Source organism: Sardina pilchardus, chromosome 4, assembly GCF_963854185.1.
Source record: "Sardina pilchardus chromosome 4, fSarPil1.1, whole genome shotgun sequence".
Classification (NCBI taxonomy): domain Eukaryota; kingdom Metazoa; phylum Chordata; class Actinopteri; order Clupeiformes; family Clupeidae; genus Sardina; species Sardina pilchardus.
In genome coordinates this window covers 1633738-1777916 of record NC_084997.1, presented here as the reverse complement: position 1 = coordinate 1777916, position 144179 = coordinate 1633738, and the positions used below count along the sequence as shown (strand labels likewise).

At 38.9% G+C, this 144179-nt stretch overlaps 2 protein-coding genes and 1 long non-coding RNA gene across 3 annotated transcripts; 2 read left to right on the top strand and 1 right to left on the bottom strand.

Annotated features, from left to right (window-relative positions):
* Positions 1-42756: 42756 nt before the first annotated feature.
* Positions 42757-116248, bottom strand: plekhm3 (pleckstrin homology domain containing, family M, member 3). Its single transcript, XM_062533717.1, has 8 exons — positions 116130-116248; positions 94715-95156; positions 84032-84967; positions 76510-76655; positions 67794-67987; positions 66069-66132; positions 44064-44221; positions 42757-43298 (listed from the first exon to the last, which is right to left on the bottom strand). Exons 1-8 carry the CDS (start codon positions 116229-116231, stop codon positions 43127-43129), a joined length of 2214 nt encoding a protein of 737 aa, XP_062389701.1. The 5' UTR covers positions 116232-116248; the 3' UTR covers positions 42757-43126.
* LOC134078071 (uncharacterized) lies at positions 67787-113589 on the top strand. Its single transcript, XR_009938818.1, has 3 exons — positions 67787-67837; positions 113116-113191; positions 113329-113589. It is a non-coding gene; the product is annotated as an uncharacterized LOC134078071 (long non-coding RNA).
* A 2873-nt stretch (positions 116249-119121) lies between the features above and the next one.
* Positions 119122-139822, top strand: idh1 (isocitrate dehydrogenase (NADP(+)) 1). The gene is made up of 9 exons (XM_062533716.1): positions 119122-119278; positions 119772-119902; positions 122322-122613; positions 124895-124997; positions 133916-134093; positions 137504-137655; positions 137753-137893; positions 138927-139089; positions 139183-139822. Exons 2-9 carry the CDS (start codon positions 119781-119783, stop codon positions 139274-139276), a joined length of 1245 nt encoding a protein of 414 aa, XP_062389700.1. The 5' UTR covers positions 119122-119278; positions 119772-119780; the 3' UTR covers positions 139277-139822.
* The last annotated feature ends 4357 nt before the right edge of the window (positions 139823-144179 follow it).

Here is a 144179-nt window from a genome sequence, read left to right as displayed (position 1 = left end):
TTTATGACCGTTTCCATAGCAACCAACATGATTATACTACAGTAAATTCTTGTTTCCTGATAGTGGCCACCATGGATACCCTAGCAACAAATGTTTCCTTGGAATTGCATTTCTAGTTATTCCACTTCTTCTTCTAACGCTCGCAATTCAGCTTGAACCGTTTAACGTAGAAACGTGATTCAAACTTTGCTACGTAGGTCTTACTAAGGAGACCTGTGCAATGTATTTTTCAACTTTGTAACTTTTATACTTTTTAAACTATAAATTAAAAACTATTAAACATTTCCCCATAGACTTAACATTGCTCATTATGACATCACGGCAGCAATTAGAATGTTACGCCAGGTGGCCAGTCCAGGTGCAGCAGCTCTCTCTCTCTCTCTCAGGCTTTAAACACACTGGCTCTCTGTTCCCCTGTATCAACTGTATCAACATAAGTCTTCCTAATTCCATCCAACTTTCTATCCATTCATCTTCTTCAAACCATTCACTCATCCACCCATTCTAAACAGTCTGCCTATCAACATCAATTAGACGATCTACATTCAACTTTTAAACAATCTACTCTGTCTCAGGCTTTAAACACACTCTGGCTCTGTTAAGACTAGCCAGTTAAATTGATTACACCTGTATCTGTATCCACTACTCTCAGTAGAGAGCTGTGTCTCTCCATTCTACAAGAATATAAGGCACATTCCATCCAACTTTCTATCCATTCATCTTCTTCAGACCATTCACTCATCCACCCATTAAACTGTCTATCAACATCCATTAAACTCTCTGTCTATCAACATTAATTAGACTATCTACATTCAACTTTTAAATTATTTACTCTGTCTCAGGCTTTAAGGATACACTCTGGCTGTCTTAAGACTAGCCAGTTAAATTGATTACACCTGTATCAACTGTCAGTTTCTCTGGCTTTAAGCATACAATCTCTCTGAAGACTACATATCCTGTTAACTGTTTCCTCTGTCCACAACTGTTTCAAAATAAAAGTCCTCACTGCAATTATACACTATTAAATCATTTAACCATTGAAACTACTCAACTATTTAACTGTTCAACCATTCCAACTGTCAGTTATCATCAACTATGCCTCCAGTCAACTACATGAAACCACCATGTACCTAGCAACCAACACAGCAACCATTAAAATTAAGCGTTTATGACCGTTTCCATAGCAACCAACATGATTATACTGCAGTAACTTCTTGTTTCCTGATAGTGCCCACCATGGATACCCTAGCAACACATGTTTCAAAATAAAAGTCCTCACTAGCAAGTTATCTAGTTAGCATGGTTAGCATTGTTAGCATAGCTAGCATTTTTAGCAAAACTGCAAAAAATCATCAACTAAGTTAGCTAATCAACCTGGTTAGCATTGTTAGCAAATCTAGCATTGTTAGCATTTTTAGCATTACTGCTAGAAATCATCGGTTAAGTTAGCTAATCAACCTGGTTAGCATTGTTAGTAAGTTAGCATTGCTAGCATAATTAGCATTTTTAGCACAACTGCTAGAAATCATTAGCTTAGTTAGCTAATCAACATTTTAACATGAATAGAAATCATTAGTTATGTTAGAACTGGAATGTTTCAGCTTTAAACTGTCTACCTTCACACTATCAACTCTCTGTAAACTACGCAACCACCATGTTTACCCTAGCTACATCTTAGTAACCATATCTACATTTTCTATCTTTTTTTGCATTTTCATGCACTGGTAATTCCTTGGAATTGCATTTCTAGTTATTATTATAGTGCATGAAAATGCACTATACTGTTATTCCAAGTCTTCTTATTACAGTGCATGAAAATGCACTGTACTGTTCTTCCTAGGCTTCTTATTACAGTGCATGAAAATGCACTGTACTGTTCTTCCTAGGCTTCTTCAACTTCAACTTTTTATTATTCTTCTTCTAACGCACGCAATTCAGCTTCAACCGTTTAACGTAGAAACTTCATTCAAACTTTGTTGCGTAGGTCTTGCTTATGCCATGTGTGCTTTGTATTTTTCAACTTTGTAACTTTTATACTTTTTAAACTATTAGTTAAAAACTATTACCATTTCCCCCATAGACTTAACATTGCTCATTATGACATCACGGCAGCAATTAGAATGTTACCCCAGCTGGTCAGCCACCTGGGCACCAACTGTCAGTTTCTCTCAGGCTCCTCTCTGAAGACTACATATTCTGTCCCCCTGTATTCTCTGCGCACAACAGTATCAAAATAAGTCCTCCTAATTCCATCCAACTTTATATCCATTCATCTTCTTCAAACCATTCACTCATCCACCCATTCTAAACAGTCTGCCTATCAACAACATCAATTAGACGCTCTACATTGAACTTTTAAACAATCTACTCTGTCTCAGGCTGGCTCTCTTAAGACTAGCCAGTTAAATTGATTACACCTGTATCTGTATCCACTACTCTCAGTAGAGAGCTGTGTCTCTCCATTCTACAAGAATATAAGGCACATTCCATCCAACATTCTATCCATTCATCTTCTTCAGACCATTCACTCATCCACCCATTAAACTGTCTATCAACATCTATTAAACAATCTGTCTATCAACATCCATTAAACTCTCTGTCTATCAACATTAATTAGACTATCTACATTCAACTTTTAAATTATTTACTCTGTCTCTCAGGCTTTAAGAGTACTCTGGCTCTCTTAAGACTAGCCAGTTAAATTGATTACACCTGTGTCAACTACTCTCAGAGAGCTGTATCAGTGTCTCTCTTAACAAGAATATAAGGCACATTCCATCCAACCTTCTATCCATTCATCTTCTTCAGACCATTCACTCATCCACCCATTAAACTGTCAATCAATATCTATTAAACAATCTGCCTATCAACATCCATTAAACATTCTATCTATCAACATTAATTAGACTATCTACATACAACTTTTAAAGTATTTACTGTGGGTCCCTCTCAAGCAGCGTTTATATGTCCTCCCTCGCTCCTCGATCCTCAATGATCTACATAAAGAAAGATAGAAGAAGGGCTAGACTATCCCATTGTTGCCGCTCCATCATTCTTTATGTAGATCAGTGAGGAGCGAGAGAGGACGCGTAAACGCTATGAGAGGCACCTTCTGTCTCAGGCTTTAAGCATACAATCTCATTAAGACTACAGATCCTGTTTCACTACTTCCTCTGTCCACAACTGTTTCAAAATAAAGGTCCTCACTGCAATAATACACTATTAAATAATTTAACCATTGAAACTACTCAATTATTGAACTGTTCAACCATTCCAACTGTCAGTTATCATCCACTATGCCTCCAGTCAACTACATGAAACCTCCATGTACCTAGCAACCAACATAGCAACCATTTATTTTAAGTGTTTATGACCGTTTCCATAGCAATCAACATGATTATAGCCTACTACAGTAACTTCTTGTTTCCTGATAGTGGCCACCATGGATACCCTAGCAACAAATGTTTCAAAATAAAAGTCCTCACTAGCAAGTTAGCTAGTTAGCATGGTTAGCATAGTTAGCATTGTTAGCATAGTTAACATTTTTAGCATAACTGCAAAAAATCATCAACCAAGTTAGCTAATCAACCTGGTTAGCATTGTTAGCAAATTTAGCATAGTTAGCATTTTTAGCATTACTGCTAGAAATCATCGGTTAAGTTAGCTAATCAACCTGGTTAGCATTGTTAGTAAAGTTAGCATTGCTAGCATAATAAGCATTTTTAGCGTAACTGCTAGAAATCATTAGCTAAGTTAGCTAATCAACATTTTAACATGAATAGAAATCATTAGTTAAGTTAGAACTGGAACGTTTCATCTTTAAACTGTCTACCTTCACACTATCAACTCTCTGTAAACTATGCAACCACCATGTTTACCCTAGCTACACCTTAGTAACCATATCTACATTATCTATCTATTTTTGCATTTTCATGCACTGGTAATTCCTTGGAATTGCTTTTCTAGTTATTAAACTTCTTCTTCTAACGCTCGCAATTCAGCTTCAACCGTTTAACGTAGAAACTTCATTCAAACTTTGTTGCGTAGGTCTTGCTTATGCCATATGTGCTTTGTATTTTTCAACTTTGTAACTTTTATACTTTTTAAACTATTAGTTAAAAACTATCACCATTTCCCCCATAGACTTAACATTGCTCATTATGACATCACGGCAGCAATTAGAATGTTACCCCAGCTGGTCAGCCACCTGGGCACCAACTGTCAGTTTCTCTCAGGCTCCTCTCTGAAGACTACATATTCTGTTCCCCTGTATCCTCTGTGCACAACAGTATCAAAATAAGTCCTCCTAATTCCATCCAACTTTATATCCATTCATCTTCTTCAAACCATTCACTCATCCACCCATTCTAAACAGTCTGCCTATCAACAACATCAATTAGACGCTCTACATTGAACTTTTAAACAATCTACTCTGTCTCAGGCTGGCTCTCTTAAGACTAGCCAGTTAAATTGATTACACCTGTATCTGTATCCACTACTCTCAGTAGAGAGCTGTGTCTCTTCATTCTACAAGAATATAAGGCACATTCCATCCAACATTCTATCCATTCATCTTCTTCAGACCATTCACTCATCCACCCATTAAACTGTCTATCAACATCTATTAAACAATCTGTCTATCAACATCCATTAAACTCTCTGTCTATCAACATTAATTAGACTATCTACATTCAACTTTTCAATTATTTACTCTGTCTCAGACTAGCCAGTTAAATTGATTACACCTGTATCAACTACTCTCAGAGAGCTGTATCAGTGTCTCTCTTAACAAGAATATAAGGCACATTCCATCCAACCTTCTATCCATTCATCTTCTTCAGACCATTCACTCCTCCACCCATTAAACTGTCAATCAATATCTATTAAACAATCTGCCTATCAACATCCATTAAACATTCTGTCTATCAACATTAATTAGACTATCTACATACAACTTTTTAAGTATTTACTGTGGGTCCCTCTCAAGCAGCGTTTATATGTCCTCCCTCGCTCCTCGATCCTCAATGATCTACATCAGCGGTGGCCAACCCGCGGCTCGCGAGCCACATGCGGCTCTTTGCCTCCTCTTGTGCGGCTCACGGCTGCTCAACTGATGTTCTCACTTCTCCTCGGACCTAAACGTTTTCCTTTTGAAATAGACTTTATTTCCGGTAAATAAAAAATAATTTCAGAATTTTATAGTAGCCTATTGCCAAAAGTAATTATTAATAGTTAACAATGATTATACCGTCATGATAATTGGCCAAAACGAAGCAGACGTGTTTATTCTTCAGCCAGGTTTAATGCTACTGTTGCAATCAGGAATACCCTGAAGCTAATCGTAAGTAGAAGGAACACGTGCCATTGAAAAGGACCATTTATCGTTTTGTAGCATAACCCCTCTGGTTAATATGTCAAAGTAATCAAAACAAAAGCACAATGAGATCGCAAAACTCCGCCTCGCGCATCCTGCTTAACATCTCGCGCATCCTGCTTAACATCTCGCGCCTCCGCTTAACATCTTGCTTAACAAACAGACGAACCCCGATGAAAACATAACCTCATTTGTGGAGGTGATATGTTTCTAGCCTACACATTCGTTTGGTTCTTGGTATGCCACTGATTCATAAAGCTTCAAACCTGAACATTTCCTACATACTTTTGCAAGTAGGCTGGTAATGGCTATAGACGTCAGTCTTTTTGTTTATTTTCTTTTTAAAAGTTAACTGAACACTTGACATTGCATTATCAGGTGTTGGAGCATTGCTCATGCCTATAAGTCATTCAGTGAGGGGGGATTTGATGTGTGTCTGATCTTTTTTCATTTTCCAATGATCATTTATCAATGATCATTGAGCATCTGCCAAGTGTCTTACTTTAAATGAAAAACAAAGGAGCTATAACTGTAGGCCTAATGTTGTGCTGTTGTAGTATGGACGCCTTTTTTGTTGTGCGGCTCTTTTGACTTTTGTGGATTTTTTTTTGGCTCTTCATGCTAGACTGGTTGGCCACCCCTGATCTACATAAAGAAAGATAGAAGAAGGGCTAGACTATCCCATTGTTGCCGCTCCATCATTCTTTATGTAGATCAGTGAGGAGCGAGAGAGGACGCGTAAACGCTATATGAGAGGCACCTTCTGTCTCAGGCTTTAAGCATACAATCTCATTAAGACTACAGATCCTGTTTCACTACTTCCTCTGTCCACAACTGTTTCAAAATAAAGGTCCTCACTGCAATAATACATTATTAAATCATTTAACCACTGAAACTACTCAACTATTGAACTGTTCAACCATTCCAACTGTCAGTTATCATCCACTATGCCTCCAGTCAACTACATGAAACCTCCATGTACCTAGCAACCAACATAGCAACCATTAAAATTAAGTGTTTATGACCGTTTCCATAGCAACCAACATGATTATACTGCAGTAACTTCTTGTTTCCTGATAGTGGCCACCATGGATACCCTAGCAACAAATGTTTCAAAATAAAAGTCCTCACTAGCAAGTTAGCTAGTTAGCATTGTTAGCATAGTTAGCATTTTTAGTATAACTGCAAAAAATCATCAACTAAGTTAGCTAATCAACCTGGTTAGCATTGTTAGCAAATTTAGCATTGTTAGCATAGTTAGCATTTTTAACATTACTGCTAGAAATCATCGGTTAAGTTAGCTAATCAACCTGGTTAGCATTGTTAGTAAAGTTAGCATTGCTAGCATAATAAGCATTTTTAGCGTAACTGCTAGAAATCATTAGCTAAGTTAGCTAATCAACATTTTAACATGAATAGAAATCATTAGTTAAGTTAGAACTGGAACGTTTTATCTTTAAAACGTCTACCTTCACACTATCAACTCTCTGTAAACTATGCAACCACCATGTTTACCCTAGCTACACCTTAGTAACCATATCTACATTATCTATCTATTTTTGCATTTTCATGCACTGGTAATTCCTTGGAATTGCATTTCTAGTTATTAAACTTCTTCTTCTAACGCAGCCAATTCAGCTTCAACCGTTTAACGTAGAAACTTCATTCAAACGTTGTTGCGTAGGTCTTGCTTATGCCATGCCTGCTTTGTATTTTTCAACTTTGTAACTTTTATACTTTTTAAACTATTAGTTAAAAACTATTACAATTTCCCCCATAGACTTAACATTGCTCATTATGACATCACGGCAGCAATTAGAATCTTAGGCCAGGTGGCCGGCCACCTGGGCACCAACTGTCAGTTTCTCTGGCTTTAAGCATACAGTCTCATAGAAGACTACATATCCTGTTAACTGTTTCCTCTGTCCACAACTGTTTCAAAATAAAAGTCCTCACTGCAATAATACACTATTAAATCATTTAACCATTGAAACTACTCAACTATTGAACTGTTCAACCATTCCAACTGTCAGTTATCATCCACTATGCCTCCAGTCAACTACATGAAACCTCCATGTACCTAGCAACCAACATAGCAACCATTAAAATTAAGCGTTTATGACCGTTTCCATAGCAACCAACATGATTATACTGCAGTAACTTCTTGTTTCCTGATAGTGGCCACCATGGATACCCTAGCAACAAATGTTTCAAAATAAAAGTCCTCACTAGCAAGTTAGCTAGCTAGCATGGTTAACATAGCTAGCATTGTTAGCATAGTTAGCATTTTTAACATTTTAACATTTTAACACTGCAAAAAATCATCAACTAAGTTAGCTAATCAACCTGGTTAGCATTGTTAGTAAATTTAGCATTGTTAGCATAGTTAGCATTTTTAGCATTGCTGCTAGAAATCATTGGTTAAGTTAGCTAATCAACCTGGTTAGCATTGTTAGTAAAGTTAGCATTGCTAACATAATTAGCATTTTTAGCGTAACTGCTAGAAATCATTAGCTAAGTTAGCTAATCAACATTTTAACATGAATAGAAATCATTACTTAAGTTAGAACTGGAATGTTTCATCTTTAAACAGTCTACCTTCACACTATCAACTCTCTGTAAACTATGCAACCACCATGTTTACCCTAGCTACACCTTAGTAACCATATCTACATTATCTATCTATTTCTGCATTTTCATGAACTGGTAATTCCTTGGAATTGCATTTCTAGTTCTTCTTCTAACGCACGCAATTCAGCTTGAACCGTTTAACGTAGAAACTTCATTCAAACTGTGTTACGTAGATCTTACTTACGCGATGTGGGCAATGTATATATCAACTTTGTAACTTTTATACTTTTTAAACTATTAGTTAAAAACTATTACAATTTCCCCCATAGACTTAACATTGCTCTTTATGACATCACGGCAGCAATTAGAATCTTACGCCAGGTGGCCGGCCACCCGGGCACCAACTGTCATTTTCTCAGGCTTTAAGCATACAATCTCTCTGAAGACTACATATCCTGTAAACTGTTTCCTCTGTCCACAACTGTTTCAAAATAAAAGTCCTCACTGTAATAATACACTATTAAATCATTTAACCATTGAAACTACTCAACTATTTAACTGTTCAACCATTCCAACTGTCAGTTATCATCAACTATGCCTCCAGTCAACTACATGAAACCTCCATGTACCTAGCAACCAACATAGCAACCATTAAAATTAAGTGTTTATGACTGTTTCCATAGCAACCAACAAGATTATACTGCAGTAACTTCTTCATTCCTGATAGTGGCCACCATGGATACCCTATCAACAAATGTTTAAAAATAAAAGTCCTCACTAGCAAGTTAGCTAGTTAGCATTTTTAGCTTTACTGCTAGAAATCATCAACTAAGTTAGCTTATCAACCTGGTTAGCATTGTTAACATAGTTAGCATTTTTACAATAAATGTTAGAAATCATTAGCTAAGTAAACCAATCAACCTGGTTATCATTGTTAACATAGTTAACATTTTAACATACCTGTTAGAAATCATTAGTTAAGTTAGAACTGGAATGTTTAAGCTTTAAACTGTCTACCTTCACACTATCAACTCTCAATCAACTATCAACTGTGCAACCACCATGCTTACCCTAGCTACACCTTAGCAACCATATCTACATAATCTATCTATACATTTTTGCATTTTCATGCACTGGTAATTCCTTGGAATTGCATTTCTAGTTCTTCTTCTAACGCACGCAATTCAGCTTCAACCGCTTCACGTAGAAACTCCATTCAAACTATGTCGCGTACAGTGTTGGTCAAGTTACTTGGAAAAAGTAATTAGTTACTGATTACTGATTACTTGTCCAAGAAAGTAATCCCGTTACTTTACTGATTACTTTTTCCCAAAAGTAATTAGTTACTTTACAATTACTTTACTTAGTTACTTTTCAAAAACACACTAAGGCTACACAACCTGAATATGCTATAAAGCAATACACCTTTCAGCCTAATTTTATTCTTTTTGCATATTCCATCATATAAAATAGAATCAAATGCAGTGTTGTGCATAAACGAGTTCTGTGAACTATGAACTGCATGCAACACATTTGTAAATAAAGAACGTGAATTCCTTCAGATTATGGGAGAGCGTCACTGCTGAGTTTCAATTAAACGTTGCGCAGTTAACCTGCATGTCACGCTCCAATCTTTCATCGATGCTGCGGATGTAACAGAATACATGCTGCATTGTTGCAACAATATTCGGAACGGGTGCGCTGTCGTTGGTAAAATAAAAACAGTAGCCTAAGTCCTGTGACAGCGGCCGCATTCTGCGCCACCCCTCACTCAAACATACATAGATTCTGTAGCCTATAATTAACCGAAGAGTCGGACCTCCGTCTGGCAAACCTCATAGGCTACCGCAGGGGTTATGTCTGAAAGCGACTACAGAGAACGCAGATGATACAGGCTCTACTATTTACGGATATTTTGCTCACTGTCTCGCAAAGACTCCGACGGTACAAACTTAATTATGTCCACCGAAAACAAGTTCGAACATCAACGACCCCAATTTCGATTTTTGAAAAGACATTTGAGTTGAAGCATCAGTCCAGAGTGAAAGCATAAGTCATCGAATGAAATGAAAGTAGAAAGAACAATAAAAGTGAAGTAAAGATAACCAAAAGAAGTCCAAGTCCCGAACTATGGGAAAAGTTTAGGAAAACCCCAACTCACGTAGGCTATTAAATGCAGCATGGTCATGCTCTCTCCCGCACTCTGTTGTCTCGTCTGTTGTTTACATCTCTCGCAATGCGTTGGACATTATACTGATTGTCACCAGACAGTCTCACAAAGCAATTAAAATCGCAGTTTAGTAACGCAGTAACGCAGCCTAAAGTAATGGTAATCTAATTACTGATTTTGCCATTGTAATCCCTTACTTTACTCGTTACATGAAAAAAGTAATTGGATTACAGTAACGCGTTACTTCTAACGCGTTACTGCCCATCACTGGTCGCGTAGGTCTTACTTACGCGATGTGGGCAATGTATTTTTCAACTTTGTAACTTTTATACTTTTTAAACTATTAGTGAAAAACTATTACAATTTCCCCCATAGACTTAACATTGCTCATTATGACATCACGGCAGCAATTAGAATCTTACGCCAGGTGGCCGGCCACCTGGGCACCAACTGTCAGTTTCTCTGGCTTTAAGCATACAGTCTCTCAGAAGACTACATATCCTGTTAACTGTTTCCTCGGTCCACAACTGTTTCAAAATAAAAGTCCTCACTGCAGTAATACACTATTAAATAATTTAACCATTGAAACTACTCAACTATTGAACTGTTCAACCATTCCAACTGTCAGTTATCATCCACTATGCCTCCAGTCAACAACATGAAACCTCCATGTACCTAGCAACCAACATAGCAACCATTAAAATTAAGTGTTTATGACCGTTTCCATAGCAACCAACATGGTTATACTGCAGTAACTTCTTGTTTCTTGATAGTGGCCACCATGGATACCCTAGCAACAAATGTTTCATTTGTGCTTCCTCACTAGCAAGTTAGCTAGTTAGCATGGTTAGCATAGTTAGCATTTTTAGCATAACTGCAAAAAATCATCAACTAAGTTAGCTTATCAACCTGGTTAGCATTATTAGCAAATTTAACATTGTTAGCATAGTTAGCATTTTTAGCATTACTGCTAGAAATCATCGGTTAAGTTAGCTAATCAACCTGGTTAGCATTGTTAGTAAAGTTATCATTGCTAGCATAATTAGCATTTTTAACGTAACTGCTAGAAATCATTACCTAAGTTAGCTAATCAACATTTTAACATGAATAGAAATCATTAGTTAAGTTAGAGCTGGAATGTTTCATCTTTAAACTGTCTACCTTCACACTATCAACTCTCTGTAAACTATGCAACCACCATGTTTACCCTAGCTACACCTTAGCAACCATATCTACATTATCTATCTATTTTTGCATTTTCATGCACTGGTAATTCCTTGGAATTGCATTTCTAGTTCCACTACTTCTTCTAACGCTCGCAATTCAGCTTGAACCGTTTAACGTAGAAACTTGATTCAAACTTTGCTACGTAGGTCTTACTAAGGAGACCTGTGCAATGTATTTTTCAACTTTGTAACTTTTATACTTTTTAAACTATAAATTAAAAACTATTAAAAATTTCCCCATAGACTTAACATGGGCCTCTATGACATCACAATCGGGTCGTTAAGCAATTAGAATCTTATGCCAGGTGGCCAGCCCCACCTGCAGCAGCTCTCTCTCTCCCTCAGGCTTTAAGCATACAATCTCTCTGAAGACTACATTATCCTGTTTAACTGTTTCCTCTGTCCACAACTGTTTCAAAATAAAAGTCCTCACTGCAATAATACACTATTAAATCATTTAACCATTGAAACTACTCAACTATTTAACTGTTCAACCATTCCAACTGTCAGTTATCATCAACTATGCCTCCAGTGAACTACATGAAACCTCCATGTACCTAGCAACCAACATAGCAACCATTAAAATTAAGCGTTTATGACCGTTTCCATAGCAACCAACATGATTATACTGCAGTAACTTCTTGTTTCCTGATAGTGGCCACAATGGATACCCTTGCAACAAATGTTTAAAAATAAAAGTCCTCACTAGCTAGTTAGCTAGGTTAGCATTGTTAGCATAGCTAGCATTTTTAGCATAACTGCTAGAAATGATTGGCTAAGTTAGCTAATCAACCTGGTTAGCATTTTTAGCATAGTTAACATTGTTAGCATTTTTAACATAACTGCAAAAAATCATCAACTAAGTTAGCTAATCAACCTGGTTAGCATTGTTAACAATTTTAGCATTTTTAACATTACTGCTAGAAATCATCAGCTAAGTTAACTTATCAACCTGGTTAGCATTGTTAGCATAGTTAACATTTTAGAATACCTGTGAGAAATCATTAGTTAAGTTAGAACAGCAATGTTTAAGCTTTAAAATGTCTACTTAACACTATCAACTCTCTTTAAACTATGGAACCACCATGTTTACCCTAGCTACACCTTAGTAACCATATCTACATTTTTTGGCATTTTCATGCACTGGTAATTCCTTGGAATTGCATTTCTAGTTATTCCACTTCTTCTAACGCACGCAATTGAGCTTGAACCATTTAACGTAGAAACTTCATTCAAACTTTGTTACGTAGGTCTTACTTAGGACAGGTGTGCTATGACTTTAACTTTGTCACTTTTATACTTTTTAAACTATAAATTAAAAACTATTAAAATGTCCCCATAGACTTAACATTGCTCATTATGACATCACGGCAGCAATTAGAATGTTACGCCAGGTGGCCAGTCCAGGTGCAGCAGCTCTCTCTCTCTCTCTCTCAGGCTTTAAAAAATACACTGGCTCTCTTGAGACTACATTTTCTGTTCCCCTGTATCAACAGTATCAACATAAGTCTTCCTAATTCCATCCAACTTTCTATCCATTCATCTTCTTCAAACCATTCACTCATCCACCCATTCTAAACAGTCTGCCTATCAACATCAATTAGACGATCTACATTCAACTTTTAAACAATCTACTCAGGCTCAGGCTCAGGTATCTCTACACTCTGGCTCTCTTGAGACTAGCCAGTTAAATTGATTACACCTGTATCTGTATCCACTACTCTCAGTAGAGAGCTGTGTCTCTCCATTCTACAAGAATATAAGCCACATTCCATCCAACTTTCTATCCATTCATCTTCTTCAGACCATTCACTCATCCACCCATTAAACTGTCTATCAACATCCATTAAACTCTCTGTCTATCAACATTAATTAGACTATCTACATTCAACTTTTAAATTATTTACTCTGTCTCAGGCTTTAAGGATACACTCTGGCTGTCTTAAGACTAGCCAGTTAAATTGATTACACCTGTATCAACTGTCAGTTTCTCTGGCTTTAAGCATACAATCTCTCTGAAGACTACATATCCTGTTAACTGTTTCCTCTGTCCACAACTGTTTTAAAATAAAAGTCCTCACTGCAATGATACACTGATAAATCATTTAACCATTGAAACTACTCAACTATTTAACTGTTCAACCATTCCAACTGTCAGTTATCATCAACTATGCCTCCAGTCAACTACATGAAACCTCCATGTACCTAGCAACCAACATAGCAACCATTAAAATTAAGCGTTTATGACCGTTTCCATAGCAACCAACATGATTATACTGCAGTAACTTCTTGTTTCCTGATAGTGCCCACCATGGATACCCTAGCAACAAATGTTTCAAAATAAAAGTCTTCACTAGCAAGTTATCTAGTTAGCATGGTTAGCATTGTTAGCATAGCTAGCATTTTTAGCATAACTGCAAAAAATCATCAACTAAGTCAGCTAATCAACCTGGTTAGCATTGTTAGCAAATCTAGCATTGTTAGCATAGTTAGCATTTTTAGCATTACTGCTAGAAATCATCGGTTAAGTTAGCTAATCAACCTGGTTAGCATTGTTAGTAAAGTTAGCATTGCTAGCATAATTAGCATTTTTAGCACAACTGCTAGAAATCATTAGCTAAGTTAGCTAATCAACATTTTAACATGAATAGAAATCATTAGTTAAGTTAGAACTGGAATGTTTCAGCTTTAAACTGTCTACCTTCACACTATCAACTCTCTGTAAACTACGCAACCACCATGTTTACCCTAGCTACACCTTAGTAACCATATCTACATTATCTATCTTTTTTTGCATTTTCATGCACTGGTAATTCCTTGGAATTGCATTTCTAGTTATTCTTTTTCTTCTAACGCTCGCAATTCAGCTTTAACCGTTTAACGTAGAAACTTGATTCAAACTTTGCTACGTAGGTCTTACTAAGGAGACCTGTGCAATATATTTTTCAACTTTGTAACTTTTTAAACTGTAAATTAAAAACTATTGAACATGTCCCCATAGACTTAACATTGCTCATTATGACATCACGGCAGCTATTAGAATGTTAGGCCAGGTGGCCAGTCCAGGTGCAGCAGCTCTCTCTCTCTCTCTCTCTCTCTCAGGCACACTGGCTCTCTTGAGACTACATTTTCTGTTCCCCTGTATCAACGGTATCAACATAAGTCTTCCTAATTCCATCCAACTTTCTATCCATTCATCTTCTTCAAACCATTCACTCATCCAACCATTTTAAACAGTCTGCCTATCAACATCAATTAGACGATCTACATTCAACTTTTAAACAATCTACTCAGGCTCAGCTCAGGTATCTCTACACTCTGGCTCTCTTAAGACTAGCCAGTTAAATTGATTACACCTGTATCTGTATCCACTACTCTCAGTAGAGAGCTGTGTCTCTCCATTCTACAAGAATATAAGGCACATTCTATCCAACTTTCTATCCATTCATCTTCTTCAGACCATTCACTCATCCACCCATTAAACTGTCTATCAACATCCATTAAACTCTCTGTCTATCAACATTAATTAGACTATCTACATTCAACTTTTAAATTATTTACTCTGTCTCAGGCTTTAAGGATACACTCTGGCTGTCTTAAGACTAGCCAGTTAAATTGATTACACCTGTATCAACTGTCAGTTTCTCTGGCTTTAAGCATACAATCTCTCTGAAGACTACATATCCTGTTAACTGTTTCCTCTGTCCACAACTGTTTCAAAATAAAAGTCCTCACTGCAGTTATACACTATTAAATCATTTAACCATTGAAACTACTCAACTATTTAACTGTTCAACCATTCCAACTGTCAGTTATCATCAACTATGCCTCCAGTCAACTACATGAAACCACCATGTACCTAGCAACCAACATAGCAACCATTAAAATTAAGCGTTTATGACCGTTTCCATAGCAACCAACATGATTATACTGCAGTAACTTCTTGTTTCCTGATAGTGCCCACCATGGATACCCTAGCAACAAATGTTTCAAAATAAAAGTCCTCACTAGCAAGTTATCTAGTTAGCATGGTTAGCATTGTTAGCATAGCTAGCATTTTTAGCAAAACTGCAAAAAATCATCAACTAAGTTAGCTAATCAACCTGGTTAGCATTGTTAGCAAATCTAGCATTGTTAGCATTTTTAGCATTACTGCTAGAAATCATCGGTTAAGTTAGCTAATCAACCTGGTTAGCATTGTTAGTAAAGTTAGCATTGCTAGCATAATTAGCATTTTTAGCACAACTGCTAGAAATCATTAGCTAAGTTAGCTAATCAACATTTTAACATGAATAGAAATTATTAGTTACGTTAGAACTGGAATGTTTCAGCTTTAAACTGTCTACCTGCACACTATCAACTCTCTGTAAACTACACAACCACCATGTTTACCCTAGCTACACCTTAGTAACCATATCTACATTATCTATCTTTTTTTGCATTTTCATGCACTGGTAATTCCTTGGAATTGCATTTCTAGTTACAGTGCATGAAAATGCACTGTACTGTTATCCCTAGGCTTCTTCTTCTACTACTTCTTATTATTCTTCTTCTAACGCACGCAATTCAATTTGAACCGTTTAACGTAGAAACTTCATTCAAACTGTGTTACGAAGGTCTTGCTTAGGACATCAGCGCAATGTATTTTTTAACTTTGTAACTTTTATACTTTTTAAACTATAAATTAAAAACTATTAACAATTTCCCCATAGACTTAACATTGCTCATTATGACATCACGGCAGCAATTAGAATGTTACCCCAGCTGGTCAGCCACCTGGGCACCAACTGTCAGTTTCTCTCAGGCTCCTCTCTGAAGACTACATATTCTGTTCCCCTGTATCCTCTGCGCACAACAGTATCAAAATAAGTCCTCCTAATTCCATCCAACTTTATATCCATTCATCTTCTTCAAACCATTCACTCATCCACCCATTCTAAACAGTCTGCCTATCAACAACATCAATTAGACGCTCTACATTGAACTTTTAAACAATCTACTCTGTCTCAGGCTGGCTCTCTTAAGACTAGCCAGTTAAATTGATTACACCTGTATCTGTATCCACTACTCTCAGTAGAGAGCTGTGTCTCTCCATTCTACAAGAATATAAGGCACATTCCATCCAACATTCTATCCATTCATCTTCTTCAGACCATTCACTCATCCACCCATTAAACTGTCTATCAACATCTAATCTGTCTATCAACATCCATTAAACTCTCTGTCTATCAACATTAATTAGACTATCTACATTCAACTTTTAAATTATTTACTCTGTCTCAGGCTTTAAGAGTACTCTGGCTCTCTTAAGACTAGCCAGTTAAATTGATTACACCTGTGTCAACTACTCTCAGAGAGCTGTATCAGTGTCTCTCTTAACAAGAATATAAGGCACATTCCATCCAACCTTCTATCCATTCATCTTCTTCAGACCATTCACTCATCCACCCATTAAACTGTCAATCAATATCTATTAAACAATCTGCCTATCAACATCCATTAAACATTCTGTCTATCAACATTAATTAGACTATCTACATACAACTTTTAAAGTATTTACTGTGGGTCCCTCTCAAGCAGCGTTTATATGTCCTCCCTCGCTCCTCGATCCTCAATGATCTACATAAAGAAAGATAGAAGAAGGGCTAGACTATCCCATTGTTGCCGCTCCATCATTCTTCATGTAGATCAGTGAGGAGCGAGAGAGGACGCGTAAACGCTATGAGAGGCACCTTCTGTCTCAGGCTTTAAGCATACAATCTCATTAAGACTACAGATCCTGTTTCACTACTTCCTCTGTCCACAACTGTTTCAAAATAAAGGTCCTCACTGCAATAATACACTATTAAATCATTTAACCATTGAAACTACTCAACTATTGAACTGTTCAACCATTCCAACTGTCAGTTATCATCCACTATGCCTCCAGTCAACTACATGAAACCTACATGTACCTAGCAACCAACATAGCAACCATTAAAATTAAGTGTTTCTGACTGTTTCCATAGCAACCAACATGATTATACTGCAGTAACTTCTTGTTTCCTGATAGTGGCCACCATGGATACCCTAGCAACAAATGTTTCAAAATAAAAGTCCTCACTAGCGTTAGCTTGTTAGCATGGTTAGCATAGTTAGCATTGTTAGCATTTTTAACATAACTGCAAAAAATCATCAACTAAGTTAGCTAATCAACCTGGTTAGCATTGTAAGCAAATTTAGCATTGTTAGCATAGTTAGCATTTTTAGCATTACTGCTAGAAATCATCGGTTAAGTTAGCTAATCAACCTGATTAGCATTGTTAGTAAAGTTAGCATTGCTAGCATAATTAGCATTTTTAACGTTACTGCTAGAAATCATTAGCTAAGTTAGCTAATCAACATTTTAACATGAATAGAAATCATTAGTTAAGTTAGAACTGGAATGTTTCATGTTTAAACTGTCTACCTTCACACTATCAACTCTCTGTAAACTATGCAACCACCATGTTTACCCTAGCTACACCTTAGTAACCATATCTACATTATCTATCTATTTTTGCATTTTCATGCACTGGTAATTCCTTGGAATTGCATTTCTAGTTACAGTGCATGAAAATGCACTGTACTGTTCTTCCTAGACTTCTTATTATTATTCTGCTTACCACTTTTTCTGCCCGCAATTCCTCTTCAACCGTTTAACTTAGAAACTTCATTCAAACTCTGTAACGTAGGTCTTCTAATGGATCGGGTTGCTATAATTTTTCAACTTTGTAACTTTTATACTTTTTAAACTATAAATTAAAAACTATTAAAAATTACCCCATAGACTTAACATTGGCCTCTATGACATCACAATCGGGTCGTTGAGCAATTAGAATCTTATGCCAGGTGGCCAGCCCCACCTGCAGCAGCCCTCTCTCTCTCAGGCTATTAAGCAGACAATCTCTCTGTGAAGACTACATATCCTGTTAACTGTTTCCTCTGTCCACAACTGTTTCAAAATAAAAGTCCTCGCTGCAATAATACACTATTAAATCATTTAACCATTGAAACTACTCATCTATTGAACTGTTCAACGATTCCAACTGTCAGTTATCATCAACTATGCTTCCATTCAACTACATGAAACCTCCATGTACCTAGCAACCAACATAGCAACCATTAAAATTAAGCGTTTTTGACAGTTTCCATAGCAACCAACATGATTATACTTTCGTAACTTCTTTATTCCTGATAGTGGGCACCATGGATACCCTAACAACTACTGTTTCAAAAAAAAAGTCCTCACTAGCAAGTTAGCATTGTTAGCATGGTTAGCATTGTTAGCATAGTTAGCATTTTTAGCATAACTGCTAAAAATGATTAGCTAAGTTAGCTAATCAACCTGGTTAGCATTGTTAGCATAGTTAACATTGTTAGCATAGTTAGCATGTTTAGCACAACTGCTAAAATGATTAGCTAAGTTAGCTAATCAACCTGGTTAGCATTGTTAACATAGTTAGCAATGTTAGCATAGTTAGCATTTTTAGCATTACTGCTAGAAATTATCAGCTAAGTTAACTTATCAACCTGGTTAGCATTGTTAGCATAGTTAACATTTTAGAATACCTGTTAGAAATTATTAGTTAAGTTAGAACAGGAATGTTTAAGCTTTAAAATGTCTACCTTAACACTATCAACTCTCTTTAAACTATGCAACCACCATGTTTACCCTAGCTACACCTTAGTAGCCATATCTACATTTTTTTGCATTTTCATGCACTGGTAATTCCTTGGAATTGCATTTCTAGTTATTTTTATTTTTCCTTTAACGTTTTTGTGTGTTCAATTCAGCTTCAACCGTTTAACGTAGAAACTTCATTCAAACTGTGCTGTGTAGGTCTTACTTAGGTGACTTCAGCTTTGTATTTTTCAACTTTGAAAACTTTATCATTGAATTTATATTAATTTTTTAAAACATTTTTTCTCCCATAGACTTAACATTGGATTATGACATCATAATAGGGCAATTAGAATCTTATGCCAGGTGGCCAGCCCCACCTGCAGCAGCGCTCTCTCTCTCAGGCTTTAAGCATACAATCTCTCTGAAGACTACACATATCCTGTTAAACTGTTTCCTCTGTCCACAACTGTTTCAAAATAAAAGTCCTCACTGCAATAATACACTATTAAATCATTTAACCATTGAAACTACTCAACTATTTAACTGTTCAACCATTCCAACTGTCAGTTATCATCAACTATGCCTCCAGTCAACTACATGAAACCTCCATGTACCTAGCAACCAACATAGCAACCATTAAAATTAAGCGTTTATGACCGTTTCCATAGCAACCAACATGATTATACTGCAGTAACTTCTTGTTTCCTGATAGTGCCCACCATGGATACCCTAGCAACAAATGTTTCAAAATAAAAGTCCTCACTAGCAAGTTATCTAGTTAGCATGGTTAGCATTGTTAGCATAGCTAGCATTTTTAGCAAAACTGCAAAAAATCATCAACTAAGTTAGCTAATCAACCTGGTTAGCATTGTTAGCAAATCTAGCATTGTTAGCATTTTTAGCATTACTGCTAGAAATCATCGGTTAAGTTAGCTAATCAACCTGGTTAGCATTGTTAGTAAAGTTAGCATTGCTAGCATAATTAGCATTTTTAGCACAACTGCTAGAAATCATTAGCTAAGTTAGCTAATCAACATTTTAACATGAATAGAAATTATTAGTTACGTTAGAACTGGAATGTTTCAGCTTTAAACTGTCTACCTGCACACTATCAACTCTCTGTAAACTACACAACCACCATGTTTACCCTAGCTACACCTTAGTAACCATATCTACATTATCTATCTTTTTTTGCATTTTCATGCACTGGTAATTCCTTGGAATTGCATTTCTAGTTACAGTGCATGAAAATGCACTGTACTGTTATCCCTAGGCTTCTTCTTCTACTACTTCTTATTATTCTTCTTCTAACGCACGCAATTCAATTTGAACCGTTTAACGTAGAAACTTCATTCAAACTGTGTTACGAAGGTCTTGCTTAGGACATCAGCGCAATGTATTTTTTAACTTTGTAACTTTTATACTTTTTAAACTATAAATTAAAAACTATTAACAATTTCCCCATAGACTTAACATTGCTCATTATGACATCACGGCAGCAATTAGAATGTTACCCCAGCTGGTCAGCCACCTGGGCACCAACTGTCAGTTTCTCTCAGGCTCCTCTCTGAAGACTACATATTCTGTTCCCCTGTATCCTCTGCGCACAACAGTATCAAAATAAGTCCTCCTAATTCCATCCAACTTTATATCCATTCATCTTCTTCAAACCATTCACTCATCCACCCATTCTAAACAGTCTGCCTATCAACAACATCAATTAGACGCTCTTCATTGAACTTTTAAACAATCTACTCTGTCTCAGGCTGGCTCTCTTAAGACTAGCCAGTTAAATTGATTACACCTGTATCTGTATCCACTACTCTCAGTAGAGAGCTGTGTCTCTCCATTCTACAAGAATATAAGGCACATTCCATCCAACATTCTATCCATTCATCTTCTTCAGACCATTCACTCATCCACCCATTAAACTGTCTATCAACATCTAATCTGTCTATCAACATCCATTAAACTCTCTGTCTATCAACATTAATTAGACTATCTACATTCAACTTTTAAATTATTTACTCTGTCTCAGGCTTTAAGAGTACTCTGGCTCTCTTAAGACTAGCCAGTTAAATTGATTACACCTGTGTCAACTACTCTCAGAGAGCTGTATCAGTGTCTCTCTTAACAAGAATATAAGGCACATTCCATCCAACCTTCTATCCATTCATCTTCTTCAGACCATTCACTCATCCACCCATTAAACTGTCAATCAATATCTATTAAACAATCTGCCTATCAACATCCATTAAACATTCTGTCTATCAACATTAATTAGACTATCTACATACAACTTTTAAAGTATTTACTGTGGGTCCCTCTCAAGCAGCGTTTATATGTCCTCCCTCGCTCCTCGATCCTCAATGATCTACATAAAGAAAGATAGAAGAAGGGCTAGACTATCCCATTGTTGCCGCTCCATCATTCTTCATGTAGATCAGTGAGGAGCGAGAGAGGACGCGTAAACGCTATGAGAGGCACCTTCTGTCTCAGGCTTTAAGCATAAATCTCATTAAGACTACAGATCCTGTTTCACTACTTCCTCTGTCCACAACTGTTTCAAAATAAAGGTCCTCACTGCAATAATACACTATTAAATCATTTAACCATTGAAACTACTCAACTATTGAACTGTTCAACCATTCCAACTGTCAGTTATCATCCACTATGCCTCCAGTCAACTACATGAAACCTACATGTACCTAGCAACCAACATAGCAACCATTAAAATTAAGTGTTTCTGACTGTTTCCATAGCAACCAACATGATTATACTGCAGTAACTTCTTGTTTCCTGATAGTGGCCACCATGAATACCCTAGCAACAAATGTTTCAAAATAAAAGTCCTCACTAGCGTTAGCTTGTTAGCATGGTTAGCATAGTTAGCATTGTTAGCATAACTGCAAAAAATCATCAACTAAGTTAGCTAATCAACCTGGTTAGCATTGTAAGCAAATTTAGCATTGTTAGCATAGTTAGCATTTTTAGCATTACTGCTAGAAATCATCGGTTAAGTTAGCTAATCAACCTGATTAGCATTGTTAGTAAAGTTAGCATTGCTAGCATAATTAGCATTTTTAACGTTACTGCTAGAAATCATTAGCTAAGTTAGCTAATCAACATTTTAACATGAATAGAAATCATTAGTTAAGTTAGAACTGGAATGTTTCATGTTTAAACTGTCTACCTTCACACTATCAACTCTCTGTAAACTATGCAACCACCATGTTTACCCTAGCTACACCTTAGTAACCATATCTACATTATCTATCTATTTTTGCATTTTCATGCACTGGTAATTCCTTGGAATTGCATTTCTAGTTACAGTGCATGAAAATGCACTGTACTGTTCTTCCTAGACTTCTTATTATTATTCTGCTTACCACTTTTTCTGCCCGCAATTCCTCTTCAACCGTTTAACTTAGAAACTTCATTCAAACTCTGTAACGTAGGTCTTCTAATGGATCGGGTTGCTATAATTTTTCAACTTTGTAACTTTTATACTTTTTAAACTATAAATTAAAAACTATTAAAAATTACCCCATAGACTTAACATTGGCCTCTATGACATCACAATCGGGTCGTTGAGCAATTAGAATCTTATGCCAGGTGGCCAGCCCCACCTGCAGCAGCCCTCTCTCTCTCAGGCTATTAAGCAGACAATCTCTCTGTGAAGACTACATATCCTGTTAACTGTTTCCTCTGTCCACAACTGTTTCAAAATAAAAGTCCTCGCTGCAATAATACACTATTAAATCATTTAACCATTGAAACTACTCATCTATTGAACTGTTCAACGATTCCAACTGTCAGTTATCATCAACTATGCTTCCATTCAACTACATGAAACCTCCATGTACCTAGCAACCAACATAGCAACCATTAAAATTAAGCGTTTTTGGCAGTTTCCATAGCAACCAACATGATTATACTTTCGTAACTTCTTTATTCCTGATAGTGGGCACCATGGATACCCTAGCAACTACTGTTTCAAAATAAAAGTCCTCACTAGCAAGTTAGCATTGTTAGCATGGTTAGCATTGTTAGCATAGTTAGCATTTTTAGCATAGTTAGCATGTTTAGCACAACTGCTAAAACGATTAGCTAAGTTAGCTAATCAACCTGGTTAGCATTGTTAACATAGTTAGCAATGTTAGCATAGTTAGCATTTTTAGCATTACTGCTAGAAATTATCAGCTAAGTTAACTTATCAACCTGGTTAGCATTGTTAGCATAGTTAACATTTTAGAATACCTGTTAGAAATTATTAGTTAAGTTAGAACAGGAATGTTTAAGCTTTAAAATGTCTACCTTAACACTATCAACTCTCTTTAAACTATGCAACCACCATGTTTACCCTAGCTACACCTTAGTAGCCATATCTACATTTTTTTGCATTTTCATGCACTGGTAATTCCTTGGAATTGCATTTCTAGTTATTTTTATTTTTCCTTTAACGTTTTTGTGTGTTCAATTCAGCTTCAACCGTTTAACGTAGAAACTTCATTCAAACTGTGCTGCGTAGGTCTTACTTAGGTGACTTCAGCTTTGTATTTTTCAACTTTGAAAACTTTATCATTGAATTTATATTAATTTTTTAAAACATTTTTTCTCCCATAGACTTAACATTGGATTATGACATCATAATAGGGCAATTAGAATCTTATGCCAGGTGGCCAGCCCCACCTGCAGCAGCTCTCTCTCTCTCAGGCTTTAAGCATACAATCTCTCTGAAGACTACACATATCCTGTTAAACTGTTTCCTCTGTCCACAACTGTTTCAAAATAAAAGTCCTCACTGCAATAATACACTATTAAATCATTTAACCATTGAAACTACTCAACTATTTAACTGTTCAACCATTCCAACTGTCAGTTATCATCAACTATGCCTCCAGTCAACTACATGAAACCTCCATGTACCTAGCAACCAACATAGCAACCATTAAAATTAAGCGTTTATGACCGTTTCCATAGCAACCAACATGATTTTACTACAGTAACTTCTTTATTCCTGATAGTGGCCACCATAGATACCCTATCAACAAAAGTTTCAAAATAAAAGTCCTCACTAGCAAGTTAGCTAGTTAGCATTGTTAGCATAGTTAGCATTTTTAGCATAACTGCTAGAAATGGTTAGCTAAATTAGCTAATCAACCTGGTTAGCATTGTTAGCATAGTTAGCATTGTTAGCATTTTTAGCATAACTGCTAGAAATCATTAGTTCAGTTAGAACTGTAATGTTTAAGCTTTAAACTGTCTACCTTCACACTATCAGCTTGCTTTAAACTATGCAACCACCATGTTTACCCTAGCTACACCTCAGTAACTATATCTACATTATCTACTGTATCTATACATTTTTGCATTTTCATGCACTCGTAATTTCCCTGGAATTACATTCTCTAGTTGCATTGCATGTAAATGCAATGTACTGTTATCCCTGTTCTTTTTATTATTATCGGGATAATTATTCTTCCTCCGACCAAAATCAACGATTTATAACGCTAAAACCACTTAACCGTTTGACGTCATTCAAGCACTCCTACAAAGATCTTGTAACGGAGATTTGACGATTGTATTTTTGACATTTGTGAACTTCATACTTTTTGAGATATTTACGATAAAAGAGTTTAAAATTCCCATAGAGTTTACATTGAGATCCTTTGGCGGCAAAGACTAATTGTTACGTCAGTGCTCAGCTGTCAGTAATCAAGGATCTTTGATCCAAACTAAAGCCATGCCACCGCTGCAACCTGAATGTTTTGTCTACTCATTAAACTGTAGCTGCGTGCTGAGTAGGCTACTAACAGCTATGAAAACATTCTACCATGCCATAGCTGCTAGCTGCTGTAAACCAGGACGTTATCGTCTTGTCTCCTGTTAGGCTACTCCTAACTTGATTTGTTTATATCGTTACAGTAACCGGTTTGGTCTCGGTAACGTTATCAACAGCTAAAGACAATCTAACCTAACGTCAACGTAAATCTAACACTGTATTTAGCTAACGACAACAAAACTTGCTCCAGGCTAGGTTTAACGTCGGGTAGGCTGCAAGGACTTTTAGCCATCTCGACAGAGCTACACGACACCGATCTTCACCCAGCGTTTTAAGTTAACCTGATAGACATTCTCACAGTCGTTTCAAGCACAAACTAATCATTTTCACGTTTGTTTGTTAGCAAGCTAGCTGCTAGTCGTTTCAGCTATAGGGACTTGTCAGCCAGGCAATCATTTAAAGCTTTCGGTATCATTCACAAATTAAAAACCTTTGTTAACAGTTTGTAAATTCCTATTAGGACAATCACACACCTGGAGACACTTCGAAGAACATACTAGCTCATCCTGTACAAATATCCTACTGTAAGCTAACGTTAGGCTACATTTGCTAGATATCCTACCTGTTACTGCATCATAGTTGATTGGCGTTGTTTGAAATTGTATTCCGTATTCCAATGGTGTCTATGGCCTACTTTTAACCTTAGTGTAGATAAGGCTATATAAGCTATCCTACCAGTCGTTTCACTGTAGGCTACTAAAGTGTCAGCTCTTGCAACTCGTTTGAAGTTGCCAACTTCATTTCAGTCTTAAATTCTAATAAATGAAGAGTTATTTTCCATAATAGCCTATATCTAGCCTGGCTAACGCCTACCACTTCTCAAATGAGACGTGGTCTGGCAACCAGACGTTCATTTTCTCGTATTTGAAAAAATGCCCAGATCCGTTCATTGGGCGCCACAGATGTCTATCAAATGCGCATAGCTCACCCAACTCGTTCGTATGCAACGCTAAGGGCTGCCGTAAATCCTTTGGCGTCGAATGTAGACGCAAGAAGGCAACGGAAACTTCTCGGATGTTCTGTGATTGGTTCGCCAACATCAGGCTAACATTTGGGCGTTAGTTTCCAGACTGCCTTAGCAGCGGGATTGAAATCAACGCGCAAGGCAGTATGGGAAAACCCAGGCTAGCCTATATCCACAATTTTGATGCATTTTCATAAATCACTTTTTAAATGTGACTTTCCAAGTAATTTCAGTGGAAATGTAGGCCTAATTGGGTTATTGTTATTTATCTATTCTTCTGTGTAGCCTAATTGTCTTTTTAACTATAGACCTAATAGGAATGTTTTTGTTTTACACAGTCAGCAACCTTTTTGCATTTACATGCAATGGTAATTCCTTCCATGGAATTACATGTTCTAGTTACAGTGCATGAAAATGCACTGTACTGTTCTTTCTAGGCATTTTATTATTACAGTGCATGAAAATGCACTGTACTGTTATCCCTAGGCTTCTTCTTCTTCTTCTTCTACTACTTCTTATTATTCTTCTTCTAACGCACGCAATTCAGCTTGAACCGTTTAACTTAGAAACTTCATTCAAACTGTGTTACGAAGGTCTTGCTTAGGACATCAGCGCAATGTATTTTTTAACTTTGTAACTTTTATACTTTTTAAACTATAAATTAAAAACTATTAACAATTTCCCCATAGACTTAACATTGCTCATTATGACATCACGGCAGCAATTAGAATGTTACCCCAGCTGGTCAGCCACCTGGGCACCAACTGTCAGTTTCTCTCAGGCTCCTCTCTGAAGACTACATATTCTGTTCCCCTGTATCCTCTGCGCACAACAATATCAAAATAAGTCCTCCTAATTCCATCCAACTTTATATCCATTCATCTTCTTCAAACCATTCACTCATCCACCCATTCTAAACAGTCTGCCTATCAACAACATCAATTAGACGCTCTACATTTAACTTTTAAACAATCTACTCTGTCTCAGGCTGGCTCTCTTAAGACTAGCCAGTTAAATTGATTACACCTGTATCTGTATCCACTACTCTCAGTAGAGAGCTGTGTCTCTCCATTCTACAAGAATATAAGGCACATTCCATCTAACATTCTATCCATTCATCTTCTTCAGACCATTCACTCATCCACCCATTAAACTGTCTATCAACATCTATTAAACAATCTGTCTATCAACATCCATTAAACTCTCTGTCTATCAACATTAATTAGACTATCTACATTCAACTTTTAAATTATTTACTCTGTCTCAGGCTTTAAGAGTAGCCTACTCTGGCTCTCTTAAGACTAGCCAGTTAAATTGATTACACCTGTGTAAATTACTCTCAGAGAGCTGTATCAGTGTCTCTCTTAACAAGAATATAAGGCACATTCCATCCAACCTTCTATCCATTCATCTTCTTCAGACCATTCACTCATCCACCCATTAAACTGTCAATCAATATCTATTAAACAATCTGCCTATCAACATCCATTAAACATTCTGTCTATCAACATTAATTAGACTATCTACATACAACTTTTAAAGTATTTACTGTGGGTCCCTCTCAAGCAGCGTTTATATGTCCTCCCTCGCTCCTCGATCCTCAATGATCTACATAAAGAAAGATAGAAGAAGGGCTAGACTATCCCATTGTTGCCGCTCCATCATTCTTTATGTAGATCAGTGAGGAGCGAGAGAGGACGCGTAAACGCTATGAGAGGCACCTTCTGTCTCAGGCTTTAAGCATACAATCTCATTAAGACTACAGATCCTGTTTCACTACTTCCTCTGTCCACAACTGTTTCAAAATAAAGGTCCTCACTGCAATAATACACTATTAAATCATTTAACCATTGAAACTACTCAACTATTGAACTGTTCAACCATTCCAACTGTCAGTTATCATCCACTATGCCTCCAGTCAACTACATGAAACCTCCATGTACCTAGCAACCAACATAGCAACCATTAAAATGAAGTGTTTATGACTGTTTCCATAGCAACCAACATAATTTTACTGCAGTAACTTCTTGTTTCCTGATAGTGGCCACCATGGATACCCTAGCAACAAATGTTTCAAAATAAAAGTCCTCACTAGCAAGTTAGCTAGTTAGCATGGTTAGCATAGTTAGCATTTTTAGCATAACTGCAAAAAATCATCAACTAAGTTAGCTAATCAACCTGGTTAGCATTGTTAGCAAATTTAGCATTGTTAGCATAGTTAGCATTTTTAGCATTACTGCTAGAAATCATCGGTTAAGTTAGCTAATCAACCTGGTTAGCATTGTAAGTAAAGTTAGCATTACTAACATAATTAGCATTTTTAGCGTAACTGCTAGAAATCATTAGCTAAGTTAGCTAATCAACATTTTAACATGAATAGAAATCATTAGTTAAGTTAGAACTGGAATGTTTAATCTTTAAACTGTCTACCTTCACACTATCAACTCTCTGTAAACTATGCAACCACCATGTTTACCCTAGCTACACCTTAGTAACCATATCTACATGATCTATCTATTTTTGCATTTTCATGCACTGGTAATTCCTTGGAATTGCATTTCTAGTTCTTCTTCTAACGCACTTAATGCAGCTTGAACCGTTTAACGTAGAAACTTCATTCAAACTTTGTTGCGTAGGTCTTACTTACGCGATGTGGGCTTTGTATTTTTCAACTTTGTAACTTTTATACTTTTTAAACTATAAATTAAAAACTATTACAATTTCCCCCATAGACTTAACATTGCTCATTATGACATCACGGCAGCAATTAGAATCTTACGCCAGCTGGTCAGCCACCTGCAGCCAACTGTCAGTTTCTCTGGCTTTAAGCATACAGTCTCTCAGAAGACTACATATCCTGTTAACTGTTTCCTCTGTCCACAACTGTTTCAAAATAAAAGTCCTCACTGCAATAATACACTATTAAATCATTTAACCATTGAAACTACTCATCTATTTAACTGTTCAACCATTCCCACTGTCAGTTATCATCAACTATGCCTCCAGTCAACTACATGAGACCTCCATGTACCTAGCAACCAACATAGCAACCATTAAAATTAAGCGTTTATGACCGTTTCCATAGCAACCAACATGATTTTACTACAGTAACTTCTTTATTCCTGATAGTGGCAGCCATGGATACCCTATTGACAAATGTTTCAAAATAAAAGTCCTCAGTAGCAAGTTAGCTAGTTAGCATGGTTCGCATAGTTAGCATTGTTAGCATAGTTAGCATTTTTAACATAACTGCTAAAAATTATTAGCTAAGTTAGCTAATCAACCTGGTTAGCATTGTTAGCATAGTTAGCATTTTAAACATTTCTGTTAGAAATCATTAGTTAAGTTAGCTTATCAACCTGGTTAGCATTGTTAACATAGTTAGCATTGTTAGCATTTTTACCATAATGGTTAGAAATCATTAGCTAAGTAAACCAATCAACCTGGTTATCATTGTTAACATAGTTAACATTTTAACATACCTTTTAGAAATCATTAGTTAAGTTACAACTGGAATGTTTAAGCTTTAAACTGTCTACCTTCACACATCAACTCTCTTTAAACTATGCAATCACCATCTTTACCCTAGCTACACCTTAGTAGCCATATCTACATCATCTATCTATACATTTTTTTCATTTTCATGCACTGGTAATTCCTTGGAATTGCATTTCTAGTTATAGGTGATATTATTCTTCTAACGCTTTTTGTGTGTTTAATGCGGCTTCAACCGTTTATCGTAGAAACTTCGTTCAAACTGCGCTGCGTAGGTGTTACTTAGGTGACTTCAGCTTTGTATTTTTCAACTTTGAAAACTTTATCGTTGAATTTATATTAATTTTTTAAAACATTTTTTCTCCCATAGACTTAACATTGGACTATGACATCATAATAGGGCAATTAGAATCTTATGCCAGGTGGCCAGCCCCACCTGCAGCAGCTCTCTCTCTCTCAGGCTTTAAGCATACAATCTCATTAAGACTACAGATCCTGTTTCATACTTCCTCTGTCCACAACTGTTTCAAAATAAAAGTCCTCACTGCAATAATACACTACTAAATCATTTAACCATTGAAACTACTCAACTATTTAACTGTTCAACCATTCCAACTGTCAGTTATCATCAACTATGCCTCCAGTCAACTACATGAAACCTCCATATACCTAGCAACCAATATAGCAACCATTAAAATTAAGCGTTTATGACCATTTCCATAGCAACCAACATGATTTTACTACAGTAACTTCTTTATTCCTGATAGTGGCCACCATAGATACCCTATCAACAAATGTTTCAAAATAAAAGTCCTCACTAGCAAGTTAGCTAGTTAGCATGGTTAGCATTGTTAGCATAGTTAGCATTTTTAGCATAACTGCTAGAAATGGTTAGCTAAGTTAGCTAATCAACCTGGTTAGCATTGTTAGCATAGTTAGCATAACTGTTAGAAATGATTAGCTAAGTTAGTTAATCAGCCTGGTTAGCATTGTTAGCATAGTTAGCATTGTTAGCATAACTGCTAGAAATCATTAGTTCAGTTAGAACTGTAATGTTTAAGCTTTAAACTGTCTACCTTCACACTATCAGCTTTCTTTAAACTATGCAACCACCATGTTTACCCTAGCTACACCTTAGTAACTATATCTACATTATCTACTGTATCTATACATTTTTGCATTTTCATGCACTCGTAATTTCCCTGGAATTACATTCTCTAGTTATAGGTGATATTATTCTTCTAACGCTTTTTGTGTGTTTAATGCGGCTTCAACCGTTTAACGTAGAAACTTCATTCAAACTGCGCTGCGTAGGTCTCACTTAGGTGACTTCAGCTTTGTATTTTTCAACTTTGTAACTTTTATACTTTTTGAACTATTAAATAAAAACTATTAAAAATTCCCCATAGACTTAACATTGCGATTATGACATCATAATAGGGCAATTAGAATCTTATGCCAGGTGGCCAGTCCAGGTGCAGCAGCTCTCTCTCTCTCAGGCTTTAAGCATACAATCTCATTAAGACTACAGATCCTGTTTCCTACTTCCTCTGTCCACAACTGTTTCAAAATAAAAGTCCTCACTGCAATAATACACTATTAAATCATTTAACCATTGAAAATACTCAACTATTTAACTGTTCAACCATTCCAACTGTCAGTTATCATCAACTATGCCTCCAGTCGACATGAAACCTCCACCTACCTAGCAACCAACATAGCAACCATTAAATTAAGCTTTTATGACAGTTTCCATAGCAACCAACCTGATTATGCAACAAATGTTTCAAAATAAAAGTCCTCATTAGCAAGTTAGCATGGTTAGCATAGTTAGCATTGTTAGCATTTTCAGCAGAACTGCTAGAAATCATTAGCTAAGTTAGCTAATCAACCTGGTTAGCATTGTTAGCATAGTTAGCATTTTTAACATAACTGCTAGAAATCATCAAGTAAATTAGCTAATCAACCTCTTTAGCATAGTTAGCATGGTTAGCATTGTTAGCATTTTTGCATAACTGCTTAAAATCATTAGCCAGGTTAGCTAATCTGGTAATCAGGTTAGCTAATTAAATGTTAAACTGTCTATCTTCGCACCATCAACTTTCAAAAACTATGAAACCACCATGTCTACCCTAGCAACACCTTAGTAACCATATCTACATGATTTATCTGTAAATTTTTGCATTTTCATGCACTCGTAATTTCCTTGGAATTACATTCTCTAGTTTTTATTTAATAGTTCAAAAAGTATAAAAGTTACAAAGTTGAAAATTACATAGCTGAAGTCACCTAAGGAAGACCTACGCAGTGCAGTTTGAATGAAGTTTCTACGTCGAACGGTTGAAGCTGAATTGAACGCACAAAAAGCGTTAGAAGAAGAATAATAATATCGATAATAATAAGATGTCGGATAACAGTAGAGTGCATTTGCATGCACTCTAATTAACTCCCCTCCTTGATCATGTAAACCTTTATTACAGTGCATGCAAATGCACTGTTCTGTTCTTCCTAGGCATCTTCTTCTTCTTCTTCTTCTTCTTATTCTCCTAACCAGGTCCTATTCAGCTACAACCGTTTAACGTAGAAACTTGGTTCAAACTTTGTTACGTAGGTCTTGAAAATAAGACTAAGTCTATGTATATTTCAGTTCTGTAAACTTGACACTTTTTGAAATATTAGCAAAATATTTTTCCCCATTGACTTTTCATAGACCTCTGAAGCTGCCCTGTTGGCCATATGAGGAGATCCGGGAGTTAATTGAAGCCAACTGCCCATATATGGCAAGCTTTTTTGTAGGCGAACTTCAGAGGTCTATCGCACTGCACTGCTGATTAAGCTGATTTGCACCTGTGTCAAGAGCCAGCTGCTATCAAGTTTAATTGACAGCCAGTTAAATTGAACCTGCATTATCAGCTCTCTCTGTCTACCCATTCACTCATACACACACACACACACACACACACACACACACACCTGACTGCAGCACTTCATATATACCACACTTCTCCATGCACTCCACAACATTGTCACCTTAACCTAACTCTCCCATTTCACTGCATCATAGAAAGCCATGCTCCTTACATCCACTTACATCCACTCACACACACACACACGCACGCACACTCACACGCACTCACACTCAGAGGTGGAAAAGTCAAGCTTCAGAGAGTAAAAGTCCAATCACGTATTGGTTCTATCTGTGCACTTAAACACAGGTGATCTCACCAATTAGCTGCTCTGCCTGGCTGAAGAGTTACTACTGAGAATCAGCTGGTTGGTTGGACTTTTCCACCTCTGCCCCTAAGCCACATACATACAACACACTGCCCCCCCCCCCCCTTCCCTCACCTTCCTCTGTCCACAACTGTTTGTAAATTTAAATTTGTTTCACATTTTATCTTATGTCTTGCTTTTGCATGCACTGGTAATTTCCTCGAAATTACGTTTTCTAGTTCCAATTAAAAGTTTATTCCGTTTGTTTGGCGCATGCTCGTACAAGGAGGAAGAAGAAGCGCATGCTCGTTTCATTGCTCCGTCTTCTTCCCCCCTTCTCCGACAGTCTTCTGCTCCTCAGCTAGCAAACGTGAAGCTTGACAATATTCTCGAGCTGCTGGTTAAATAGTAGGCCTATTATCAGAATTACTGTGAACCCCGTTTTCATTATGTTATTGTCCATGCTGTTACGTTAACCCGAGATGACAAAAAAGTTGCTAGCCAGCTAAAGTTTGTTTTCTTCTGGTAGACATTATTAGGCTACATTCATGCGCCGCCTGTCCAATCGGAACCCTTCGACCCCAGACGTTCAGCAGAATACAATAAAGCGTAATTAACGTATGTTCCAGGTAAACGTCAATTCGGAATTATTATTTCCATGTAAACTCGAAGGAGAATATTTTAATTCCGATCTATTTAATTCTGAATAAACTAATTTGGAATTAAAAACATCATGTAAACGTGGCCATTGTCAGCTTTTAGGCCATGCACGGTTAGCTTTAGGCTATCATTTCCCAACAACAGCAAAAACGCACGGGTAGGCCTATATGTCTACTATTGCCATTAGCTGCAACTCAAACGCCTTTCCCCTTCACTTTTTTTACTTTGCAAAGACAGTAAAAAGCTCTACTAACTGCACGGCCTTGATTCTACATCATCACAATCTAACATGATCTACCTGCATCAACATCATTTGGCAACAAGTTTCTTGGAAAACATTGTTTGTACGGGCACTGCACTAGTTTAAATTAGATTTAAACATTCCACCTCCCAACTCTGGAGACACTGGAGCACATATCTGTATCTGTTTGAATTATTGTGCTATTCTAGGCTAGCTATACGTGTTTTTATGTTCCCTTTATGGTGGTACAGTAGTCTGTATGTCTGTGTGTGTGTGTTTATGTTTGTTTGTATGCACCCCTTTTGTAACATGTTAAGTGTACTTTTTATCTGGACCATAAACCGCTCACAAAAAGTAAGGAAACTTGACTTTGGCCCATTATATCTCCACTTTAATAATCCCAATCTCTAAAGTCTTTTATGTCATTTTCATCGTTTATTAGTCACCTTTACAATGAGGTACAGCTTGTAAGCATTGGGCTCCCATGGAATGAGCAACACAAGCAAACGTGTAAGTAGCGCCAACGAAAAATATGCCAAAATGGCCTGTTATGCTGTTGGAATTCACCTTTGTTACTTCAAGCATTGACGATTGCACTCTCCCACAGAAATGAGGGAAACAAAACATGTTAGGCATACATTCGTTCATTTTATACTCAGTGTCAGGGTCCTCAGTAGCGTGTAGAGCAGGGCTATTCAACTTCAGTACCAAGAGGGCCGGATGGAAAAATCACTGGGTTTTCAGGGGCCGCATAAAATAAGACGCCGCAAAATAATTGTATCCAACAATATTTGATAAAATCAGAGTAAAATTCAGTTCAATTCATTTGAATTTTATACACTGGCATAGAAACTAAGAACATAGCCTATTATCCATATCCATAAATAAATCTTTCACAGACAGGTGATAGGCTGCCTGCCACACAAACTATACAAGTATTTGAAAACACCCAGGCTAACCATAGTATTTCATACCAGGGGCCCGTTGCACAAAAGCAGAATTAAGACATCCGGGATAAGTTACTGAGCCGCGATCACTGAATCCTAAACAAGAGCATACCGGCTGAATTGGTTGCACAAAGACCAATCCAGGATGAGCAGACACGGATTCATCAAGCCAGGTGTAAGTTATCAGGTGTATGTGCGCGTTCTCGTTTCTCCCCCAATAACTCGCGGTTGGAATAAAAAAGACGCGAAAAATAGCGTCTTGCACACAAAGTAAACAACCGCTTTCGATAAAGACTAACAACGAGGTAAAGTTTTACTTTTTTGGATGGGGGATCATGATTATTTCTGTTACATAGCGGGAGTAGGTGTGGCAGATCAGTTGAATGCAAATTTACGTATGCACCCACGTGTGTGAGAGCTTCCTTGTCTCGGCACGCAACGTCATTAGGAAGCGCTTTGCCACCGCAAAGATGCACAAAGTAATTTGTCTTAAAAGCCGAATTAGTTCAAAACACCTTCGAATAATGTCCCCTCCACTTCCAATCAACTACTACAGCAGCCTATTCATCAAACATCTGTCAAAAAAGAAGCAAACAACGAGTAGGCTATGTTATTAATTATAAGGCCACCATAATTTAAATGACATCCATATGGTATTAGGCAGACATTCTGCTGTGTTTTGCGAGTAAATGCATGTTGCAAATAATATATAGGCCTAAATGGAATCTACAGCTCTTTAAAAAAAAATCACGTGGAGGTCTCATTTGAATGACAGCTAGCTGAACCAATCAGATAATGTAATTACCATTAGAATCAACTTATCTTGGCTGTGAGCCTGGTCAGGAGCAGGCTAGCTCCACAGAATAAATCGCCATGGTAACTTAAACCATAACATATCCTGCTGCCCCCTATCCCGCTTTTGTGCAACTGGACCACGGATAAATTGAGCCAGGATAACCAAGATATCCCGGGTTAATCCCTTATCCTAGTTTTGTGCAATAGGCCCCTGGTGTCTGATAGCTGCCATATCATGCATCAGTGGGAAAAATTGCAGTGTTTCAAACACACACAGTAGCCTACAGCGCCAATCTCTCAAATATACTTAGCATTGAATTTAAAGAAAAAGTAATGCCAGCTCTGCCTCTGTTTATCTATTTCACGATTTCTTACCGCCAAAGATTCTAAACTTCGAGCCTGCTCAAATCACAAACAATAACATTCCCACGAGTGGAGTGAAGATGGCTCTGTCTAAAGAAACGTCTAATTGACAACGAGAATCGTTCATTTTACCCTCTGCAACAAGTACGAGACTTTCATGTTTATTGTGCAACGAATCCATCGCTGTAAAGAAGGAATATAAAGTCAAGAGGCAATTCTCTACAAACCACAGCTCCTTCACTAACTTTCCCGAGGGCTCGGAGGAACGGAGACCGGGTATGATTGTAACATTTTTGATTTGCGCACGCTCGAGGTTTAGAATCTTTGGCGGTAAGAAATCGTAATTTAATCAACATTTAATGATAACATTTAAAACTAGTTACACATTTGGAAATGTCAGTTTGTGTAGTGATGTGCTGTGTTCTCTGAGTGAAGATAACTGGAAGAATTAGTCTGGCTACTCGCCAATCATATGAAGATCTATGCACACCCGTCAAAGCGAGTTCATTCTCATGACGAGACACGCGGGCCACAGGAAATTTGAAGCGGGCCACTAGTTAAATAGGCCTGGGGCCTCATTTATAAAAGTATCGCGTAGAAACCATCGTTCATTTGATCTTAGATCATTTCTGATATGATCGTACGTGTGATTCAGAGAAACGAACGTACGCACAAAAAAACGTGCGTACGCCACTCTTGCAAATGTGGCCATTATAAATCGCAAATGAACGTGAATTTGTGCGCAGCCAGGTGATTTTAGGTCTCCGCCTTGTACACGCCCCCTCATCAATATCATTAGCATAGGCTTTAATGCAATCAATGGCTAAGTTGTACCTAAAATACATATATTGAAAACTGTAAAGGCCTAGCCTATGCCATCTGATGTTAACCTATGTTTATGCGCTGTTAGTTCGAATAATTAATTATAATTTTCCAAGCAGCGCTTTCTGGAAAGAAATATGCATCCATGTCCATTGTCCTCTGCTTGCTTTTATTCCTTCTGCTTGCAGTAATGTAGTAGGCAATGTGTGGCAAATGTAGTAGGTTTACTTTGGTAATAGAACATAGTAGGCTACCTTATGACGGAAATACCTACAGTACATCATACTAATTTAGGCCTATACGTTATGGTACAGTATGGCGTTTCCAATATGACCCAGGGTCAGATACTGCCCATGTAGCCTACGGCGGACTACATTATAAGCGAGATACTGTATGTCATGTAGACCGAACGTTTATGGATAGGCTATGTTTTTACAGTATAGCGAATAGTATAAGTAGTTCACCGGTCATTCTTCATTCATTCTGCGCGTCGGGATTCAAGCAATATCGATGTCAGCGACTGTTTACTTTCAAGAATGTCCAGTGACCTTTAGGCCTACCTTTATATATTTTTATATTTTAGCCTGCATTATCCTAATTGTTATTATCCACGTATTGCCATCTGGTCTTGGGCACTGCCATCAGACACAGGCTATGCAATCAGACGCGTGCTATAACTCATTGCAACTCGGCCGCAATTATGAAGATGCAAAACTCTGCTTTTCAGAGGATAGATTATGTCTATTTACCTTTATATATTTTTATATAAAGTGGGTAACCCATGAATTCTGTGATCACGGTAATGCGCCTGTGAGTGCGTTTGATAAAGGCAACAATGCAATTACCGTGAGAATGGAATGTTAACACCAAATTCTTGAATTTCCCCTTGGGGATCAATCAAATATCTATCTATCTATCTATCTATAGATTATGTCTATTTGCGATGTAAAGATGCTGAAAAATACCTGTCCATATATAGCCTACATTATAATATTATCTTTCTGTTGTGGAGCTTGGAATATCATGAACGCAAGTCATATTTCCCTCTTCTAAACAAGCGTAAATGGACACTTTATGGTCAATATCGATGGGAACATTAAATATATAGATGACTCTATGGCCTGCCTGCTTTTTTGAATGCTATGAAATAGATAAGATATAGCCTAGGCATGGCACGGGTGTAGTAGTAAAATAAGAAGTGGGTAACCCATGAATTCTGTGATCACGGTAATGCGCCGTTTCATAACGCATTCAGAATATGTTTGATTATGGTAGAGGATATTATCAAGTGTTTATAAAATAGATAGATAGATAGATAGGCTAGATAGGTAGATAGATAGATAGATAGATAGATAGATAGATAGATAGATAGATAGATAGATAGATAGATAGATAGATAGATAGATAGATACTTTATTGATCCCCAAGGGGAAATTCAAGATTGGTGGATTAAATGGTTCGTGTTGATGAGTGTTCATATTGTGAATGCAGATAATACAGTGTGCTTTTTCAATGTTAAAAGTTGAAATAGGTGAATACGTCTTTGGAGAGGTTGATAAACTCTATTTTTGAAATGCCTGGGGTGAATAAACTGCGTTTACTTACTTTTAGCCTCCACGTTTAGCCTCCATTACAATATTATAGGATTTTTTCACTTTCCTTTTCCAACCTTTAAGAATTAGTTAAAACTTTAACTTCTATACTTACTACTTACAACTTCTGCTGATATTGATCATGCATATGGTAGAGATCTACATGAGATCGTTGGTCTTCTTGGAATTTTGAGAATTCATCGCATTTGGACCTCAGATTACTTGCAGTACCCTGGCACTACCACAAGGAAATGGTCGTACGTCAGGTTGGAACCTGACGTGGAGATAAGCACTTTTCCACGTCAAAGACGGTCTTTATAAATCTGAGCGTTGGCATGGATTTGAGCGTACGCACGGTCTTAGATCAAATCTGTGCGTAAGAAAGTTTTATAAATGAGGCCCCTGGTGTAGAGGATCCATATGCAGCCACAACAGCTTGGCACCTTCTTCTCATGCTGGTCACCAACCTGGCTACATTCTTGGCTGTATTGCTCATTCCATGATTGCCCTATGCTTACAAGCTATACCTCATTGTAAAGGTGACAAATCAACGATAAACATGATATGAAACACTTTATTGGTTGGTATTACTAAAGGGGAGATATAATGGGCCAAAGTCAAGTTTCCTTACTTTTTGTGAGCGGTTTACACAAGCTTGATTGGAGTGACTGACTGACCACTGTGACTGGCTGATGATTATAACGTGGGAATGCCAAAAACCTCCCCTACAATGATGAATGAGGTTTTTGCTGTTGAGAATACGCTACACAGGTAGGTTACTACGAAGGACTAGAGATGGATGAATAAAGAGTAAGATAAAGCAAATAGCTTAGAAATGGAACACAACGGATTGATGCAGTATCTGTGCAACATGTTTTAAATTAATCTGTACGATAACACATTTGCAATGTGGAGGAGCAATTTAATTTGATTAATTTGATGAATGATTTTAGTTATTATATCCCTCACAATGCACAATAATTTCCTCGCGATTGAGAACTCCTGTAAGTGATTCTGCATGTGGATTTCAAAACAATGTGACCTAAAATGGGAGTTCTCAACTACAGTGCCTATAGAAAGTTGCATCCTTTGAATAGTTTGTCTTACAGGCTAAAATCAAAACTATCAAAATAATTGTACTGTGTTTGGTTTTCACCACACAACAGAGGAAGGAAACAACGCACAACAAAAACTAAAGAGGGAGAAATCCTCTGTGATAAGGGAGGGAGGGCTCTGATCACAGTCATTCCTTTCGTGTATCTCTCTTTCTCTCCTCTTTCTTTCTCTCAATTCTCCCTCTCTCCTCTACTATCTTTCTCTTTTTCACTCTCTCTTGTAGGGATGCAACGGTACAGTTTTGCCACGGTTCGGTTTGTATCACGGTTTTTGGGCCACGGTAACGGTTCGGTTTCAATATATCAATATTATCTTGGCTCTAGCATACAGGAGGCTATATTTGCCTTTTCTATTTCAAATCAACAATGTGCTTCTACTTACACTTGCAGAGAAAATATTAAATGCATAGCCTGACACAGATGAAGCAGAATCACAAAAATGTATTAAAAGAAAAGAACACCATCATTGCCTTCTGTCATAAACAGGCAATGTTATCCATAGTGCAGTGCAGCATAAAGTAATGTGTAGTTATTTATTTAATAAACTCACTGTTCTTCACACATTTAAAGAAAATACTTAACTGTTATACACCCTCAAAAAAGTAGTGAACAATTCTGAAAATCTTCTCAAAATAATTGGTGAGGTAGTATTATGTGTAGTTTCAAATGGATATTTGATTTGGGAGTGCCTGCCCTGTCCTCTTTTATGAACGTAAAAAATGTAAACATAGACAAAAGTGCAGTGCAGCATTAAAAATATTAGAACAATGAAATGAACATTATTGCAACCTGTTGTCGGGGGCAATATTCCGAGAAGAAAGTGGCAAATTTGCCACTTCACAAAGTGTCTGTTTCCCCTGTGTCTCCTGTCGTGTGTGTGTGTGTGTGTGTGTGCGTGTGTGTGCGAGAGAGTTTGTGTGATTGACGAGTGGACGAGCGATTGGCTGATTTAGCAGTGAGTTTATTGTTTTTCGAGTGGACACCTCCCGCTGCCCGTAGCCTAGCATGTACAACGTCAGGAAAATAAATGACCCGAGTTTGGAATGACATGTCAGCCTCCCCATCTCCTATAACCTCCCATCCCTACAATATTTTCCAGTAAACTATCAAAAAGAGAATACACTCAGCTGTGTCGGCGTCACGCTTTCTTAGGCTACTCTAGCGAGCAATCAACGCAGGGCAGAAACCACCGGTTACACTGTTACACACAGACTTTATAATGTGGCAAATTTTCGACCTTCTAAAGTGGCAAATTTGCGTCTTTACAAAGTATATATACGTGGCCCTAATACGCCGTCGTATTCGTTATGTCTTTGGGAATTATAGGAATATTGTTGTCGAAAGGCTGCAGCAATGGATGGTTGGGTTTTCGGTGGCAAACTAACTCTCCGTGCTGCTCCACTTAAGGTTACAGCCGGGTGATGAAGGCGCAAGTGGGCCGACATGTTGGATGTGTTACCTTTATTAGGTGATCGTTGTGAAGCAGTGCTTGCAATGCACACTGTGCTTTGTTTACTGACGGTCTTTTTGCCTTGTTCGTGGGCTACTTCAAATGTCGCCATGATCAGCCGCCGGTAAAGTTTGTTTCTTGGTTTCTTCTCACATGACTCCTTCTTTTGCATTTCAACGCGCTTATTGGCTCTTGGGAAATTCAGTAAAATTCTGATTGGTTGTTGCAAGGTTGACGAGAGGCAAGCTGAACAGTCAGAGAAAACGCATCCCCCGGGTCCTAAGCACTCCTCCTATCGCTCCCAGGCTACGCGTGCGCAATAACCTTGTATTAAATAAAAAGTTTAATGTCGCGTATACCGAAATATTGCGGTTTAGGTGAGTCTATTGAACCGAACAGGCCAAACCGAACGGTTCAATAAATTATTGAAAACCGTTGCATCCCTACTCTCTTGTCTTGTTCTTCTCTCTCCTCTTCTCTCTCTCCTCTCCTTTCCTATCTCTCTCTTCTAAAGACTCACAGACTTAATTCATCTCAGGTGCTAAGTGAGTGAGTGTGTGAGGCCACATGGGCTCAGATAGGTATTTGGGATTGGGACAGCACTTCATAAGATCACATGTACCTTGGCAATATTTAATAACAAAGACGTTGCTAACATTTGCACCATGCACGTGTGTCGTGCTGTTATTTACCTTTGTAATTTCCGGATTTTCCTATGATCTCACTCTGCGGTAAAGATCACAACACTTTGAACTGTGGGTAATTCCTTTAGGTGAAGTCTGCACCGATGCAGACTCATGGAAAGGGCACGATAAGTGTGTACTCAAACCCTTACGCCCTAAGCCCTTACGGATTTTGCGAGAACACGCACCAAAGTCTGTGAGTCCGCGAGTCCGGACATTGGGATTGGGCTTGTGGCACTAGAGATCTTGAGCAGACATGTCCCCAGACAGTGTGCCAAATTTCACAATTTTTCCCCATAGGATTATATGGGCTGCCATACATTCCATTATGGAAGAAATGTAATTTAAATGAAATGTAATTTAATTTGTATTGTTATTTATTTGTATGTCGCTTTGGACAAAGGTGTCTGCTAAATAACCATAACCATAACCAAGAAAGAAGCTACATTGCTAGGCCCCCAATAAAGAAATACAGAAACACTCTTTGAATATTCCATCATGCTTCATTCACAGAAAATCTGCTTCATTCAAATCAAACAAAAGCATACAAAAAAGTGAATGCATTCACTTTTTACTTCTTGGATACTTGAATCTATTGCTATTGAATATGACGACATCGACTGAACTTCTCTGAGGCATGTCAACAATGATTTCTTAGGTTTCTTGGGTTTGAAATCACAGATTCCTTTCTTCTCCTATAAACTCAACTCTGCAGATTATGTTTTTTCTAGGAGTTGAGCTTTAGGGAGTGTATTTGCAGTTTTTTGCACTTCCACTGGAAGACCAGGATGTCTGACATTGCATGGTAAGTATCAACATCTTTTCTTTATCTTGAGCAGCTTTTAAGGTTCTTAGAAAAAGTTCGTAATGAAAAGCTGAATTGTATGTTGAAATAGTTTAGTTTTTTTTTTTTTTTTTTTTTTTTAAACATATACAAACACAAATCTTGTGACACCATAATGCATTGTGGGCTAAATGTTGGAATTTATGACATTTTAATTTCCTCCTGAGGGTAAGGCTTGAAGGATGACATTAAAAAATTAAATTAAATTAAAAAAATCCATAGACTACAGGAAGTATTACAATTGAGTCTTAAAGGGAGAGCTTGTAGGTTCATCATTTTTTAAAAGGTTTCCAACTGACAATGGGCAATCTGAAGTATGGTAAATCATGCCAAAGTCTTGTCTGACCCTGGGAGCTTACATTTTGGGCTGAGCTTTTTTGATGACTTATAGAGAGACCTTCACCTAACATTACTGGAATTACATAAGAAACAGAGCATGATTGGTGTAAGATTATAACATTTGCTGTGTTGCCATTTTTTCCCCCTCCTAGCTTTTCTGGGACAACTGCCCTGTTTCAAAAATTAAACTTTAAATCTCAATGAGCCAGTACCTCTTTTGATTTCACAAATGACCATCATGGCATCAAGAAAATAAATCAGCTTAGTTAATTGCTGATAGATGTTTGAGATGAATCATCTTGGCAGTTCCAGCAGAATTACACTCCAAGTTAGTCTTTTGTTGTCTTGTTGATTTGCTTGGCATTACTGTGTTAACCCATACAAACATCACACATAGCTGTGTTCATTGTTGTGGAGGTGTGATTAAGGTTTAATTTAAACGTCAGTGGGTTATGAAACCCCATCTGTGCAGTCTGCCATAATGATAAGTCCAAACATAATATTAATAATTGTTTTGTATAGGTTTTTCCCTTTAATTAAGTGTAGGAATGAGTCCATAATGATATGTATTGCAACTTTGTGAGAATAAGTATAAGAATCAGTTGTTTATTGTATAGCATAGCCATATGCTACTCCCTTGCTTTAGAGATTGCTGTGGTTGTCGACCACTGTCAACCACTCTTAATCAAAAACAAATTTCTCTGTTATTTGCTTCCTCAGTGGCTCTGATTTTAGTGAGTCCTGCTTCTTGGCGTCTGATGACTTTTGGACCTCAGCTGCCCGACTCAAAGTAGCCAAGGACACTGTTGTTAGGACTGTCATCAGTATCCAGTCGCCTCCAGAAAGACGCTGGCTTCTTATGTAGTTCCCGTTTCACACAGCGTGGACATGACTGCCCTCGTAGACAGCACTCAGCATGGAAGACAGCACCACAGCCCTCACATCTACAAACACACAGAATCATACCGTACAGGTACCAAAGTCAGAACAACTGTCAGGAAGGCTCTATACTTACATATGCAAGCACAAAGGATGGGAATGGATTTCATCAATACTGATGTCATTATTGATTCTGCTAATATAATGTATGATCAAATTTCTCTGAGGGGAAAAAAGTAGGCCTAGTCTGAACAGTCTGCCTGATAACATCGGAGCTATTTTATTGTTCATAAAACGGATCATCAAATACTTGAGCACGGATCATCAAATATACTTGAGCTGTACAGTCTATAGCTGTTTTCAGACAGACATGTATATCCGCAATATTCACAGACTTTTTACTGTAGTTTTTTTTTTGCTGTGCTGTCTGAATTAATATGTCCGTATATCTACTACAGGAACTTTTCCTGCTGCTGACTTAGACATTTTGCCGTAATGTTGCCGCGTTTTGCATCTCTCTAACACGCTGCTGGTAATGGGTAATTGGCTATAGCCTCCACCATACTCCCGGTGTACAAAACTACACTCTTCCGCTGTCATGCACAGCTGACAGCGCGGCCGCATTTATTAGGTGTCATTATCTGCCCAGTGAAACATTGCCCAATTGACGGAAATTCTAAATGAGATGTGAATAACAGGTGGCCATATAAATTCTGCATATATGCTTCATGTTTGAATGTCCGTTACCGTCAGAAATGCGGCAAGCAATTATTGCAAAATGTGTGGAAAAGCTGTCGGAACACGACTTTATGTGTGGGCTGATGACTCACCTCTTGGAGGCACTTTCTTGGAAGGGGTAGATGACCTGGCTATTTTGGCAAAGCTCACAGATGAAGCCCTTTTCACTGCATAGACTGCAGCTGTAGACATGAGAAGATGCAAACTTGATAACTTTTGACAGGAATGGGGCTAGCTTTCCATCAATTACCTGAGTAAAATAATAGAAACAGAAGGAATAGATGGACAAAGATTAAAGAACAAACATACACATAGCATAAATCAAAGACAAAATTAATTATTTTTCATTGGTAATGCTTTACCGGAGATCTCACAAGATCTGAGATGTCATGTGCATTCAATTTCCTTGAACAGAGGTGAATGTTTGCGACAAACATGTCTAAACATGGCCCGTATTCACAAAGAAGCCTGAAGGCTAAAAGTAGCTCCTAACTGGCAAATTTAAGTCACTAGTAACTTTAGGAGCATTTTAACCCTAAAAATAGCGGCCAAGTTTGGGACAGCTTAAAAGAAGTCGAGAGGACTCCTAACTCACTAAGACCTTTTCACAAACAATCCTAAGCCATGTTATAATCACCAGCCAATCAAGGTGGTAACTTCAGTCAAGCGCGTGCATGAGTAATAATGTCAACCATAGCAATGGAGCTCTTATGTTAGGAGTTGTCATTTTTCCTTTCTAAGGATAGGTCTTTATAAATTACTTTTAAGAGAAAACTCCTAGCTAAAATCTTTTAGTGTGACTTAGGAGTGGTAAGATAAAACACTTTGTGAATACGGCCCAGATGAATTTGAACGATTTTGTGTAAACATTCCATCTCAATGGTAACTTCATCCAACTCCCAGAGATGAATGAGAAATACCTCTTCAAACTGATTGCAAGTATTCAAAAACATGGCACACAGAAAATTGTTTGCAAAAAAAAACGTTCACCTGTGTTTGCAAATTTGAACACACCTGTGTTAACCCTCTGGGGACACTAATGGTTTAGGCATAATGGGGGGAATTCTCCCATTCATGCGTAAATCGTGCATAAATCGCGCGTAAGCTTTTTTTACGCGGTTCTGTTGCGCGCCTCTCTGTTAAGCGGATTCTCTCATCTCTGCTCCCGTCACACCCACACCGCGCAAATTCGGAATCAAGGCGGGCTTATGAAAGAGGCGTGATTTATTTTTAAAAAGAACCAGACTAATCTACCACCTCCTTAATTTAGGTTGATATGAAAACGTGGAACATGGACTTTCTCATTGACCTTCTGAATGCCATTTAAATCCAGAAAGAACACCAACCAGTCTTTGATTTTGAAAATGTATGCAAGGTGAACTGAATAAAGAACTGCCTACAGTAAAATGGTGTCATCACATAGCTTAACAAAAAAATTACTTCACGAAATTTCACTTTTGCTTTGACGTTTGTTTACAAAGAGTCCAGGCGTGCTTGAGGTGTGTAGATTTATCATTCAAAAACTCACAGTTGTCAAGAAGGTTTCGCTGGCAGCTGCCTCGCATAATATCAATTTATCTATGCTAAGACATATGTAGACTGACATCTGCAGCTTCGAACACAGTAGAGAGACTGACATAAAGAGTTCAATCTTCATTACAAACGAATTTAAAGACGAGAGAATAAACTATGCTGCTCCACTATAGTGCAGACGTTTTTTTTTTATTATTATTTTCAGTTGACAGACATTCACATCACAAGGACATGTACACACAAAAAGAACACACATTGTGCCATACTAAATGGTCAGGGAAATAGTAAATCAATAGTGTAATAAATAATAAATGGAAAGATGATGGGAATGCACATTTCTGTAGCAGGCTTTTTATTGTAAATATAATGAATCCCTATTCATCCAGGTGACACTTCTTGTAGTGTTTCACGGTACTTCTCAATGCAAGGCATAACATAAAATCCCACCCCACACTGCCCACCTGTTGCCTATTGTGTCTGACGACAGCCTGTAAGTAAGGTCTGCCACGCGCGCCTCCCGAGTGGAGAAAATCAGCATGGCTGTTCTTTCTCATTCTCCTTGCGACTGCCTACACTGCTGATACGTTTCCCCAAGCTATCCTATGAACACTTCGACCTCGTCTAACACATCTATTGATATTAGACAAAGGCTCCACTACATTACCGTCCTCCTCCGATTATGGAGAGGCACACGGTCACTGTCGAGAGAGCATGGCTAGCGCGATATAAAAACAAAAAAAAAACACACATTGACCCGGCCATAAGCTTTCGTTCTCCACACAACTAACACGTAATGAGGGTCTGCTAACTGTTTCACGATATGCCTACTTCTCATTGCAAGGCATAACATAAAAAAAATCAACCCACACTGCCTACCTGTTGCCTATTTTGTCTGACGGCACCCTGGATCTGCCACGCGCACCTCCCGAGTGGAGTGGCTTTCGTTCTCATTACAGTGCATGCAAATGCACTGTACTGTTCTTCCTAGGCTTCTTATAGTTACAGTGCATGCAAATGCACTGTACTGTTCTTCCTAGGCTTCTTATAGTTACAGTGCATGAAAATGCACTGTACTGTTCTTCCTAGACTTCTTATTATTATTCTGCTTACCACTTTTTCTGACCGCAATTTCTCTTCAACCGTTTAACTTAGAAACTTCATTCAAACTTTGTAACGTAGGTATTCTAATGGATCGGGTTGCTATGACTTTTCAACTTTGTAACTTTTATACTTTTTGAACTATAAATTAAAAACTATTAAAAATGTCCCCATAGACTTAACATTGGCCTCTATGACATCACAATCGGGTCGTTGAGCAATTAGAATCTTATGCCAGGTGGCCAGCCCCACCTGCAGCAGCCCTCTCTCTCTCAGGCTTTAAGCATACAATCTCTCTGTGAAGACTACATATCCTGTTAACTGTTTCCTCTGTCCACAACTGTTTCAAAATAAAAGTCCTCACTGCAATAATACACTATTAAATCATTTAACCACTGAAACTACTCAACTATTTAACTGTTCAACCATTCCAACTGTCAGTTATCATCAACTATGCCTCCAGTCAACTAAATGAAACCTCCATGTACCTAGCAACCAACATAGCAACCATTAAAATTAAGCGTTTTTGACAGTTTCCATAGCAACCAACATGATTATACTACAGTAACTTCTTTATTCCTGATAGTGGGCACCATGGATACCCTAGCAACTACTGTTTCAAAATAAAAGTCCTCACTAGCAAGTTAACATTGTTAGCATAGTTAGCATTGTTAGCATAGTTAGCATTTTTAACATAACTGCTAAAAATGATTAGCAAAGTTAGCTAATCAACCTGGTTAGCATTGTTAGCATAGTTAGCATTGTTAGCATAGTTAGCATTTTTAGCACAACTGCTAAAATGATTAGCTAAGTTAGCTAATCAACGTGGTTAGCATTGTTAACATAGTTAGCAATGTTAGCATAGTTAGCATTACTGCTAGAAATCATCAGCTAAGTTAACTTATCAACCTGGTTAGCATTTTTAGCATAGTTAACATTTTAGAATACCTGTTAGAAATTATTAGTTAAGTTAGAACAGGAATGTTTAAGCTTTAAAATGTCTACCTTAACACTATCAACTCTCTTTAAACTATGCAACCACCATGTTTACCCTAGCTACACCTTAGTAGCCATATCTAAATTTTTTTGCATTTTCATGCACTGGTAATTCCTTGGAATTGCATTTCTAGTTACAGTGCATGAAAATGCACTGTACTGTTCTTCCTAGTCTTCTTATTACAGTGCATGAAAATGCACTGTACTGTTCTTCCTAGTCTTCTTATTATTATCTTTATTATTATTCCGCTGACAGCTTTTTCTAACCGCAATTTCTCTTCAACCGTTTAACTTAGAAACTTCATTCAAACTTTGTAACGTAGGTATTCTAATGGATCGGGTTGCTATGATTTTTCAACTTTGTAACTTTTATACTTTTTGAACTATAAATTAAAAACTATTAAAAATTTCCCCATAGACTTAACATTGGCCTCTATGACATCACAATCAGGTCGTTGAGCAATTAGAATCTTATGCCAGGTGGCCAGCCCCACCTGCAGCAGCCCTCTCTCTCTCAGGCTTTAAGCATACAATCTCTCTGTGAAGACTACATATCCTGTTAACTGTTTCCTCTGTCCACAACTGTTTCAAAATAAAAGTCCTCACTGCAATAATACACTATTAAATCATTAAACCACTGAAACTACTCAACTATTTAACTGTTCAACCATTCCAACTGTCAGTTATCATCAACTATGCCTCCAGTCAACTAAATGAAACCTCCATGTACCTAGCAACCAACATAGCAACCATTTAAATTAAGCGTTTTTGACAGTTTCCATAGCAACCAACATGATAATACTACAGTAACTTCTTTATTCCTGATAGTGGGCACCATGGATACCCTAGCAACTACTGTTTCAAAATAAAAGTCCTCACTAGCAAGTTAGCATTGTTAGCATGGTTAGCATAGTTAGCATTGTTAACATAGTTAGCATTTTTAGCATAACTGCTAAAAATGATTAGCTAAGTTAGCTAATCAACCTGGTTAGCATTGTTAGCATTGTTAGCATTTTTAGCACAACTGCTAAAATGATTAGCTAAGTTAGCTAATCAACGTGGTTAGCATTGTTAACATAGTTAGCAATGTTAGCATAGTTAGCTGATGATTTCTAGCAGTAATGTTAAAAATGCTAAGTTAACTTATCAACCTGGTTAGCATTGTTAACATAGTTAACATTTTAGAATACCTGTTAGAAATTATTAGTTAAGTTAGAACAGGAATGTTTAAGCTTTAAAATGTCTACCTTAACACTATCAACTCTCTTTAAACTATGTAACCACCATGTTTACCCTAGCTACACCTTAGTAGCCATATCTAAATTTTTTTGCATTTTCATGCACTGGTAATTCCTTGGAATTGCATTTCTAGTTATTTTCTTTATTATTATTCCGCTGACAGCTTTTTCTAACCGCAATTTCTCTTCAACCGTTTAACTTAGAAACTTCATTCAAACTTTGTAACGTAGGTATTCTAATGGATCGGGTTGCTATGACTTTTCAACTTTGTAACTTTTATACTTTTTGAACTATAAATTAAAAACTATTAAAAATTTCCCCATAGACTTAACATTGGCCTCTATGACATCACAATCGGGTCGTTGAGCAATTAGAATCTTATGCCAGGTGGCCAGCCCCACCTGCAGCAGCCCTCTCTCTCTCAGGCTTTAAGCATACAATCTCTCTGTGAAGACTACATATCCTGTTAACTGTTTCCTCTGTCCACAACTGTTTCAAAATAAAAGTCCTCACTGCAATAATACACTATTAAATCATTTAACCACTGAAACTACTCAACTATTTAACTGTTCAACCATTCCAACTGTCATTTATCATCAACTATGCCTCCAGTCAACTAAATGAATCCTCCATGTACCTAGCAACCAACATAGCAACCATTAAAATTAAGCGTTTTTGACAGTTTCCATAGCAACCAACATGATTATACTACAGTAACTTCTTTATTCTTGATAGTGGGCACCATGGATACCCTAGCAACTACTGTTTCAAAATAAAAGTCCTCACTAGCAAGTTAGCATTGTTAGCATGGTTAACACAGTTAGCATTGTTAACATAGTTAGCATTTTTAGCATAACTGCTAAAAATGATTAGCTAAGTTAGCTCATCAACCTGGTTAGCATTGTTAGCATAGTTAGCATTATTAACATAGTTAGTATTTTTAGCACAACTGCTAAAATGATTAGCTAAGTTAGCTAATCAACGTGGTTAGCATAGTTAACATAGTTAGCAATGTTAGCATAGTTAGCATTTTTTAGCATTACTGCTAGAAATCATCAGCTAAGTTAACTTATCAACCTGGTTAGCATTGTTAGCATAGTTAACATTTTAGAATACCTGTTAGAAATTATTAGTTAAGTTAGAACAGGAATGTTTAAGCTTTAAAATGTCTACCTTAACACTATCAACTCTCTTTAAACTATGCAACCACCATGTTTACCCTAGCTACACCTTAGTAGCCATATCTACATTTTTTTGCATTTTCATGCACTGGTAATTCCTTGGAATTGCATTTCTAGTTTTCTTTATTATTATTCCGCTGACAGCTTTTTCTAACCGCAATTTCTCTTCAACCGTTTAACTTAGAAACTTCATTCAAACTTTGTAACGTAGGTATTCTAATGGATCGGGTTGCTATGATTTTTCAACTTTGTAACTTTTATACTTTTTGAACTAAAAATTAAAAACTATTAAAAATTTCCCCATAGACTTAACATTGGCCTCTATGACATCACAATCAGGTCGTTGAGCAATTAGAATCTTATGCCAGGTGGCCAGCCCCACCTGCAGCAGCCCTCTCTCTCTCAGGCTTTAAGCATACAATCTCTCTGTGAAGACTACATATCCTGTTAACTGTTTCCTCTGTCCACAACTGTTTCAAAATAAAAGTCCTCACTGCAATAATACACTATTAAATCATTTAACCACTGAAACTACTCAACTATTTAACTGTTCAACCATTCCAACTGTCAGTTATCATCAACTATGCCTCCAGTCAACTAAATGAAACCTCCATGTACCTAGCAATCAACATAGCAACCATCTAAATTAAGTGTTTTTGACAGTTTCCATAGCAACCAACATGATAATACTACAGTAACTTCTTTATTCCTGATAGTGGGCACCATGGATACCCTAGCAACTACTGTTTCAAAATAAAAGTCCTCACTAGCAAGTTAGCATTGTTAGCATGGTTAGCATTGTTAACATAGTTAGCATTTTTAGCATAACTGCTAAAAATGATTAGCTAAGTTAGCTAATCAACCTGGTTAGCATAGTTAGCATTGTTAGCATTTTTAGCACAACTGCTAAAATGATTAGCTAAGTTAGCTAATCAACGTGGTTAGCATTGTTAACATAGTTAGCAATGTTAGCATAGTTAGCTGATGATTTCTAGCAGTAATGCTAAAAATGCTAAGTTAACTTATCAACCTGGTTAGCATTGTTAACATAGTTAACATTTTAGAATACCTGTTAGAAATTATTAGTTAAGTTAGAACAGGAATGTTTAAGCTTTAAAATGTCTACCTTAACACTATCAACTCTCTTTAAACTATGCAACCACCATGTTTACCCTAGCTACACCTTAGTAGCCATATCTAAATTTTTTTGCATTTTCATGCACTGGTAATTCCTTGGAATTGCATTTCTAGTTATTATCTTTATTATTATTCCGCTGACAGCTTTTTCTAACCGCAATTTCTCTTCAACCGTTTAACTTAGAAACTTCATTCAAACTTTGTAACGTAGGTATTCTAATGGATCGGGTTGCTATGACTTTTCAACTTTGTAACTTTTATACTTTTTGAACTAAAAATTAAAAACTATTAAAAATTTCCCCATAGACTTAACATTGGCCTCTATGACATCACAATCGGGTCGTTGAGCAATTAGAATCTTATGCCAGGTGGCCAGCCCCACCTGCAGCAGCCCTCTCTCTCTCAGGCTTTAAGCATACAATCTCTCTGTGAAGACTACATATCCTGTTAACTGTTTCCTCTGTCCACAACTGTTTCAAAATAAAAGTCCTCACTGCAATAATACACTATTAAATCATTTAACCATTGAAACTACTCAACTATTTAACTGTTCAACCATTCCAACTGTCAGTTATCATCAACTATGCCTCCAGTCAACTACATGAGACCTTCATGTACCTAGCAACCAACATAGCAACCATTAAAATTCAGCGTTGATGACCGTTTCCATAGCAACCAACATGATTTTGCTTAAGTAACTTCTTTATTCCTGATAATGGGCACCATGGACACCCTAGCCACTACTGTTTCAAAATAAAAGTCCTCACTAGCAAGTTAGCATTGTTAGCATGGTTAGCATTGTTAGCATAGTTAGCATTTTTAGCATAACTGCTAAAAATGATTAGCTAAGTTAGCCAATCAACCTGGTTAGCATTGTTAGCATTTTTAGCACAACTGCTAAAATGATTAGCTAAGTTAGCTAATCAACATGGTTAGCATTGATAACATAGTTAGCAATGTTAGCATAGTTAGCATTTTTAGCATTACTGCTAGAAATCATCAGCTAAGTTAACTTATCAACCTGGTTAACATTGTTAGCATAGTTAACATTTTAGAACACCTTTTAGAAATCATTAGTGAAGTTAGAACAGGAATGTTTAAGCTTTAAAATGTCTACCTTAACACTATCAACTCTCTTTAAACTATGCAACCACCATGTTTACCCTAGCTACACCGTAGTAACCATATCTACATTGTTTTGCATTTTCATGCACTGGTAATTCCTTGGAATTGCATTTCTAGTTATTTTCTTTATTATTATTCCGCTGACAGCTTTTTCTAACCGCAATTTCTCTTCAACCGTTTAACTTAGAAACTTCATTCAAACTTTGTAACGTAGGTATTCTAATGGATCGGGTTGCTATGATTTTTCAACTTTGTAACTTTTATACTTTTTGAACTAAAAATTAAAAACTATTAAAAATTTCCCCATAGACTTAACATTGGCCTCTATGACATCACAATCGGGTCGTTGAGCAATTAGAATCTTATGCCAGGTGGCCAGCCCCACCTGCAGCAGCCCTCTCTCTCTCAGGCTTTAAGCATACAATCTCTCTGTGAAGACTACATATCCTGTTAACTGTTTCCTCTGTCCACAACTGTTTCAAAATAAAAGTCCTCACTGCAATAATACACTATTAAATCATTTAACCATTGAAACTACTCAACTATTTAACTGTTCAACCATTCCAACTGTCAGTTATCATCAACTATGCCTCCAGTCAACTACATGAGACCTTCATGTACCTAGCAACCAACATAGCAACCATTAAAATTCAGCGTTGATGACCGTTTCCATAGCAACCAACATGATTTTGCTTAAGTAACTTCTTTATTCCTGATAATGGGCACCATGGACACCCTAGCCACTACTGTTTCAAAATAAAAGTCCTCACTAGCAAGTTAGCATTGTTAGCATGGTTAGCATTGTTAACATAGTTAGCATTTTTAGCATAACTGCTAAAAATGATTAGCTAAGTTAGCTAATCAACCTGGTTAGCATTGTTAGCATAGTTAGCATTGTTAGCATTTTTAGCACAACTGCTAAAATGATTAGCTAAGTTAGCTAATCAACGTGGTTAGCATTGTTAACATAGTTAGCAATGTTAGCATAGTTAGCTGATGATTTCTAGCAGTAATGCTAAAAATGCTAAGTTAACTTATCAACCTGGTTAGCATTGTTAACATAGTTAACATTTTAGAATACCTGTTAGAAATTATTAGTTAAGTTAGAACAGGAATGTTTAAGCTTTAAAATGTCTACCTTAACACTATCAACTCTCTTTAAACTATGCAACCACCATGTTTACCCTAGCTACACCTTAGTAGCCATATCTAAATTTTTTTGCATTTTCATGCACTGGTAATTCCTTGGAATTGCATTTCTAGTTATTATCTTTATTATTATTCCGCTGACAGCTTTTTCTAACCGCAATTTCTCTTCAACCGTTTAACTTAGAAACTTCATTCAAACTTTGTAACGTAGGTATTCTAATGGATCGGGTTGCTATGACTTTTCAACTTTGTAACTTTTATACTTTTTGAACTAAAAATTAAAAACTATTAAAAATTTCCCCATAGACTTAACATTGGCCTCTATGACATCACAATCGGGTCGTTGAGCAATTAGAATCTTATGCCAGGTGGCCAGCCCCACCTGCAGCAGCCCTCTCTCTCTCAGGCTTTAAGCATACAATCTCTCTGTGAAGACTACATATCCTGTTAACTGTTTCCTCTGTCCACAACTGTTTCAAAATAAAAGTCCTCACTGCAATAATACACTATTAAATCATTTAACCATTGAAACTACTCAACTATTTAACTGTTCAACCATTCCAACTGTCAGTTATCATCAACTATGCCTCCAGTCAACTACATGAGACCTTCATGTACCTAGCAACCAACATAGCAACCATTAAAATTCAGCGTTGATGACCGTTTCCATAGCAACCAACATGATTTTGCTTAAGTAACTTCTTTATTCCTGATAATGGGCACCATGGACACCCTAGCCACTACTGTTTCAAAATAAAAGTCCTCACTAGCAAGTTAGCATTGTTAGCATTACTGCTAAAATGATTAGCTAAGTTAGCTAATCAACATGGTTAGCATTGTTAACATAGTTAACAATGTTAGCATAGTTAACATTTTTAGCATTACTGCTAGAAATCATCAGCTAAGTTAACTTATCAACCTGGTTAGCATTGTTAGCATAGTCAACATTTTAGAATACCTGTTAGAAATCATTAGTTAAGTTAGAACAGGAATGTTTAAGCTTTAAAATGTCTACCTTAACACTATCAACTCTCTTTAAACTATGCAACCACCATGTTTACCCTAGCTACACCTTAGTAGCTATATCTAATTTTTTTGCATTTTCATGCACTGGTAATTCCTTGGAATTGCATTTCTAGTTTTCATTGCAACTATACTGCTGCTACGATGCCCCACAGTTCTCCTATGGACACTTCGACCTCCATACCGACATACCCAATAGTATTAGACAAATTCTCCATCACGTTACCTGTCCTCGCAATTATGGAGAGGCACAATGAAAACGAAAGGGCGAAATGGCTGCCGCGATAAAATGACAGTGCCCCGACCAATACGGTCGTTCTCTACACAAATAACACGTCTGATGAGGGTCTTCTAACTTCCCCATGAACACCTAGACCCGTGAAATAATGTTCCTAACACTGACATTGGGCAAAGGATCCACGTGTGTGCTTGGTGTAGGACTTATCTCTCACATTGCAGCTTCAGCATTGCTAGGCGGAGACGCGTGTGAATAAACAAATCCTCGTCATCTTCTGAAGGCAGATATTTCCCTTCAGAATAACTGTCAGTGAACAGAAGACCCAACACTTCATTCCTGGTAAACTTTTTCCATGTGTCAAGACGATTATCTAATGCTAATACTCGTTTACGTTCACAATACCGCTCTGATACAATGGCTCACAAGCAAGCTAGCTCAGCTGATATTTCGCAGGGGTTTAAAGTGCCCTTGCTCGAATATTTTGTATAGAAGCATGACGTAATTCTGAGTCGGGGACGCAGTATGACATGTCTGCCAACTAGTGGCAGGGAGTTTGAATGAAATTTGACACCCTGATTGACAAAATCGTCCGTCTTAAAGGGATAGTTCGGGTTTTAAGACACAAAGTTATATGGGTTCCCCGTCAGCAACGTTGTACATCAGCACTGACTTACCCCGCAACAGCGTCCTGTGAGCCGAGATCCAGCCGGTTTTTGATGCTGAAGAAAGTAGTCCGGCAAGTTTCTGGGGTCACGAAAGTAAAGTGTTTTTCTTCTCAAAACCATATGCATTCAAAAGAGTGATATATTTGCACCACAAAAACGTTGTCCAGGAAAAATTCAAACCTCGTTATCACTTACTTATTTTTCGCGATTCCTATCACTGCGCGCTACTGACAGCTGGACAACGTTTTTGTATTTACCATATAACTTCGTGTCTTAAAATCCGAACTATCCCTTTAAACAGTACGCATCTTGTCGACCGTGGCGGTTAAAGGGTTAACACTTGGAGGTCCGGGGCCTTTTTAGGCACTTTGAGGCAGTCAGCTATACCTTGAGATTTTTAAGTTTTTCATCTAACTAAAAACATCTATGCAAAAGTGGCACATATGGTTGTATTCTAGAACTACTCAATAATTATATGAGAGTCAAGTGGATGTAATGAAATTACTTTTTTATTATAATTCAGTGTAAACACAACTATTTAAAAAAATATTTTCAAATGTCAGAGGTCAAAGGTAAAAAACACACTATAAATATATTGAGCTAAGACTTTTGAAGTTTGAACCTTGAAAACAATGGTGTTGGCTCCATATCAGTAAAAAGAACATTCAAAAATGTTATGTAGTTTTACTACAAATTGGAAAATAGTCAGACTAAATGAGTCACTTAGTGAGTGTCTCTTTATGCAAATTAAGGTGAATGGGCTATTTGAATGGGCCTGCAGCAGGTGAGAGGACTGAAATCCTAGGATTTTCTTTTATTGTTTTTACAAAGTGCCATTGATACATTCCCTTTTAAAACATACATATTTGGGTCATTCCACCTCAATTCAACAAATGCCCTCTGCTTTACCATCTCAGATTTCCTTCAAACCACCTAACCACCTAAAGAGTAACCATTTAACACTAGAAGCGCCAAGCGCCGGTCATTTGACCGCTGACGCGTATTACTAGAAGCGCCGGGTAGGTTTGACCTAGATATACCTAGAACGGCCGGGCTGCGGCCATTTGACCATCTTTTCACTCGATTCAATTCCAGGAACCTACGTTCACGACTTTTCCTAAATACGCGTGATTTGTCACCCAGAGTTTTTACATGATCAAAAGCACACCGGTACAAGCTAGTTTAGAGCTATTTTGCGCTCACTTATGTGACAACACTATGTTGTCTCGCGTTCGGCCATGTTTGTCCAGGCTGCTATTCTCTTTTCTCACAGCAGATGTCGCAAGGGTTTCCGGTCAGTCGGGCATGAGAATAATATTTTACCATAAAACATATAGTTTATATATGTGCAATATGTATTATGTGATTTATTTTAAAAACTAGTTTTCATTTACATGGCATAGTCTACCTCAAACAACACAAATCAACACAAATAAATGAACAGATAACTCGAACGTGCTGTATGTCATAATGAAACAACCACAGACTATCAACAACAAGGTCTGACACGAATGATACATGGCTTAGTGCAAACTGAATTTATGACCAAACGATTTGATTTGTGCACGAAGCGCCATCTAGTGATCATTTTGTGTAAGTAACAGCCTCCCAGTCTAAGGACTCAGCGGTCTTTTGACCGCCTCGCCGCGCTTTAAGTAGTTCACACCAGCACGGCGCTTCTAGTAGGTCGTCAAAGCGGTCAAATGACCGGGGCGCGGCGCTTCTAGGTATAAGTGGGTCAGAACGGCGCGGCGCTTCTAGTGTTAAACTAACTTAGCCAAAATGTTAGATTGGTATACCTAATACATCCAGAGAAAAACGTTTTTGAACATGGTACCCCCCTTCTGATTTTTGGCACATTGGCGCCCTCATCTAAATCTGCAGCAAAGTTCAGATGTCATTATCTCAAAAAGTGTTCAAGCTAAAGACTTCAAATGTTCTGTGAATAATGATTGCTACCTATAGATTCCACATATTAATTCGTAGGCCGTATGTGTTGATACTGACTGTGTTTCAATCTTGTGAAATCAGAAGAAAAATTGCAGATTTTTAACCCCCACATTGGGTGCCCCGTTACACAATTTGTAAACAAAATGTTTGACAAATGGTTATGTCTCTCTACAGAAGTGTTTAAGCTGTCTTTGAAAAAGTAATTAAGAGGTGTCTATATTGCTTTTTTGTTGGAAGTATTGTAACACAAAACTGAAAAATAATCAATTTGGATGATATTGTATCTCCCCATTACAGAGGTATGACAAGCTATACCAATGAATTGAACACATCTCCAGAAAGAGTATGGAATGGGCTTTCAGACTGTGAAATTTCAAGATGGTATTATGGCTATGGTTATTGAAATGTTATTTTTGAAATATTGGTCTACTATAACAACACATTGCTAGTTCGTGAGGGGGCTAGTTCGTGAAAGCGTTGCTTGAATCGAAACACTTGATGTCTAGCAGGCGGAGTCTAGGCTACAAATGAGATTTGTCACCGTACCTCCCGTCTGTTTTAACCCATGTCGTTTATCGCATAAAAAATACCCTCAAGGGGCGACTTAGGCTACATTATTATTTTGACAGAAAGTTGCGGGCTGGAACATGTTGCAAGTAAACAATTGCTAATTCGTGTTGTTGTCACGAGTCTGAGCTATGGTAGCGCAGCCATAGAGCCCAGCCCACGATTGTTACAAAATATAAAATGCCCAGATGCATCTGTGCGGGCCGCATTAACATTAAGCTTCGACTATAGGCCGGGGGCCGCAAAATATCGTCTCGCCGCGAGTTTGAGACCCCTGATCTAGCCGTTCGGATCGCTAGTACAGTCTGTTTATACAAGCCTGAAACTTTGCCAGATCGTTCCCAAGCCCACCCATGAGCCCTCCCCATTGAAAAATAGACACAACGTATGTGTCTAAATTGACGTTTAAAGACGTCAATGGCAGTGAATGAGTTAATATATAGCAGCAACTTCAGCTAGCTTCAAGTTGGTTTGATAGTGGATATTCGACAGACTGCCTCACTGCCTTCACTGCCTAGCGAGTGAGTTGCCGTAGAAGGCAACAAGGTAGCAGCTAAAAACTCTGCTTCGGACAGCCTAGCAAGATATCAACATAGAATGCCGTTGCTATGTTACCGTCAATATATATATGTGTTACCGACTGCTGTGCTTTAGGTGCGTTAGCGTAAATCGCTATTAGCATGCTAGTCATTGCAAATTAATTGCCACTGATGTGTAATGACCGGGCAATTTCTGGAAATGCTTTAAAACCCTGACCAGCCAACGTGGTTCACTTGTTAAGACCCCGGGGATGGTGTTGTGGAGGAGAGGAGTCGAAATTTGAAGTATAAACATGCTTTAGACGTGTAAACAGACCTATCGTGATTTTTGCAAGCTAAATACAAAGAGGTGAATGGAAGCATTTTACCGTTCACTGACATCATACAGTGGGTACGGGTTGAGAATGCACCTTCTCCCGCGGGACTCCCGAAGAGATCCCGCAGTGCGTCAAGCCGATTTTTTTCGAGGCTAAGGCAATGTACCCAAACAACCACCAGGTGGCAGAAAGTTTCAACTGCATTTAATGATGAAGACCGCATATCCGTCAATAGTCGACTCCTTAATCTCATTGAATCATTAAAATGAAGGTGATGACTGGCGAAATTATTCAAACGACACTTCAATGAACCATTGTTGAAATGAATGAAAATGGTTATAGCGATTATAACGATGGCTACAGCCAGCGTTATAAGAAATATATAAGTAATAGTTAAAGTCTTCTTCCGTATTAAACAGATAGCCTACGGGACGCTCTTTGTTCCGTAGGCTATTTTAAGGAACTACTCAATGCACACACACTGGGTAATCTGGCGCGCTACAAACATTAAAATGTCAAATCATATTTATTTCTCTTTGTCGCCATGATATTGGGGGAAACGCGGAGAGGCGAGATGGTCAGTCCTCGTATTTGTTCTTCGCGTTTCGTTATAAGAAATATATAAGTAGCCTAATAGTTAAAGTCTTCTTCTGTATTAAACAGATAGCCTACAGGGCGCTCTTGTTCCGTATTTTAAGGAACTACTCAATGCACACACACTGGGTAAACTGGCGCGCTAAACATTAAAATGTCAAATCATATTTATTTCTCTTTGTCGCCATGATATTGGGGGAAACGCGGAGAGGCGAGATGGTCAGTCCTCGTATTTTTTCTTCGCGTTTCGTTATAAGAAATATATAAGTAGGCTAATAGTTAAAGTCTTCTTCTGTATTAAACAGATAGCCTACGGGACGCTCTTTGTTCCGTATTTTAAGGAACTACTCAATGCACACACACTGGGTAAACTGGCGCGCTACAAACATTAAAATGTCAAATCATATTTATTTCTCTTTGTCGCCATGATATTGGGGGAAACGCGGAGAGGCGAGATGGTCAGTCCTCGTATTTGTTCTTCGCGTTTCGTTATAAGAAATATATAAGTAATAGTTAAAGTCTTCTTCTGTATTGAACAGATAGCCTACGGGACGCTCTTTGTTCCGTATTTTAAGGAACTACTCAATGCACACACACTGGGTAAACTGGCGCGCTACAAACATTAAAATGTCAAATCATATTTATTTCTCTTTGTCGCCATGGTATTGGGGGAAACGCGGAGAGAAGAGATGGTCAGTCCTCGTATTTTTTCTTCGCGTTTCGTTATAAGAAATATATAAGTAGCCTAATAGTTAAAGTCTTCTTCTGTATTCTCTGCCACATTCGACAACAGCATTCAAGTTCCTTCTCAGCACGAAGACGTGACTTTGCTTGCTGTTGGCCCAGAACAACATGCTCGAATTCACCAACAGAGTCGCGGCAACGTTGGTAGATACGGATGCCTGCTCTTCAGAGCCATCACCACAAAGGAGCACTACAGAGCCTGGTGCAAAACCACCAACTGGGATGGATCGAAGGGCAAGCAAGCACTGCCACACAACGTCAAGACCTTTGTGTTGTCAACACTAAGCAGAAAGTTTCCTACGATGGGGAGAAGTGGCCGCAAGGACTGCATCGATAAGATCAACGAATGCCTTCGCAAGCCCCGAAACCCTGGCGATACATTTTCTTTCCTTTGATTCAATAAAACATTGTTTATCTGAAGAACTTTTCCGAGGTTGTCTTGTCTACCAAATCCTAAACTTAAATAGAGTAAACATTTTATCTTATGAAAAAACTTAGGGGGAACAGTTAGGCAGCCCTTCCTCCATTATCGTAGTAGGACTATAGGCAATTTATTAGAGGGGTCAAAAAAAACTCATAAAGTAGGCTAGACTAAATGTGTCACTTTAGTGATTGGCTCTTTCAAATGCAAATTAGGTGGATGGGCTTTTGAATGGGCCTGCTGCAGGTGAGAGGACAAATCCTAAGAATTTATTGTTTTTAGAAAGTGCCATTATCATTGCCATATTCTCTTAAAACATAGGCTATATATTTGAAAACGAGTTGATTAAAGGCTTCTAATGGTGTTACTATAATATGATAAAAGCAGAGATTGAGATGTGTGTTTGGAACAGTTTTTCAAATCCCCCGGGGGTATTTAGACTCCAGGGTGTTAAGCACTCATTCACAACTGTCCCATCGCTAAATGCTCTCTTGTGTTGCGTGATCACACAAGTATACCTGTCGTAGTGTGCTTTTAATTTGATAGGCCTAATTATTATCTCCGCCAAGGATATAACAAAGTCTATGGATTTGCTATCCAGTAGCCTAATAATTAGGCTATGTGCCACGTCCGATTTCGCAAGTGGTGTAGTAGGCTACATTTAAAAATCGACAGCCGCCTGTGAGATTCATTTCATGAAGAGCAATTGTCTTGTGCGATCATTCCCCCTCCCCCACACTCGTCTAACCAGTTCACTACATTATAGCCTAGGCTACCTATACACAGATTTCCTGTTTACTAACAAAACTAGATGCGCGCGCACCCACGGGGCAGAAGACGCCGAATGGCCGGTCTTAACGTTATAAACTTAACCTAATAACCAGCTGCTGTACGCTATAATCGGCATTTTTTGTATGCCACTGTTGTCTAAATGATGATAACATCTCATTTATGAACTTATTTCAGAGTTTGTCGTTCGTTTTCATTATTTATAAAACATCGTCTTTTTGGCGGTTTTGGTGGTTTCTGGCAAATATATGCATTACTTTACATTCCTGAACATTCTCTAAACATCGTCATTTCGAATAGTGCTGTTTTCGGCACTAAAATTCATTTTAATCTTTTCACTGAGAGCAGCTGCTTAATGCTGTTCATGGTGCTTTCTGCCCCTTGCGTGCGCGCGCATGTTTTCGAGAAATCTATGTATATGCGGCACTGAGGACGACACTTGAGCCCGACACTATGTCAATGTAAAAATGTGTGTGAGTGCGCGCTGAACCACGAATTAACATATTAACTTTTCTTTTCAGCAGACATCGCAAACATAAAAAGAATCTCAAAACAGAAAGTCTTTCATTTTTTTTAATAAATCGATGCATTTTGTTTTGATGGTTTCCGGAGAGGTTCCTCGACTGGGTTTCGAACGCCGGTCGCTGGCGCACGACACCTATGCTTCAACCACTTGCGCCACAGCTGGATGTGAACTACGACAGGCTTTATTCGGCAGCCTACTTGAAACGCCGATCAAAGGTTCTGACATGTTAAACTGACGTTAGTTATTAATTCACCACATGATAAAATGCTGTCATATAGCTTGACGCCCAGCAGCCTATGGTAGTCTATGCCTATCTCTGAATCAACATGAACATCCATACGATACATACGTTGCTAGAAACTTATTTTGCGGAGCTAGGCCTGCTAGTCGATGGTTACAATGAATTACCCTCACTGCCCTATCGCATATCTGACCATGACAATGTTACAAAATGCGCGATCTTCTCCATGCATGTAGCCTACGGTTATAAGTAAAGTGACAAGCATAGGCATGTATTAAAGAGATTTCTGTTAAATACATTTTATTTTCAGTCGTCAAAAGTGGTGGGGACAAAATCTGTGACAAGTGCTGGGTACATAGGCTACCCAGCGTCGCCGGTTAAAATGAACATGCCTCCGTTTTAAAATAGCCTACACATTTCTAAGTATTCCTAACATGTTAATGTTGCCAAAATGTCCATCTTGTCCATCTCTTTCGTCTTCGCCTTGACGTTGACAATAATAGCCTATCACGGAAATGCGGTCTTGTAACCGTAATGAATTCATGAATTAATCTAAGGTTGCCTTTCGAGTATTTCAGGTTGAATTGAAGGCTATTTCCTTCTGATAGGCCTACATGTTTCTAAAACCATTTTCATTCATTTCAACAATGGTTTATTGAAACGTCGTTTGATTAATTTCGCCAGTCATCACTTTCATTTTAATAATTAAATGAGACGGATAGGTATGCGGAGCATTTCTCTCCCTCTCCATTGACCAAAACGTTGCTCTGGCATCTCTGCTGGACTGACTGAGTTATAGGCTACGTCGAGTGAGAGAGCTGTGAGGTAGGCTGTAAACATTCGAAAACTCTGCAACTGCAATCTAACATGCCGAGCGTCATGTCTCTTTTCTCCGCTTGTCACCAGCGCGGTGTCCTCGGGTTTTTCCATGAGCCGAACCTTCATATTATTAGGGCGGTCTATGTTGCCCCCTTGCGGTTGCAGTTTTCCCGATGCTTCGGGAGTCCCGATGTGCGGGAAAGAAAGGAGCATTCTCAACCCGTACCATCTGTAGTTAAATAGAACTTTTGGGCGTTGAAGGCAGCATGAAGGATACATCTATGCTGCCTTCAAAACTGGGCAAAACGAAGTTATCTTAGAAGGCAGCGTTTTTGTTTCGGACGTGACACGATGCCTCGAAGTGAGAAATTCAGCGGTTACAGCTGTCATGCGAGGGAATAATTGCATTGCAACTAAGGGATACAATAAATGTCTCATTGTAGGCCTAAATTAAATTAAATTCTTTCTGCTCTTTGCGAATGTAGGCTACGTGCTTTCATACAGATTCATTCAAAGCATCTGGCATGCACGGTTAGACGCGCTCATGCTAGGTGTAGTAGAAAGAGAAACGAATTGTCATTTGTCATCATCAAACATGGAGAGAAAACGCCAATGAGGAATACTAAAGCCAATTTATGTAGCCAATTTGTCTAATTCTCTGCACAGCACTGTCTAAGCATTCAGCATTCACTGTTCTGGGCTGCGTTTCTAGAAAGCCTCGTATGCTTGCATCGCAACCTTGAAAGTTCCCTGGATTTGGTGTTTCTAGAAAAGATAATACAAACTCTCAAACTCTCAATTGCAAACAAGGACTGGGCAGTCACACCTGTCGTCAGTGTGCGCCTAACCAAAAATCACAAGCGCCCAACCAAAATTCACTAAGTTGATGTTTTTCTCGTGACTCAGTGATTGCGCTTTACTGCAGGCTAATATAAATTAGACCGACTCCCCTGTTGGGCTCATTCTTGCTACTTGTGTTACCTTACGTTAATTTGCGTTTTGGTGAGCTTCTATTATGGAATGTACAAACCCACAATTCATGCATTCCAGTCTTTAGTGCAGTGGCTAAAGCGGGAGACTCGATATCGGTTCATTGCAGGTTCTAACCCCATATGAAATCAACATGCTTTTGTTTCTGACTACAGTGAAACGTGGAAATAACCTTGTAATGCCGTGGAGCTATTATTTAAACTGATGTCGATGGCCACTCGATGTAAAGTAGGCTAATTAAATGTATTTAGGGTCTAATCCATTGTTATGTGTGGTATGCCTCCTTTTACTCAAAAGTGACATGGAAGGGTCAGATGCGAACCTTGGCCGCGCACGCTATGTACTGACGCGAAACAGCTGAACCACTGTGCTTTCGTTTCCTTGGTCTACCGAAGGGAGCCATCTTTCCCCAAATCAGTAAGAGCTGCAGGCTGCACTCTCCCAAATCAACACGAACTTAGGGCTGTGGAGCAATAAATGGTCTTCAACTGATCGCAGAAATAAGGTTCTTTCTTGTAAATTGTATTATGGACACGTCAATACCATATAATATTATGTTCGTGCAGACTTCTGTATCGCGCAGAAGTAGGCTTGTGGTTTTATGATTGACTATTTGTTGAATCAGAGTCACATCTGCTGTAAATTAGATAAAACTGCCTGCTTGTGATGACGTGCTATTTGTTTATCTATGGTTTATCCTTGAATTTTCAATAAAGTATCTATCTATCTATCTATCTATCTATCTATCCTGTTAACATGATCTCATCGAGATCCGTAATACCGACATTCCTAACCCTGCTCACAAGTGCCACCTGGTGGTTGTTTGGGTCATTGCAGCTTCACTAGGGAAAAATCAATAAAATAAGCGTGAATCACACGTGAGGTCTCGTGAGGATCTCACGTGAAGCCGGCCAATTGAATCCAACACCTACTGTATCTATGTTCCTGCTTCCACCTTTACTATATTGGATAAATGGCTGTCTAAGTTTATTTGGCAAAGTAAGCGACCCAGACTTAAATTTAAAAGACTACTTTGTCCAAAAGAGAATGGAGGCCTGGACTTGACTAACCTGAAGAAATATTACTGGGCAGCCCAACTCAGATCAATGGTGGCTTGGATATCCCAAGACACTTACACTATTTGGGTTGGAATGGAACAGAATGAATGCCCAAATCTGTCATTAAGTTCAATTCCATTCTTAAACCAAGATATATGGGGGGAAAATAAGATTGTTAATGTATGGAGTAAGAATACCTTAAAAATATGGTCAATTGTGAGGAAAAAACTACAACTTCCCATGACCACTTTCAGAGCTATCATGATAGCAAACAACTGTGAGTTCTCCCCAGCTAGACTGGACAAGGGATTTCTGAAATGGAAGGAGAGGGGTTTGGTGGTTTTGGATCAGTTGTTTGACGGTCCAGTCCTAAAATCATTTGAACAGCTTAAAGAGAAATATGATTTACCAAATCAGGACTTTTTCAGGTATTTACCAATTAGGCACTATTTGCAAAAGCATCAAGAAGGGGATAAGCTCTGCTCCTTGCCAACAAAAATAGAATACTTCTTTATATCAATAACTAAAGGAACAGTGAAGACAAAGTTTATATCACATATTTACAAGATACTGCAAGAAGAACTTAAAGAGACCAGTTTTACTTAAATATGCAATAATTTGCATATATTTTTAGAAAGCTAAATCTGAACAATAGGTACAGTCAGCTTCAAAATAATTGCTGCATTTTGCTTATATATTAAACTATAATAAATAAGTAATAAGTAAAACTGGTCTCATTTGCATATCTAAACATCACATTTCAGAAAACTTGCAATACAAACATTCTTTGCCTTAATGTGAGTAAACAACTGTGAAAGTTTCAAGTTGATATCTATAGCTTAAAATTTTACCCATTTCACCTGTAGTAAATCCCAATGGCAAAATGCATTGGAAATTGCTGCCTTTGACCTTGAAAAAAACTATGTTCCACTAAACATAAATCGGTAGATTTTTAATATGTTAATTAGATATACCTAGGGATCACAAAAAATGTGTAATGATTACTATTGCAATTAGTTATGGGTCAAACGCTAGATTGACTGGCCTATAATTGCAAACAGCAGTTTGAGTTAAGAACCCTGAAATGTCCTAGACAGAGAAAAATCATGGTTAAGAAGCAAGTACATTTTCAATTGACAACATTTAAGTGAGGCTTACCTGCTGGAGGTCTGCCACTGAGTACAAGTGGATGTGCTGAAGGAGGTACTCCCTTGGGAAGATTCTAAAGACATATGTATATTCACAGTTATGATTACTTAGGGAATGCTCTGAGTAGGCTAAAAACTCAGAAGAAAAGAAAACAAAAAGTGGTGATGAAGCAGTATAGCTTTGTTTCTAGATGGTATAGATAGCAGAATAACATAAAATATATATGATATATCTACAGTGGGTATAGTAAGTATTCACACCCATGCTAAAGTTGACTAAAAAGAGGAATATAAAATCATCTTTTGAGAATTGATTGTAATGCCTTGATTAAAAAAATGAGTAAAAACCAAACCGCTAAGGACACTAATTTTCTTTGTGATTGAAGAATGTATCGTAAATAGATAAATGTTCTTCCTTAAATACAGGTTGCATAAGTATTTGACCCCTATGTTAAATTCCCATAGGAGCAGGAGGATTTTTTATATGTTTTTATTTTCATGGATCCAGGATATTATGCATCCTGATAAAGTTCCCTTGGCCTTTGAAATTAAAATAGCCCCACATCATCACATACCCTTCACCATAGCTAGAGATTGGCATGGTGCTTTTTCCAGTTAGCCTATTAGCCTGTTTGATGCTCATTGAGCTCAATGCAAATCAAACGAAATAGAATGCGAAATATTAAAATAATCGCATCGGACTCGGTGTGTACACTTTGAGTGCGAAAATTTCGCGCATTTTCACACCGCAAATTCGTGTCGTATCTGGTCTGTACGGGCCTTAAGAGTCACATTATAGCTGGTCAACCTGAAAGTAACCCTAAAACTGTTGTGGATTTTTCCAGGAGTTGATTGGGGAAATGAATGAACTTACTTTCGGAAACTAAGCCCTCTCGGAAGAGGGTATGACTGTTGAGCTCTATGCACCAAGAACTTGATTTCAGCCCTAATCTTAGTAACACGATCAAACAATCGTTGTTTTTTTTTTTTTTATTACATATTTCGTGCAGAAAACAGTGGATTGAGAAATAGCGGTCAGGCAATTAATCATTTATTTTTTATAAATGATTACTTAAATCACCTAAATGGTCCTACAGAACACAATAATGTAATAATTTCCTGATAATGTAACCACTAATGTAATGAAAACAAGAACTGATGTGAAGAATTATACACTCTTCTTCCCTTTGAGATACAAATTAATCCAAAGTATTGAAGATATTGAGAGGAGAGAAAGTGACTGAAACAATTCAATCAGAGGTTTACTATGTTTTAACATGGTTTTATGTAACCTCTAATATTAGTCACATAAAAAGCACTGAAGCTTATTTTATGTAATTAAGAAAAACACTTAAGTTAGGGAAGTTATTCTTTAATGCTTGCTTTATGCCAAGTTTGCACATGGAAGCACCTGGAGTTTACCTAACTAAGTCTACCTCACACCTGCAAGATATTGTGGCCTGGACAGAGGACCAGTTTGACCCCATTATTTATTATTTATACTGAAATTGGTGTTAACGGTCAAAAATAATTAGAGGAATTTACGGTTTGAATTAGTCTTGAATCAGTCTTTCTCCATTTCCAAAATGGGAAATAACGAGAAAAGTTTAAGTAGCACTGCTTTAAGCTATTTACTGTATGCCTACTGAATGCAAAGTATTTCATAACAAAAAATCTAATTGAGAAATAGGCCAGTAATAATATTGTAATTGTCTTCCCTCTCTTCAGCGCTTACCTGCGGCGGAGGTCCTCAGCAATGGCGGCACGGCAACTGAATAGGTAAGCACGCAGTGACTGCAATCTTTGCCGGAGTGTCAGCACAGTGGCCAATAGCTCACAGTGCTGGTAGAGACAGGGGTTCAGTTGCTGAATATCTAGTAGGGGCTCCTCATATACAAATTCCAGAAACTCCTTAGCCTGCTTGGACACCTGAGTATCACCAAAGAACAGGAACAGAGTCATACATAAGGAGCAACAAAAGACTTTGGTATCAATATGGCCCAATCCCAATGTCAGCCCTAAAGACTAGGACTAAGGACTCACAGACTTAATTGATTTCAGGTGCTAAGTGAGTGAGTGTGTGAGGCCACATGGGCTCAGATAGGTATTTTGGGATTGGGACAGCACTTTACGAGATCACATGTACCTTGGCGATGTTTACTAACAAAGACGTTGCTAACATTTGCACCATGCACGTGTGGGTCGTGCGTGCTGTTGTTTACCTTCATTTCCGGATTTTTCTATGATCTCCGCGGTAAACGTCACAACACTTTGAACTGTGGGTAATTTCCCTTAGGTTAAGTCTGCACCGATGCAGACTCACGGAAAGGGCACGGTAAGTGTGTACTCAAACCCTCACGCCCGTTGTAATTCGACATTGGGACAGCCCTAACAAATTTCGCGAGAACGCGCACCAAAGTCCGTGAGTCCGGACATTGGGATTGGGCCAATATCATAATGTGGGCAGTTCCACAATCAGGGTAAGCAGTCTGCTTCAGGATCAGATTTAATAAGCTTCTTATTTTCCACCTTCATCTGGTAATGGCTCGATGTGACGCCCCGGCTTTGCCGTGCCGTAAGGTGTTACGCCTCTCCCTCCCTCTGCCTGTAGGGTGCTCTTGAGCACTAGCTAGATGGTTAATGTATGTATTGTGCTGTGACCTGTAGGAGGAGCTGCAGTTCTGATCTGTCCCTAATGAGGGGCGTGGCTCTGGGTAGATGGGCTCCAGAATATAGCCCGTGTCCGGAGGCCTCATTCTCCCTCTCTGTCTTGGTCTGGCTTGTCGTTGCTGACGTTGCTGGGAGCTGGCGGCTATGCCCATTGCCTTTTCTTTATGCATTACACATACACTTACTGACGTGCATGACACTTTACTTTATCTTTACTTGCTCTTCATTTACTGACTTCTGTGGAAGATCTCTTTTTCAAAACTTTATTTAATTGTGTATTTCAGGTAATATCAATAAAAATGCAGTTGTTTTGTTTTTATTGAGTAAAGATAAATCTACTAAACATAACCCAATACAGTTTCACTGAGATTACTTGAAAAACAAAATTTAAAAAAAATATTTATGAAAATTGATTAAAATGGTGGATATAGCGTTTTGGAAAAGAACTCTAAATAAATTAACAGTTATTGTTTAATCGTTGCCGACAGTGTCAGACTCAAGGTGTCTGTGCAATCATCCATTCCTGGAATTCCCAAAAAGATCTCTCATTATCTCTAACGAAGTGATGAGTAGTAATTAATAAACAACTTTCAAACATGTTCTGCGTTACAGTCACAGTCACTCATAGTTTCTTAAAGGAATAGTTCGGAATTTTGGACATAGGACCTCATTTCCAACTTTACCAAGGTCGGTGGAGACCGTTTTTATCGCGTTTAACCCCTTCCTTCAGTTGCCGCGTTCCCCTTTGCTAACGCTGGTTCTGAGCTAACGCATTTCAACGGTAACATCCAAAACTTACCAAAACTGTCTTACTCACTCCACAGCACACCCGAGACGAGTCAATTAAAACGTCAGACTATTGATATACATGTCCATGTTGATAGAATAATTTTAGAAATAAAACTAACCTTACAACTCAATGATTTATTACATTTTGAGGGACTAGTTTCTCAATATCAATCCGCCACTGCCATACAGGGAACAAAGTAGGCTATTGCAATGCGATGCAAGGTTAGTTTTATTTCTAACATTGTTCTATCAACACAGGCATGTGTATCGATAGTCTGACGTTATCATTTATTTGTTTCGGGTGTTCTGTGGAGTGTATTCAGTGGCAGGCTGGATGTTACCGTTGACTTGCGTTATCTCGGCACCTGGTTAGCACGAGATGAACGCTGCAACTCAAGGAAGGAAAGAAATTCACTGAAAATGGTCTTCACCGACCTATATCACCCCGACTAAGTTGGAAATGAGGTTCTATGTCCAAAATGTGCATGATGCAAAAAATAATGAACCAATCAGGATCGCCGGGTGGGATTTCATAGCCGAAGCGACTGTTTGATTCAAACAACAATGGTGGCACGCAGCGAGGAGTCGTGTGCTGACATTGATTCTGCTATTTCAACTGTTTTGGCGAATCTAACGAATATTCATTCTATAAAAGATGAACAGAGAACGGTTTTGAAGGCATTTATTGGTGGCAAGGATGTTTTTGCTGTTCTTCCGACCGGGTTTGGCAAGAGCTTGAAGTAGCACGTCATTCAAGATAACGGACAAGTGGTTTATCCAATCACATACAAGGGTTTTTTTACAAGGCCCCACCTTCTGAAATAGTCCCAGATCCTTGTGTGGAGCTAAGCGAACTACAAGGATCTGGAGAGAGTCAGGTTAGTGCATGATGGGAAACACTATCAAATATATTATCTAAAACACTATGAACATTTTCCAACCTGTATTTAAACTAGATGTGCGTTTGTTTCTGTACATATGTGTGCTTCTCTGTGTGTGTTTGTGAGTGTGTGTGTGTGTGTGGGGGGGGGGGGTGGTGTGTGTGTTTACATGTGTCTTTATATGTGTGTGTTTATGTGTGTTTGTGTGTGTGTGCATGCGTGTGTATCTGTGTTTATGTGTGTGTGTGTGTGTGTGTATGCGTGTGTGCGCGTGCCTGTGTGTGTATGTGTGTAGCTTATACTTAACTAAACTTGGCATGCATTCAGATGGTGTCATAATGATCCTACACTTCAAATCGTATGGAGTTTTGATCTATATGCAGTTTTGAGTTTTGATTCATCCCTCATCCATCCATGATTACGCTGCTCCGTTCTGGCATCTTTGGTCTTGTGTTTCATTTGTTATTTTTGTAAATGTGTTTGTTATGTGTTGGTGTCACAGGTACGCTGACGATTATGCTGCTCCATCCGACACCTTCTGTCTTTTGTTACTGTCTTCTGTGTGGAGCGCTTTGGGTTGCACTCTGTGCATGTTAAATGTGCCATATAAATAAAAACGACTTGACTTGACGAAATGAGAGCAACAAGTACAAAGATGGGCGTCGAATTGAACACAGATTACAACTATTTAAATTTTATGTAAATTCTGAATTATCTTTCTCGTCAACATGACATCACACAGACAAGCAGCTACCATCCTTGGAGAGATCAGACAGTGTGATAAAATAAATTTAAATACATTGATGAATAGATATGGAGATAGATAAGTAGACAGATACATACAGTAGGCCTTACTTGAGAATGGCCATTTCCCTCACGCGTTGCCTGATTCACGCTCTGCGTGAAATGTATTACAGCTGTATTACAACTTACCACCAGGAGGTGGCAGTACAGTCCGCTGTAGCATTGCTGCGGTGTGATTGATACTGTAGCCCAGTTCTACTCATTCAATAGGCGGCCAGGAAGCAACCTCTAAAGGCGTTTTTTCACCAAAAACGAACCTGGTGTTGAACTGGTGCCGTTCAGAATTCTTTGAACCGTGGTGCTATCTAGTGAACCAGCCCACATTTACACCAGTTCTGAACAGAACCAAGGATGTGTCATCAACAATGGGTGGTGCATGCAAAATCAAAAGTTAATGAGATGCATAAACGGGAGAATGATATGACCAGTTGTCCCATAAAAACGGCAGAAAGTAGCTGTTTAAAATGCTAGTCAAGGTCTGCAGTGTAATGCTAGTTGAATCGTTTTGTTTACTCATGGCAACTGTTGATATGGACGGAAAACTCATGCTTTTAGCCTTCTTCCCTCTGAAAGACGCAATGACACGCCCACTCCGGTTCGCAGGAAAAACCAACTCTTTTTTGGTTCAACTTCCGAACCAAGGTGCCACGTTCCGAACCGGCTTTTGTTTGGTGAAAACGCGACGAACGGTTCAAATGTTGGTTCGCGAACGGGAACGGAGCCGGTTCTCTGTCGGTGAAAAAAGGCCTTAAGTGGCCCAGCCCATATGGTATATTTCGGAAATGCCAACAGAAATCCCTAGTAGCCTAGTCACCTACAGACTGCAATACTATAACTCTTTTACTGTTTTGTTTTTTCGGGTGTTTGTAAATTCAGTCTGGCACTCTGAAAATGTTCGCAAGGCTCTGCACTTCGAAAAAGACGAGCATGAACTAACAAACTATTTGTCATAGTTCAAAATGGCCATTAACACAAGCAGCAGATTGAAATAACACTTTATGTTTCATACGAGAGTTTGACAACAGTGAGGATGATCATGATTAGCACTATGCAAACAAGTTTTATTGAGTTAGACTGCGTCTCTATAATAGTTCCGTAATCTGACGTATTTCCTCATGAATGTACTAATTCTGTAATTTCTCTTTGGATAGCTATCTATCTATCCAAGGGCGTCAGTTTAGTTTTCAGGGGACAAAAACCCTATTTTACAGCTTGGTTTGATAAGTGCTGGGGACATACATTTTATATGATCTTAACGATGTTGAGGACTTGTTGCGTTTCTGACTCTGCTGCGCCGTTGCCGCCAGAACCAGTTTTAAACGCACGCCTAGGCTATATTTAGGTTACTTTATTAGCTTCGTACTTAAATGGCTCATTCCGAGGAGAATGAATTCTAGTTCGCTGGCTTCTATCATGTCCTCAGGACTCGGCTCGCGCAAAAAAATCGAAACCTGTCCAGGACCTTTTGTTCTGTTAGTTTGGCCATTTTTGGTTGAGCTATGTTCATTTAATTTCAAGTGGCTATATGATTGGGCTTCTTGTGCGTGCCTGTGTTGGCGCTTGTTGCCCCGTGTGAGCTTCGGCGCTCACCTTTTGACATTTCTATTCAATTCAATTCAATTCAATTCAATTTTATTTATAGAGCGCCAAAACATTACACATGTCTCATGGTGCTTTACAGAGTTTTAAACCTTCAAAGAGAGCCCATGAGCAACAGGGGCAAGGAAAAACTCCCTAGAATTGGAGATACATATAGGAAGAAACCTCAGACAGATCCACGACTCAAGGGCCCAACCCATCTGCCTAGGGTCAGTTAAGTGGAGTAAAGTCATTTGTAGTATCAGAAGGTTCAAGCAGTCCAGTATAGGGAATAAATAGTCCATCAGTAATTTCTGAATGCATTCCTAGAGTTGCTTAATTAAATCAGGCTTTCCACACAAACAAACGTATTGTCATTGCCTAAGTATGAGAAACCATCATGAGAATGACATTTTAACTGTATTGGGCTCGGACAGAAAAATCCGCACACACAGATCCGAATCCGACCCTCTGACTGATCGCATATGGCTGATTTTAAAAATCGCTCATCCACTCGTCATCGCTCATGCATCCAAGATATCTTGTTGTACACGGCATCTCACCAGAATTCTTGAAATTGTCCATTACAAACATTTATTTAGTAGCCTATTCACGAACTCTCTGTGTTTATTTTCAATTTCTCGTTTCTCTGCGTTTCTCTTAATACTAGGGCGACAAAGGGAAGGAAATATGATTTGACATTTAAGCTGACAGTTGCCGAACAAAATATAGGAGAAGACAAAACACTGTCAAAATTCAATAGGCCTACACTGCAATGCAGTGATAGGCTATATGTGACGTTCCACGGCAAAACCAGTCGCTTGTCGCAACAGGCGTTTCTGAGAAAAATGGCCATTTATGTCACTTGTGCTAAAATCGTGGATTTTTTTTTGTAAGTGTTTTGAAACAGTGGGAGGTCTACACTGTACGGCCGTGAATACATTTCGCCGAAAAACTGACCTTTTGTAGTCTAAAAACGTGAGTTTGTTGAGGTGAGAAAGTTAGAGGAAGCAGGAAGTTAGAGGCGTCTCGTTTTTTTGCCCCTCTATTCCAATATTTACGGTAAACGCACTCATTGACAACCACCAAGCCATCCGCGTGCTATGTCGTTGATACAAGTACCGTAAAACGTGTAATAGCGGCGACCTTACAAAGCGTTCGTGAGTGTTGAGCCGACGGTTAACTTCAGAGGCAGATTTCTCCGTTTTTCTATTGGCATGACAGGATGAACTCAACTCCTTTGAATGTTTATATTTCAGTAATATGACGTTCAATTCATTAGATATAGGTATCGTTTTGAAGGTTGATTATGCCCCTTCCTGAAAACGTAATAACTTTGATTTTGAAAATTTGGACATTGTGACTGATTTCGCCGTGGAAGGTCACATATGAGATGCATCCCCTATAATCATTACAGGTCAAAAAAGACAAGTAGAACGGCAAACAACCGGATTCATGAGGTCATATCCTTTTGAAATAAATTAAGCCACTGTTAATGCCACGGGGAAAACGTGTTTCTTAGCGTCTCAAACTTCATTCAAAGGCAGTCCATAATTCAAATGAAATTGTTTTCTAACGAAAAAGTCCCAACTTTTATAATAGGCCCAAATAATAGAATGTTTAAATAGGCAAGATGTTTGTAGTGCTTCGGAAAATGGGACATTTTATATTTAATTGTTTCCCGCCTGATCAAAACCGTTCAGTTTGTAATTCATTCTCCCTCCTTCGCTTTCGGGTTGGAATGAAACAGCATAAGAGAGCATAAACTATAGTTTCTCCTGTAGGCCTATCTTATTTTACAAATTTGACAACAGCCAGCTTAGATTTCAAATAAACATAGCCTAGGCCATGGGTCTTCAACCGGGGGTTGGTACTGCAGGGGGTCCGCGAAAATATTTCGTCTGAAGCATTTTTTTCTCTTCCAAAAAATAACATTTCAAAGTTAACATAATGTTCAATGAAAATCGCTTCATATTCGTTTTTAAATAACACATTGTAGGCTACCCATGAATCATGCTTGTGATAATGTGATCCCTGTAACATTGTGTTACCCAATGGAACACTTTCCCCCCGTGCGTTTTAGTTAAATAGCTTCGTTTTCAGCGGCATCTGACCATTCGACTGTTTGATTCGTTTGCTTAATGTCGGGACTGATGGACCCTGAACTTTGCGAGGTAGCCTATTTGTTCTGTGTGATGTTTTGCTTTGTTTTGGTTTTTTTTTTAAATGAGAGTCTGCGGTCTTTGCACGTCAAGGCGTTCTGCGTGAATTCATTAATCCAACGTTCTCCGCGTCATACCATCAAAATGAAACGATAACGATAATCTTGTGTGTTTGTGTTTCCTTGTGTAAGACAAGTTATATTTACACAAGATGAAGAGGCTCTCTGTCTGTATCAGGTTGAGCAAATGAAGCTTTGCCTGAATTTAGCTGAATTTATACCACCAGAGAGGGTTAAAGCGGAGCTTCTGACACTTGAATATTAATTCGCCAATGTGAATGTAACGGTAAACACAGCAACGTTGTATCTAAGACAGCGGCAATATAAACAAAAATGATAGTAGCAGTGGTATAAACAGGATAATCAACTCCGCGCCGTGCGTTTATAAGAAAATAATGCACTGCAATAATGCCTGCGGCGTCGGGAGCTTATTAACACTTCGAACGTACATTGCGCGTCATTGATTATCCCTTACATATCCACCTTAGTTGACCCTTGTGACATTCATTCTATTATAGGGCGAGTTTATGCAACACTATGTAAAGAATTATCAGAAACGAGTTGTATAAAGCAGTTACCCCCCTGTTACAGTAATAATAACTTATGTTTAGAATGTGTGCGTTCGTGTGTGTGCGTGCGCGTACGTGCATGCATGTAGGCACTAATGACTGACGGTTCAAATGATAGGCATGATTTGAGGTGTGCCAGGTGTGGGGGTCCGTGCTCAGTCTCTCTCACAGCCAAGGGGTCCTTGGGCTGAAAAAGGTTGAAGACCCCTGGCCTAGGCTATAGGCAAGAGGTTTGTTGTGAGTCGGAAAATGGGACATTTTATTTTTTAATTGTTTCCCGCATTTAGAATCAAGAATAACATTCGTGAACCATTTTGTTTTGTTGCCAGCATAATAACAAGCGTACCATCGGCCTATCCACACATTTTAAATAAAATGTATGAATTGACTCAAAAACGAGAACACAGTTGCGCTTAGGACATAGGCTTATGCTTTTAGTGGTTACCTCATGAAACCATTAGTGACAGCAAAACAAACCTAAACGAAACAGCCAGATGCCTCTTCATAAAATAGGCTAACAGAAGACACCTTCATAAACAATAACAAGTTTTGTGTTGAGACTAGGCTATTAAAAGCAGAAAAGATGTTCAGCTTGCTTCGGGATTTAATTCAATTTGGGATTGTTTGGCTAGTGATAAATGCCGACATTCCTAACCCTGCTCACAAGTGCCACCTGGTGGTTGTTTGGGTCATTGCAGCTTCACTTGGGAAAAATAAATAAAATACACGTGATTCACGCGTGAGGTCTCATGAGAATCTCACGTGAAAGCGGGCAATGTCAACCAACGCCCACTGTACATACATACAGTACATACAATGGAGTATTTAGAAACTATAAATGTTATTAATACCTTGTATCTGTTGGTGTCCCAGTTGTTAAGCATACATACATACAGTACATACAATGGAGTATTTATAAACTATAAATGTTATTAATACCTTGTATCTGTTGGTGTCCCAGTTGTGAAGCAATCGTGCCGGTATAATGAACAAGTTGTCCTGATGACAGTTTTGGCAGTAATACCTTCCACTATAGTAGCAAACCTTTGCTTTGTCTTGTGATAACCCCACTGGTCTTTGGCAACCTACAGGAAATACAAAAACATCAAAGATCACTCTGTGAAGTATAAATCAGTTTGTTAAAGTAGCTTTAGTAAAAAAATAACTTGTTCTAAATTTCAATCATACAGCTGTACATTCAGACAATTTAATTTGCGTGGAATATTGGGCTGGCAGCTCACTGCTCTGGGTTAGTGTGTACTTCACCTCACTGTGGCTGTGTCCGAAACGGGCTAAAATGCTGCCTTCTAAGATATCTTACAGGGGAGCAGGGCCGGTTCTCCCTATACGCACACTACGCAAGTTGCGTAGGGCCCCGCGAGTTAACGAAGGCCCCGTCTCCCCTTGAGTCAAGCGACAGGTAGCCTACTGTACAGTTATTATAGCGACAATCATCATGAAACCGAATTACCCTTCAGAGCATGACAAACAGAAGAAGAAACGTCACGAGAATGAACAGCGGGAACAGCAGTCGGGTAAACTTGTGTTCGTTCCTCGGTTTTAATGTCAACAAATAATCTGGGTAGCCTAGCCTATAAACTGATCCATTTGTTTGCATCTCTCATGTCTGTTGCTGGCCTAACAGGGCAGTAAATCCCCTGATCTGTCTGTGGCTTGCTTGCCAGCCTTTTCCAGTAGAATACTGGGTAGAGTAGGATACTTTTCAAAAGTTGTGAAATATAACCACAAATATAACCAAAAAATGCTGGCGACTGGCTACATTTTAAAATAATTAAAAAATAGATAAGCACTCCGAGAGCGCAGACCTCCGCCCAAGTGCGCATCACTCCCAACATGTAATCCTTCCTTCCTTGAGTCATTTCAGACCTTTCCTGAATTCGAAATCCTTCCATAACTTTTGGAGTTATCTTGCTAACACACAAACAAACACCGATGAAGGCGGAGGTAGCCTATAATAGCCTAATACTAACCGTATCTTTAAATACGTTCATAATAGCCCTAACGTGTGTGCTCGAGATGAAAGTACAGTAGGCTACCCTAATCGGTGATTTCACTCTTCCCATACATTTTTAAAACAAGTAAATGGTTTTACAATATCAGTCAAGCTTTCTTTGGTTTAGATACTTAGGCCTACTTAACATGGAATGGAAAGTATAGCCTAATGGATTAACTTTGATTTTGCATACTGGACAATAGATGCACATCGTGAATTAGGCCTATATGAAGTATTAACATGATTGTTTAAATAGTCTACGTTTGAAAAAAAATATTGAAGGGAAGCCAGTCCAGTAGCCTATGTCTTTGACAGACACAGGTCAGCCTCAGTGAGTAGGCTACTAGCACAATCAAGCAGCCCAGACCCTAAAACTGCTTTTATAGCTGTTAAGGTGATTCAATCACATACAATTATTTTTCTTTCAATTATTTTTACAATTATTTTTTTCTCCTAGTCCTTTATGGGGAAAACACTATATTTGGTAACTTTTGTAGACAAAATGGGGTGGGATGATTTGAATTGGGAACACTGAGGTATCAGGTGCGACTTAAAAAAATGGTTACAATTTGGCCCATTGAGTACAGGAGGGCCCCTTAGCAGGATTTTGCTTAGGGCCCCATGGAGGGCTGAACCGGTACTGCAGGGGAGCGAGGCATCGTGTCACGTCCGAAACAAAAACGCTGCCTTCTAAGATACCTTCGTTATGCCCAGTTTTGAAGGCAGCATAGATGTATCCTTCATGCTGCCTTCAACGTCCAAAAGTTCTATTTAACTATGATGTCAGTGAAAGGTAAAATGCTTCCATTCACCTCTTTGTATGTAGCTTGCAAAAATCACGATAAGTCTGTTTACACGTCTAAAGCATGTTATACTTCAAATTTCGACTCCTCTTCTACACTAATAGCGATTTACGCTAACGCACTTAAAGCACAGCTGTCGGTAACATAGCAACGGCGTTCTATGTTGTTGATATCTTGCTAGACTGTCCGAAACAGAGTTTTTAGCTGCTACCTTGTTGCCTTCCACGGTAACTCACTCGCAAGGCATTGAAGGCAGCGTGGCAGTAGGCAGCTGCATTCCGTTTCGGACATAGCCTGTGTGTTCACTGTGTTCTGAGTGTGTGTGTTCACTAATTCACAAATTGGGATAAATGCAGAGACCGAATTTCCCTCACGGGATCAAAGAAGTATACACTGCCCACCTCGAACACACACACATTTGCTCATTTAGCAGATGCTTTCATCAGAGGCGATTGCTCATTGAGTGTAGGGGAGGCTCAGCCTCCTCTAAAATATCACAGAAAATTGCATCAAATAATGCCTTTTATGGGCTACATTAGCAAGCCTAATATTCCAACTAGAACATGCTAAAAACGTGTTCAACTTCATGGCTATATCGTTATATAGCTATAGTTTTGTTTCGCAATAAGGTTTTGCCGGTCATCTATCGTGATTTTGCACGCCTAATACATTGCTGTGACGAACCGATCCATTAAAAGCCCCATAGAGGCTCGGCTTCACTGGACTTCAATGGCACTACGGAGTGGGCTGGTCTCAGTGCAGAAAAAGCTGGATGTTTATTGGATAAAAGCCACAAAATCGTCATTTCCAGGGAAGCCCGGCCTCTCTGGGGGTGAATGGGACAGTGGGATGTCTGGGATGCCGAGCTTCTGGGTCATTCCACCTCAATTCAACAAATGCCTTCTGCTTGACCATCTCAGATTTCCTTCAAAATTTTACCACCTAAAGAGTAACCATTTAAACGAACTTAGCCAAAATATTAGATTGGTATACCTAATACATCCAGAGAAAAACATTTTTGAACATGGTACCCCCCTTATGATTTTTGGCACATTGGCGCCCTCATCTAAATCTGCAGCAAAGTTCAGATGTCATTATCTCAAAAAGTTTTCAAGCTAAAGACTTCAAATTTTCTGTGAATAATGATTGCTACGTATAGGTTCCACATATTAATTCGTAGGCCGTATGTGTTGATACTGACTGTGTTTCAATCTTGTGAAATCAGAAGAAAAATTGCAGATTTTTTTCAAACCCCCACATTGGGTGCACCATTACACAATTTATAAACAAAATGTTTGGCAAATGGTTATGTCTCTCTACAGAAGTGTTTAAGCTGTCTTTGAAAAAGTAATTAAGAGGTGTCTATATTGCTTTTTTGTTGGAAGTATTGTAACACAAAACTGAAAAATAATCAATTTGGATGATATTGTATCTCCCCATTACAGAGGTATGACAAGCTATACCAATGAATTGAACACATCTCCAGAAAGAGTATGAAATGGGCTTTCAGACTGTGAAATTTCAAGATGGTATTATGGCTGCAGTTATTTAAATTTAATTTTTTAAAATGTTGGTCTATTACAACAATTAGTGTTGTTTTTGTACTATTATTTCATGATTTCATAATCCTTGTCTTATTCCTAAGTATCAGATGTTTATGTCTTATTCTGTTAAACATTTATTTTTTCATTTACTTGCTGGGTGATGAACTAATAAAATATTTCCTGTATTTCCTAAATAAATTGCTGCTGCCACTATTTAATGCCACTAGATGTCACTATTTAGTGATATCAGCAATGTGCTGTTATAGTAGACCAATATTTAAAAAAATAACATTTCAATAACCATAGCCATAATACCATCTTGAAATTTCGCAGTCTGAAAGCCCATTCCATACTCTTTCTGGAGATGTGCTCAATTCATTGGTATAGCTTGTCATACCTCTGTAATGGGGAGATACAAAATCATCCAAATTGATTATTTTTCAGTTTTGTGTTACAATACTTCCAACAAAAAAGCAATATAGACACCTCTTAATTACTTTTTCAAAAACAGCTTAAACATTTCTGTAGAGAGACATAACCATGTGCCAAACATTTTGTTTGTAAATTGTGTAATGGGGCACCCAATGTGGGGATGTGAAAAAAATCTGCAATTTTTCTTCTGATTTCACAAGATTGAAACACAGTCAGTGTCAACACATACGGCTTACCAATGAATATGTGGAATCTATATGTAGAAATCATTATTCACAGAAAATTTGAAGTCTTTAGCTTGAAAAATTTTTGAGATAATGACATCTGAACTTTGCTGCAGATTTAGATGAGGGCGCCAATGTGCCAAAAATCATAAGGGGGGTACCATGTTCAAAAATGTTTTTCTCTGGATGTATTAGGTATACCAATCTAATATTTTGGCTAAGTTAGTTTAAATGGTTACTCTTTAGATGGTAAAAGTTTGAAGCAAATCTGAGATGGTCAAGCAGAAATTTTCTCTAAAATCCGTTGAATTGAGGTGGAATGACCCTTCTGTATGATGATTGGAGGAACCGTCATAGTGGCTGGAATTGATTGACAGCATATTTCGCGATTGCACAGGAAGTTTCAACAGAGACGGGCTCTGGTTTCAAGTTCAGGAATGCGTGAAAGTTATGGAACCTTACAGGGTTGGCAGGTGAAGTTGAGAGGCAAGGCTCAATTTTTTAGTTATATTGCAGATGTTGTACATAGCCTATCCTATCAATAAAACCGTAATGTGGAGTTACATAGTTCGTGATTTGCTTTTGTTTCAGTTGTGTATTTAGGCTAAGACTCAGTTGTAGGTTAGCCACATAGCTCACTAAATTATGCTAATGTTTACTTGAATTTTATAAGCTATTTGATAGCCTTCCCCACCATGGGACATTCAAAATAAAACAGCAAGGCAGATGAACGTAGAATAGTCACATACTATAACTGTAATAACTCTAGTAGGCTACCAAATAGCATATTTAACCCCCCAAAGTGAACTGGTAAAATGTAAGCTTAGTTCTCTGCCATGTCTCAGAACCCTAACGTAGCTATACTGTTTGGTCCATTCTGTTTTAGGATATATTTCCCCCTCAAATAACAATATAGCAGCAATTATATTCATTTAATAGTTGACCATTTTTATCAGAGCTTCCCCTATTCCAATGAGCAGCAACCGCCACTGGCTTTCATCCAAAGCAATTTATAAAATGAGGATTAACATTCAAGCTAGCTTGTCACCTTAGGTAGCGATACATACTAGTGCCAGTGGATGAGGGTGCAGAAGTTGAACTACTAAAGTCAAAGTGTAGTCCAAGAAGATAGTAATATAAGGAGAAGGAGGTAGACAGAAATAGAAGGGAAGAATACAAACACATGCATATTACACCTACACACAGGTACACACACACACACACGCATCCTTGAACCGCTTAGTTCAAGAGCTCAGATCCAAGATGGCGCCAGTATGTCTGTCAGTGTGTTGTTGGTTTCTACCTGTCCTACCATTACCAGTCCTCTGTGTACCAAATCCTATGTCTTTATTTTCAGCCCTTGAAAAAGGCATTTCGAATAAAGTGCAAACAGTCCCATTAAGGTTAGTATAAACTTGTTTTTGTATGCATTTGGTGTCAATCAATATTTTGTCTTTAATATTTTAAGGTTATGTATTAAACAAGGGAAGGCTGTGTTTTTTCCAGTATTGTGATTAAAATGGCATGTGGTGTAGCTAGTAGACACATTATTTTTTACTTTCTCACAACGTATTTCGGATTCATAATGAGGTCTTTTGGGTAATGTAAGACATTTATTATCCGACACGTTTGTATCTGCAGCTTTGGAAACTAGAGCAGGGCTGGCAACCCGGATGCCGAAACACTTCTGACTTTGTGATTAGTAGGTAGAGGGTGGCGCATCAGGCCAAAACACAACATGTCAACATCAACATCAATTGAGGGCTGCAACTTCACTTTTTAAAATGACATCCTAGCCGGACTACTGTCAGTGATATAAGTATTTGAAACTAGCATGATTTATCAACGTCTAGTGACTTATCAGGGCCATTTTATGATTGAAATACATTTTTTTACATATGGTTATTTTAAATATTGGCACAAGTCGTCACACATCATTAATAAAGTATGCAGACAAAATACTAACACCATGTGGGTGAGAAGATGGATACAAGACTCTCAATATCACCAGTTTCGCACTTTCTCCAAATCTAGGGCCTTATGTACAACTGATGGGCATGCAGTGCAAACTTCTAGTGGTTCAGTCATACTTTGTCTTTAAACCTGGGCAAGTCAGGAATAATTATTTTTAAGATATTGATGCTCAAACGTGGACTCCAAGATTAGGCCTTTTGGAGAGTGTAAAAACAATTAAAAAAGTGTGAAAAAAAAGTGTGAAGACAATGAAATGGTGCAGCAACCATTTCCTGGATTGTGCCTGATTTGACATGGCATGACCCAATTACTATTACAGTAACCAGTGTTGGGCAAGTTACTTCAAAAACGTAATACATTATGTATTACTTGTTACTGTCATTTCAAAGTAATGTGTTACACTACAATATTACTGTCTCTGAATTGTAAAGCATTACACTACTATTGCATTACTTTTGAATTACTTTCATATAAACTTTAATATACATATATATTTATTATTTTTTTATGTAGCTTGTTATGCTTGATCCAGCTCAATGATGGGTAGAATTTTTTGAAACCCACAAAGGTCTGATACATTGCACTAGAGATCATTAAAATCAGTGCCCACTATATTATAACCTAAAGCCAAAGACCTGACAAGATACACTTTTTTTGCATTTCTATTCCACTTGAACCTCAGGAAGTAAGGAGACTTGTGGCAGCTACTATTTATTGCTAATGTTTGCTGTGTTTAACAGACGTTTTTGTCTGGATTACAGATTGACATGATGTTGTTATTTACAGCAGTGACAACATTGCTAGTCTGGACGGGGGTCTTGCTAAAAGCTGGAGACTCCACTGCTGACAGCGGATGCATATCTTCAACCATAGGCTACTCTTCCAAGTCTCTTTACTTCTTGAGGTTCAAGTGGCATCGCGGAACGAGATAATGTAGCTGCTTTAAGTCTCCACTCGTCCTCAGTTTGCTTTCTTGTTACTCGCGTAATGTTAGCGTGGTATCGCTCTAAACGTTTCGTGAAATTACTTGTGCTATTGCGTGAGGTAGATCTTCTGGTTTCGCACATAAAGTGCACTTACTATGTCCCATCCTCATATCTTTGTCTCTAACAAACTTGAACATGTCCTGTCCGACGTCGAGCCTGCTTCAGCTTCAGCCATATTTTACAAATAAGAAAAAAACAGGCCTATATTTGCGCGGATTGTTTCTCCTCTACTGATCTCGTCTGGCGATTGTATAAAAACAAAACACCACTTAATTGCAATGTAACTTGCGTTACTGACCTTTGTACCGAGTAAAATATTACCCATTTCGTTTTTGGAATGCCTTACATTACCGCGTTACAGCAAAAAGCAATACATTACAGTAATTACATTACTTTTGTAACTCGTTACTCCCAACACTGACAGTAACAAATACAAATAGGAAGACATTTTCCCAGACAAATAGAATTGGAACAGACTGGATACCTGCACACCTGAAGTTCTGGGCAGTCAGTCCCTTCTCCACAGCTAAGCATGTAAGGATGCTGAGGAAGCTGGTGGTGACTGAACGGTGATGGTCTTTCTGAACATGTCCACGGAGCCGCTCTTGAGTCTTTGTCAGAGTTGAAAGTCCAGGCTTGCTATCCTCTCCCAAAGAGCCCCGTCCTCTCTGTGCAGCTACTGCAGAACGCAAGGCCTCCACCCAGCTCTGTGCCTTAGGTTCATTCGCTGCCTGCAGACAGAGTACCTCATTTGCAAAGACTGCTTGGAAACGTAAACAGCCACTTTCCTCAGATGCATCATGCTGCACAGCAAGGCAGGACGCAAGGTGATATTGGAGCAGTGGTTCAGACAGACAACTGTTATCCTCGGTTGGGAAGGCTTGCAGATGGGTATGTGTGAGCACAAAGTTAAAGGCCCTCCAGTTGTTGAGGTCACTGAGTTGTTTTAACTGGCCCACCTTGAGGACACTGATGCACTGTTCTGTGAATAGAGGTAAGGTGGTGGGTCGCTTGGTTGGAGGAAGTTGTGCCTGCAATGTGGTTGAAGCAGATGCTTCAAAGGCAGTTCTACTGGAATATGCTGGGTCTTTATGTGGTCGGGTGGCAATTACACAAGCCCATAACAACCTGCTCCACTCTTGTGCCTCCCACTGACATGAGGCTCGAAGTTGCAGGTGGGTACTGTTAAAAAAGAGCGCCTCCAGCACATGTCCATCTTGGCCTTGCAACGGACCAACTGCCTGGCAGTGAGAGAGTGATAGTGCAGTACAGAGCTGCCTGTTACCACTACTGTCCAGGCTGTACAAGCGAAGTTCACAGTTGGTAAGTTCCACATGACATGAAGTCCAGCGGCCCCTAGAGCCCTCTCTCTGTTCCAGCGCTCCCTGTTTAACCAAACTGGAATCCCGTTCTGGCTTTGCTGTGACACAAAAAACAAAACAAAAAATAATGGAAAAGAGAGGCACTTAACTAGGAAACAAAGCGTAATCTCAAAATGTATGTAAACTTTAAGAATTATGCCACTTTAGCATAAACACATTTTTAGCAGATAGTTTTATTATTCATCACACTTTTTGAAGAGCTAAGTCTGATGTCATAAAAACATCTCAGAATGTCTAAGCAGGGAGAAGCAATGACCGTGTTGTATGTGTTGGGGAAAAAAGGAGATGATTTGAACATAAAATTGCAGCTGGCAACATGATTTGCCAGCCAATTTGGTGCCCAGACACAGTGTGATTGGTAAATTGATGGAAAGACACTATTAGTGTGTTGTGCGTTTTATTCGGTTGTTAAGTGATGATGTAATAATGGGATAATAAATAGTTTTCCGGGTCCAACGGCTTTCAAACTCACATGTTGTTCTCCATAAGCCCTATTCGCACGGGATTAGTATTACCTGTGGACCTCTGGTCATTTTCAAATTATCGCCCCAACTCTGTGTTACTTACAGCGCATTCGCACGGGATAAGCAAAGTCTGTAAATTACTCTATTTTCTCTGACATTACACCCGGATATGTCGCATCCTAACGTCCGAAAACAACGCAGAAAGTAGAAAAGATATGCAATTGCAATAGCAATCACTGAGATGCAGATTCGCACGGGATTAGTATTATCACCGGACGTCTGTGTTTGGCGAAATACAGTAGGTAATTTGCGGCGGAATTTTTACTTTACAAATTACAGACATGGCACATTCGCACGGGACTAAAGGCCTATTCGGACGGGATTAGTTTTATGGGGTGACATCAGGTAAAGTAATAATTACCAGGTAATGTAGTCCCGTCCGGACGCGCCATGTCAGTAAACATAACGGAGTATGTCGGTGACATTTACAGACACTTTTACCTTCCGTAAAACGGTCCGGAGAAATTACCTTAGGTAATATTAATCCCGTGCGAACGCGACCCTCTGTAAAGATGTCTGTAATATTTCGTCACATCCTGAGTGGAAAACAATTCCACCATAGTCTGAATGAAAACATGACATGCTGTGTAGCTCCTAATAGGACGTTAGCTAGTTTGCCTATTAGCTTGATATTGTTAGCCATTTCAAACTACTTATGGCATAACATAAAGCTAACGTTTGCTAGTTTAACCAACTTGTAGTCTTTCAAATCTGAAAATGCCGCACGTACCTGACGCAAAGTATCACGTGCACAGCGACGAAGATGTGACGGCAGAACGTAAACATTTACTCCTCCCATGTCAAGTAAAATGACAGAGATGTCTAGTCCCGTCCGAATTGGACATTTATATTACAGAGGTCATATGATAAACCTGCATTACTGTACGTCCCCCCATAAAACTAATCCCGTCCGAATAGGCCTTTAGATCTCAGGCATCCTCCGCAATTATCACAAATCACCAAAGGTCCACAGGTAATACTAATCCCGTGCGAATAGGGCTATAGACAGTAAAAAAACTTATTTTCCGCTATTCTGACTAGCCTTTAAGAAAATTGTCATCTTATACGGACTTGTTGCCTCAACCTAATCAAATCTATATTTTTCGCGGAAGCCTGGACGTTACCCATTCATCATCTGGCTCTGCATATAGCTACAGAGATTACTTTGTTAAAGTTTAGCGATTTTGTTTTAAAACCGCTAAAACGAAGGTGGTGATGACAAAGCAAAGCTGGCTGGGCTACTTCTCAAAGATTAACCCAGAGAAGACTGGAGCACTCAGATTAAATAAACATTTTTATTGTAGCGCACAAATGACTAACATTTCGACGCTCTGCGTCTTCTTCAGAGTCAAACGATACTGGTGTCATTACACAGTTAATAAAGACCTCTCTTCCAAGACTTTGGTTAGTAGTGAGGGGTGGGTATAACCAGCAATTAACCAGTGGGAGCACTCATTGAAAACAAGATGGGCATCAAGTACAACTTTAGTCAGTGTGCAATTAAAAAAATATATATAAAGTGAAAATAAATTCATTCAAGATGACAACACCAGAGAAAACAGGACAGACATAATTCTTCGTTCAGACCATGGGGCTCAACTGTGTTGAGTGTGTGGATCCAGAAGGCTTCTCTTTGGAGTAGTTTTTTTAAGGAGTCATAGAACGCATTTTTTGACCATTACAAATTGATCTTTGAGCCTAAATAATGTCATATGTAAATTTGTGGGGCTGAAAACGCCCCAGGAGCACTGCTAGATCGCCTAATACAAGGTCATAAATAAGCCTTGCAATGAAACAGTTTGTTTTTCCCGCCCACTCAGCAAGTTAATGAATATTCAAATGAGATGCGCGCTGATTGGTCTATTGGCCGATATGTCCTGAAAGTTGATTGGCTCAATCCACCGGTCTGAAGCTAGAGCAAAGTGAAACTACGTTTACTGCTGGTAAATAAAGCCAAAGTCTTTGATAAAGCTATCAACAATGGATTTAAATAAGGAATACAGCCGTACATGTATAAACCGAGTCAGAAGAAGGTTCTGACGAAGATGAAGTGCAGCAGATTCCCCAACAGAATGAATGTGTTAGATTGGTAAGTTTTATCAGTACATTTCTTAGTATAGTAACTCTCCAAAGTTAGCTGTAATAACGCTAGCATTACAACGTCTCTGCCATAGACCACATATCTAGATACTAGCATCGTAAGAGCAGTTTAACAAGAATTATTAATCGAAGGTATGCAAATGAGAGGGGCCGAGGGGTGTATCTAAAGGGGGATGGGCGCCTATTAGGTGTTATCTGAGCTCTGTTCAGATTGGAGCATTTCAACACGGCTGTTTCTATTTCCCAATTTGCATACGAAAGCAGGCGGGGGACGCGGTAAAGTCTTTGGTGTTGTCCTTTGGACACTGCTCGCAGCCTAAATTCAACAGTAACAAGGTGAATGTGGTTTTGAATTCTATGACTCCTGGGTCATTCCGTGTCAAATCACCCAGTGCCGGAAAGTGACCCTCTCCGAAAAAATCTGAAATAAATCACAGGTGTTTGTAGACTAGACCTATGCACAAATCTGAAATAGTATACCTGGATCACTAATGGTTTAAAAATCTACAGCCCTTTGAAGCTTCAAGTCATTTTAAGCATTGTGGTGAACAGTCCTTTTTGGTCAACTTGCAACGTTATTGGTTCTTTTGGTATTTCACACACATCAGTGAAACTATGTGAATGGAAGCACATTTTCCTGTTGAATTAAGAAATCTAATCAGATGAGACGTGTCTTGTGTAATTTCCCCTCTGCAAAGCTCTGAAAATGGCTATAAATTCATTATGTGAAAAGACATCATCACTTTTGAAGGCTTCTCATTCGAAAGGTATGTGCCACAAATTTCATCAGGTTTTTTTCCCACTCATATATGGACTACAAGGTCATGTCCATGCATCAACTTTGGTTGTAATCGTTGTCATATTGTCAGAGCATTTTGTTTTAATTGGGCTTGATTTTCAAAAAGCCCATTTTCGTCCTATCATTTCACCATGTGGACAGTTAACAGGATTTTTTTTAATTTTACCATATCACATTCTGTATGTGAGGATCATCTGTCCAAAATTTGGGCTTGTTGCTGAGTTTCTTTATTGGAGATATGATTTTTGGAAAATATTCTCTATAAATCCACTGAACTTGCATTGGATCTGCAGTACTACTTTGCACCACATGGGATGCTCTTTTAATACAATGGAAGTCAATGGAAGAGTAAGAGATTCACTTGTTTGCTGCACATATCCAATCTAAACACACATTTTATGGTTCATAGTTGAATTGCTCCAAGTAATGATTGCAAAATGAACAACATACTACTCATAAATAAATCTTATTTAGCTAAATAAACTGATCAAGCGAAATATACACACATAAGACTGACTGATCATACATGCAGCAAGAAGATTTAGCTTGCCATCTTTGTAACAGTTTTCTACACCACCATAGAAGTTGGAAAATGAAAGTCATGAACATATTCAAGAAAAAAGGGGTTTCAAGAATTCAGTGCATTATCAGATGCAGAAAAAGCGTCAGATGCAGTTTAGAGCAGATATTTCACTTGATGAAGATGACCATGCATGTTTCCATCACATAAAAGTTTTAATCAAAAGGTATGAGGGCTCAAAACGCTATTGCCTGGATCCAAGACGCATTCATGAAAAGGAGATAACTCATCAAGTATCTTGTATGTATGATGACCAGTCAGTCTTATGTGTGTATAATTTGCTTGATCCGCTTATTTTCTCTAAATAAGATTTATTTATGAGTAGTATGTTGTTCATGTTGCAATAATTACTTGGAGAAATTCAACTATGAACCATAAAATGTGTGTTTAGATTGGATATGTGCAGCAAACAAGTGAATCTCTTACTCTTCCATTGACTTCCATTGTATTAAAAGAGCACCCCATGTGGTGCAAAGTGGTACTGCAGATCCAATGCAAGTTCAGTGGATTTATAGAGAATATTTTCCAAAAATCATATCTCCAATAAAGAAACTCAACAAGCCCACATTTTGGACAGATGATCCTCACATACAGAATGTGATATGGTAAAATTAAAAAAAATCCTGTTAACTGTCCACATGGTGAAATGATAGGACGAAAATGGGCTTTTTGAAAATCAAGCCCAATTAAAACAAAATGCTCTGACAATATGACAACGATTACAACCAAAGTTGATGCATGGACATGACCTTATAGTCCATATATGAGTGGGAAAAAAACCTGATGAAATTTGTGGCACATACCTTTCGAATGAGAAGCCTTCAAAAGTGATGATGTCTTTTCACATAATGAATTTATAGCCATTTTCAGAGCTTTGCAGAGGGGAAATTACACAAGACACGTCTCATCTGATTAGATTTCTTAATTCAACAGGAAAATGTGCTTCCATTCACATAGTTTCACTGATGTGTGTGAAATACCAAAAGAACCAATAACGTTGCAAGTTGACCAAAAAGGATTGTTCACCACAATGCTTAAAATGACTTGAAGCTTCAAAGGGCTGCAGTTTTTAAACCATTAGTGATCCAGACATACTATTTAAGATTTGTGCATAGGTCTAGGCTACAAACACCTGTGATTTATTTCAGAATTTTTTGGAGAGGGTCACTTTCCAAATTGGCTGAAATTGGGTGATTTGACACGGAATGACCCTCCTTTAATAATGTCTCCCCCTCGTTGGTGAGGCATTATTTTGTCGATCCCCCAGAATTTTAATGTAGCGCAAGAGCTGTGGCTAGCTTGGACATAGTGGCGCGCTATTGCATAATCCATATTTTGTTTCCGTATCGCGGCCTTATGCTCCGCAATCCGCTGTTTGAGTGGACGTTTGGTTTGTCCCACATAAATCAATCCACAAGGACATTTCAGGATGTACACAACATGAGTAGAATTACAGTTAATAAAAGTATTTATGTTGTTTCGTTTGCCAGTATGTGGATGCGAAAAATACTTAGTGTCATTCGAGTTCGAACAGTGGGTGCAACGACCGCACCGGTAGAAACCCTTAGGTGGCGCTGACAACCAAGATTGTGGTTTAGGAGGGCTCGTATAAGTGTGGAGCAATCTGTCTCTTAGTGAACGGGATCGCTTACGAAATCAAGGGGGGTTCTGCACAAATGTCTTTTAGAGATGGGTCTTTTTGTAAGACATGCCAGTGTTTTTTGATTATGTGTTTAATTTCGCCACCACATTCTGAGAATTCAGTGGAGAAACAGAGACGAGGAGCAGAAGTTCGCTTAGATTTCTCCAAGAGGTGTGTCCTGTGGGTGGATTTGGCTCGCTGATAGGCTGCGGAGATGTCGACTTCGGCATAGCCGCGCTCTTTGAATCTATCTGCCATTTCCACGGCCTTGATTTCAAAATCGTCTTCGGTGCTGCAATTTCTTTTTAGACGTAAGAATTGGCCAATAGGAATGTTTTTAATCAATCTCTTAGGGTGGTAACTGTCTGCTCTGAGGAGCGTATTCCTACTTAGAGGTTTGCGGTAGATGGTTGTCTCCAGGTTTCCTGTATTATTTTTACGTATAGTTAAGTCAAGGAAATCTACCTTTTCCATTGAATGCTCACTCGTGAATTTCAGGAAAGGGGTGGTGTAATTAATATAGTCCATAAAGAGGTTCAACTCTGTTTGATTCCCAGTCCAAATAAAAAACACATCGTCTATGTATCTCTTCCACAAGGGGATTTTACGTAGAAAATTGTTGTTGAGGGGATTGTATATAAACTTTTCTTCCCATAATCCCATCACCAGACACGCATAGGAGGGCGCAAAACAGCTTCCCATACTGACACCTTGTTTCAGGAGATAAAACGCGTCAGCGTATTGGAAATAGTTTCTAGTTAGAATCAGTTCTGCCAGCAACAACAGAAAATCATTGGGTGGTACCACTTCAGCTGGGCGGGTGGCAAAGAAATGGGACAAAGCTTCCATCCCCGCCGTGTGTGGGATGCAAGTGTATAGGCTTTGTACATCACAGGTCACCAACATGAACTCCGCCTCACAGGTGAAAGAATTAAGAATTCTGAGGATGTCTGTCGTATCCCCCAGATACGAGGGGAGCCCAGTTACATACTTCTTCAGAAAAAAAGTCAAGGTATTGGGACAGTGGTTCAGTTAAACAGCCAATACTAGAAACAATGGGTCTGAGGGGTGGATTATCGAGGGATTTGTGAATTTTCGGTAACCCATAGAAGACTGGACATATAGGATGTTTCACGATTAAGAAATCTCTCTCTTTTTCTGTAATCCAACCACTAGAGTGTGCTGTTACCACTATTTGATCAATTTCCTCTTTGATGAATGATGATTTAAGGGATCTTTAGGGAGCAGTGCATAATGTATGGTTTCATTTAACTGTGAAAAGATAACCTTATCATATTGGTCTTTGCTCATTGCCACTACGGAACCACCTTTATCAGCTGGGCGAATGATGATATCCTCTCTTTTTTTCTAATTGATTCAGACATTTAGTTTCAGTAAGGGATAGGTTGCCTCGCTTCTGATGTGACTTCTTAAACATTTCTGAAAAATCATTCTCAATCAAGTTTCTGTAAGTGATCATAGAGGGGTTCTGATTGGAGTAAGGAATGAAAGTGGATTTCTTTCTAAAAGGTGTAACTTCTCTAGTGGTAGGTACAGTCATAATCTGGGAGTTGCGCAAAACTGCATTGGCATTTATTAGTGCATTTGGTTTGAGTGAGAAGAAGTGCTTAAGGTGGAGTGAGCGCATAAACTTAAAAGTGTCTACTCTCAGTTTGAAAGGGTTGATGGTGTTAGAAGGACAAAAAGACAGACCCTTACTCATCACTTCAGTCTCTATTTCACTGATGGGTAATCCAGAGATGTTGATTACTGTCTGTGTGGTGGGGGATCGAGGTTGCGTGGAGAGCGTCGAGTTGGCTCTGTAGGAGACCTTCTTGCGCCCCCGCGAGCCACCCAATGATTTTCTGTTGTTGCTGGCAGAACTGATTCTAACTAGAAACTATTTCCAATACGCTAACGCGTTTTATCTCCAGAAACAAGGTGTCAGTATGGGAAGCTGTTTTGCGCCCTCCTATGCGTGTCTGGTGATGGGATTATGGGAAGAAAAGTTTATATACAATCCCCTCAACAACAATTTTCTACGTAAAATCCCCTTGTGGAAGAGATACATAGACGATGTGTTTTTTATTTGGACTGGGAATCAAACAGAGTTGAACCTCTTTATGGACTATATTAATTACACCACCCCTTTCCTGAAATTCACGAGTGAGCATTCAATGGAAAAGGTAGATTTCCTTGACTTAACTATACGTAAAAATAATACAGGAAACCTGGAGACAACCATCTACCGCAAACCTCTAAGTAGGAATACGCTCCTCAGAGCAGACAGTCACCACCCTAAGAGATTGATTAAAAACATTCCTATTGGCCAATTCTTACGTCTAAAAAGAAATTGCAGCACCGAAGACGATTTTGAAATCAAGGCCGTGGAAATGGCAGATAGATTCAAAGAGCGCGGCTATGCCGAAGTCGACATCTCCGCAGCCTATCAGCGAGCCAAATCCACCCACAGGACACACCTCTTGGAGAAATCTAAGCGAACTTCTGCTCCTCGTCTCTGTTTCTCCACTGAATTCTCAGAATGTGGTGGCGAAATTAAACACATAATCAAAAAACACTGGCATGTCTTACAAAAAGACCCATCTCTAAAAGACATTTGTGCAGAACCCCCCTTGATTTCGTTTAAGCGATCCCGTTCACTAAGAGACAGATTGCTCCACACTTATACGAGCCCTCCTAAACCACAATCTTGGTTGTCAGCGCCACCTAAGGGTTTCTACCGGTGCGGTCGTTGCACCCACTGTTCGAACTCGAATGACACTAAGTATTTTTCGCATCCACATACTGGCAAACGAAACAACATAAATACTTTTATTAACTGTAATTCTACTCATGTTGTGTACATCCTGAAATGTCCTTGTGGATTGATTTATGTGGGACAAACCAAACGTCCACTCAAACAGCGGATTGCGGAGCATAAGGCCGCGATACGGAAACAAAATATGGATTATGCAATAGCGCGCCACTATGTCCAAGCTAGCCACGGCTCTTGCGCTACATTAAAATTCTGGGGGATCGACAAAATAATGCCTCACCAACGAGGGGGAGACATTATTAAAAAACTACTCCAAAGAGAAGCCTTCTGGATCCACACACTCAACACAGTTGAGCCCCATGGTCTGAACGAAGAATTATGTCTGTCCTGTTTTCTCTGATGTTGTCATCTTGAATGAATTTATTTTCACTTTATATATATTTTTTAATTGCACACTGACTAAAGTTGTACTTGATGCCCATCTTGTTTTCAATGAGTGCTCCCACTGGTTAATTGCTGGTTATACCCACCCCTCACTACTAACCAATGTCTTGGAAGAGGAGGGGAGAGAGGTCTTTATTAACTGTGTAATGACACCAGTATCGTTTGACTCTGAAGAAGACGCAGAGCGTTGAAATGTTAGTCATTTTTGCACCACAATAAAAACGTTTATTTAATCTGAGTGCTCCAGTCTTCTCTGGGTTAGTCTTTGAGAAGTAGCCCAGCCAGCTTTGCTTATCCTGTGGTCCTGGACTGTGAGCACCGACGGGGCTAGAGCGCAAGTGACAACCCTTCTACAAGTGGTGATGACAAAGTTTACAAGTAGCAAAACCCGTCTGGCTGCGCTAATAAACGTCTTTTCACAAAATACCTGCTGGGTCCGTGACGTCGGACTTAACAACCGAATAAGAGAGGGTGGGGAGGCAGCCCATTCCCACAAAGTCAATGAAGTGAGCCACATGGGAGTTTTATTCCATTCAGGCCATAGCAGGCGTCATTCAGCAACATGGAAACACAGAATTGTTTGAGTGAGAAGCTCTCAAAGGGGGTATTGTTTCATCACATTTCTTAATTCTCAGCCATTTTTAGAGCCTTGTAAGAGAGAAAGTAAGGTATACCTGATTTAGATTTCGATTACTAAATACATTTTGGAATTCAATGGAAAATATTAGGCCCTCATCATAAAATTTCAAAGCTGTTTATGCCCTGAATATCAGAGGCTAAAAAGGCACATTCAGCAAAAAGCTCCAAATAGATTTAATGATAGGGTGATATAGAACCTGGCACATTTGATATGGAATCAACAATCTTGTGTGACACTGGTTCCATATGGGGGTATAAAGACAATAAAAAGGTAGACATACCTTCTCCTCTGGTCCTGAAGGCTATGTTTTTCAACATATTTCTGTCTACTTGCAAGCCATTATCTGTGCAGGTGCTGTAGTTCATGTCTGAGTGTGATCGGTTGTGGCCACGCTTAAAACTGCCATTATTGCGTGTACTGGTATGGACAGCAAGGTCATTGGTCGAGTGGGCCCGATACCTCTTTCCATGCCTATAGCCCAAGATACTGTGGGTGGTTGTCTGCTCAGTCCAGGCCCAACTTTTTGAGTCTTCTTGATGCTGTCCAGCCAGAAGGTTCCACATCCCACTTAGTTTGCACAGTACGGACACATCCTCTAATCTATGTGGCTGTAGTGGGACATCACCCTGGTTACATTCCAGAAAGTCCTCTGTGGCCTCCAAGGCAGGGCTGACATCCTCAACTTCCACACCTTCCATCACTGCCAGACTGTCATGACAAAACTAATCATAACAAATAAGAGAACACATTGTAAATTTTCACGAAGCCAAGAAAAATGAGCCAAGAACTTCAACACATGTGCTTTATTCATCTATGAAATACCTCATGAGCACCTGCAGAAATTCTTCTTGAATTTCCCCTTGGGGATCATCAGTAAAGTATCTATCTACCTAGAATGTTAAAAATCAGTACTACACTACAAAAACATTAATCTAATCAAGTGTTATTAACCTTAATATTGAGATTAATAACCAATAATAATATCACACTGTCAATTACCATTTACCTTGTGGTTTCACATGTATTGTACGTTAATAAAAAGTCAGCCATTGGTTATTATCGAGTTGGTTGGTAGCTATGATCATTGTTAGTGGTGGAAGAGCCATGTTTAGATCTACTCTTTAATGAAAGGCATGTCCACTATTGATAAAGGGTCATGCATATTTAGTAGCTTGTTCAGTGACAGTACAGGCCATATCAGTGGGCTATATCTGATGCAAGTCAGCCTTCAGCCTAATTCTGTAGCCTTTATACATAATTAAAACCGCTTCATGTACATGTAGGCTAGCCTATTATAGGCTAGTTCATGGATATCAAATCAACTGTGTGTTAGACAAATTAAATATTAAATGACAAACTGAAAGCCAATATTGCATTTCAGATAATTATATTTCACAAACACTTTGCAGAATATGCTTATGGGAGACACTAGGCTATATTCGGTTGTTAAGTTTGACGTCACGGACCCAGCAGCTATTTTGTGAAAAGACATTTATCAGCGCAGCCAGACGGTTTTAGCGACTTGTAAACGTTGTCATCACCACCTTCGTTTTAGCAGTTTTGAAACAAAATCACTAAAATTTAACAAAGTAATCACTGTAGCTATGCAGCCAGATGATATATTAATGGGTAAATATAGATTTGATTAGGTTGAGGCAACAAGTCCGTATAAGATGACTATTTTCTTAAAGGCTAGTCAGAATAGCGGAAAATAATAGTTTATTTTACTGTCTATGGAGAATAACATGTGAGTTTGAAAGCCGTTGGACCCGGAAAGATATTTATTATCCCATTATTACCTCATCACTTAATAACCGAATTCTTTGGTTTCAATCACGTGATTATTATGACGCGCCACGGCGGGACGATTTGAGATGGAGGGCAGGAAGTAAACAATGGACCACCGTCTACCGTTGCAGACAGTATGTATATTGTACTGATATAGACCAAATAAAAGAAGGCAATGAAGCCAAATTGGCCAGAAGACGAAAAAATAATCCTGCTAGAGGAATACAACAAACGAAAAACTGTATTGAAAAGCAAATTCGGCTCACATATAACGGTAAAACAAAGAAATTGGGAGGAAATCGCCGCAAAAGTGCAAGTAGCCTACGGTGGTGAGGTGAAGAGGAGCGTAGCCTAGCTACACGAAGTAAGCTACAACAAAGTTAGAAAATCTAACTGTTATGGCCAAGAAGGAGATGTCCTGCTTTGGGAGTGAATCAAATGGAACAGGTAAGTTTAAAAAAAAAAAAATTACGATTACATTTTTCTCTAACAAACTTTTGATATTGCTTATATTTTCTGATATTGCTTTCATTCTTTATGCCAGAGGTCTTCAACCTTTTTCAGCCCAAGGACCCCTTGGCTGTGAGAGAGACTGAGCACGGACCCCCACACCTGGCACACCTCAAATCATGCCTATCATTTGAACCGTCAGTCATTAGTGCCTACATGCATGCACGTACGCGCACGCACACACACGAACGCACACATTCTAAACGTTATTATTAACAGGGGGGTAACTGCTTTATACAACTCGTTTCTGATAATTCTTTACATAGTGTTGCATAAACTCGCCCTATAATAGAATGAATGTCACAAGGGTCAACTAAGGTAGATATGTAAGGGATAATCAACGACGCGCCGTGCGTTTCTAGGAAAATAATGCACGTTCGAAGTGTGAATAAGCTCCTGACGGCGCAGGCATTATTGCAGTGCATTATTTTCCTATAAACGCACGGCGCGGAGTTGATTATCCCATTTATACCACTGCTACTATCATTTTCGTTTATATTGCCGCTGTCTTAGATACAACGTTGCTCTGTTTACCGTTACATTCACATTGGCGAATTAATATTCAAGTGTGAGAAGCTCCGCTTTAACCCTCTCTGGTGGTATAAATTCAGCTAAATTCAGGCATAGCTTCATTTGCTCAACCTGATACAGACATAGAGCCTCTTCATCTTGTGTAGGCCTAAATATAACTTGTCTTACACAAGGAAACACAAACACACAAGATTATCGTTATCGTTTCATTTTGATGGTATGACATCGCGGAGAACGTTGGATTAATGAATTCACGCAGAACGCCTTGATGTGCAAAGACCGCAGACTCTCATTTAAAAAAAAAAAACAAAGCAAAACATCACACAGAACAAATAGGCTACCCCGCAAAGTTCAGGGTCCATCAGTCCCGATATTAAGCAAACGAATCAAACAGTCGAAACGTAATTTATCTCCCAGAATGAAAAGAACGAGTTTGTTAATGGTCAGATGCCGCTGAAAACGAAGCTATTTAACTAAAACGCACTGGGGGGGGGGGGGGGAAGTGTTCCATTGGGTAACACAATGTTACAGGGATCACATTATCACAAGCATGATTCATGGGTAGCCTACAATGTGTTATTTAAAAAACGAATATGAAGCGATGTTCATGGAACATTATGTTAACTTTGACAAATTTTATTTTTTGGAAGAGAAAAAAATGCTTCAGACGAAATATTTTCGCGGACCCCCTGCAGTACCTCCGCGGACCCCCTAGGGGTCGCCGACCCCCGGTTGAAGACCCATGCTTTATGCTATGAATATGAACTATAATAGTAGCCTAATATATCATCAGCCGTTAGCGTTAACGTTAGCTAGTCAACGTTAACTAACTGACGTCCATTTAAAACTTGCTGGCTTATAACCCGATTCTGGTTACCTAATGTTGGGCCTACTAACAACGTTTATTCCATAATTATGAATATATTTTATTCAGGGGGTGTCCTAGATCCAGCTGCAATGGTCGCTGACATATGCATTGGACGCACCCAGTGTAGCCTAATGGGGAGGGCTGGTGGACAGGATCTGCGCGTACTATCAGAAAGTGAGTCAGACCTTCGGCAGTGAGCCAGTCAAAGAAATGAGGAGTGAAGTGATAGTGCCCGTCATCCTGTCTATCCTCCGCCAGCCCAGCGTAAAAGAGACGGAGAGCGGAAAAGAACAACGACGAATCATCAGAGGACGTGTAGGCTCTCCAATAAGAAGTTTAGCTGTTTCAGAGATGTAGAAATAGATAAATTGCTTCAGAAAATTAGAAATAGATAAATTCGAAATAGAAGTTACATTGACATTGAATGAAGATGTCCTTCCATTTAATAAATACAACGTTGATTATCTTGCTTTCAATTAACTGTATTGATGTATTTATTATTTACAACTTAATGATCGTATTGTAGGCCTACAGGCGTTTGAGACGGTGCATTTTAGAAGCAATGAATTTGTACGCTGCAGACTGTATGGAAGACGTCTGACACCATAGACTGAACCTGTTGCATTAAAAACAGATATTGCTGTAGCCTACGGCTGGTAGCGCACAGTTGCGGAAAGTACGGTGGTCCAACTTGAGACGGTAAGATAACTCACAAATTGACTGCCGGTGAAATCAGTAGCCTAATGCAGCAATAACTGACCGCGCATCAATGTATCAGCGGGGGAATATACGCGGGTCAGTGTATCGGCTGAACAGGCTGTATACGTTCGTTATGATGAATTGGACTCGGTCATATTTTGATTACACCCTAACTGATAGCCCCAAACTGTTTGTGCAAATGATTTAATGGTCCTTAAATCAGATTTTAAGGGAACATGGTGCTTTGTGCAACCGGCTCCTGATCCAGCTATTTCAGTTCCTGCCCTCCATCTGAATTTCGAACGCTATTTTCGAATTTTGAAGTAGCATTGTGACATCAAGTAAAACCAAGCTATTAGTTCATACTAATTTCTTTTATGACCACCGGAAAAATATTTTAGAGTGAACCCAGCAAGCAAATAACGTTCTGCTAACTTTAAGTAACGTTAGCTTTTGGTTCCCCTGTGGTTAGTTTTTCAGTAACCTACTAACAACTTTTAGAGAACGTTATATCCAGGGGCCCGTTGCACAAAAGCAGAATTAAGATATCCTGGATAAGTTACTGAGCTGCGATCACTGAATCCAAAACAAGAGCATACCGGCTTAATTGGTTGCACAAAGACCAATCCAGGATAAGCAGACACGGATTCATCAAGCCAGGTGTAAGTTATCCGGTATGTGTGCGCGTTCTCGTTTCTCCCCAAATAACTCACGGTTGGAATAAAAAAGACGCGAAAAATAGCGTCTTGCACACAAAGTGAATAACCGCTTTTGATATAGACTAACAACGAGGTAAAGTTTTACTTTTTTGGATGGTGGATCATGATTATTTCTGTTACATTGCGGGAGTAGGTGTGGCAGATCAACTGAATGCAAATGTACGTATGCACCCACGTGTGTGAGAGCTTCCTTGTCTCGGCACGCACCGTCATTAGGAAGCGCTTTGCCACCGCAAAGATGCACAAAGTATCTTAATTTGTCTTAAAAGCCGAATTAGTTCAAAACACCTTCGAAAAATGTCCCCTCCACTTCCAATCAACTACTACAGCAGCCTCATCAAACGTCTGTCAAAAAGTAAGGAAACAACGAGTAGGCTATGTTATTAATTATAAGGCCACCATAATTTAAATGACATCCATATGGTATTAGGCAGACATTCTGCTGTGTTTTGCGAGTAAATGAATGTTGCAAATAATATATAAATGGAATCTACAGCTCTTTAAAAAAAATCACGTGGAGGTCTCATTTGAATGACAGCTAGCTGAACCAATCAGATTATGTAATTACCATTAGAATCAACTTATCTTGGCTGTGAGCCTGGTCAGGAGCAGGCTAGCTCCACAGAATAAATCGCCATGGTAACTTATACCATAACATATCCTGCTGCCCCCTATCCCGCTTTTGTGCAACTGGATCACGGATAAATTGAGCCAGGATAACCAAGATATCCCGGGTTAATCCCTTATCCTAGTTTTGTGCAATAGGCCCCAGGTTGTCAAAACAATTAACGTTCCCCTAATGTTTTTACAACTAAAAAAAGAAACGTTATATTATGGTTGAATCCCAGCAAGCAAATAACGTTAGCCGTTGGTTCTCCTGTGGTTAGTTTTTCAGTAACCTTCTAATACCCTGGAGAGAACGTTAGCTCCAGGTTATCAAAGTTCCCTGAACGTTTTTACAACTAAAAAAAGAAACGTTATATTCGGGTTGCATTTCTCTTTTCACACAACGTTGCTACTTAGTTGTTTTTTGGTATCTTATTTGTATAACCATATAGAACGCTATTTTCTGGTCCTGTGCTTGGGTTATTGTTGATGAAAATCGCCCCAGAGTTTCTATCGAGTTTCCAATTGAACACGGCCAGCAGCCAGCCACACTGCAACTTAGTCGGAATAATTTGTTGCAAATTCGACATCAGTATAAGCCTATTCTATTCTACCCTCCTCTGTTAGATTGATATGCCTACCAGAGCCTATAGCCCGTCTAACTAGCAAGAGGCAGCTAGCGCGAGAGGTTGAGAGCTACTTCCATCATCTCAGGTCCGTGAAAAAAACAGCCAGCTCTGGTGTGTTGGTGTGTTAGCAGACTCCATGCACTTTGTTCCATTAACCCTTTGTGGACGGCCCATTGAAATATGGTTCGATTTCGAACCATGACGTGTTCGCCGTGTTTGAATCACGCATTTAACCTCACCGATGAAAAAAACTATGTAGATACGTTGTCAACAGCTAGCCAATCACTGTCAAGTAGTTTAGTTCGTTTTGATAGCCTATTGGCTTAGTTTTATGTCATTTTACATCTTGTGATTGCCCCGCCTCCGATACTTCCGCGTTCCGCTCATTCGCGGCTGTTCAATGAATAAACATGTCGGACAATACATATCGACAAGTCCGTTTTTCAGCTGCTGAGGTGGCAGAAATGTGTTGTCAACACATAAATGATGACAATAGCAGTGAAGACAGTGAAATAAGTGGCTTATCTAGTGGAAAAGAGGACAAGTTGGACCGTGAACTGGATGAAGACTTTCGTGACTCTGACTCCGACGACGACTAGCTGCTACGGCGACGACAACAACGTGAGTAAACAATAAAGTTATTGAAACTCAATATTGTATTTTACTACTACTTACACTACTTACAGCTTCATAAAACATTATATTTTCGTGTGATAACACTCTGAGTAGACTGTGCCTTTTGTATGGTGTGTTTTTTGTCTGTCACAACAGAAATAAATCGCGCCTCGTGTTTGTTTATTTTTGATCGCGCTTTATCTCTCGCGGGTAAATTATTCGCTCTTTGCCAACATTGTAGTGTTGCTAGCATATTCTATGGGCATGTCTGGATGAAGAGCTGAATATAGGATGGAAGGAATAAATAAATATCAGTGTTACTCGTTCTGTTTAGTTCCAGAAATGTCTATTTGTGCTCCCTATAAGAAAGTAATTGCATATAAGAAAGACATGCCTAGTAGGCCTAAGTAGCAACCTTCTCTGACTGAAAGTAGCCTCGACCTAGGTGTTGAACATTGAACTTGTTTTTTTTTTTTCCTCAACTTCTAGACAGAAAGCCTAATGACATTTAGTAAGTAAGCAACCTTTCTGCTACAACCTTTTCTGACTGAATCTAGCTTTGACCTAGGTTGTAAACAACTTACTTTTTTTTTTCATCGCAACTTTTCTGCTACAATCTTTTCTGACTGAAATTAGCCTTGACCTAGGTTGTGAACAACTTGTCTTGTTTTTTAATTTTATCTCAACTTTTAGAACTCAACATTCTCCTGGTTCTGCCACGACTCAGAGGAGGATGACCCTGACCCTTGAACCTGAAAGGACCAGAAGGAATGCCAGAGCGACCGTGCCCAGGGAGAGCTGCACATCCAGTGAATCAACCTGTTGTCCAGACATATAGCTATGATGATCCAGACATGCTCAACCAGTTGCCATCTGTCCGTCCTGTACGCCAGCCTGGCGTTCACCTAGATGTACAAGTAACACGAGGTACCATGACCAAAGCCATAGATTTTTAAAAACTTTTTTCTACAGATGCCCTCCTGCTACAAATGCACCTACACAAATGCTTATGCCTGGGAGGAAATCCTCAGAAAGCCCTATTATGGTGGCACAGATGGTACAAGGAAAGAAACCAGTCCAGATGAATTGGCACGACTGATGGCCCTTGTAATGTTTTGTGGCCTTGTCCCAGTCAGTTCTTTTTACAGATACTGGAGCCCCAAAACCATGTACCATGGCCTGTGGGCACGCAGCATAATGTCAAGAGACCGGTTCAAAGCAGTGATGCCAATGCTCCATGTTGTAGATACTGGTGCTGAAGATGAGGGTGATAAACTGTGCAAAATCACTGGCCTGTTAGAGACTTTCAAGGTGACGTGTAGTAAAGCACTTTACCAACCATTCCAGCATGTTGCTGTGGAATGGTGAAATCAAAACATAGTTTATGCTTCTATACAAAACCCTGGGGAATTTGTCACTGATCATATTCCTTGGGTACTGTTTATAGTGATTGACAAGAGATTATTGTTTATTGCACATGAAAGCAGGAGGCACTTTCCATTACCATTGATCTGACATTGAGTGTTCATTCACTATTGATTGTTTATTGGAAATGCACTTACCAATGAATTTACATTTATTGTTGACCATAAATAAGACATTTTTTTAGATTTTATTGATTGACTGTTCATAACATGCTTTTTCATCCTAAATAAGAAGCACTTTTTTAGTTGATGGTTGACTTTTTGTCCATTGCTGCTTATGTTTATTGATTGTTATTTTTCGTGATTTGATAAGTGCACTTCTTTATTGAGTTACCACATCTAAAAAAAAAATTACTGAAGCAATATGATTTGTAATAATTTATGTTTGCAAATAAATCAACTAAATACAATCAAAATAGATGTTGGGTGTTGTGGTGGTTTCCAAAAAAAAAGTTAAAATGTACATATTTGGGTTATTTAGGTGCAACTTTTCGTGGGTCACTAAAAGGTTAACACTTTCTTTTCCATAAGGATTTGTATTACCTGTCCTAAAGTATAGTGAAACATACCATATATAGCTCTGTCTCATGGATATATGGCCAAAATAACTTATTTTGACCATTCTGTCTGGATTTTGAGGTCAAATGTCAAATCGGGCAGTGAAGACATTCTACTCTGTAAAGATTCTAAAATTTTCTGCAAACGTACAGGACATAATGAATTGACCATAACTTTTGAGCAGAAAGTGATAAATTGATTCTGTTTTTTTCCTTGAGTAGGGGACAACATTGCTAGTCTGTCATATACTCTAAGTTTTTGTCTATCTACAACAGAAATTAGAGAAAAATAAGATTTATGTTGAAAAACTGTAATTTTCTCTTTTTTTCGGATTAATTTTGAGCATATTTATACAAATTATTATGCTACCCTCACACATAATTACTTATGTTTTATACCATTTTAAAGTGCTCTTTCTTCTGATTACAATGGTGTGTATATTTTATCTCTGCCATGTAGTATGGCCACACTGTAAGCTTTTTTGTGCCCCGAGGTCATCATTCTACTATTTTCTGCAAACGTACAGGACATAATGAATTGACCATAACTTTTGAGCAGAAAGTGATAAATTGATTCTGTTTTTTTCCTTGAGTAGGGGACAACATTGCTAGTCTGTCATATACTCTAAGTTTTTCTCTATCTACAACAGAAATTAGAGAAAAATAAGATTTATGTTGAAAAACTGTATTTTTTTTCATTTTTTCGGATTAATTATGAGCATATTTTTAGACATAATTATGTTACCCTCACACATAGTTATTTATGTTTTATACCATTTTGAAGTGATCTTTCTTCTGATTACAATGGTGTGTATATTTTATCTCTGCCATGTAGTATGGCCACACAGCAAGCTTTTTTGTGCCACGAGGTCATCAAGTGTGGAAAAAATGGAATGTTCGGGCAGTCAACAAAGGGTTAAACCCAATACAGTAAAAAAAAAAAAAAAAACACTAGCTAGCCATAGTCCCTAGGCAAACAAATTCTGCCCTGCAGTCAACTCTCGACTCGCACTGGTTTCATTTGTGAAATACAGTCTTTCAGACATGTACAGAATGTCAACAGTTGGGCTGAGCAATCAACCCAAGTTATAATCTTGGTTAATCTCCACTAGGGATGGCGAAAACTACAAATTTTCTTGACCGACCACCGAGGCTCATTAGCCGGTTGAAACCGGTTAACCGATTCGTTTAAAATAAATTACGCTATTTGAAATAACAGCCACGCAATTTCCCAACTCTCATCTCTCTGTCCCACGCTCATACACACAGCCCCGGCGCCGCCCTTTCACTCACGTCACTTTTTTAAATCCTATAGCGCCAAACATGAGTCCTGCAAACCAAGGAGCTTGTAAGTGGAGGACAAATGGTTCCTTTGCTCCGAAAATGGTTTGGGTACAAGGTGATCGCGTTGCAAATAAAGGCGTTAGTCTAGTGTTAGAAGCTCATTTGAAGCTGAAATGGCCGCGGCTCACTTATGAAAATGACAGCTCCGAAGAGACGCAGCTTAGTTTGAGGAAGTGCTAACAATAATAACGAAAAATGATCATTACCTTATCTGTTACCATTGATGACCCTTCCTGAAATGTAGATGTAATGTCTTTCCAAATCTAAGCCCATTTTATGCGGAAAGTTGCCTAGACTGCAACACGATAAAACCCAATGGATAAAACAGCGCACTTCCAGGTTGCAAAAGACGCTGCGGCCACCGCTGTGACCTCGTGCCAAATGTTTTTATTGGTTTATTACATAGCGTAGCCTACAAGCAGGCGAGTTATGAAACATTGAATGTGAGGGATAATTTGTTAACTTCACGCAAAAAAGATCTTCTTGGAATGAGAGGGCTAGCTGTAGTAGCGTTTAGTCCACTGTCTTTAGCCTAATTTAAAGATGGCTCTTTTTTTTTTTTTTAACCGACTAGCGACAACTTTGGTCGGCTAACGTGGATACGGTCAACCATCGGTCAAACAGTCACCGGTTAACATCCCTAATCTCCACCAGCCAGTTTGCTTACGAAAACAATTGTCTGTCGCAGTCAATGTTCCCTCTAAGCTGCGCGCGTGCGCGGATGCGCAGGCCAGTCGAAGTGGCCGCGCAACAGATTTTTCAGACCGCGCATATTTTTCAGACCGCACAAACTATTTTTTTTTCAGGGGTTAAAAATGTGACTATCAAACGCGATGTAGCCTAGTTAGCAAACATTTAAAATACTGACACGTCTGACAACCAAGTCGGATGTAGACAACGTTACAAACAAAGTATTCTTAAGGCTCTTGGCGGGTACCATGACGAAAAGAAAGGCTGAGCAGGTGCTCCAGAAAAAGGTCTGCCTAACATTTAAAAATGAGTGGCTAGATGAAATAGTCCAAACTGACACAAAAGATGGTCCAGGTAGGATAAAACTTTCAGAGATATTTACATATTTGCTCGGAGGCAAAAGCGAAAGGGGAGTTCGCTAGTGGTAAAACTTTGTCCGAGTGGAAGCTTGATTACCTAAAGCAGCGGTGTCCAAACTACAGCCCGTCACGCACTTTAATGCATGCATTAGTTTATCATAGATTTTGCCCGATAGGTTATCATTGGCTGTTCGCTATTTTTCCCAGCAACAGCGTTGGCAAACGTTACAGCAAACTGCTTTACACTATTCTTAGAGAACGTTTGCAATGTCAATGTCAAAACAGCATGTTACATAGAGATTACTCTTTATAATCTCCATTGCAATAGATCTAATTTACGTTATGTTACTCATTTGATTGGGAACGCGTTTGAGCGTGCACAAAAGGGATCCAGCTGGCTTGTCATTGGTGATAACTGATATCTCCATTTTATAAGAAACGTTTAAAAGAAAAACGCAAAGAGTAATGCACTCCTGAGCATTATAATAAACTGTGAGAAGGCCATAGGCACAGCAGAGTGCGCCGGAAGAGTCTTAAAGTGACAGTGCACCATTATAAATGAATTAAACAGCATCATATTAACCGTCTTTAACAAAATTACTTTCTCATTATTGTCATGTAAATTATATATATATATATGGGGGAGGGGGGGCATGGTCATTTTTGGCAGGTCGCGTGGTTGCGAATTGCTCACAGCGGTAAAACCTGCGCTCAGAAGAAAAACATTTTGCTCAGTGCTGAAAAAAATTAGAGGGAACATTGGTCGCAGTGCAAGTGGCTCCGGCTGTCCAAGTTATAGCCTATGATTACCGTTTTGTTGTTTACTGTTTTCACTTAGCCTATCCCACAATTCCCAGTCCCAATTTTAAATAAATTAAACCAAATATCCAGCATAGTTCTGAACCGAGGACTTTTAATGGAATACGATGCAATAAAAGCAGCCAGTTTTGAATTTTGAAACGTGGTTGGGACATTTCATCTAAGGCTAGCCTGCTCTGCTGATGTTTTGAACAACCGATCTGACTTAATCGTTTAGCCTATGGGGAAAAAGACACCGTAGACAAGAAAGTATTAGACCTAACCCGCATTTAAATGTTTAGCTGACACATGCTAGGTGTAACGGGCCATATTCGTTGCAGTTCAGCAAGTAGCTCACGGTAAGTGAAAAATATAGTACATTGACATTGCCTTTGTCATCTATGACATACGTTCACTCCCACTATTTCCACAGATGTAGTCGCAGACGGCGAGTTTGAATAGCGGAGCTAATCGCATGTCACGATAAATCTAATATTTTCCCCCCCTTTCAACGTTAATTGTTGCTGGGAGGTTAGGGGAACATTAATGCAACCAAATATTGTAACGTTCCCTAAAGGGTAGGAGAACGTTCTGCTAACCAAAATAAATAACCAGAAAAAAAAACGTTGTATTTTCGTCAGGAAAACTTTCCTGGGGAACCATGGGGCAACTTTTGCAACTTTCAGGCAACGTTCCCCTAACCAAGAAAAAAACGTTCTAAAAACGTTCTCCTAACCAGAAATTGTTAGCTGGGAACCCTTTTAATCTACAAACGTGGGTTATCTTTAGTGTTGATAGCCTATGCCAAAGTTGTTTTGAGCTACTAATTCACTCGTTTTGCTCAGAGTGATGACAATCAAAGTCCTAATTCAAACCATAATTGCTGTTTAGCGATTTACAGTACGATTTCGTTATTCTCCTTTTATGTAGGCTAGGCAACTATCTATTTTTTTCTCTCGTGTTCAATTTGATTACTTCCGATGAAAATCCTGTAGATGGCGCTTGTAAATCGAACTGAAATCTTCTAGTTTGCCTTAATTTTACGACATATATCCTCTTTTCGTCAATGTACGATTTTGGTCTACTTTTCTACCTCGTGCACGAGCAGACATGAAGCTGATTTAGTCTCGTTTGAATAAACGAGGGCAAGATGCAGCTAACTTGAGTTAATCGAACGGCTTTAGCTTCAAGTGGAAGTCTGCACTAGTTCAAAAGGCTATTTCTGTTGAGCGCCGCCTTGTTTAGCGAGGTTGATGGAATAAGAAACGTCCGTCGCATAATCTTGTAGGCTACTTCCTTACCAAGTATTCGTCTAATCCATCTGATATAATAGGTTTTTCTTTTTATACTTCGCTCCTTTATATTGTGGTGTATCATTAAGGTACGTTTTTGAATAATAGACATTCTACATTAGATGACCAATGAGCAATGGGCACAAATAGGGGCTGACACTTCGCATACGATTTCTCCACACTGCTTAATGCCAAATAATGTTATTCTTGCTGTATGTCTTGTACCAGAATGCAGTTTATTATGAAAGTGAAATGGTTGCTGGCCTAACGTGAGCGGTAGCCTACATTGCGATCTTGAAATTTCACAGTCTGAAAGCCCATTTCATACTCTTTCTGGAGATGTGTTCAATTCATTGGTATAGCTTGTCATACCTCTGTAATGGGGAGATACAATATCATCCAAATTGATTATTTTTCAGTTTTGTGTTACAATATTTCCAACAAAAAAGCTAGCAAAAGGTAGCAATCATTATTCACAGAAAATGTGAAGTCTTTAGCTTGAAAACTTTTTGAGATAATGACATCTGAACTTTGCTGCAGATTTAGATGAGGGCACCAATGTGCCAAAAATCAGAAGGGGGGTACCATGTTCAAAAATGTTTTTCTCTGGATGTATTAGGTATACCAATCTAATATTTTGGCTAAGTTAGTTTAAATGGTTACACTTTAGGTGGTAAAATTTTTAAGGATATCTGAGATGGTCAAGCAGAAGGCATTTGTTGAATTGAGGTGGAATGACCCCTCAGCAACATGAACACACCATAAACCTAGGCACCGTATCACAAACACAGAACAAATAAGCCAGCTAGCTTACCTTACCCCAGGAAGGAGAGCTTCTCCACACCCACAACCATTCACTTGCTCATTCTGCTGCCAAAGACATGTTACTAACCACTTGCCTTAGACTTCGTCCACGAATGCCCAACTCAGACAGCAAGCCAATAGCAGATCTGGCCACAAACCCTCGTGCACCAATTTCAATAGGCCTTAATCTCACACTCCAACCTCGCTGCGCTGCCTCCTATGCTATTTCAGTGTATTTTGCTCTCTTTAACTCATTGGCCTCTTCTACTCTGTCTTCCCAAGGAACAGTCAATTCGACCAGGAAAACCACTTTTTCTCTATCTGCCCAAAGAAGAAGGTCGGGTCTCAACCTAGTGCTCACTATATGGGAAGGTACTGCCATCTGCTGGCCTAGATCAACCTTCATTTCCCACCCCGCTCCACTAATTAAAGAGCCGTTTTTTACACCTGGCCTTCGTGGAACGCTGTTGACCCCCTTGACGTACAAACTTAATTTGCTTAACATCCTTACTTGCTGCTAATGAATTAACTTCTCTCCGCTTATCCTCAACTGCTGCTGCTAAGCATTTCAGTACTTGGTTGTGACGCCATGTATAGCGCTCCTGAGTGAGGCTTACCTTGCACCTAGGGATGTAACGGTATGAAAATTTAACCCCACGGTTATAGTGACCAAAATTATCACGGTTTTCGGTATCATCGCGATATTTTAAAAATTGTGTGTACAATATGTTAAGAAAGCGCTGATGGGTGTAGACAAGCTGAAATATTTTAGTTTAAAAAAGTGTTTCTTACATTAAAAATATAGGCAAACCCTTATTACCTTCAGCAGGATACCGATCATTCACAGCAGTGGCAATCCTAGTCTCTGCTCAACCCTCCTCACACACAGAAAATGGCTTGTCTTGTTTCTATTGCATATTTTGAATTCATAAACTTTATATATTTTGCTAATAGTTTAGAATATGTTAGGATCTGCATAATTACTTATAGCTAAAAATATTCAGTAATTTGAATACTTCATATTGATTTTTAAACTATTACACTTGTCTTTAATGACATTACAGGGGTGTTGTGTAGGTCTAATTGAGAGCCTGTCACTTTAAGAGATACGTGAAGTAGCCTAATTATATTAACCTTCATTCGGTTTTAGGAAAGTAGTCACGCATAGTTCAATAAAATGAATGTTCAAAAAATTAACAAGTCAAAGAAAATATTGCTGGGATCATAGAAAAGATAAGTGTCTTGCAATGTTAACTTCTATGATTTTGGTGAGCACTAGGCTACTGTACATTAGCCTAATGATAGACATGACGCGTGAGCTAACGGGATAGTTACCTTGATGGAAAAGATTGCCAATAGGCTGTGTTAAACACTACAGTAGGCCTAAATGAACTAAATTCCATAGCCTTCTGTAGGTAGGTTACCGTGGCATTGTGCTCACTTTTTCCTTGGTTGGAAATGTTGGCTGCTTATAGCTTAACTTGTGATTTGGAGTTTGGTATATCTGTTATATCCAATGAGTGACACCCAGCGCTCAACATAAAACTTTACGGCATTCTCCTGATAACGTTAGTGGAATAGCCTAGATTTAATGTGAACGTGTAGGTCTACATAAAAAGACGCAGAGTGGCTACATGATACAGCGCACGTTTTGAGGTGAAAATTTTGCGCCCTTTGAAAGGAGGTGTAGCCTTATCCGAATCATGGTTAAATCCATCAATTAGAAAACAGAATTAGTAAGGTAAAGTTTTGTTTCATAGTAGCCTTCCAGCTTGTGTCAAAAGCAGGCTCGGATGAAGCTGGGAGGAATTAAACACGCGGTTACCACACCGTAGTATCAACCGTGATAATAATGATATTCGAAATGAACGCGGTAATTGTTATCATCAACATTTTTATCATGGTTGACCGTCACACCGGTAATCGTTACATCCCTACTTGCACCCTGATAGGATATGGTGGAGGCTGCCCACACACGAACAAAGTGTACATTTATCATCCTCACAAAACCATTGACTTAAGTTCTTAGGAGACGGGAGCACATCATATGTAGCACCTAGCATAAATCTAATCCTGCCAGCATCCATGCCCCATAGATCTTTCCATTTAATCTGCTTTTTTCCCACCCCTTCCCAGTTTACCCACTGCCCTTGTCTTGCCTGTGATACTGCCTTGGTACATCTAACAGTCTCCTCCTGCCTATGCATTTCCTCCACTACCATTTTCCGCCTTTCTCCTGCAGAAGCCTTGCTCCACAAAGGTTTACTTATGTCTAAACCTAGACCCCCCCGCCCATGCTGCACATGACCCATTATGTCTCTATTGTATTGTATATAATATATTTTGTGTGTTATTTGTGTACAATATAATATATTAACCCCGGTGTTAATCCCAGTTTCAAACAAGAGTCCGGCAGGAAAGGTTACTAAATCTGAGTGCTTCAGGATTATGGAGAAAAGAAAAAGTCTGACAGTCCAAGGGATCACACAGGTTCATGATAACTTAGCTGCTACTCAAATCAAGTTTCTGTGAGGCATGGCATAATTAAATGATAACGAAAACAATACTCAACTAGGCTACCTAACAACTGCTATATTTTTCTCAATGTGTATGGTCACGTTTGTTCCAAGTACATCTCACAGAAACTAGATTTTGTTGAGAGTTCTCTTAGCAGCTTCTTTACTTTTATTTCTTTGCTACTACTTCACTACATGAGTTCAGTGAGCGTAATCATAAAATTGGACACATTGCATTATGCATAATAAAGTAGGCTATAGACTAGGCCTGCTACACATAAGATGCACTTCTATAGTGTCTCACTTTTCTAATTTCTTCTTATAAGTTCCCAGCCTAGGCTAATTACAGTTCATTAGTTCTCAAACTGTGTTCAAGACTTGTTAGTGACTCTGGATGAAATTGTGGATGTTTAAGTATATGTTCACATTAGTTTACAAAAGCTGTTGTCTGACACCTTTTTGTGGGGTAGGCCTACTCAAGAGAATATACAGTAGGGGAAGTCAATCATGGGGATATGGAGTTAGTTGAATTAATTGAAGTTTCTCTTACTGCACCTGTTACGTTGAATTGCTCTTGCAACTGACAATTGTTCTATCTCTAACACATGTATTTTGTAACAGATTGTTCAGAGGGATTCAAAGCCTGTGACACTCGAAAGCTGTTCGTGTACATTAGGGATGCACCGATCCGATATTTGGATCGGATATCGGCCCCGATATGAACAAAATAGCTGGATCGGGGATCGGAAAAAATGGGCCGATCCATGGGCCGAACCGAATTTAATATAGCTATTCTCAAAAAAAGGCTGAGCCATGACGCGCAACCAGCCATTTAGCGTCGCTGTAGCAGCAGCTCAATGCTGCGGGTTAGAGTGTGCCTCACCTCACTGTGTGCTCTGAGTGTCTAAATTCATGGATGGGATAAATACAGATACCAAATTTATGTCATAGGATCAAAAGAATATCCATACCAACCACCATTTGTCATAGATTAATTACGATCTTCATGCGTTTTGTTGCGTTTAGGCAACATGTTTAATGTAACAGTCAACACAAAATAGGCTACTCAAACTAAACACATTGTCATTTTCATCTCATCTGTATAAACTGTTCTTGGTATAAAGACATGCAATTGTTCAAATTGTTAAACGTCTCATTTATTAGATAAAACATACAACTTCTACCGTTTACCACCATTCAAACTCCGTGTGAACTAATTCGTTTATTGTGGGGAAACTGCGGGACCGTACCACTATGAGTAAATAGAGGGGTGTCGCGGGTGACACGATTTTGGCAGGGGTGTTTCAATGTATGTCACTAATATGGGATTTTTATCTGCAAAATTGGTTTTTGTTAGATTTATTATTTAGTAATAACTGTGAACTTGAATTTGAATGCTGTTCCAAGTTGCTGCTGGTGTACAACTGTTTATTTTTAATACTAGTAATATAATCAATAATGATGATAATAATAATAATAATAATAATAATAATAATAATAATACATTACCTTTATATCTAAGTGTTATTTTGTTAGATTTTTTTAGGAAAGTAATGTTTAGTTAGGGAAAGAATGTTTAAGTCAAGCCTGATGCCTTTAGTCTTTTCCACATGGTGAAGTATACAGTTTATTAATTAACAATGGTATCGGATCGGTATCGGATATCGACCGATACGCAGAGCCCAGGCATCGGTATCGGTATCGGGACTGAAAAAGTCGGATCGGTGCATCCCTAGTGTACATGTGTGGCTGGCACTGGCCTGTGCTACCACGTGCCAGCTCTTCTGTATCAAACAGCACACTATTCGAAGCTGGAGTTCAAGGCTGTTCAGAGCAGAGGTGGCACAAACCAAGAACCATGGGAATTTACCTTTTAAACTTACGCTAACAATTAGGTTTACTTTTACTTAAACGTGTTTGATGTCATTGCAGGGTGTTAAACCTGATCTGGTGAATAAGATGGTGGTCCTCGAAGCCCGACCAAAAGAAGGCTTGTAGAAGGAATCAGGTTTGTATTGTTACTGCATTGTCGTATTGCTATTGCATTACTGAAATGCTTATAAACTTAAATTTCATTGAACCTATGACCTGTGATCTAGTCTATCCTATATTCTCTTTTTGCCTTTTGTTCTGTCTTTTTCACAGAAGCAACCTGTAGAGGAGAGTAACTTCCCCACCATCAGTATGGGTTCCTTATCCATCCTGATGCCCCATGGATGGGCTCCCCTAAAAGATCCCAGCAGATCTATTTTCGCTGTTTAGTGCCAGAACCTTTGGCTCCAATCAGAAACGGCGATACTCTAGTCCTGGAACACTATTGGTCGGTGACGCGACGATAACGAAACTTAAGTGACGCGAAGTGCAGTAGAAACAAAGCACAGCCTCGCCAGACTAATGTTCAATCTTAAAAGAGCCTCGCCAGACTAATGTTCAATCTTAAAAGATTGAGTATGTTGAAAACCAGACTAGGCAGATACAGGGCCAGATGCTGATTTCTGGATGTGATTTTGTTGTTTAGATTCAGGACATCAGGAGGACATGTTCGTAGAAAGGATTAATTCCCTGTGACAATGAAATCACTGACATCATCAGAGAGATCACTTTTTTTTCTATGTTTACCTCAGCACTTTCTTGTGTAGCAAAGCGTGAGATGCACTGTTGCACTATTTTGCATGTTAAGCATTTTTAAAAATGTAATGGTCATACTTAAAGAACACATAACCATAAGGTTAATAACAAATGACTGATTAATAAAAAGATGACTAGAATTTAAACAATTTGGTGTGATGTTATTTTTGCTACTGTTGCAGAAGGTCACAAATACATAACGGTAAGACATGAAATTGGTGGATTAAAGTGACGAAGAAGCACTCAAATTAAGTTGACCATTTTCAAATCATTTTTTTGTAATGACCTGCCTTAGAATATGACAAAAAACAAAGCTACACAGTTTTAGACAGTAATAATAATAATAATTTGTATGTTGAACAACTAACATGTTTCTTCTCTCTGGTAAAATAAAGGATAAATAGCTCCAGCTTTAGTTGTTTTTGCAATTAATTCCTACTCATGGCTCTGGCACCCTAACACGTGCTATGGCCTGGGTCTCCCTAACTTCAGTAGCAGACATTTGAGACTGCCCAGCAAGGAATGCTAGCCTGTAAACCTTGCATGGTACAATGTCTTCAATCACAAAACCACGATCTACCATCACAGCCATGTCAGGTTACCCGATTTCTTTGTGATCTGCTTATCACATACAATATGATATGAAGCCACCTTTTCACTGAGTGTGTTTGGGGAAGTATGCCTTGTAATGTAGTCTGGTCTCCACTAATGTGGTGGGGCCAGTGGAGACCAGACATTACACAGCACACCAGTGGAGACCAGACATTACAAGGCATAGGCCTACTTCCCCAAACACAGTTTTCTCAGTGAAAAGGTGGCTTCGCTTCATATCATTGTATGATTGATATATTGTATTGTATCATTGTATCATTTTGAAGCTAAAATTAAGTTTACATTAGGCCTATTTATGATATGCATATAGCTAAAATACAAAGTAAGTTGACTATTTCATATTGATTTTTATTTTGACTCACATTTTACACGATTGTCATATTGACTTACATTTATTTTTAATGTCAACTGTCTAATTGAGTGCCTGTCACTTTAAAATAACGTGAGCGTAATTAGGCCTGGTTATTCTAGTGTAAAATAATGCAATATGAGGAAGCAAAGCCCATGTTTTCTATCGAATGTAGTTTAAATAAATGTTCTAAAACCAAACAAGTGGAAGAACACAGTATTCATTAGCCTATTGGGTGCTACACAGACTGAAGTCGGAGACCAAGACGAAATGTTTTGCAATTTAAACACGGGATTACTCGGGAATGGCTTCTTGTACAAATTAATGCTTCTCATGTAGCCTAAATTCACGTTGATTTTCTCGCAAACCCTTGATTAGCCTACAATACCGTCGGAAAGAAGACGTGCAGTCTACAAGTGCCACGCATCAGTGTAACTCGTGGGCTAGCCTACACTTGGTGAGCAATCCGACAGAGATGAATGAGTTTGCATTTAGCATTTTTTTGCCCGTCGCATATAATTTCTCTGAGGGACAGGGTTATCTCTGGGGAGTGGAAAGGCGAATCAGTTCAGTTTGATCTTCAATGGTTAAGACTACATCAACACCAAGTTTGACAGATAGAGTAGCGTTCCGGTGAAGCACCCGATTTGGTTCCCCCCAGTTCGTGTTTCCGCAGAAGCTCTAGTCGGCTACCGTAGCTGAAAACCGGAAAACGCAATTCAGTACTAAGAATACGTACGGTAACCTAGCCACAACGCAAGAACTTTAGTATAGTGGCGTAAAGGAAACACGAACTGGGGGGGAACCAAATCGGGTACTTCACCGGTCCGGAAGGAGCAACGGTGGTTTACTTGGAATTCGGGAGTAGCCTACGTCACACTAGCGGTGGGATAAAGGCTGTCATTGATATGCTACTGTTTGTAACACTGCACCTCTTTGTGTAGCATGTCAGTTGTCACTGACATTATCATTAAGAACGGTAGGCCTACATTTGAAGAGAAGATCAAACACATAGCAAAAGCAAACTGCATAACCTAAATCAGGCCCCGATTAATAAGCATTCACTCGGAACGCCCGAAGCCGGATGTCTGCATGAGCCACCATTTCCAGTCTCGTTTCCTGTAAGTTATCTCAATAGCAAACCAAAATCGACTGATCTTTGGAAAAATGTTCCAGGCAACATCAACCTTATGTGTGCAGGTTCAACGATAGGCTATGAGCATAAATATCAGATGAACGCTGTCTGTCATTGGGCGTCACTATGTCAGACAGCCTAAACCATAGCCTCGACTCACACACGTCATATTAAAGAACATTCAATTTTACAGCGCAATATTAAGACGTTAATTGTACTCACTGCAGGGACATAGGCTACAGCATCGGGTCTGTATTTACCGGGGGTGTAACAGAGCTTGTCGGAGCCGAGTATGTTCCAGTGGTTCCAGCATCCTTGGTCCATCACCAAAAAGGGTCCGTGGAACGTTTGAGTCCCATCTCAACCCTTTGGCCTATCATGAGTGCACCTCGATTCACCATATTTTGTGTGTAGGTAGGCCTACTTTTATAGTATCTATTTATTTATTTTTCTTTTTAATTAATTTCTGTAGTTGAATGGACACTTGAGCTTATGTGCTCAATAAATGCTTATTTATATGAATAGGCTACATGACAATAAACTTTGAACTTGAACTTGAATTCGCGTTGAGTGAAATGCACGTAGTTACGCGTTTTTGACTTAAACACCGTTACGCACATGGGAGAAATCCCCCCATGATGCACACCACATAGGTTCACCAAGACAAGACTGCCTCTATCATCAGTGGACATCATCTCTACACCATGGTTCACTTTTTGGAGAGGGAGGCGTGAGGCTAGACCACTCTCCGATCTTTTTCTACAGACTGCTTTCCGTACATTCCCTCTACAGTATATTATAGCAGGGTTGTATCTCACTTTGTTGCAAAAGAGTTTGTATTTAGTTTGTTTATTATTGCACTTCTCAACTAGGGGACCCCAAGAGCAATCTTGTTTAATTGTGTTTTAAGTTTACTGAATGATATTGCCACCAGTTGTTCTGTTTTCAACCTAGTAACAACCCAGATCTAAAATAGCCTATGATTTGTATAGGCCTTCAAAAGCCACTGACAACGTTAGGGTGGTGCCTTTAGACCTACTGTACTTTGTTTGTTTAAAAGGCCGAGGTAAGATAGTTGGCTGAACAATGCCACCTGTTGCATCCTAAAAAGCTGAATTTTTATGCGTCAGTTCGTGCCACAAAGAATGCCTGCATCTGAAAAACATATTATGAGTGGAACAGCCTGCATCACTTGTATAAAACCTTTAATTATCCTGCTCTAATTTCGTCTTGATCTAGGAGAGGGTTATATTTACATTCCTACTTTACCCTGACCAGAACCGAGCTAACCAACGCCTGTCTGATTAAAAGGAAGGAAATTCAATGACTGTGTGGAATTTAAAGTGATAATAAAAGTAATTTGACATGACTTATGGGCACAAACACAAACTGTATTTCTTAAAATCTTGACCCTGTCTGTTTTTCACTAAGTTGGACCACTGCTCGGGTGTTAAGGTGAATTGTGTGTGTTTCTGTATAGAAGTCCCCATAAGTTGCTTCAGATAAAATACATCTTCAAGGTGCTCTAAGCGACGTTACGCAGTCTCTAATTTAAAACATTTCTGTTACATATACTGTAGCCAATATCACGTCACCATGCTAGCTGCTATGCTCTGAATACACTGAACAAAAAACACAATCTTTGTGGACAGCCAAGGCTCCAAAAATGGCAACAAAAACAGCTTGGTCCAGCCTGGACTATATAAACATAACACACTGTTCCAGCCAATCACTGACAAGATGCATATTTAGGACGCGCCAAAATTCTTTTCGCATATAGTGCAAGTCGACTGGTCTACCATGAGGCAACCCAAAAATCTTTATCCACATCCCTACATGTAGCCTATTATAGCATCAGCTACTCCTTGATAATCTAATTTATGCCTTTTGTTCTGCCTTGCACCATCTTTCAACCAGTAGTTCTGAAAGTGTCGGGTGGGCCCACGAGTAGGGAATAGACATGACAGATTGACATTTGTTTTTTTTGTGAATATTGAATATTATCCTGTTATATTATAATAAACATGCAGTAAGGGCCTATCGGCTGTTTTGAGTTAAGGCTATGCTTAGCCTAATTTAATAACTTGATGATGGAGAAGATATTTTCAGACCTGCCACCCTTTGATCAATTTCTTGAGAACTAGCCTAACTCAAACCAGGGAAAAGACATTGCTCACATTGGCCTTTATAGGCTATGCAGCCAAAAACAGACCAAACAACATAAATGTTGACAATCTGTTTTAAAGCCTATCCTTATTCATGAAAATCACTGTGTTGATAGAAAAGGATTGTGGATGTCCATTTTCTTATTCTAGTTTGGTATATTATTAGCTATTTTCAACCCATTATTATTTAATACATCGTGTAGGCCTACTTCTGAAGAAATACATAAATCCCTCATGTTATGTCGATGTCTTTCTGCTCTGCTCATTAGGCTGCAGTTGGCACATGATGATGCCCGTACATACACCACCCCAACGATTCAGTGGTAGGCTACATTTTCTGAAAGCTGATGATGTGAGGATGTAATTTCACCCCCATGTTGAGGGGGCACAATAGTTTTCTCAGCTCAACTAGTTGAGTATCATTATACAGCCTAATGAAAATAAACAATATACAAATTATAAGTCCTTAATAAACTAAATGCATTTTTGAACATTTATCCAGTCTTTTTCCTAATAACTTATTTTATTTCACATAGGTTTAAGCAAAGATCCTTCATTACTTTAACTCTCTCTGGTTTAAGTTATGGGTTAGTCAAATCAAAAGCTTAATCAAAATTGCGTTTAATTATTCTGAACGTCTTCTTTAAATCCAATATTCTTTATCAGGGAAACCCATAGATTAAACCCATAGACTGTTAAAAATAGATTAAACCCAATGTGGTTAGCGTGACTTCTATTTTACTTTTAGCCGCCTTGCTAACAATCGGTAGGCCTACATCCGGTATGAACGTTCTATTTTCGCTAGTGCTGGCACTGATCAGTGAGTGCTGGGTGAAGAACCGTGCTACCGGAGCAAGGACTCAACCTTTCTCCTCTCTCCTGGATCCTCGGTCCTCCGGCTTGTTCCATCTACTGTAGTTAAGACTGATGGGGCGGCAACAACAGTCCATCCAGTGTTCTTTAGTAAGTGGGAATGAGACGGAGGATCGAGGAAGGAAGGAAGGGATCATAGATAAAAAGACGAATGAGAAGCGCCCTTTGCTCTACACGCCCACTAGGAAGTGAACAGGCAGTACAACAAGAGCATAGCCTACATTAACGTTGTAAAACCCACCTGCAGTTGTTCTTTAGTAGTGTGAAAGTCTGAAAAAGAGCTAGGTACCTGTTTTTACCACTACTGTTTTTTGTGTTTACGTCCAGAGCAAGGTAAGAGTTTACGCGTAAAGTTTAATATAGCAATAATCTCAGCCTTCATTTTATAGTCATCAGCAAACAATATGCTATCTTGGTTAGCTTAAATAACGCTTATTTACTGTTATAATTTATATAAAGTCTGTGAGTCTAACGTTAGGCCTACGACAATTTTCGAGCCATATTGGCTCTGCAGGACGTCTCGCGACGGGAATAGAAATGTGAATTACATCAGTGGATTGTGTCTTGGGAAGGGATCTGTTTTGCATTGTCTAGCTTTCACGCGCTTGTTATTCGGCAGACATGAGATAAATGCTGTTTTTGCCTTTAACCTCCGTGTCATGCATATTATCACCCTTCAATCGTGTTTCATACGAAACAAAAATGAAATGTTTGATTGTCCTGCGGTAGATTGGTGCTCATGCATTTTCACTGATGTAGCCTACACGATTATCAACACAGCACAATGAAAATAGACTATATAGAATATTTCTCTTTTTTGACACAGGTTTTGAAAATGTCAAAGAAAATCAAGGCAGGCCCAGTGGTTGAAATGCAAGGAGATGAAATGACAAGAATTATTTGGGAGCTGATTAAAGAAAAGCTAATCTTTCCCTACGTTGACATGGAGTTACATAGGTAAGACGTCTGTGTCAGACAAACATGCCATTTCAATTCTGGTTTAACAAGCTTGCTTGCTCTTTAGATATTAGACCTGTTGTTCTGGCCACGTGATATGTCAGTGACCTTTTGCACAGAAAAGTGTTAGACCCTGGCCAAAGTACATTACACCATGACATAAGCATTTCAGGCTTTTAGCAAAAACCTAAGTATTGGCGCCAACTGATGTACATATTCATGAGTTTCATCTGGTCCCTTTCCACAAGTGTATAAGATCAAGCACTACATTATGAATGCTGACTGCATGCTTGCTTAATACACGGACCTGATGAAACCCATAAAAAACAGTAGGCATGGTATTATTACAACAATCTGATTAGAAACAATCAAATACAGCATCTTATCATTTGTACAGCTTGCCAGATCAATTCAATTCAATTTCAATTTATTTGTAGTGCAATATCACCATTGGCAATGGTCTCAAAACACTTTGATATGAATAAAATGACACAGTAATGATAGAAAATAAAAAATAAAATAAAAACCTCTAATGAAGATAAAATGAAGAGATAAAAAAGTGTATACACACTACATTTACATAATATAATATACGTGGCTAAGCTAAGATCAGCAACAACTTGTATAACATTTTGTAATCTTGTGTAGATGTGCACATGATTTTGAAGCACCGTGAGGTACAGACACAACAAAATAACAGTTAAAGAATAACCACAGGAAGTGTGGATCTGATATTGAACATCCACTTAGATAATCCAAACGGTGGACTTCTTGTCCCTCATACGTGCCTTTGACCTATATAACGGGTCCACAGCTAAATTTGCCAACCGCCCCGAATTGTCCGGGACATGCCGTATTTTGGTAGCCTGGCAAGCCAAACTACACAGAAATGTATAGTCTGGGGTCGGACCATTCACAGAGTTGAAGCCTGTGGGTGGGATGAGCAGTTGTCTTTCAAACTGCCTCTGCACGTAATAGGCCAGCATTTGTGACCAATCGTAGGCGGTCGGCAAAACGGCAAATACATCCTTCTTTAAAACGAATTACTTGAGTGCTTCTTTCTGCTCAAACTTCAAAGAAAAGCCCAAGTCTAACTCTTCCAAAGCCGATTCAAACGAGCGCGCTTCGTTAGCCTCATCCATCTTTTGTTTTTCTCTATGGTTGTGCGATACGGTCTCAAACCCAACTCGTCGAACGAGGACGCATGGTCCAGCCCCCTGGCTTCTTATCGGAAGCCGAAGGTAAGCTAAGGCGGGCTCAAGGACTCTGTACACAGATAGAACGTTCTGATTGGCTAAGCTGAACTCGAGCCTAGCGCAGGCTTGGCCTTAACGGTGCGACCCTAGACCATCCCGCTAGGCAAAAATATTTTGGGCCGCTAGGGTGCGTCTCGATTTCTAGGCTACTATTTTGGGTGTTTTTGATATGTCCCGTCAGGGACAGCTCTATTCCCAAATGTCTGAAAATGTCCCTCATTTGGGGTTGACGTTGTGGACCCTATCCACAGCCCTCCAACTTCCATGGCAGGCAGAGAGCTTTCTTGCTCAAAACTGTGACACAGATGCTGTAAACCATTACCTCAATGTGTTTCTCACATGAATTAATTTGGTTCTATCTGTGCCCTCACGGAATGGCCCTATCTTCCTCCAACCTTCCACCCTGCCCATTTCTCCTCTCTATTAGTCTCTGGGGAAGATTTCGTGCATGGTAGCATCTAGGATTAGAAATGAAACTTTATACTCTTAATCTCTATAAAACACATCCGGTATGATTACCAATCAGTTAAAGTTTACAAAACAGGTCTATGTGCCCTAGATCAAATGTTACAGCATTTTGAAGGTGAAGACAAGTGGAGTGCCAGGCATTAGGCATTTTGTGCTCTTGAAAAGCATATTTATCTGAAAGTAATTGTGAAAGATATTACCAACCTTTTCATCTTCTATTGTTGTTTTATGTTATGCATATGTCCCATGGTAGTTTTGACATGAAAATTAAGAAAATGTGTATCTAAAGGGTTTTTTGGATAACATTAAAAATATACTATTATGTAATTCCATTACCATGAAATTACATTACAAGACATTCTTTAGTTAAGAACACAGCTGATCAACTATCTGCTTTCACTTTTGAATGAAGTTCCATTGCAAAAAGTTGCCATTGACAGCAGTAATTATATGTTTCAGCGGTAATTGCATAAAAATACATTTGATAGTAGAACGTTGGGAAATCCCATTCAAATCAATGGAGCATTCTACTAGCATTGTGAAGAGCTGCATAATAAGTGCTATTACATCTGAAATGGAAATCACGCTTTTTTATTATTTGATGATGGTCCTTATAGGTTGCTTCCTCAGTCCCTGTCCCAATTGGCTGAAAACCACTGATTTTATTTAAAGTGTTGTTTATTCATTATTTGCAGCTATGACCTGGGAATTGAGCATCGTGATGCGACCGACGATCAGGTGACCGTGGATGCAGCTGAGGCTGTTCGGAAATACAATGTGGGCATCAAATGTGCTACCATCACTCCAGATGAGAAGCGTGTGGAGGAATTCAAGCTGAAACAAATGTGGCGATCACCCAACGGCACTATCCGCAACATCCTGGGCGGTACAGTGTTCCGTGAGGCCATCATCTGTGAAAACATCCCACGGCTAGTTCCTGGCTGGATCAAGCCAATCATCATTGGTAGACATGCTCATGGTGATCAGGTATCACTGGTCTATTTTTCTTCTCCTTCTATTCATATTTAGAAAAGAACTCCCAAAAATGTTGTCAGAATCATTTGCATGTAGTGTTCCACTTCAGTTAAAATGTTAGGGAAATACAAATGTTAAACATAATAATATGTAATATACTGCAGCGATGCCACTCTTGCATTAACTACAGAAGCCCGAAATACTCTTCGAATAAGGTTTATTAATAATCACATATGGCTACAGACCACGCCATGAAAACAGCTGCTCATTCACACGCATGAAAACCTAACAACAAAACCATGACAACGAAAATTTAACCATTCTGAGAACCCGTTGCCCCCCGCCCCTCGCTACCTCCCAACCTGATAGGGCAAGGTAATAAGCAGACACACAAACAATGCACACACCATTAACACACAGGTCGTTACAATACTTTTGGGTCTGAATTTTCACCGTTGAAATTGGTCCAGTATAGAAATTCTGAAAAAGGTCAGTTACCTAAAGACTACTCAATGGAAGCAAATGGGGCAGGTTGAAGAGATTGGGGGAAAACAACTAGGTTAAGCTAAAATTTCATTTCAAATGTCAGACTACACATAGAAGGTCCCTACAGCAATCCTGTACATTTGTTCATGTAAAGGAACTTTTTAAAAGAACTGGTTGTACAGTCAGTTCACAGATTTATTGGTGCACACCATGCTTTGCTATATTATTATTATTATTTATTAGTGTAGTATATTACTCTTATGATCCTGTGAGGGAAGTTAAGCTTTTACTTCATCAGCTAAATAGAGCTATTCACTGCCAGACAGTTACCTCCAAAGTAATTTGGGGTGCCCACAACTGAACGGAGTAATTCAGTCACAAGTGCAGTTTAATGTTGTCAACTGACGATAACTTGATTAGGCTAAGCTTTGTGGTCCACTGAAAATGACAATCACACCTCACTGTTGGGTCTATCTAGGGCTGGGCGATATATCGATATTTAAGATATATCGATATTTTTAAAATGAGATATGGAATTAGACCATATCGTATATACCGATATAGTTCAAATTTGCGCTTTGATTGCTCCAGGCAAGCTGCTGGTCTTATGTTAAGGGGGCCTTAAATCAAGGGTGCTTTGTTCTAGCAGCTACTGTGCGGGAAAAATATCGGGATATCGTATATCGATATTCAGCCTAAATATATCGGGATATGACTTTTGGTCCATATCGCCCAGCCTTCAGTGATCATGCATAATGTAACATTTATTGCTGTGCTAAACATGATTACTTGAAACTATGCTGGATTGTTACTTTTTCAAAGTCGCAAAATGTGGCAAACAGTCCCATGGCAATGGTATAGAAACTAGTCTATTAGATAGCCAACTGAAACACAGAAAGGCACTAAATGTGTCTAATATTAGAAATGCATGCATTTCATAGCTAAACGCATTGGCCTCCTATCAGCGTCACACTCACAGCATAGCCTTAGGTGTTCATTTTCTCTCCTTGCTGTCCCTTCGATTCACACATTGTTTTTGCTTTGCTCTATTCGCGGATGAAGTGAAGTCAGTTTTTGTGACTAACATTTGAGCGTTTGTTATGTGTTATGGTTTGTATAATAGTATTGTTTTGTTATAATTTGTCCATTGTTAGAATTTGACATTTATTCTGCTATTGTCCTTAAATTTAGCCATACCATGCTAGTTATTGTTATTATATAATTAACTGAGTGACTTATTTGATTGCTATTCTCATAGGTTAGTGCTTAATTGATTGTTTTATTGATAATATTGCTATTCTCCCTTTTTGTATTGTTCACTGTTATTTAATTTGTATTGTTATTTATTTGTATGTCGCTTTGGACAAAGGCGTCTGCTAAATAACCATAACCATAACCATAACCATAACCATAACATGTATATCCAATTAAAATGATTTATTCTCCATACATTAGTATGTTTTGATAGTGGGGTTGTGGAACGGGAATCCGCGGTGGTGTTGTCAAACTAAGCTGGCAGGCTACTGATCAGAGCACCGTTTTTTCCAGCCAGACAGTCAAAATTCTATTCTATTGTGATGTAACCACTACAGGGAACATATATGTCTATGACAGGGAACACCTGCTCAGAAAGAAGAATGTACTCCAACAATTAGAGTAGGCCTACTAATTTGCATGGAGTACATCACCTCTCGCGATCTGAATGAAAATTTAATCAGATTATTTCTAGATATCTCCTTTGATTTGTTTTCAAGGTATTTTACGAAATGATTCATGTGTTTCCTTTAACTTTCACCTCTTTCTACAGTACAAAGCAACAGACTTTGTGGTTTCTGGACCTGGAAAGGTTGAGATGAAATACACACCACTGAATGGACCCCCAGTGACTTTTGTTGTGCATAATTTTGAAGGTAGGCAAATACCTACAGTATATAATGATGAATCCACAATTGAATGATAGTTTTCCTGTGTATGATTGGGGTTTGAATGCAGGGTTGCCAACTTTGGGTGTTTGGCTGGAGTGAGATTTTGTGAAGTTGGGGGCTGGGGGGTGGGGGGTTGGCTTATTTTGAGGCCACCCAAAAAAATGTGTGCAAAAGATATCAGCACAATCTTTAAGTGCAGGCCCCTTGCCAGACACACGGGCCCATAGCCTAGACCACAACATATACTAATGGTTGTTACACAGGTGAATATAATATACCAGTATGGGTTTCTCAATGTCATTTAGTGGTGTTGTAGACCGATACAACTCACATCCAATACAATATAGCTATTTACAGAATCATAGATGTTCTGTAGGCTATCTATCCATCTATCCATCCATATATTTAGGTCTATCTATCTCATGCATCAGTTAGGAGCCATAGCCAGTGAAAAATACATTATAAGAATTTTAATGTGTCACAATTGTTTTGATATTGACAATCAGTCAAGAATTTTAATTTTCTTGGTTTGATTTGGGATGCTAATGCTTGTTTTCCAGTTAAAAAAAAAAACTAAACAAGTGGAAGAGCAGTAGCCTAGTTAATTATTTTGGGGCACTACATAGCCTGCAGTGGTTCTCAAACTTTGATCAAGGGGGCTTTCTCGAGCCCCACCTGTCCATCATCACTCTAAGAAAGTAGTAGCCTTGGTCAAGCTCAAAATTGTCAAATTTATTGACATAATGTCACTTGCTAAATATACTTCAGTAACAAATAACAGTTAGGCTACAGATAGGCCTACATATCAATTCAGAAATAGAGAAAATACAAATCTAAATCAATTACCAATATCGTCAGTTTTTGTCATCCTTGCTTCAAAAAAAGCTGATTTCCAAAAATACAGAAAAAGGGCCAACTGTAGGCTACCATTGTATTATAGGCTAAATGAAGCACAACCTCGTTCAAAATCTTAGTCAGGTCAGGCCCTGACGCGAGCGCTTCCCTATGAATGAAACAGTCCGTCCGTTGCGCATCGGGCGCTATCCTCCTCTATCACGGTCTGCAGGCCATTTATTTTACCTGCTATCGTCTGTGCGCCATCCAGTTTTCCCATTTGATGTCATATTCTGCCAGATAAACTATAGGGTAATTGTTGAGAATGTTGAATAGCTCATCAGCAGTGGCCCTTTTGACAGAATAGAATATCTTCGCTCGCTGTCAAGTTAACAAAGCGGACATAACTAAACCACCTGTCAGTGGCCTACTGCCTGAAGTTGGAGAACTAGTAGAAATGTAGGCCTATCGCAATTTAAAAACTGGAATAGGCTACTCGGGAATGGCTTATTATACAAATGAATTGCATTAATGCAGCCTAATAATAATAGGCTGCCATCAGAAAGATCGCGCTCTGTCAAGTGTCATATCAGTGTGAAGTTTGTGAGCAATCCGACAGAAACAAATGGTGCGCATTTTGCACTTCGCCCGCCGCAACTAATTTCTCTGCGCTGAGAACGTTGTAGACAGATATTAGACCTATACCTGCTATTGATCTATACATGCCTTAAGTTCGTCTTCTGTCTACAATATGCTCTGCTGTGGTCTAGTCACCAACTGATTATGAACGGGTTGAAGAAAAAGAAGAATGGATTTTGGCGTGACATTTCTGCGTGAGAGCGTGAGATTGATGCTGAAACCGTGAGTGTCACGGCGGGAGCGTGAGAGTTGGCAACCCTGTGAATGGTAGTGTCACACAACGGTAATGGTAGTTCCACACGGGTCTAAATCAGAATGGCCAACATTACACCACCAATGTAATAGGTTTGTCCACATGTCCCACACCGACACTAACTTTAAAGGGATAATCCGGAGTGAAATGCACTTTAGATCAATTTTTCGGACTATTGGGAGTACATACGTTGAGTTGACACCAAAATCATGTCATTCGGATGTATTTTGAGAAAGTTTCAGTTCACCGTTTTTAGCCAAAACTCGTTAGCCTGGAGGTGACCGGGGCAAGTCCTTTCGCCGCTCATTCTGGATAGAGAGTCCAGAATGAATTTAATCGAGTCCGTACCTTTCCGGAAATGTTATTTAAGTGTTGATAAAGCGTTGCTAGCTGCAGCACCAACATTTCTGGAAAGGTACAGAAATTCATTCTGGACTCTCTATCCGACCACATAAAGACGTGGGGATACTTCGGTTTGGCTTTAGGGACTCTCTACTCACTACCACGTAAGTGTAGTGTTGTTTGGAACAGTAGAAGAGGTATAAAAATAGCGTTTTGTAGCGGCGAAAGGACTTGCCCCGGTCACCTCCAGGCTAACGAGTTTTGGCTAAAAACGGTGAACTCGAACTTTCTCAAAATACATCCGAATGACATGATTTTGGTGTCAACTCAACGTATGTACTCCCAATAGTCCGAAAAATTTATCTAAAGTGCATTTCACTCCGGATTATCCCTTTTAAACACTAAATTTAACACTACATTTTGCTGTTGAGTGGATAGTTGTAAACATATGGGTTCCAATGAGTGGATATCAAAGATTCAGTATTGGAGGAATGAACAATACCATGATGCAAGTACAAGTAGAAATGCAATTCCTGTCAAGTAGCAGCCTAGCAACTACCACTCAGAAATACAGAGATGTCTAAACATAAGGGATATCATAATATCACAAATTATATAACAATCGGGGTTTAAGTTAGCCAGCTACAGCCATAAATTGGCCGTTTTTGTAAGCCACCTTAAGGCGAGACACTATAGGTGAATAGGGTAATTTTTTTAACTAGCAGATATCACTATGAAACTTCCCCAGTTGATTACTTACATCAACATAAGAAAAAAATGTATTACAAGTTTTTTGTAATTTAATGTTTAAATATGCAAATTAGGCATTATCTCATTAAATATGCGCTAATTTGCATATATTTCAAAATACATAATCTGAGTTTTGGATAAAGCCAGGTTCAAAATTATTTTTTCATTTTGTTAATATATTAGATGGGAGAAAAATTACTGAGGGATTTATGGATATCTACTTCTGTTGTCTAAATCAGCAGTGTCAATAGCCTTGAAAAATCGTTTTTCGCCACGTTTTTAAGCATAAAATGTCATATATATCAGGTTAGGAATAATATTTCAACAAACCCCTCTGTAAAAGTCTTGTAAATATAGTGTGGCATAAGACTGGAAAGTTTGGTGCATGTAAGTGCTTCAGAAGTGGAGATTATTGTCTCAGAGTGGGAGAAGAAACTCGTTTTGAGAAAACAGCCTTGAAACACAGCCAATGGGATACGTTCTAAGCCTAGACTCGCCTTTGAACTTTCGCGATTGGTTGCTAATACAAAGGAAATGTCCATATTTGGATTGCATAGCGTCATTCAGGAGAAAAAGGGCTTTCCAATCACTCACGATATGATTTGGATCACTGTCGCGGTAGTACATGACACTTTAGAATGGGAACTTTTGGTAAAATTAGGAGAAATATATAGGCGCGAGTAGACAAAATGTCATGAAATAAACACCTAAATGTGCAAATCGGACTTTATTATTGTAGTAGGGTGGTAGAATACATGCTAAGGTAGCAAACTAGCACAAAATATTGAAATTGACCGGAAGTCACAAAAACGATGTTTTCACCTGCCATGTCTCGCCTTAAAGTTTACTTCTATATTTTGTAAGGGTGTCACGATTTCGATTTTAAATTGAAATCGATCGAAATTACATCTCAATCTCAAAATTCGAATTCAAAGGTAGAATTGACACTCAACACTCCTTTAATTTTAGGCTGCAGCCAGTTAAAAAATGCACGGCAACTGGCCAAAATCTAAGCCCCTCTTGTTACTCTGAAATCACGGGTATGAAAGTATTTTATCTTTCATTCACGTCAATTAGCCTAACATTAATTCAGCCTACTCAACTTAGCAAGTAAAAAAAGATGCCCTAGTTAGCCTACTGTCCAAAATGGCTTAAAATGCACACTGAGTGCGTTTACATGGACATTAATATTCAGATATTAACCTGGTTAAGACCATATTCAGAATAAGATACTCCCATGTAAACATCATTTTTCGATTGCCTTAACCGGAATAAGGTCATTTTCGGAATAAGCATAACCGGAATAAAATACAGTCATGGTTGAAATTGTTGGCACCCCATGCTAAAGTTGACTAAAAAGAGGAATATAAAATCATCTTTTAGAAATTGATTTTAATGGCTTAAGTAATAAAATTCCTAAATAAATAAATGTTCTTCCCAAAATACTGGGGTCAAAAATATTGGCACCCCTATGTAACCCTATGGGAATTTAACACATAGGGTTAGGCAGTTTTTTATTTTTAAAGGCCACTTATTTCATGGATCCAGGATACTATGCATCCTGATAAAGTTCCCTTGGTCTTTAGAACTAAAATTGACCCACATCACACACCCTTCACCATACCTAGAGATAGGCATGGTGTTTTGTTCAGTTTTGTTCATTTAGCCTATTAGCTTGTTTGATTTGCATTGAGTTCAATGAGCATCAAACAGGCTAATAGGCTAACTGAAGAAACTCTCTCGTTGTCCTGCATTACTGCTAGACAGAGACGCAGAGACCCCTTCAGAATCACTGTCAGCGAACAGAAGACCCAATACTTCATTCCTGGTAAACTTTTTGATGTGTTTAGACGATTATGTAATGCTAATAGTCGTTTACGTTAACAATACCGCTCCGGTACAATGGCTCACAGCAAACCAGCTCAGCTGATATTTTGCACTGATTTAAAGCGCCCTTGCTCGAATATTTTGTATAGAAGCATGACGTAATTCTGAGTCAGGGACGTAGTATGACATGTCTGCCAACTAGTGGCAGGGAGTTTGAACGAAGTTTGACACCCTATTTGACTAAATCGGCCGTTTTATTCAGTACCGCATCTTGTCGACTATATCCGCCTGTGGCGCTTAGAGGGTTAATGGATTTGTAAAATAACATCTGAGCATGTTCTCATCAGAGAACAAGATAAAATACTCCATTCTGTGACTTCTTTAATATTAATACAAGGTCACAAATGCAGCTAAAAGGCACAGTCTTCATCCAATGGTTCAGTGATAAGACTTTAGTGAATAAAATAATTCCTAATAAGTAAAATGTTCACCCTATTTTTTGTTACATTTTTGGTTGGTGGTGTGCCGTGGGATTTTTTCAATGTAAAAAATGTACCGTGGCTCAAAAAAGGTTGAAAAACACTGGCCTAGACTGTCAAAAAAGATATAGCGATATAGCCAATATAGCTGCAAGATAAGAGCTTAACACTAGAAGCGCCAAGCACCAGTCATTTGACCACTGACGCGTATTACTAGAAGCGCCGTGTAGGTTTGACCTAGATATACCTAGAACTGCCGGACTGCGGTCTTTTGACCGCAGTGATTACAAAAAAAAAAATCTTTTCACTCGATTAAATTCCAGGACCCTACGTTCACGACTTTTCCTAAATACGCATGTTTTGTCACCCAGAATTTTTACATGATCAAAAGTACACCGGTACAAGCTAGTTTAGAGCTATTTTGCGCTCACTTATGTGACAACACTATGTTGTCTCACGTTCGGCCATGTTTGTCCAGGCTGCTATCCTCTTTTCTCACAGCAGATGTCGCAAGGGTTTCCTTTCAGTCGGGCATGAGAATAATATTTTACCATAAAACATATAGTTTATATATGTGCAATATGTATTATATATGTGATTTATTTTAATAACTATTTTTCATTTACATGGCATAGTCTATGGAGGCAATTTACAGTGGTAAAATGCGAGTTTGTTTTGAAAACGTTGCGACGTTGTTCTATTAGGCAGGCCTACGTGTGTAAAAAATATTTTCAGCTGAAATTCGTCGTAGCCTATTTATGTACGTAGGGCGCGTATGCGTACGTACATTCATAGTTGTATATCTTATCTTCTATTTGTAGGCTATCTTTTAAAGCTCAGACTAATGTATAAGCATTTTCTTGCATATTTGCTGGACTGACTGAGTTACGTCGCGTCAAACACCTACGCTATTTCCAATTCTAAAGTGTACAAAACGTTAAGTGGCGCAATGTTAACTCCCTCGACTAAGACCCGGGTTCACATCTCGGCACGAGCGAAATGTTGTAGCTTATATTGACTGAATTCATTGACCGTTTTTCAACGTCGACGAACAATTATTTTTTGTTAATGGTTTTTAATAACAAACTATCTGAAATAAACGGATGAATCACAATACTGTTTACCATTAACGAAAAATAATTTCGCCAGGCAATAATTTTCTAAGCCAAATTGAGCCACCATCTGACAAACTTTGGCTAAGCCAATTAGACTTTTTGCATCTAAAAATAATTATATCATAGAGACACACGCGAAAAATAAACGATAGCCTATAAACGATTCCCACTGGATACACCACATCAGTATTGTGCTCGTTGCTACGATACACAGGACTCAGTTGCAAGTTCTGTAGACATGAAGTGGCAACTAAAGCCATTATCAGCCATGAAAACTTTGGCGGCTGCAGCAGCATTTAGGTTTTGGCTGAGCCAGCTAGCCAGCCACTAACTTCATCAGCCAGCCGTTATTCTTAAAGCAAATGGCTTCAGGGTCTATACATAACACACTATCCATTGCAAACATAGCCTATTTGAAACCGATCATTCCCCCTCCCCCATACACGTCTAACCAGTTCACGGAGGGGGGGAGGGGGGGGGGGTCGTTTTGACGTGTGGACATGGTCTTAGGCTACAGACATCACTGCGGCATTGAGGACAACTGCCTCCCCACCCCCACCCCCTCTCTCTGCCCCCTGCATAGGCTGTAGGCTGGCTGTTTGTTGTTTACATGCAACTCGTGGAAGAATGCGCAATCATGTTTCATCGCATATGCGCATTTCAGAATGTTCGAATTCGCCAGCGTGCGTGTGTGAATAGAAAAGAATAGAATAGAATAGAATATTCTTTACTTTATACTTTATTGATGCCTTGCTCAAAAGAACTTCTGCCGTGAACAGGTCGGGGATCGAACCAGCAACTCTTGGGCGTAAGGACTGAAGCTCTAACCAGTGGGCTACAGCTCTGTCTCCCCTAGGGCTTTTTTTCAGCAGACATGGAAACATAGCCTACACATTCGCAAAACGGAGAATATCTTTCACTCATCATTTTTAATTAGCCTACTTCTCGCGCCTATGCCTGCTCAGCATAGCTGCTCTCTCTATCTCCCTCCCTCCGAGGTAGCTAGACCCTACAAGATGCTTCTCCCTAAATGAATGAAAATTGTTTTAGAAAGTAGCGGCGGTAGCCTGTAAAATGCGGCATAAAATCCTGGCTACTGTGTAATTGAAACCAGACTAGGTTAGGCTCTTTGTTCCAGGTCTGATCATTTTCGGCGGCGCGAACATAGCCTATAGGCTACCTATTAAATGAATAGAAGTGAATTTAGGGAGTGAATTAGAACTAGCCACCCATTCATTTGAGAGCTTAGATTATCTGCCCAAACCCGAACGTCGGGTCAGGCCCCTAATCACAAAACGCATATGCCTACGTTTTAAAATAGCCTATAAATAACATTTCTAAGTAGCATACAAAATGTAAAAACGAAATATAAAAAATGAAATACTATGAAAAAGTTGAAAGTCAAGTTTGCTTAAGGTTTGTTCAAGAACTCTTCCAGAGTTTTTACCTCAAACAACACAAATAAATGAACAGATAACTCAAACGTGCTGTACAGTATGTCATAATGAAACAACCACAGACTATCAACAACACGGTCTGACAAATTTATGACCAAACGATGTGATTTGTGCACGAAGCGCCATCTAGCTATCATTATGTGTAAGTAACAGCCTCCCAGTCTAAGGACTCAGCGGTCTTTTGACCGCCTCAGCCGCGCTTTAAGTAGTTCACACCAGCACGGCGCTTCTAGTAGGTCGTCAAAGCGGTCAAATGACCGGGGCACGGCGCTTCTAATGTTAAAAGTAACATTTGTAAATTACACTACAAGGCCCCAAAGGGTCAAACAGAGTATGAAACAGCCCTATTTGATAATAGCCTTAGGCAGGGATCACATTAGCCGGCGGCAAGCGGCAGCGGCAAGCGTAACGCAACACTCAGACCATAATAATAATCCAAAACATTCTATCTCGTTACTAAGTTCAATCTTTGTTGCTACGTCCTTAGACGAATCTGATTGGTTAAAATACCTAAACATTCCAAAACTGATTGTGACGAGCCGAGCGTTGCGCTTCAAAGTTGAACCAAGTTAAACACAGTTTGCTCAACACTAGCGTTACGCCAGCGTTGTCACCATTCCGCTGCCGAACCATAGAGAACAATAGGAAACCTGCCGCTTGCCGCTGGCTAATGTGATCCCCGCCTTACACTTGGGTGGTAATGTGGCTAGGGTCCCTACAGCGCTGCACAGATCTGGCTGAATCTTACAGAACTAACATACATCACGTTCAGCCAGATCTGCACAATGCTGGAAGTCAAATGCACCCACTAATTTGACACTACAGGAATGTGAAGAAAGGCAATGCGCTGCCTTCAGAAACAGTCCTTGGTATAACCTCTCTGTACACTTTCAAAATGTACAATACTTCAGTTTGTCTGTAGAAACAACCCAGCTTGGTTTAACTCCTGACCATCACTTTACCATCCCTTTAATAAGTGTTACGCCTGTGAAGGGGACCTGTATTTTTCTCCCATGTGTTCTCACGGTATAAATACCAATACCGATATGATTTTTGTGCCTATTCTTATATTTAGCATTGTGTGTGTGTGTGTGTGTGTGTGTGTGTGTGTGTGTGTGTGTGTGTGTGTGTGTGTGTGTGTGTGTGTGTGTGTGTGTGTGTGTGTGTGTGTGTGTGTGTGTGTGTGTGTGTGTGTGTGTGTCTGCAGGCACTGGTGGAGTTGCAATGGGAATGTACAACACAGACAAGTCCATTCATGATTTTGCCCATAGTTCCTTCCAAATGGGCTTGACCAAAGGAATGGCAGTTTACCTCAGTACCAAGAACACAATTCTGAAGAAGTATGATGGCCGCTTTAAGGACATATTCCAGGAAATTTATGAGAAGTAAGTTAAGACCTCATCATGCCTTTAAACTTCATTTTCTTGAAATCAGCTCACCAGTAAAATGGGTTCTTGATAAATTATTAAAAATGATCGCAACCAATTATAGATGACATTAAATGGACTATCAGCCGCGACTTATACTGTACATTGATTTTAGAAAATTTCTTCAGCTATGAGGTTAATACAGAGGGGCAGTTAATATGGTGTTAGTATGGTTTTCTTTCTTTTAACTTGCATAAAACACTGTCCTGTGGCTTATACACAATGCGGATTATACAGCGCCCTCCACAATTATTGGCACCCCTGGTTAAGATGCGTTAGAAGCCTTAAAATAAATACAATTTTTATTGTAGAAGCATACTCTCACACTGAAAATTGTAGAAAAATGTAACCTTCAACTCAAGTGAATTTTAAGGTGGGAAAAAAAATCCCTGACTGAGAAATAATTATTCTTCATAAAATCACCTGTTCCACAATTATTGGCACCCCTAACAATTCCTAGGAAATAAATGTAATTAAAGTATTTCTGTAATTTCTGTCATTTCTACATTAGTTTACAAAGTCAATCAGAGTATGTAGAACATTTATTTAGTAATTCTTAACATCCTGTTTCCCTGGGCTATAAATATGACGTGACACAGAGGCCATTTCTCTTCAACATGGGAAAGACAAAGGAACACACTGTTCAAGTAAGGCAGATGTGTGTCGACCTTCACAAGTAAGGCTATGGCTACAAGAAAATAGCCACCCATATCTATGGTCAGAGGAATCGTTAAGAAGTTTAAAACAACTGGAGCAGTGGTAAACAAGCCTGGAAGAGGACGCAAGTTTATTTTGCCACCACGCATAGTGAGGAGGATGGTAAGAGAAATAAAAAAATCTCCAAAACTCACTGTTACAGAATTGCATCAAATGGTTGCATCTTGGGGTCACAAAGTCTCCAAAACAACCATCAGGCGCTATCTACATGCCAACAAGTTGTTTGGGAGGCATGCACGGAAAAAAACCTTTCTCACTCAAAATCATAAGCACAAACGTCTGGAGCGGTACTGGGCCTTCAACTGGGACCATGTGCTCTGGTCAGATGAGACAAAGTTAGAGCTTTTTGGCTGGGTCTGGCGTAACAAAAAGATGAGTGTGCAGAACAGCACCTCATGCCCACTGAGAGGTATGGGGGAGGATCGGTGATGCTGTGGGCCTGTTTCTCTTCCAAAGGGCCTGGGAACCTTGTTAGGGTGCATGGCATCATGAATGCTTTGAAATACCAGGACATTTAAATCAGAATCTGGTCGCCTCTGCCCGAAAGCTGAAGATGGGTCGTCACTGGGTCTTTCAGCAAGATAATGACCCTAAACATATGACCAAGTCTACACAGAAATGGTTCACCAGACACCGTATCAAGCTCCTACCATGGCCATCTCAGTTCCCAGACCTCAACCCCATTGAAAACCTGTGGGGTGAGCTGAAGAGGAGAGTGCAGAGGAGAGAACCCAGGTCGTTGGATGATTTGGAGATTTTGTGCATAGAGGAATGGTCGAAGATCCCTCTTTCTGTTTTCTCTAATCTTGTGAAACATAAGACAAGATTAGGTGCTGTTTTATTAGCAAAAGGGGGTTGTACAAAGCATTAACATCAGGGGTGCCAATAATTGTAGCACACATGATTTGATGTAAAATAATTATTTCTTAATGTGGGATTTTTTTCCTTCTAAATAAATGCACTTGTATTAAGGTTGGATTTACGCTTTTTTTTTATTCTCTCTTGTTCTTCTTGAACCTGTTGCAAGAGGGTTAGTTAACATTTCATCTTAAATGTGACTCCACGGCAAAACCAGTCGCTTGTCGCAACAGGCATTTCCGAGAAAAATGACCATTTAGGTTACTTGTGCTAAAATCGTGGATTTGTGTGTGCGTTTTGAAACAGTGGGAGGTCTACACTGTACGGCCGTGAATACATTTAGCTGAAAAACGTACCTTTTCTAGTCTAAAAACGTGAGTTTCTTGAGGTAAGAAATTTAACTCCAGCAGAATGTTAGCGACGTCTCGTTTTTGCCCCTCTACTCTAATAATTAAGGTAAATGCACTCACTGACGACCACCAAGCTATCCGCGTGCTGTGCCTTTGTAAATACAAGTAAGTACCGTAAATCTTGAAGTAGCTGCGACCTTACAAATCGTTTGTGAGTGTTGAGCTGACAGTCAACTTCAGAGGCAGATTTCTCCGTTTCTCTCTTGGCATGACAGGATGAACTCCTTTCAATGTTAATATTTCAGTAATATGACGTTCAATTCTTTAGATATAGGTATCGTTTTGAAGGTTGATTATGCCCTTTCATGAAAATGTAATAACTGTAATTTTGAAAATGTCAACAATGTGACTGGTTTTGCCATGGAGAGTCACAAATGTGTGTCATTCAGACAGGGCATCTATACACTGAACATAGGGCCCCCTTATGTCATAGAGCAGGGGTTTGCAAGTCACTTGTGGGCCAGTAGATGGCGGGCCAGACTGTATTTTAATATTTACAGTTTTTCTCCATTGGTTTGGCTCATCTCTTGAAACGGAAATTACATTCTCAAAACTCTAAGATCATTTGGCAGAACAGTCTTAGAGTTCAGCACAACTCACTTGCTCACTTGCAAAAGCTTGTATCTCTCCCAAAACTGTTCACTCATGCTTCAAACTAAATTCCTTTCTCAGATAAAGAGTCAAGTGCCACAAAATTGCAAAGATCTCTCTCAATTGCTTTGGCTCATTTCTTGAAAAAAGACGTTCTCCACACTCTTGGTGCTTTTGCCAAAATAACCTGGATGGTTCAGCACAACACCATAGTTCACCTGCAAAAGCTCATATCTCTCCCAAAACAGTTCACTCATGTGTCAATACTAAATTTCTTTCTCATATAAATAGTCAGTGCCCCCAAAATGCATTGTCCCTTTGGCATTGTGTAAGCACTGCAAGTCAAAATGTTTAAATAGTTTGTCACTATGGCAGAGGACCATTGAAATATCCCTCATGTCCACCTCTCAGTCTTAGCCCAGTCCTTCATTGACAATGGTTACTGTACTAGTTTTTTGTCTAGACAGTAGACAGAATACAAATGTGTATAAAACAAACAAACAAAAAAATAGGTTTGACTTCACACATTGCACTCATACTGCCAGGGAAATTATTATTATTCACACACATAAAGTAACTTTCATACAACTTTTCTGGGTTTTTTTTTATAAATGTTTTAATTATTTTGGTTGTGGTTCTTGATTCCTGAATGCAATGATCAATCCCTGACCAGTTCTGATTATTTCTTATCGATTCTGCTATGCCATTTCCAACTAAAATGTTTTGTGTATGTGCGCAGTATTGTCAGTTTCTTTTTTTTGCAAATGACTAAGTCATTCTTCAATTTCACAGAGAGTACAAATCCCAGTATGAGGCCAAGGGTATCTGGTATGAGCACCGACTCATAGATGACATGGTGGCACAAGCGATGAAGTCAGAGGGTGGTTTCATCTGGGCCTGTAAGAACTATGACGGAGATGTCCAGTCAGACTCAGTGGCTCAAGGTAGGAAAACAACAGTGCTCACATTTCTGAAAGCAATTAGTATCATATGGTTTAATGTACTCAATTTCAATGGTTTAATGTACTGTATCTACTCAAGGTTACGGTTCTCTGGGCATGATGACCAGTGTCCTGATATGTCCCGATGGCCGCACTGTTGAAGCCGAAGCTGCCCATGGAACAGTAACACGACATTATCGTCAGCACCAGCAGGGCAAGGAGACCTCCACTAATCCCATTGGTGAGAGACACACTTTCCAGACTTGTTCATTGTTCCTTGATTATGGAATAAGATAGCTAAGGGTCTCACTGAAGGTGCTTTGTGCCAAAACATTAGTGTTATTTTGCATGTACTATGTTGTTCCATGGTCCAGTGTGTAGAAGCCTGTTGGAGTCTGATTGAATTGAGATGCATTTGTTTTCGGATAGATAGATAGTCTTTATTGTCCTATAAGGATATTCTTTTTCACACATCATTTACATTCCACATAAAGACAGCCGCAACGAATCGTGTTTAAATCCTGTGTGTAAATCCTAAAAGAATTTGTAAAAATGTTCGAGCATTTCTAAACATTCAACCCTTTACTCATTCAAGTTATGTTGTAGGTGACAGTGGATATCCGCTGAAACGGTGGCTGCTCACGCCATTTATGAACCCACAAGCAGTCAATGAAGTTGCGTTTTTTTGTCTTTCCCGCTGTTTTTGGCATGTTGTCCACAGACATCAATATTCATTAAGGGCGTTTCACTGAATATTTATAGGCAATTATGGGTGTGTCTTGAGGTAAGCACAGGTGCCGCAAATGTAGAGTAGAGCTTGATTTATAAAGGGAAATTGGCATGGAACGTGCGTGCGCACGGTTTTATAAATCAGAATATTTCTGTGCGCACGCACTTCCTGAGTTTTGAGGAACGCATGCCATCTTCTGCCGTACATCCTGCGCAAAGTTTTATAAATGAGGCCCCAGTTCTTTTGTCTTGTCATTGTTGAGATGGAGGTAGTTATCAGAGCACCACAGTGCAAAATCTGTGATGGACTGGTGGTGATCTGTGATGGAACTGTTGTCTGTAAGTAGTCCTACTATGGCTGTGTCATCTGCACATTTGTAGTAAGTGGTGTTGGGTAGTGAACTCTGGCAGTTGGATGTTTTTTGTGTACCAACAGAATCTGTTGAACACTTTGTAGTTGATTGTCTCATACAGAAGTGTTTTTGTCGTGCCATATACAGTAAGCATGCTTGTCCTATGTTCTCTCTGTCATTCTCTCTATTCAGCCTCTATTTTTGCATGGACACGAGGTCTGGCCCATCGTGCAGAGCTGGACAAGAATGCTGAGCTGCGTGTATTCGCAGAGGCACTGGAAGCTGTTTGCATTGAAACAATTGAGGCTGGATTCATGACCAAGGACTTGGCAGCTTGTATCAAGGGGTTACCAAAGTGAGTGAACTCATAAAACCATCTTGATAAACTATGTTGATTCTTGCTGAATAACCGCTATGTATCTCACATTGTTTTCTGTTCTTTATGCAGTGTCCAGCGCTCAGATTATCTGAACACCTTTGAGTTCCTAGATAAACTGGCAGAGAACCTGAAGACCAAGTTGTCAAATCAGCCTAAACTCTGAATCTTCTCAGTACTCAGAAGATATACAAACAGAGATACATGAATAAATATTAGAAACATGTATGCCTTTTAATTTTGAAATTTGGAGATGCATCCAGTGATAAGTACATTTATAGATTTGGTTAGACCGTCCACATATTATCTGCCCATATGAGGCATTGCATTCCAGTGGATGGACTCAAGTGCCTTTTCATGGCTCATGCTGAATTAAAATAAGACTGTTTTCTAACAGTAGTTTAAAAGACTTGAAAGAAACAGCTTTACAGTATTGACTGCACTTGTGTATGTACTGTATGGTTCATAACAGTTTTTTATATGATGCACTAATAGTGAAGTAGTTGTGTCCAAAGGTGTGCTATAGAATCTCTGAAATGCTGAAATCTTTCATTGAAGTTGCACAACATATTTACTCACATTCAGGTCATACTGTATTCAGTATAGTTAGAATAACAAAGTAACTGTGTCAACACTTCTAGCATTGTAACAGAAATGTCTTTCAAGTCTCCCTATAATGTAATGTTAATAAAAGAAAACATTCCACAAAGTTTATGCTCTTGATTTATTGTTGTTCCTTGTATGGTAAGTAAGTAAATTTTATTTATATAGCGTTTTTAACGTGCACAGAGTGCAACCCAAAGCGCTTTACACAAGACAGAGACAGTGCCGAACGGAGTGGCGTAGTCGCCAGCGTACCCGTGACAAGACGTGAACAAACAAATTTACAAAATAACAAGATGACACAAGACAAAAGATGCCGGACGGAGCGGCGTGATCGTCAGCGTACATCGTATGGTGAGATTATTGACACCAACAATAGCCTATAAAAACAGTGATTTGAATTGTTGGGGGTGTAAGCATTATTATATCCTGATTATTCGTCTCTATTATTAGGGTTCCAAGCAGAAAAACAGTGGGAATCCTATTATTTACAGTGCATGAACTTTTTATTGGGCTATTCTTCTGACCAGTTGCGTCTAATTCAACTCTAACCAGTACACCCTTCGTTCGACAACCATCGTTGCGGAATGTGATGTGACGGAATGTGATTTTAATGTTTGACAACTTTCTACTTTTTAAGATATTTAACATGCTAACATTTCCCCTTTGTAAATCAGTGGGACAAATGTTTGTGTGTTTAAACTAATTGCATCACATTACCCCTTTTCTCTCTAAGGCCCTGTTTACACGACAACGCTTGCGTTTTTCTTTTTACCGCTTTCACACCTTTAACGATAAAAACAAATTAGGGTATTTTATTCATTCTAAATGGGGGGAAATGCGTGTCACTGACATTTGCAGTCCCATAACTCAATCATTTGACTTCACAATCACATTAATTATATATATTTATAAAATATAGACTGTCCCTGATATTCTAAAACATTTTTTCATGTGACATTCATTATTTTATTTGAACAACTAGCCTATTTAAAGGAGCATTTCACCCATTTAAATTAAGCTCTTTATTGTTAGAAACCCAGTCATATTTTTGAATGGTCGTGCATCATTCCCTCACTTTCCCCTGAGAAGGGAGAAAAAAGCCGAAAATGTAGGCTACTATTGGGTCATGTGGATAAAAGCCAACAACTCCCAGAATTGCCTGCCTTTCACTGCCTTACCAAGCACCCACCAGAAAGTAGACAAGTACACAGAAGGACTCATTAATGTAACATTTTGGCATTAATAACGATTCTAAAATTAAAACGATCATTGTTTTATGTTGCACTCAATTTTGTGGCCATATATCTATGGAACCCATTTCCGCCAGGGAGATTAAAAAAAATAATAAGTTTATGCTAAGTCAAAATTTTGAGATAAAAAGTCAAAATTTTGAGATATTAAAGTGGATATTTTGAGATATAAAAGTCAACATTTTTGATAAAAAGTAGAATTTTTTTAGATAAAAAGTAGAAATTATGACAAAGGAACTGCGCATCTGTATGGAAGTCCATTTACATCCGTCACGCTTGGAGGGAACGCAAGAGCCGGATGGCGGCTTAAGGTAATGTAAAGCTTTTAAATGAGTTTCACTTGAAGTGAGTTGCTTAATTTCATTCAGAGGCTGGACTCAACTGTTTCATGTAGCTTAAAGAGTTGTTTGACGTTTGTTATCACAGCAGCTGTTTTAATGTGGTGCCCGAACATCGGCCTAGGTTAGCCTGCTATATACTGGAATGTCCGTTTTCCGTACTGTACCGTACCACTAGCTAATATTAATATCAGTAGCAACTCAGCTTGTGAGCATGCCTAAGAGGCTTGTGGATATCTGTCTTCGTTATGAAACGTTGAAGCAATGTTAATAGCTACTGCACATTTGGTTAGACATTTGGTGATACCTTGCTGGTGCAGAAAAAGTGAGGCCAGTGGGCATTGCTGTAGAAACGTGTAGCCTAGCCTACACTACGTCTATGACTACTGGTCTGTCCCACTTCAGATCTAATTCGCTCTGAGCACAACAATGGCTACCGCTAACGTACGAACTTTTGTGTGTGCACCAGTACTTCCGGTAGAACCTTCAGGTGATTTTGACAGCTAGAGCGGGAGACGCGAGAGAGCAAGACAACAGCGACCGAGTTCGATTACCAGAGATAATTTTTTTAAAATTAGTGTTTTTAGGATTCAAGAGAGGCGACTTGCCTTTCAGAGGGTGAGAGCCTCAGCACTGTTGTGTGCCGTTATGTACCGTTTCGTCACGTTACAACAAAGAAGTTAGTTTTCATTCATTCCCCGTTGACGCTGCGGTACGGGCTGAGTGGATCCAGAAGATCCGGAGGGATGACTTCAACCCGACCAAAAACACCCGGGTCTGTAGTCGGCATTTTAAGCAGGCCGATTTCAACGTGACTCCCGGGGGGCTGAGGAGGCTGAAGAAGGGATCCGTACCGGTTTACTTTTCTTGGAATGGGTACGAACTACCTGCGCCAAGACCCAAGCGTCTGGGAACGGCGTCCGCGGGCCGACAGTCCTGCCCCAGAGTCAGACTCCGACTCGGAGATGGAGGCCGAAATGGCTCCAGATCACGACTACTGTGTAGTCCCTCAAACAGGAGCGAGGGCGAGTAATTTAGCCGACGAGAACGAAGCTCTACGTCGCCAGGTTCGGGAGCTTCAACAGCAATTGGAAGTCCTCAAACTTAAGCAACGTTTTGGGATCGAGCGCCTGTCTACATCAGATGATGACGTGCGGTTTTATACCAGGTTTGCGTCCCACAGGAGTTTCATGGCATTTTGGAAATTAATCGAACCTGCCGTGACCCACAAGATGGTGCGCATAACCAGCGCCAAGACAGCCTCTGCCAGCGTCAGCACAGTCCATCACCCAACAACAGTAAGTGATAAATGTAGCCTAGTAACATGACATTAGGAGTTGTAAGCTAATGTAACTCAGAAAATGTTTTATTTCGTAATTGCCCCTATTGGTTTGTGGAATTAACTATATCTAACTAAAAAATAGTTAACCAGATGATATTGGTATTATTTTCTGATTTATACTTTGTGATAATAATGTCAATGTCAAGGTAACTAAACAGAGGCTTTTTGTTTTCTCAACAGAAACTGAGACCCATTGATGAGTTCCTTCTCTTCCTGATGTACCTGTCAGTGGGTTTTCCTCCCAGGGACCTTGCAGAGAGGTTCAGCATTCACCGCACTACTGCAAGTCGGATCATCTCCACATGGACTCATTTCTTGTACTGCCTGTTGGGAAGCCAGCGCCTTTGGATTCCTCCAGCAGTAGTGAGAGCTCACCTGCCAGTCGAGTTTGCAGCCTTTTCAGACACACAGGTGGTCCTCGATTGTACAGAGATTTTTTGTCAGACGCCATCCTCTCTGCTGCTTCAGAGTGAGGTTTTTTCTACATACAAGTCACACACCACATTCAAGGCCTTGATTGGCATGGCACCCCATGGTGCTGTCACCTTTGTTTCTGGACTGTATGCTGGCTCTATGAGTGATCGTGAGATCTTTAAGCAGTCAGGAATTGTGAAGCTGCTGAAACCGGGTATGGCCATCATGGTGGACAAAGGGTTTGTTGTGGACAACCTGGCTGATTGTAAGGTGTACCGGCCTGCCTTTCTCAGCAACAAACAGCAAATGAGTGAAGAGGATGTCAGGCAGACACAGTCAATTGCACGTCTGAGAGTGCATGTGGAGAAGTGTATAAGGAGAGTAAAAGAGAACAAGCTCTTCGACAAGGAGATTCCGCTGTCTATATGCGGGAACATTGATGAATTGTTCAGTGTGGCCTGCTTCCTGGTCAACTATCAGAATGGGCCATTAGTGAAGGCATGGGCAATTCAGCAATGAATTAAACACCTATCTTGCCTCTTAAAAAACAGTCTTTGTGTCATTGTCATCATTAGCTTTGGGTTTTTACTGACTTGAAATTAAAATGAAAACGCACAGAAATGACATTGCCAAATGTAGAATTTGATAAGTAAATATTGAACAACGCTTATTCAATAATCAAATATCAACAATCCACATAGATTTCTACTGACTTAAAATTAAAATGAAAACGCACAGAGATGACATTACAACAGGTAGAATTTAATCAGTAAATATTGATCAACACTTATTCAATAATCAATTATCAACAATCCGCTTAGATTTTTACACTCGGGCTCTCATTTCAATCAGTACAAAAGGTATGGTTTCAGGTCAATTGTAGGCCTTCATTAGTGACCATCATCACTGTAGGTTTTGTATAGATTTGTAAAGATGAACACCACCACGACCAAATCAGATTGTGCTTGTATAGCTGTGTAAACCTGAACAATAAAACCACAACATACAGGCTTACTTATTGAGTCTGACATCAGGTTCAGGCGTTGTATAGATTTGTAAAGATGAACAATGAAACCTACTATTAGTTCAGGCGTTGTATAGATTTGTAAAGATGAACAA

Excerpts from the sequence above, each read along its gene's own strand:
- plekhm3 (XM_062533717.1), bottom strand. The coding sequence starts at position 116,231 with ATGGACCAAGGATGCTGGAACCACTGGAACATACTCGGCTCCGACAAG. Across the intron at positions 76,656-84,031 it reads CCAGAACTTCAGGTGTGCAG|GTTGCCAAAGACCAGTGGGG; the intron begins GTATCCAGTCTG and ends TATTTCCTGTAG. Across the intron at positions 44,222-66,068 it reads CAGTGGCAGACCTCCAGCAG|GTAATTGATGGAAAGCTAGC; the intron begins GTAAGCCTCACT and ends TATTTTACTCAG.
- idh1 (XM_062533716.1), top strand. The coding sequence starts at position 119,781 with ATGTCAAAGAAAATCAAGGCAGGCCCAGTGGTTGAAATGCAAGGAGAT. Across the intron at positions 124,998-133,915 it reads TGTTGTGCATAATTTTGAAG|GCACTGGTGGAGTTGCAATG; the intron begins GTAGGCAAATAC and ends GTGTGTCTGCAG. Across the intron at positions 134,094-137,503 it reads TTCCAGGAAATTTATGAGAA|AGAGTACAAATCCCAGTATG; the intron begins GTAAGTTAAGAC and ends TCAATTTCACAG.